The sequence below is a fragment of the Paramormyrops kingsleyae genome, chromosome 25 (assembly GCF_048594095.1).
Source record: "Paramormyrops kingsleyae isolate MSU_618 chromosome 25, PKINGS_0.4, whole genome shotgun sequence".
NCBI classification, from domain to species: Eukaryota; Metazoa; Chordata; class Actinopteri; order Osteoglossiformes; family Mormyridae; genus Paramormyrops; species Paramormyrops kingsleyae.
Window position 1 is genome coordinate 14741974 of NC_132821.1, and position 118160 is coordinate 14860133.

At 43.2% G+C, this 118160-nt stretch overlaps 8 protein-coding genes, 2 long non-coding RNA genes and 2 pseudogenes across 12 annotated transcripts; 5 read left to right on the forward strand and 7 right to left on the reverse strand.

Annotated features, from left to right (window-relative positions):
• The first annotated feature begins 1249 nt into the window (after nucleotides 1-1249).
• On the forward strand, nucleotides 1250-5188 carry LOC140582815 (uncharacterized). 2 transcript variants are annotated; one of them, XM_072707207.1, is made up of 7 exons: nucleotides 1250-1764; nucleotides 3096-3169; nucleotides 3837-4058; nucleotides 4159-4338; nucleotides 4446-4593; nucleotides 4686-4843; nucleotides 5002-5188. In XM_072707207.1, the coding sequence occupies exons 2-7, from the start codon at nucleotides 3156-3158 to the stop codon at nucleotides 5147-5149; spliced, it is 870 nt and encodes a 289-aa protein (XP_072563308.1). In that variant the 5' UTR covers nucleotides 1250-1764; nucleotides 3096-3155; the 3' UTR covers nucleotides 5150-5188. The 2 variants fall into 2 exon arrangements, with proteins under 2 accessions (XP_072563308.1, XP_072563309.1); XM_072707208.1 differs by lacking the exon at nucleotides 3096-3169.
• LOC140582814 (uncharacterized) lies at nucleotides 5189-10618 on the forward strand. Its single transcript, XM_072707206.1, has 6 exons — nucleotides 5189-5299; nucleotides 5378-5594; nucleotides 5678-5797; nucleotides 5879-6039; nucleotides 6131-6334; nucleotides 9319-10618. Exons 1-6 carry the CDS (start codon nucleotides 5274-5276, stop codon nucleotides 9464-9466), a joined length of 876 nt encoding a protein of 291 aa, XP_072563307.1. The 5' UTR covers nucleotides 5189-5273; the 3' UTR covers nucleotides 9467-10618.
• LOC140583094 (N-lysine methyltransferase KMT5A-A-like) lies at nucleotides 6667-7641 on the forward strand. Its single transcript, XM_072707716.1, has 2 exons — nucleotides 6667-6709; nucleotides 6808-7641. Exons 1-2 carry the CDS (start codon nucleotides 6682-6684, stop codon nucleotides 7404-7406), a joined length of 627 nt encoding a protein of 208 aa, XP_072563817.1. The 5' UTR covers nucleotides 6667-6681; the 3' UTR covers nucleotides 7407-7641.
• Nucleotides 10619-14951: 4333 nt separating the features above from the next.
• Nucleotides 14952-15184, reverse strand: LOC140583242 (U2 spliceosomal RNA; annotated as a pseudogene).
• A 13012-nt stretch (nucleotides 15185-28196) lies between these two features.
• Nucleotides 28197-31389, reverse strand: LOC140582813 (uncharacterized). Its single transcript, XM_072707205.1, has 2 exons — nucleotides 30472-31389; nucleotides 28197-29193 (listed from the first exon to the last, which is right to left on the reverse strand). Exons 1-2 carry the CDS (start codon nucleotides 30581-30583, stop codon nucleotides 28241-28243), a joined length of 1065 nt encoding a protein of 354 aa, XP_072563306.1. The 5' UTR covers nucleotides 30584-31389; the 3' UTR covers nucleotides 28197-28240.
• Nucleotides 31390-51586: 20197 nt separating this feature from the next.
• Nucleotides 51587-60303, reverse strand: LOC140583128 (uncharacterized). Its single transcript, XM_072707767.1, has 6 exons — nucleotides 60250-60303; nucleotides 56552-56773; nucleotides 56273-56452; nucleotides 56018-56165; nucleotides 55763-55924; nucleotides 51587-51733 (listed from the first exon to the last, which is right to left on the reverse strand). The coding sequence occupies exons 1-6, from the start codon at nucleotides 60261-60263 to the stop codon at nucleotides 51587-51589; spliced, it is 873 nt and encodes a 290-aa protein (XP_072563868.1). The 5' UTR covers nucleotides 60264-60303.
• LOC140583129 (uncharacterized) lies at nucleotides 53450-55361 on the reverse strand. The gene is made up of 6 exons (XM_072707768.1): nucleotides 55016-55361; nucleotides 54813-54932; nucleotides 54571-54731; nucleotides 54276-54479; nucleotides 53903-54150; nucleotides 53450-53804 (listed from the first exon to the last, which is right to left on the reverse strand). Exons 1-6 carry the CDS (start codon nucleotides 55211-55213, stop codon nucleotides 53500-53502), a joined length of 1236 nt encoding a protein of 411 aa, XP_072563869.1. The 5' UTR covers nucleotides 55214-55361; the 3' UTR covers nucleotides 53450-53499.
• LOC140583045 (uncharacterized) lies at nucleotides 57736-59459 on the reverse strand. Its single transcript, XR_011985840.1, has 2 exons — nucleotides 58350-59459; nucleotides 57736-57944 (listed from the first exon to the last, which is right to left on the reverse strand). It is a non-coding gene; the product is annotated as an uncharacterized lncRNA (long non-coding RNA).
• Nucleotides 60304-62728: 2425 nt separating the features above from the next.
• Nucleotides 62729-63685, reverse strand: LOC140583130 (N-lysine methyltransferase KMT5A-A-like). Its single transcript, XM_072707769.1, has 2 exons — nucleotides 63517-63685; nucleotides 62729-63418 (listed from the first exon to the last, which is right to left on the reverse strand). The coding sequence occupies exons 1-2, from the start codon at nucleotides 63683-63685 to the stop codon at nucleotides 62820-62822; spliced, it is 768 nt and encodes a 255-aa protein (XP_072563870.1). The 3' UTR covers nucleotides 62729-62819.
• A 13319-nt stretch (nucleotides 63686-77004) lies between these two features.
• LOC140583046 (uncharacterized) lies at nucleotides 77005-77656 on the forward strand. Its single transcript, XR_011985841.1, has 3 exons — nucleotides 77005-77103; nucleotides 77444-77512; nucleotides 77607-77656. It is a non-coding gene; the product is annotated as an uncharacterized lncRNA (long non-coding RNA).
• Nucleotides 77657-88957: 11301 nt separating this feature from the next.
• On the reverse strand, nucleotides 88958-89190 carry LOC140583237 (U2 spliceosomal RNA; annotated as a pseudogene).
• An 18168-nt stretch (nucleotides 89191-107358) lies between these two features.
• Nucleotides 107359-111797, forward strand: LOC140582811 (uncharacterized). Of its 2 annotated transcripts, XM_072707198.1 has the most exons (13): nucleotides 107359-107452; nucleotides 107611-107904; nucleotides 107983-108199; nucleotides 108283-108402; nucleotides 108484-108644; nucleotides 108736-108939; nucleotides 109071-109318; nucleotides 109417-110011; nucleotides 110520-110741; nucleotides 110827-110994; nucleotides 111089-111236; nucleotides 111348-111506; nucleotides 111663-111797. In XM_072707198.1, exons 2-13 carry the CDS (start codon nucleotides 107834-107836, stop codon nucleotides 111684-111686), a joined length of 2337 nt encoding a protein of 778 aa, XP_072563299.1. In that variant the 5' UTR covers nucleotides 107359-107452; nucleotides 107611-107833; the 3' UTR covers nucleotides 111687-111797. The 2 variants fall into 2 exon arrangements, with proteins under 2 accessions (XP_072563299.1, XP_072563300.1); XM_072707199.1 differs by lacking the exon at nucleotides 111663-111797 and having other exon boundaries at nucleotides 110827-110992; nucleotides 111348-111483.
• The last annotated feature ends 6363 nt before the right edge of the window (nucleotides 111798-118160 follow it).

Genomic DNA, 118160 nt, shown 5'->3' on the forward strand with positions numbered 1-118160 from the left:
AGATGACAATTGGAAATTCAACTAAAAGTAAGTGATAAGCAGAAGAAAACAAGGGACAGGGAACAGGGCCACACAGGCAAGTTAGCTGTAGTTGTGAGCAAATTACAATGATGCAAATATTTTTAATCCAACTATTTAGTTACAAATTCCTCAGCCTGGGAGTCATCAGCATTTGAATCAAGCAGGTCAGTTACTCAAGCCGTTAACATCAGCTTCTGACATGAGGGGACAGATACCTGGATTGGGCTTGCCAGCCAAGGGCTATTGTTTCCTTGATTGCTGTTTTGCACTTCTCTGCGATGCACATGCAGGGCTACCCATCCCCCAACAATCTGCCAACGCAACAATTAGGCTGAGATCTCACGTAAACATCAGGTCACGTAAACAGAGTGACTCAAATAAATGTATTAAAGAACCAGTAATGCCGAGCAATATACCAAAATATTCGGAACATTATACATTGAGCCTATCCTGCTAATATTAGTAGTCACTGTATGTCATGTCTGTGTCACAACAGTACGGATTAGAACAATATGTGGTACCATCAGTAATGCGATCTGGGCCCTTTAAGGCTGGCTCGCTCCAATTAGTGAGCGAGTGCTTTCAGGCAGAAATTTCAGGGTCAAAACGGCGAAATCGAAATTGGATCATACTGGCAATATTGCTCAGAATCGCTGTAGCTGTCCGATGGGTATGCGGGGCGTTGCAGTTGCTTACCGCGACCGACAAATAAGAAAGCAAACATTCTTTATTATCATCCTATGTATTTTAAATTACGATCTTCCACATTAATCAAGAGAGTGTAAAACGTAAATTATTACAGCTCCAATAGCTTATATTAAAGTCACCCAAGAGTCACAACATGGTTTTGAAATGGCAAAGACAGACAGAAATTAATTGTATATGAGCAAGCAACATAAGGGATCTGTTGTTTGGGTAAATTATATTGTAGTATACTATATATATGTGGTGTGGTGGCGAATTCGTGCAGAAATTTCAGGCAGAAATTTCAGGGTAAATACGGCGAAATCGAAATTGGATCATACTGCCAATATTGTGTAGCGGATATAAAGATCCGTAGTTTTTATTTTAAAGTTTCCCTGCTAGTCTCTGGGCTCGCTGGATCATGCGGTTATGCCTTAGCCTATCTAATGAGTAGCGTTGCTGGGCGGGTCTCTGGTGGTGAGGGGAGCGGTAAAATAAGGTCGGTTGGACGAAGTGGAAGCACAGTCGCGTGAAGTTTTTTTTTTTTTTTTTTTTTTTTTACTTTTTACAAGGAATCGCGGCTAGTATAGTTGGAGCCCGGCTTCGTTTTGGCAGGACGAAAGTCTGTTGTTTTTTTTTGTTTGTGTTGGAGTTAGGGATTATTGGGGCTGCGCCACCCCAAGCGGAGAGCGTGGCGGGCAGCCTGGTGTGCATACGCCGGACGCCATCTCGGTCTGCAGCGGAAGACAGAGACGCGGAGGGGCTGTTTGAGTGGTGTCGACGACAGCGGGTATGACGAGTGGCATCTTCGGGAGTCTAAGTCGTGTCCTGGCATCCGGTGGAACTGAAGGAGCTGGGGAATATCGTGGAGGAGGGCACCCGGATTAGCGGTGCTGAAGTGGAGGCAGCGCGCGCCGGTTTTGAGATCCAGGGTCCCGGAGCTGTGTTACACGGGCGCATACTCGGGCGATTTCGACCTCGGATGCAGCGCGAGTGAGTGACCCTGCCATACAGAGGCCTCCCCCTACAACTCATCTCGACCCATTCCGTCGTTGACTGGTAAACCTGCTCCTTTTCTTCACTCTCCTCAATCGGGTGAAGGTCTCGGCAAAGTTGCAGATCTGGACAATTGTATGCATAAGTGTGTGTTGGATGTAATTAAACGCAGTCGAAGTGTTTGTTTAATGTCATTTACGCGCTGTATTTTGAATAGGTGAATGACGATTGGTATTGTGCTATGCTTTGCTGTGTAACCCTGAGATGTTTTCTTTCTTTTTTTCCCCCGTTTTGAGTTAAAGCTGTCTTTTTCTGTTATCGATGACAACGGGACAAATTGGTGAATTGCTAAAAAAAGGGGATGTTTGAATTATTCAATTTCCTCTGCGTCATCGGGGCCTAATTCAGCTCTGTGGCCTGAAGTATTTTCTTTCATGCCGTCCGTTTTATAGCTTGCTGTTTAAGGTTGGAGGACAGCGGAAAGAGAAGCGATCTTTCCGTTTACAATAAATCACTCGTTTGTGTTTAGGGTGTTTTATGCGTTCAAACATTGTGTAACTACCCGGGGGTAGGGGCGTCGCACCCGACGTGCTAGGTTTTGGGAGTGCAGGGTTGTCGGCAGATTATATCGGTACCCGGCCGAAAACGTATATACTTCAGGGTGCCACCGTGTCCATTTTTGTCCCCTGAACCTGCCTTCCAACACCCTCCCGCAGCAGGACGGGTAAAACTGGGACTAAAAGAACTCGGGGTGAGGGACTCAGATCCTCTCATTACTTAGTCTCCCTGGGTAGAATAACCGCCAGTTTTCCCCTACCAAGGCGGGGCGAAATTTCTCCGCTACAATTGCTCAGAATCGCTGTAGCTTTCCGATGGTATGCGGGGCGTTGCGGTTGCTTAGCGTGACCGACGCATAAGAAAGCAAACATTCTTTATCATCATCCTATGTATGTTAAATTACGATCTTCCACATTAATCAAGGTATTGTAAAACGGAAATTATTACAGCTCCAATAGCTTATATTAAAGTCAGCCAAGAGTCACAACATGGTTTTGAAATGGCAAACGCAGACACAAATCAAATGTATATGAGCAAGCAACATAAGGGATCTGTTGTTTGGGTAAATTATATTACAGTATACACTATATATTTGTGGTGTGGTGGCGAATTCGTGCAGAAGTTTTAGAACTGCACTATCGATTTATCACTTTATTTAGAAATATAAATTCAGTTCTTATCCTTTTTAAAAGTTACATTTTTTCAAATTGTCTTTCAAAGTGTCCCTCAGAATGACGCTGGGGTGGGCGGGGCTACGAGGGGGGGAGGGGACGCGGTCAGAATGGTATATTAAGAGGAGACCTCCGCATGTACAGTTACTCTACCTCTGCTTCCAGCAAGTCAAGAGCTCCAGATTCTGCTCAAGATTTCGTCTTTTGTCGAACAACTCGTAAAGAATGGCTTCCAAGGCGTAAGTTGTGATCAATTTATTATTGCATTTGAATGTGTAGAAACTGTGGATAACTTGTTCATCCTTGTATGTAGTTTACTGACACTGTGCTTAAGTCTCTTAAACTGACTACTATTGTTAAAACTTAAATTGCATCCACTACAAAAGTAAAACAATATTTCGAAGCACCTTTTTTTAATTACTAAAAACTCGTCTTTTTCGAAAGACATTTTGTTAAGGTACTTTATCGATTCTCCTGTTTTATCTCTTTATTTTTTGCTCTGTAGCACTTTTGAGATTGCTGAAATATAAAGTGCAATACAAATAAAATGTATTTTATACTAATTATCTTTAAATTAGTAGTAAGGAGTATTAAAGTGTAGAATACCATTTTTTCTATTTGCAGTGTTCACAAAGGGCTTATATTTCTTGATATAAATGTAACTAATTAGTAAACATGTTTCAGTAGTTGTGATCATGTAGTTTACTAATTACTTTTCTCAGTCTGGGACCCATCAGGATGACAATAGATATGCAAATGTTATTTATCCAAACCACTGAGGAATGAACAATGTTGATGATGATGACTGGAATGGGTCCTGAAAATCATGAATTAAATCTAATCTTAAGTAACACTTCCTTGACTGTTAATTGTTTTTTTTTTTGTTGTTTTTTTTTATATCCGCAGTACTTCCAACAGGCATTTCCTGCTCTGCCCCGTGTGCAAGAAGACACAGGCAAGCCTCTCGGTGCATCTGACTAGGGTGTGCATGAAGAGATCTTCGAAAGAAGCCATCCAAGAAGTAGTGGAGAAGGCAAAGCAGGATGCGCTTGAAGTTCTGCAGTGGGGCAGGGTGTTCAGCTACAGGCACCTGCGAGACATTATGGATGATGCTAATCCTATGAGCAGGTTGGTGGGAAAACTCTTCAGTCTTTTTTACACATCTCGCTTCGTTTCTTCAGTATGACATTTACTAACAGTTTTTTTTATTTACTTACTTATCTGAAAGGATGATCCAGGAGCTGGAGCGTCGCCACATGGTGGTGCCTGACACCCCCTCCCCAGCAGTAGCGGCGCAGACCAGCAGTGTTCCTGTGATGGCTGGTACAACCGTGCAGCGACCGGAGAGCTCGGCGACTGAGCAGTCGGAGGACGCAATCAGTGTCAGCAACGGCGAGATCTTTCAAGTGTGAGTATGAGTGTCTCGGATTTGCAGCTTCATTGATACCTTTTGCTTTTGCTTGTGAGCCAATTGAAGGTGCAATTTTAAGACGAAATATGTTTTCCACATGGCAGTACCCGGGAGGTGCAGTGGCCACAGACCTCCAGGCACATGATGCAGGAGAAGGGACTGTACCGGAAACATTCTCTGGACCATCCCCTCCTGAAGGGCTTCGCCGCATACTTGGAGAAGGATCTCCTGAATGAGAATTTCAAGCAGACGGTGAGGTCTCCCATAAAAGTTCACTCTATTATTTTTTGGAGCTTTATATCTACGCAATATATTCATTAAGTAATGCTGATTTTATTTTCCAGGTGGAAAACGTCAGCAGGTTCATGTTTTTTGTGAACCCTGAAGAGCCATCCCTTGAATTTCTGAGGGAGAGGGAGAAGACGAAGCTCTTCTTTCGGGAGCTGACTGAGGCTGGTCTCTCCAGGCAGACTCAGGTCAACTACATGAAGAGCCTGAAGAGGTTGGTAGCATGTAGATTTTTAACAGTATATTGTAGGTTTGTGTTGTATTGTCGTATCTGTTTTCTTCAAGGAAGTTCAGTCCTCCCACTATTGTCATGGTGGCATGTACAAGTTTATGTACATATGGATACTTACATACATGTCCTTCCTCTGACAGATTCCTCAAGTACCACACCGTGGCCACCGACCTCCGGCGTGACAACATTGCCTTGTGGAATGAGGCAATGTTCTTCGTGGAGTACCTGGGCTCACTCCAGCAGAGCTCTGCAAAGTTGGTGAGTAAGGAGATGACGCAAAGGAGGTAAGTTCAACTGTCAACACCCGTTAAATTCCATATTATGATTTGATTATACATCTCCTCTACTGTGTTTAACACACTCATAATGTTTTTTTTTTTTAATCTCCCTCACTGCTCCTGGAGTGCACTGCATGGAGAAGCAGAGCCATTTTACATTGTGAGTACATTTTATTAAAATGTGTACTGTATTGATTAGGATTGACAGTAATTGAATTTTCTTCTCCCACCCACATAGTCATGTCATTCTCACGGGGATGAGCCCAGAGAAGAGTCCAGAGGACTGCTGGGCCGTGCTGAGGGCTGCCAAGAACGACTTCTTGGCAGTCCTTGGCAAGGTGTATCCGGAGGAGATGCCCCTGGAGTGTGCAGAGTGCTGCCTTGTCCTCTACTACCTGGAGGCCACGGTGATTCTGAAGCATCTCCAGCCACCAGGCGTGGTGGAGCACATGACCGTAAGTGTTGTATTCTTTTTGTCTTCACTTTTCCTTTTTGCCGATACTCTTATTTATCAGTGGGACATCATTGTATTGTGTAGGTCCAGGAGTGGATGACCAGGAGCACGTCCGAGGCCGACCATACGGTGATTGTGGTGAAGGAACACAAGACGTCGGCGCAGCAAGCGGCCACGTTTGCATTGTCCTCTGAGGAGGAGACGGTAAGTATATCAAGTTTGATAAGATTTATTTCATAGTTTATTTCAAGAGCAGCGATTTAATCTGTTTTCCTCTGCCAACAGTGGTTCGACATCTACTTCACCCAGGTACGGCCACAGCTCCTGAGCTCCAAGAGGAGCCGGACGACACTGGATGACCTGGGAGGAGACAAACGGTTCTTCGTCTCCACCACAGGCAGGCCGGTGTTCAACGCTTCGAATGACCTCAACCGGCTGCACCAAAAGTGAGCTGATCATCATGATTAATTCCCCCTATAATATGTTCTACATACGTGTTGTGTGAGACGTATTAATAAATGTATTTTTGTATTTTAGATACAAGCTGGATCCAGTCACCTACCAGACGGCCCGGCGCATCTTTGAGACGGCCACCAAGGACTTGACGGACCAAGAGAAGTCCTTGGTGGCCGATTACCTCACTCATTCCACTGCGACGGCTGACGAGCACTACCGGATGAAGCAGTCGCGGAATGTGGTGCTGGCCAGTAAGCTGCTGAAGAAGCTGGCAGGTGACTCAAGGTAGGCATGTTTTCTGTTTGTCAACACACTTGCCAACATCAAGACACACAACCAAAGCCCTCACCACTGAACACTAACCTTAAACGTTTGTGGGTTTTTGTTTTTTTTTTTTAAATTTTTATCTCAGCGCTGACTCCGCAGAGGAAGGACCCAGCTGTTCTGCCCGTGGTGCCGCACGGGATGCTGCCCTGGCATCCAACCAACAGATGGATGTCCAGGCAGCGTTCGATCAGCTCCTTCGGACCCACCCCGTGACCCTGGATGGCGACATCCCAGACAAGACGGCACGCTCGCAGACGTCAGGCCGGTTTCAGCGGCAGCTCTATGATCGCTGGCTGAAGGCCCAGATGAGGATGCGCGTACGGCATGTCTTGTGTGAGTATTGTTTGTAGCACTAATGACATTTTTTACTGTGAAACGGTCCTATCTACATAGGCTTCTTAACTAACAACAATTTACTTTGTTCTTGACAGCACACTTTGGCAGACGGCAGCCCACCGAGTCCCGGGTCGACGCTTGGATCAGGAACCAAGGCTGGAAAAGTAACGTTCCCAGCGCGGCCAGCGTTCTGAAGGACTGGAGACCAGTGGGTTCGGTGGACACTGCCATGGACTCTAGCCACATCCAGGAGCTCATCCACAACCAGAAGTGGAAGGGACTTGTGGTGATGGACATTGCGGGGAAGGGGAAGGGAGTCTGCGCCACCCGGCAGTTCCAGGCTGGTGAGGTGGTGTGTGACTACCACGGGCCGGTAGTCACAGCCACTGAGGGCCAGTGGATTCACTCATCGACGAAGGAAGAAGAATCTGGCTACATGTTCTTCTTCCGGAACAGCCATAAGTCTGAGTGTGCCTGTCACCCGGGCATACAGCCTTTTGGCCGGCTGATTAATCATTCCCATAAGAAGGCCAACCTCCGGCCAAGACTGTACAGCCCAGCCGTCGGGGGACAGGATGTTATTTTGCTTTTGGCCCTGAACAGGATTAATGTTGGGGAGGAACTGTTGTTCGATTATGGGGTGCAGAGGAAATCGTTCAGGGGAGAGGGACTGAGAACCATTGAGAACATGTAGTTAATTTTTGGCAAGATCATCATTTTGATTGTTGCTACTCTTCCCAAAAGTGATGTGGGTAGATTATTCCACCGTGCAAGGTCGGGCAGATTATTCATTCATCAAATTTAAAGCTCTTAATTTCTAATCAATTGGCCCAAGTACATCCTGATTGCACTGTACTATTTTCTTGTATGCAGTTTTTATGTGAAATAACTCTTTAAATGTGAAATAAAGTGACACTTTTCTAGTATAATTGTTTTGGTTTTTTTTGACAATGTATAAAGTTTAAGACCTTGTCGTTGCCCCAAGTATTACAGTAGTTTAAGTGCGACCCACAGGTCACTTACTCAAGCGGTTAACCTCAACATCTGAGGTGAGGGGTAACAGACTTCGGAAGGGCCTGACAATCTGTACGGATGCCTAGAATGAGGTCTGTTTGAACCGCATCATAACAATTGTAGTTGCACTTCGAGTTAATTTGATTTGAACATTCAAAGCAGCTCAGATTTGCAGCTTCCCAGCGAGAGACAAGACGTGATCGAGATGTCTGCCCTGAACGCCAGTGTGCCTCTGGAGAATAGACTGGCTCCTGCCAAATGGGGCAGTCAGTGTCCGGATTGCTCCGGAAGACATCCCCGGTTCAGTTAGCCATGGTAAGGACGGCAAAGTGATGCCCAGAATAGCTCAGCACTCGAAGAATGAAAGTCAGAATAGGGTTGGCTGGTCTTGTTGAATCTTACAGTCTGTGATAACTATCTTATTTTGGAACTACATGTCTTAGGATACTAGATAATAAAATGGTTGACTTTTAGGCAAACGGTGATTTGTTACCATGAAGCAGTAAAAATACGGGGCTCTTTTCGGCATGTCTGCTGTATTGTATAATGAAATCAGTAAAATCTGTCGCTGTGATGTGTGGATGGATGAAGTTTTAACTTCTTTTTTTTTGACTGGCTATATTTACCATAATATAAGCTGTGCAGAAATGGTCCTCATATTGTTTTAAAGCTATTGTCCAGCTCTATAGGTTGAACAAATAATATGCCATCCCCATACGAATAATTACCATGGGTTATTAAAGTATTAAAAATTCAATAACAAAACACCTGTATTTCAAAATTGATCCATTTTTAAAATAAATCTAGCAAATGATGTCATGAACATCTCCAGAAAATTTGGTCTTTGGTTTTTACGTTGTTGCTGAGACATCATTACTTGATTATGTGAAATGTCTATCAAAACCACAGTTCCTTACAATGCTGTTAGCAGTAGCAGAATAGCAGTTAGTGATCAAGGCATGGTACAGGGTTATTATTTTTCATGACAACTTCAACTATTGCCAGAACTAGCTGTGGAAATATAATTTAAATTAAAACATTTCAAATTACTATCAAAATTGAATAAAAAGACAATATTGCCAAAGTAACTGGGAAAAAAGAGAATTAATGGCACAGTCAGAATAGTTTATTTTCCTCTTAAGTTTACACCTTTGACTAGACACTGGCCTACTAAAAAGGGCCTTCATTTGTCAAAAAGCCTGAACAAAACAAAAATAAATAAACTAGATTGGCTTTTATGCTACTAGGGCGAGGAAAGCATTTCAACATTGGTGTAATATTGCATAAGATACATCAGTTTCCAGTGTGGTTTTTCGCTGTTGTTCTGCATATCAGGGAATCTGTGCACTAACTGGTGTGTTTTTATAAGTCAAGTTCCCCTGTTGAAACGCAGGCGGCCCGATTCGAGACCAGCGCATAAGTCTCCCAAGCTTGCGTTTCCTGTATCCAATAAGATGGCAGAATTTTTCTCAATGTGCAATACTGACTGCCAAGTGTGATTTCTGTGATGTGTGTGATGTAGTTTTGTTGTAGAGTGACATAAGGATTCACTTTAATTAAATGTGCTGTCCCCTGTCTTTTTAACCCCAAAGGACGAACCAGCACCAGTGGTGGAGGCCATCGGAGGAAATGCCGCACTGGGCCGCCGGCACCCAGCTCCATCACCGTGTCTGCCGCCACTTCGTCTACTCCCTCCCCGGTGGCAACCAGCAGGGGTCAGCAGGGCTCAGGACGCCGTAGAAATACGGCGGGAGGCCGGTCAGGACGTAGAAATTGGTGTAAAAAACAAAAGGGGCCATTTACAAAAAATTTACACAATCTAGTACGCTTCAGTAACTGCAAATTGGGAAACCCGTTTGACTCAACCCAAGTGGGTGAGAAGATCCCGTGTGAGGATCTCACCCAGAGTGACGACGAGGTTGCAACCATCCTGTGTCGCACTCCATCTATGTCAGAGCCTGAGCCTGAGCCCTGCTCACCGGCCTTCTCCTCCACTTCATTCTTAGTTCCGTCACCCATCCCATCCTCTTTTGTCTCCTCTCCATCTCCATCTTTTTTTACAGACTCTCCTCTGTCACCACACGTAGTCTCACATGTAAGCCCAGCCCCACATCCATCTTCAGCTCCGGCCATGGTTCATCCCACCCCTCCGTATCAGGTTCCAGCGCACCCCTCATCTCAGCTGGTTACGGGTCCGACACCCCCATTTATGTCCCCTTCTGTTGTTTTTGAAAAAATGGAAAGATTCAATAAGTTGCATAACTATTATCTTAGCAACTACCCTAAAATGACCTATGAGGCCAAGTGCTTAACTTACCATTGGTGTATTCAGTTTTGGAGTGAGTTTTTAAATGCAATTTCCATCTGCAAGCAGGGGAGGGACCAAAACCTAGAGGCTCACTACACGTATGTTGACAATTGGGTTGATGAAGCTGAGGTGATATTTCCTAATGATGCGCTGGACCAGCTGAGTGCCATCCCCGGGGTCCTGGAGTTGGCTGTGGAGATGGGCTATCTGTGTGATGTAAATAGTTTTTTATAGAACCTGTAAATAATTAGGTGAGAGATCTCACAAGTACTTAGGATAAGATAAGATTAAGATAGTTTAACCTTAACTTATCCTAAGTTTGTATGACATAAGATTAGAATAAGATCAGACTAATATACGTTAAGATAAGATTTCGTATAACATAAGGTAACATAGAATAAGATAAGACTAATATAGAGTAAGTTAAGATAAGGTTAAGATAAGATTGTATAACGTAAGATAACATAGAATAAGATAAGACTAATATAGTGTAAGTTAAGATAAGGTTAAGATAAGATTGTATAACGTAAGGTAACATAGAATAATATAAGACTAAGATATAAATAAATGTGGATTATTTTGCATTTGGTTTGTGTCTGTGTGGTTATTTAAAACATTGTGAAGTTTGAAACAAAATTTGATTAGCTTAAATAATGATTGGTTAAACTCATGTACATGTAGAGAATTGTAGTGGACTTGCCATTGAATTAAAGGTTTCTTCAGTTCTCACGTGCAATGCAAAAAACATAGAGGGGCAATTCATTAAATGATGCAAGCACAGGGACATGATTTTGGTGTTAAACCCAAATTGCATGACCATTCTGCCGCAAATACAGGCCTTTAAGGTTAAAGGTGCCATCCAACTCTACTTTGAAATCTTGTGAAACTGATAAAGTACATGTTTCTTTGTTTTCTGCACATGTGTCCACCAAACGGAAGGGGCCTGAGAGTGGCATTAAGAGTCTGCAGCTGTATATTATTATTATTATATATATAAAATTATATTTATATTATAATATTATATTATATAAGCTAATTTCCTAGATCCTTAAATTTGCAAGCATAGTGGTGACATAGTTTCATGGACAAAGAGCAAGCCCTAAATGACCAACAGCAAGCAGTTATGAAAGAGGAAAAAGAGAGAAAGAGTCCGACGGAGTCACCACTAGATCCAGTACCAGGGGGGTCAGCCACGTTTCCGTGAAACGTGATATATTGCAGTTTCTTGCATCACGCTGGAACCCCAACCTCGCTCTTAGGTCACCTAGTTCAGACTGGACATTTGCGAGTGGGACTCTGGGCAGGGGCGGGCGATGTGCTCGTTTCCTCAGTCTGTTTCGGACGCCGGCGTGTGTCCCACAGTGCTTCTTTGTTCGGCGCCGCGGGGTCATGCGGCCGTGTCCTTTGTTTGGTTTGTTTTACACAAACGTAAAAGCATGGACTATACCCCTAAAGGGAGGCCTTATTGAAATAATATGGATCATTTAAGGCCTGCATTCAAATATTTCATTAAAATGACTAAATTAAAATGATTAAGTTTACCCATCTTTATCACTCTGCCTTAAACAAAGGAGACGCCTGAATCTCCTCGGTATACAGAGTACACTTTAGATGGGCAATTTATAATTGTTCAGACAGATAATAGTCTACCACGTGAGCGATGCTCAGGTTACTGATCAACACAAGTTTGTCAGAAACAGACTGACAAGATTTTTTAACGTTATGACAAAAAACTATACACACAAATATGAAAAACGATCATGTCCATTCATTATCCCGTGTGCCATTTTACTACAAGCCATGGACACATACAGTGGGTACGGAAAGTATTCAGACCCCCTTCAATTTTTCACTCTTTGTTATATTGCAGCCATTTGCTAAAATCATTTAAAATATTTTTTTTTCCTCATTAATGTACACACAGCACCCCATATTGACAGACAAAAAAAAGAATTTTTTGAAATTGTTGCAGATTTATTAAAAAAGAAAAACTGAAATATCACATGGTCCTAAGTATTCAGACCCTTTGCTCAGTATTTAGTAGAAGCACCCTTTTGAGCTAATACAGCCATGAGTCTTCTTGGGAAAGATGCAACAAGTTTTTCACACCTGGATTTGGGGATCCTCTGCCATTCCTCCTTGCAGATCCTCTCCAGTTCTGTCAGGTTGCATGGTAAACGTTGGTGGACAGCCATTTTTAGGTCTTTCCAGAGATGCTCAATTGGGTTTAAGTCAGGGCTCTGGCTGGGCCATTCAAGAACAGTCAGAGTTGTTGTGAAGCCACTCCTTCGTTATTTTAGCTGTATAGTCACATGACAAAAGATAACTTCGTGACTTAGCAAACTGCATGTTCTTCATCTCCTCTGTATGGACCATAGAGCTGTGTATCGGAGAGTCTGGCAACACGTCACGTTTCAAGATACAGGGATTGCAATTCAATATGTTGCTATATTTTGCAATTTTTAAATCTGATGTTAGGAAAACTTGTCATAGTATAAAAAGCACACCACGTACAAATGGAAGAAATCTGAGTAAAAATGTTAACTTTTTTAAGGCAACCATAATAGGGGGCTGGATTTGCATTTATCACAGTCCCTGTAACAATCTAACGTCATATATATAGCACCACAACTATTTCAGAATCAGCCAACGGTGGTAACGTTACAAGTCTGCAGCGTACGTTGTGCAGGTTACCAAAAATGACTAGTTATCAATTACTGCATATAAAAGTAATTATAATGAGGGTGGGACTGGACCGTGTGTCCGTGAGGAGTTTCGACGTGTGGTGCACGGGTGCGGCGAAACGTGCTGCATCGATCAGCGCATGCTCCTCCAGCCTGACCTAACCTGTATATATAGCCTAATAAAGGAAAATAATAGTGGTCTAAATGTTGCATATTGATCGCTTTAACATCGGGGGAATATGGGCTCAAATGTTCGGTGGTGATGTTTCTGCAACACAGAGATGTTTGCCGATGGATTTTCAAGTACCGCGGAGACATAGTGCCAATGCATGTGTGCTCTCTGGGTAGTTATATTACTGTAGTGTTGCTGCTGTGAGCCAGACAATACGACTGTCTAATTGTACCTATCAGCGTACCTATAATATCACCCATTCATTGCGCCAGGGTAAGGTCGGATGGCGTTACATCATAAACAGGAAATTAGGGGAACATGCTGCCTTTATCCATTAATATTTTCACGCAAGACAAAGGTAACGAGTCCATTGAAATTTCAGTACTTTGCGTTTTTTAATTTGAAATGGTAATTAGTTACATTACTCCTTACAGACAAAAGTAGTGGAATTACAGTAACGCGTTACTACCAACATTGCTAGGTAGTGTGGGATTCAATAGAATTATAAAGAACATACAATGAATAGAGGAAAATGAGAATATAGCTTAAAGCAGGGCATGATGAAAGGGGCGGGGTTGATTCTAGAAAATGCAGTTAACTGAAACGAGAACTGACTGGCGCCGGAATCAGAACCAAGACCACAAGACACGCCAAGAGCTTCTCCCCTCAGGCAGTCTCTCTCATTAACCAAACCAGTCTCTGAATGGACGTTCAATTAATCGTCAGCTGCAGTGAAATATCCACCAGCATAACCAGTGAACAACTGATAAACTTCCTCTATGATTATATTATGCACTCTTGCACATTATGCACACATACTGCGAACTCTTTATATATATTGCACTCTTGCACATATAGTTGACTTGGCTGCTACTTAATAACGACACTATTCAAGAGCCCTTTAAATTATTATACCATTTATATAGTTTATATTCATACTACAATGATTACTATGTACACACATATATAAATATCATAATACCATCATTACTGCCATTAATAAACTTAATTATCATATTATTATCATATTACCCAATTGCCAGTCTATTGTCTATTACCTTTCTGCATATGTCTTTGCTAAATGATGTATGTTCTTTGTAATGTCATGTAAAAGCACCGCCAAGGCAAATTCCTTGTATGGAAACATATATGGATTCCGATTCTACATCCTTCATCAGGACTAGAAAACTTCCATCCAGTGTTGCATTTCACTTTGACGCTGTCGCTTTTGAAACACTTTTCTGTGATCTAGCTCTTGTTTTGGTCGCCGACTATCATCCAACAAAAGGTTCATTTCAGCTCTCCTAATCTGACATAAACCACACTCACAAACACTTTCGGGCTACTGTGCCACCGGGAAGGGATGGACTCCGGTCGGGATGGGTTTCCAGCATTTCCTATCCTGGCTGTTCTCTTTAGGGACAAACACAAGAATGGAGTCTAGTGATCACACCGGAACCTGACTTACCTGAACGGAGATGTACGGAGCAGACTCTCATATGCGCAGGGATGCTCTGGAATGCAAGGTCTTTACGCCCCACCGCTAGAAGCTACGCCATCCGACGCCATTTCGTCAACTATTCCACTTTTGCCCTTTGTCTTTTCCAATCCGGAAAGGAGAAGAAACGTGTACTGGTCCTGAAGACCGAAGAGAGACCGGAGTCGACATGGGGCCGCCGCTTAGCGGGTTGCCGTTAGCCGGGCCTCCGTGACGCCCCCGCTCGGAGTAGAATGCCCAGGGACGTCACAGCCACCGGCGTCCTCCCTGTCCTCCTGTCCTCTCAAAAAACAGCAATCGTTTAAACAAACATGAGGGAAAATTCAAAAGGCAAAGATGACGTCATGCCTTACCTCAGCACAGCTGCCCACCGCACAAGCGACAGCGTGTCACCTTACTTTAAAAAAAAAAGAAAAAAGAAAAACGGCGGGAAATGGGGGCCGCGCACGGACAGGGCCCCTCCCTCACACCACATGCGGCTAATTAGTTGGCCATCCAGAGGCACTCAGTCTATTAGTCACCCATTCAGTCAGTCAGTTCTGCCTTTCAACAACAGGGGGCAGTAGAGGTGCACCGTCCCCGGAAGCACTGCAATACCGGGTCGATGCCTGGAGCAGACGGGGCAAGCCCCACTTCCGGCTCCCTGTTCCAAAAATCCGTTTAATATGTGGTGCCCTCCATGGGGGACGTATCAAAATAACCTTTTCATACCAAAACAAAATGTAAATCAGCTCAAATACATGAATAATAAATATTATGCTTGTACTACTAACATTTACACATAATCACAATCTATAAGGCTGAAACATTCCCACACTATGCAAATCATGCCAACACAGTACAATCAGACTTTCAAAGATAATATTAAACAAATAGAACTACCTGCAGAACTATTACCCATAAAACAGGAAAAGGGCAATAAGACCAGCAAATACAATTATACACCATTTAAACCTAATTACAATTATATGGTCAATAAAACAATTAAAATGTCACCTTATATGCATGCTATTAAAAAGTTAAGACCTTTAACCCTCTGGAGTCGACGGCATCGTCGGCAATGCCGTGTATCTTTCTCGTGTATTTCAGTTCATAACTCGCTGAAATCTTATTATAGAAACATGAAAAAATGCTGACTAAATCCGTAATCTGTCTTCTTTTCAAAACGTCCATTGTCGGAAGTATTAAACTTTTAAAAATTAGGTTAAATCGGCAAAAAATTAAACCATGTCACCTTACTTTGTTTTACCTGCTTCGGGGGCGTGTAGTACCGCTCTCACCCGAGGATCGCTATTCACATTCTAAATAGCCGCATTAGCGTGTATTCAGATCGCATTCGCATGGTAATTTGATTAACAGCACAACGGTGAAACGCGATCCAGATACATCTCCATCAGCACCATAAAAGGGGGGTAGGGACGTGGCCAAGTGACAATGGCTCATTCATACACATGAAAGTTGCTAAATATTCAATGAAAGGAGCCAGAAATAGTTACATGAGTTAGGTTTTTCTTATTCATTTATCCAAATGAATATTGCAACTACACCATTTAGTCATCTTCATGTAGCCAAGACTTTGGTGATCAGATATCTGGGATCAAGACAGACTGCCAGCGTTGCTTACTATGTACTTTTATAATGTTTCTGCAAGTGTTCCAAACTGCATTTTGCAATGTCTATACTTTGAATGTCAAATTACAAACTTCACATAAATCTGACATATTTACAAAGTACACTAAGATTAAGATGAGTTTGTTGCCAAACCAAATATATAAGAAATAATTTATTTGCCAGGAATTAAGTTTATGATATTGAATGAAATGTGTGAGCTTGCCCCAGTTAGTGAAAGTGTGTCCCCTACCCCTAGACTCCAGAGGGTTAAAAAAGAACACATCCGCAGACTTCCAAGCTCTGCACAAGGGTTGGGCTAAAACGGCATTTACACCTTCCCAAAACACATAAAATCAGTAAGCTTGGGAATAAAATAGGTTAATCGCACAATAAACAGCACAACAGATCAAATAAAATGCTAATAAATGTTAATAATGTTAATATTGATGAATAAGTGCTACAGTGATCAACCAAAACAGTGCTCAATAAAATCTTTACGTGCCATTAAATAAAATCCATACCAAATAAAACACACACACAGAAAAACAAAGCACACTTACCTAAAACCCAAAGTGTCCTCTGTGTGCTTCAGGAAAGTGCATCACGTCAACCCTGTAGGATGGAGTGTCACCACCTAGACGAACCGGGGCAGCTTTGCCTAGGATCAAGGCAGTTGGATGGATGTCAACTTACCTCTGGGGGTAGGTCGTTTAGGTAGATGGGTGCTTCCTTCTGGGGGCTGGGGGTTTGGGTGAATGTCAGCTTACTTCTGTGATCAGGGTGTTTGGGTGGGAGCGAGCTTACCTCTGGGGTCAGGGGGTTGAGTTGAAAGCAGCTTGCCTCTGGGGTTGGAACATTTGGGTGGATGTGAGCTTACATGAGGGGCCTGCATTTTTGGGTGGACAGCAGCTTGCCTCTGAGATCGTCTGCCGCTGCCCCCCAACTTTCATAGCCAGGACCCCCTCCCTTCCCTTAGGTAGAATAATTCAGACATCCCAACCTGCAAAAACTCAATTCAGGGAGGTGCCCCCAACCGCCCGACATGGAGTGAGATGTAACTTCAACAAACTTGATTTCACAGTTTAATTTCTTCATTAATTTCCTCTAGTCAGCGCACTAAATTACGAAGGTCAATATTATGTATTATTTTGACAATAATATAAGTAGATTATTTTACCATTTATGCAAATTCCTTAATTATATTCCATTGCTACTTTACAAAAGTCTTCAAGGAGTCTTTCATGACAGCATTGGCAACTAACCAAGTGTCTAACTAGTGTAGACCTGAATACAGCATATGAAATGACACTTGTTAAACTCAACTCAACATGCATTTTACAGTCGTTTAAACCGTCATGAGCAATGCTGAAATCACTGTTGCTAACAGTACAGCACGCAACACTGTCATTATTTTCATCCTTATTAAACAAGGATACACTTTTGTGTAGTCTGAAGTGAAATACGTTTTATATTTCCGTTTTTTGGGGCACTCCCCCTCTGTCATGATGCTCCACTGAACCGATAACTTCGGTCCTCGAGAAGTTAAATAAAAGCCCGCCCGCATTGAAATCTGATTGGCTTATTTTGCTAAGTAAACCAATCAGGATGCTGTCTGTCTAGCACGGGCTACAGGCACACACGCAGGGATCCACACATATGCACGTTCTCTCTTTCTCTCTCTCACGCTCATTCCGTCGTACGCGCGCGTCTCAAGTGCGCGATGCACACGCTACTGTCTGGTATGCATGCTCTTGTTTACTTGCTCTTCTTTCCGGGATATTTTATTCAATTTGCGGGTATCAGGGAGTCGCGGTCAATATGTGGGAGACTCCCGGAACTTCCGGGAGACTCGGGATGTCTGGATAACTGCTTATTTGTACTATAATGATAGCTGTTAATTTTCAGGGAGCTGTGATGATATTCGAAATTGTGCTGGGTTATATAAGTACTGTGAAGCTGTATTCTAATTCTATTTATACTTTCAGCTTATTCACAGGTCTCTCCTGCATTCATCTTACTGTCCGTCCATGCCTACTTTAACATAAAATCAGACAGATTGCTTAACTTGCAGCTGTCCAATTACGCGTACATGTTTTATTGCTGCAGATAATTAAGGTAGGTAATACAACGCTGAAGGTTAGATGTATAGTACGATTACATATGTACAACATGTGGTAATTTCAGTCAGACAAACGTTTAAAATGGAAAACCAGCTTTCCGTTTCCATAGCACGTCTTAGTCGAAGTACTACACTGCCATCTATTGGAAAAGTCAGGTTACTGAATCGTGAAATGTGTCTGTACTAAAATGGATAATATCTTCAGTCATGTTTTCTTTCAGGACCACTATAAGAGGATTATCAGTATGAAGGTTTATCAATAAAAACAATTTATTAAACTAAATATTACAGGGCTCTCCCTGAAAATACGACGCTCTTAGCTTCCAAAGGCAAGGACACTGTTACCGACAAAGATAACATTAGAATAGTTGTTGTTTCTTTCCTTTTAATTCCTTTGTGCAGAACTCACAAATTACAGACTTTGTACTAATGTCACCTTTTCTACATCTCTGCAGGAGCATTTGGTATCTGCGTATTGTATATGTGGTCAAACTGTAACAAAATAGACAACTTAAATTTCACTTAGAAAGCTGTATCATGTTATAAATTCGGGAAATCACACACCTTCTATATTAACTCTTAAACATTAGGCTTTAGCTTCAATATCTCGAACACACTATCAGACATCTTTAGAACACTTTCGCCTTTTCAATAGAAACCAAATTGTCATGATCCGCTCCGTCCGCTCCCGATGTGTGCCACGCCCCCTCATTATCCACGTGTGCTTTCCCGATCGTGCCCAGCTGTTCCTTGTTATTTTGGTTTGTCTTCTGTATTTAGTCCGCGTCTGAGTACGTTACCCCAGATCCGTCATTGATGTTTGTCGCTGTCTTGGTCCTGTCTGCCCGAATAAACCCCGTTTGCCTGCATTCTCGGCTTGCCTCGCCTGTTTCCCGGCTCGCTCGCTCACCGCACGCAACAGAATGACGGATCTCCACAACGCACCTCCGCAGGTCGATGATCAACGCATCGATCTGCTTCGCGAGGTGCTCTACTGGCTCCACCAGCCGGAGGTCCGGGAGGACTCCGGACTACTGGACTTAGCCAGTAAAAGCGGGACCCTCCTTCAGGAGGTAACCCCGCTCACGGCAGCGCCTGTCATGGCGGAGGTTCGCGAGAACCTCCGACAGCTCGTCGACAGGGTTACGGAGAAGCGGCTTCAGCCGCTCGCCCTCTCCGAGGCAACCCCGCCGCAATCGTCATGCCCCAGCCGCAAGAAGAAGAAGAAGCGGAAGGGGAAAGGGGAAGCAGCCGCCCCGACGCTGCTCTTGGGGGCCTGCTCCTTACTCCCCGCCGGGGATGACATCGCCGCGGCACCGCCTGCAGCAACAACGGCTGCTGACGCCACACTGCCCGCGGCTGCGCTGCCTGCTGCAGCTGCCGCCTCTCTGCCCGCGGCTGCGCTGCCTGCTGCAGCTGCCGCCTCTCTGCCCGCGGCTGCGCTGCCTGCTGCGGCTGCGCTGCCTGCTGCAGCTGCCGCCTCTCTGCCCGCGGCTGCGCTGCCTGCTGCAGCTGCCGCCTCTCTGCCCGCGGCACCGCAACAGCCTGATGCCTGTCTGGCTGCTGCTATCCTGCCATCGCAGGCAACTTCCCCCTTCCAGGGAACACGGCTAGCCCTGAAAGGGGCCAGGGCCGTCTGGGATTCGATTCCCCGGATCCCCAAGGCCCTTGAAGGGGCAGCGCCAGCACGCCCGGCGCCGATCCTGGCGCCTATCTTGGACCTGCCTTCCCCGGACGTGCCTGCTGCAGCTTCTGCCGCTCTGCCAGCGGCACCGCCTGCTGCAGCTTCTGCCGCTCTGCCAGCGGCACCGCCTGCTGCAGCTTCTGCCGCTCTGCCAGCGGCTACGCCTGCCCCGCCCGTCCTGCCCTGCTCGCCTGACCTGCCCGTCCTGCCCTGCTCGCCAGCAGCCACGCCCGCAGTTCCCCCTGCTGATGCTGCCGCGCTGCTTACGGTGGCCCCTGCGGACCGCTCACCGGTCCAGCCCAGCTCGCCTGTCGGCACTGCAGCCACGCCTGCAACTGCCGTCACCGCTCTGCCTGCAGCACCGCCTGCAGCTGGCTGCTTGCCCGAGGTGCCCACGGCGGCGCCCCCTGCTGGCCGCGTGATGGCGGCGCCCCCTGCTGGCCGCGTGATGGCGGCGCCCCCTGCTGGCCGCGTGATGGCGGCGCCCGCGACGGCGCCCCCTGCTGGCCGCGTGATGGCGGCGCCCGCGACGGCGCCCCCTGCTGGCCGCGTGACGGAGGTGCCCATCCTGCCGGCACCTGAACTGCCTGTCTCGCCCGTCCTGCCGGCACCTGAACTGCCTGTCTCGCCCGTCCTGCCGGCACCTGACCTGCCTGTCTCGCCTGTCCTGCCTGACCAGCCTGCAGTCCCTGCAGCCGCACCGCCTGAGGAGGACGCTGCTTGGCTCGCGGCGCCCCCTGCTGGCCGCACGCCGGTGGAGGAGGAGGCCGCTCTGTCCGCCGAGGCGCCCCCTGCTGACCGTACACCCAAGGCGCCTACCCAGGCGGCCCCTGCTGACCACGTGACGGCGGCGCCCGCCGAGGCGCCCCCTGCTGGTCGCACGCCTGCAGCGGTCTCCGCTTTGCCCGAGGTGCTCCCTGCTGGCCGCACGCCCAAGCCCGTCTCGCCTGTCCTGCCCGTCTCGCCTGTCCAGCCGGCCCAGCCCGTCTCGCCTGTCCAGCCGGCTCCGCCTGCTGCTACGGCCGCGCCCGTGGCCCCGCCTGAGGCCGCCGCTCTGCCAGCGGCCCCGCCTGAGGCCGCCGCTCTGCCAGCGGCCCCGCCTGAGGCCGCCGCTCTGCCAGCGGCCCCGCCTGAGGCCGCCGCTCTGCCAGCGGCCCCGCCTGAGGCCGCTGCTCTGGCTGCCCCGCCTGCGGCCACGCCGGCTGCCTCTTTAGAGGCCTTGACTCTTGTCCGCCCAGGACTAACCTCCCTCATGACTCCCTCACCCTTGCCTCTGCGAGGCCGACGCCCCCCAGGACCCCGCCTGTCAGTTTCCCGTAAGGGACGGGGACACAGGCGTCGGGCCCGGGTCCCGCCCGCCCTGCCCCCTGGCTCGCCCGTTCGGCCCCTGGCGGTGGCTCGGTGGCTGCCTGCGGGTCCTCCGGCTCGGGGTCGGCGGTCGCCTCCGGATCCCCCCCTGGTTCCTCAGTGCCGGTCCTCGGTCCCGCCTCCGGCTCCGTGTCGGCCGCCTCCGGGCCCCCCTGCTCCGGCTTGGCGTCGGACGGCGCCTTCCCCGGCTCCGGCTGCGCCTCCGCCTGCCGCGGCTTCCCCCTCCGCCTGCCTGTTTCCCGGCTCGCTCGCTCACCGCACGCAACACAAATAAGCCTATAAACATAGTTAAATAACAACTGCATCACATTTGGCGAGAAGACGTTAATTATCCACCGCGATCTCAATCAACCTTAACATAAACCACAAGCGAATTGTAACTACAATAAAATATGCTCACCACGCTGGGCTCAGGAAAGAATCAAAAAATGTAAAGCAATTTGTTATTATTAGATAGTTTAAAGCAGAGATCACTAACAGGCGGACCGCGGTCCGGGTCCGGACCCAGAAGCTGTCCCATACGGACCCAGACCGATAGCCAAAACAGAAAGTTATTATTTTGAACCTGATGGGGTGCTTCTATTTTAACCGACGCAGCTTTTGTAGTCTTTTCGGTAGTGAGTTGGTACTAGAACCGCCGTTTCCCACGCCAATGAAAGTCAAACGCCTTTGATCGCCAAGCAAGACGTAGTTCTGCGTATGCAGCCCTTTGTTTGCGCTAATATGCCATTAGTGTTAATAGCAGCAGCAAAGCTAACACCTGCAACTAAAAAGCGTAATGTTCCTAACAGAGTGGCTGATCGGTCCTGAAATCGTAAAGCTGAAAAGTTTTCAAACACAGTGTATAGGCCTATTATATAACATGTTGGATAAATGGACGTAGTTTATTGGTGACTTCATGTTCGTTGAAGTTTCCGCTTTTTAAGCAACTGTATAAACTGAAAGTAATATTATTTGTTATATAAATCAACTCAGGTGAAACAAAAAATGTATGTTTTCAGGGCTGCCAAATCTCAAGCAGCTGGCATGACACTCACGCTTTCAGACTAACGCAGCAAATCTATATTATTCCATTATAAATATCAGGCATGGAACGGGGAAATAGGAGTCGAATGAACACAAGGTGTAATTAGGAAACCACGGTCAGGTACATACAACCACTACATAACGTTAATGACCACACTCCTAAAGGCACACAGACACGGACTTAAATACACAGAACTAATGAAACACAACTAGAAACAGCTGATGACACGTGGATTCCACATGAGGCAGCGAGGGGGGCGTGGCACACTTCAAGATTCAAGATTCAAAGAGTTTATTATCATATGTACAGAAAAGTAGTATTTCTCAGTACAATGAAATTCTTACTTTGCTGTCCACTCACAAATGCCAGGTTAAATTAAATTAAAGTACAAAAGAGCATACTTGAGAAAAATAGTGCAAAAAGAGCTTAAAGTGCAAAGTGACCTGTTGTGCAAATGAGGTAGGTCATGATATGCAAAGTGATCTGTTATGTAATTGAGGTAGGTCGTCTATTTAGGAGTCTGATTGTAGTGGGGAAGAAAGAGTTGTTTAGCCGGGATGTTCTAGATTTCACACTTCTGAACCTTCGTCCCGAGGGCAGGAGTGTGAACAGTCCGTGTTGGGGGTGTGTCGGGTCTTTGAGGATGGAGGCAGCTCTCCTCAGTGCTCTGCGATGGTAAATGCTCTGCAAAGAGGGCAGTGGAGTCCTAATGATCTTCTCCGCAGTTGTTATCACTCTCTGCAGGCGTTTGCGGTCCATAGCAGTTGTGCTGCCATACCATGCGGTGATACAGCTGGTCAGTGTGCTCTCCACAATGCAGCTGTAGAAATTGCTGAGGATCTTGCGTGACATGCCAAACTTCCTCAGCCTCCTCAGGAAATACAGCCGCTGTTGAGCTTTCTTGACCAGCTGTGTGGTGTTCAGTGTCCAGGTGAGGTCCTCACAGATGTAGATGCCCAGGTATTTAAAGCTGCTCACCCTCTCCACTTCAAGCTCCCGGATAAACAGTGGCAGGCGGGGGCTCCTCGTCTTCCCCATGTAAAAAAAAAACCTATTTTTTTTAAGGCTACTTAAATATATATCACACTAAATAGTTAGACATTATGATCTTCTGGACCTTCGCTTCAAGAAATTTTCTCTAACTGGACCGCTTTAAATTTTAGTTGAATACCCCTGGTTTAAAGTCTTATCAGCTACATGAATTGCGTGCTGTAAATCGTCTCTCTTCTACGGTGGCCCAGAGAGCTCAACGCGCTGCAACTTCAGAAAACACATGCAAACATAAAAAAAACCCACAACAAATTAAGAAAACGTCTCCATCAGTTGGACAACACACAGACGGTTTTAAGGTATGACAGCACAAGTCTCTCAAAAGCCTTCATTACCACCGATGTGAGAGCCACCAGTCTGTAGTCACTGAGGCAAGAGACTCTGGGTTTCTTTGGAATAGGTGTTATTGTGGATGATTTAAGACACAAAGATCCAGTGACTGGTTGAAAATATCTGTGAAGACAGGTTACTGTTGATCTGCACAGTGCTTCAGAGTGGCTGGGGAGTGTTGGAGTACACCTTCTCCACCGGGTCAAGAGATTCACAGCTGACACGTGGAGAAGTTGCAGGTCACCAGTTTATTCTCTGACAGATTGCAATCCGGGAGCGACCATCTGACATACATTCGGCATGTACAAGAGGAGGCTCTGCCATATGTATCAGCTGTTTCCCTTTTAAAGCCCTTTGGGCATCTCCCCCCTCTCTCGGTACCTTCCGTCTACGTGACAACCACATGTTTGATATTTGCTCTAGTTAGTCGGTTAGTACTTGTCCTTCTGGAAGGCTAAAAGATAAGTAGGGGCCGCTGACGTTTTCTGTCGCTTCCTCTATCTGTTCCGATTAGGTCCCCCTGCCCTGCCGGTGCCAGTCAGTTCTCGTTTCAGTTAACTGCATTTTCTAGAATCAACCCCCCCCCCCCCTTTCATCATGCCCTGCTTTAAGCTATATTCTCCTTTTCCTCTATTCATTGTATGTTCTTTATAAATCTATTGAATCCCAAACTACCTAGCAATGTTGGTAGTAACGCGTTACTGTAATTACACTACTTTGGTCTGCAAGGAGTAATGTAACTAATTACCATTTCAAATTAAAAAACGCAAGGTACTGAAATTTCAACGGACTCGTTACCTTTGTCTTGCGTGAAAATATTAATGGATAAAGGCAGCATGTTCCCCTAATTTCCTGTTTATGATGTAACGCCATCCGACCTTACCCTGGCGCAATGAATGGGTGATATTATAGGTACGCTGATAGGTACAATTAGACAGTTGTATTGTCTGGCACTGTCACAGCAGCAACACTAAAGTAATATAACTACCATGCAATTTGCTAAGTCACGAAGTTATCTTTTGTCATGTGACTATACCGTTACATACCTTAACGCAATTAAGATGTTTTCATGTGTTTCTAATGATACAATTACACCACTAGCCATGTAGAGGCATTAATCGGGAATTCATTTCTAAAGGCTTCATGTGACCGAAAAAGATTCCAAACATTCATAGGTACGTATCTAAGAGGATTTTGGGATTTATAAAGAAAAACGTATGCTGAAAACAACTCGCACGTTTTGTGAACGAGGCTGAAGGGGATGCGGTTTCGACAGAATCCTGTAGAGGGCACTGTGTATGCTAAATTGAAGGCTCCAGGAATGTTGTCGGCATTTCATTTAATTTCATTTCATGGTCACACGGCCGTCGGCTCTGAAATTAAACTGTTCTTTTAAATAGAATTTTTTAAATTTGCAAACTGAATTGTATGCTGTGTTTGAATGTTCAGATATCATTAGATATTTCACTGCATATTTTTCAACTTAATGGCCTCTGAAATTGCTACTCTGTCACTAAGACGTACTACACAAACAAAGCATTTTCTGCCCAAGGTAAAGGCTTCTTATTCAGTTTCCCTAGAGTGGATAGCTGGGGTCCGTGGGATGTTTGGATGTTAGTGTCAGGGCATTCTGGTAGAATGTGACCATTGGCAACAATGGGCTGGACAGCTCTGTGCTCATCTTGTCTCATCTGGGACTCCCACCATCACTGCCACTGAGCATCTCCTCTACAAGCAAACACTGGGGTGCCACCAAGACCAGCAGGCTGCTGGTGGCTCTGGGATGCAACCCCTACTGAGGCCAGATGAGGGAGCCACTAATGATGGCTTGAAGACATATCAGTGTCAGAATGACATGTTTGAGATAAATGTAGAACTACAGGATAAATTTACAGTTATACCACCAGGTGTTTTCATAACAGCTCGCTTATAGTAACATTATCACTCGCATCCATTTCACTTGTTTGACGAGAGAGAACTGACAGACTTTTGTCTCTCATACGTTCCCTGTAATTATGCACTAAATAATGAATTGTCATGACCGTTATTTGATAATGTGTGTGGTTTTTATGTTGTTGTATGATAAAATCTTGTCGCCACGGTACTGACAGTAATTTTGTGTCACCAATTAGCTAGCATCGCTCACTTGGTAAGAGGCTGAAGCTAGGTTTGCCGCATAGCCTATGTGTCCATGGCTTGTAGTAAAATGGCACATGGGATAATGAATGGACATGATCGTTTTACATATTTGTGTGTATAGTTTTTTGTCATAACGTTAAAAAATCTTGTCAGTCCGTTTCTGACAAACTTGTGTTGATCAGTGACCTGAGCATCGCTCACATGGTAGACTATTATCTGTCTGAACAATTATAAATTGCACTGACCAGAAAAGCTTGAGTGTTGATAGCATCACAGGCAGAACCATAAATGATTTTTGGTAACATCTTTTTTTGTTTTAGTCATTTTTAAACACATTGACCATGCATTATGATGCATTCATGAAGCATTATAAACACGGCTATATTTCTAAAAGGGCATAACACATTGCCATGTTTATTATGCACTATGACTGCCTGATGAAGCTCTCATCTATAATGCACTATAGATACAGCTTTCTACTGCATTACAAAGGTATTCTTCCGACCATCATAATGCATTATGAGGGTATCTATAGTGCATTCCAGATGAGAGCTTCATAAATCATTCATAATGCATAATACACATGGGTATAATGTGTTATGCCTTTTGATAATTATAGCCATGTTTCTAATACTTTACGGATTCATTATTATTAGTTATGAATGTCTTTATAAATTGCTAAAGCAATGGCCTTAAGTAGTGTTACCTGATTTTTGTTTACAAACGTAACATTTTTTGCTGAGGGGCTCTCTAACCCCAAAATGGCCTTAGATGAATTTGCAGAGACAGAATTCTTCCAGAAGGAGCTGGAGGCTGCCAAGAAACGGGTGGAGAAGAAGATGGAGAAAAAGAGGAAAAGGCCAGACTCACGACAAGCAGGCCGCCTTTGCAGATTCTGCCGCATGAACCTGAAACAGGGACCAAACAGCTAGCCTGCACATCCACACCGGCTTCCCTGGAGTGGCAGGGAAATGCACTTACTGCCCATCTAAAGTGTACTCTGTATACCGAGGAGATGGACCGGAATGAGTTTCAGGCGTCTCCTTTGTTTAAGGCAGAGTGATAAAGATGGGTAAACTTAATAATTTTAATTTAGTCATTTTAATGTAATATTTGAATGCAGGCCTTAAATGATCCATATTATTTCAATAAGGCCTCCCTTTAGGGGTATAGTCCATGCTTTTACGTTTGTGTAAAACAAACCAAACAAAGGACACGGCCGCATGACCCCGCGGCGCCGAACAAAGAAGCACTGTGGGACACACGCCGGCGTCCGAAACAGACTGAGGAAACGAGCACATCGCCTGCCCAGAGTCCCGCTCGCAAACGTCCAGTCTAAACTAGGTGACCTAAGAGCGAGGTTGGGGTTCCAGCGTGATGCAAGGAACTGCAATATATCACGTTTCACGGAAACGTGGCTGACCCCCCTGGTACTGGATCTAGTGGTGACTCCGTCGGACTCTTTCTCTCTTTTTCCTGTTTCATAACTGCTTGCTGTTGGTCATTTAGGGCTTGCTCTTTGTCCATGAAACTATGTCACCACTATGCTTGCAAATTTAAGGATCTAGGAAATTAGCTTATATAATATAATATTATAATATAAATATAATTTTATATATATAATAATAATAATATACAGCTGCAGACTCTTAATGCCACTCTCAGGCCCCTTCCGTTTGGTGGACGCATGTGCAGAAAACAAAGAAACATGTACTTTATCAGTTTCACAAGTTTTCAAAGTAGAGTTGGATGGCACCTTTAACCTTAAAGGCCTGTATTTGCGGCACAATGGTCATGCAATTTGGGTTTAACACCAAAATCATGTCCCTGTGCTTGCATCATTTAATGAATTGCCCCTCTATGTTTTTTGCATTGCACTTGAGAACTGAAGAAACCTTTAATTCAATGGCAAGTCCACTACAATTCTCTACATGTACATGAGTTTAACCAATCATTATTTAAGCTAATCAAATTTTGTTTCAAACTTCACAATGTTTTAAATAACCACACAGACACAAACCAAATGCAAAATAATCCACATTTATTTATATCTTAGTCTTATCTTATTCTATGTTACCTTACATTATACAATCTTATCTTAACCTTATCTTAACTTACACTATATTAGTCTTATCTTATTCTATGTTACCATATGTTATACAAAATCTTATCTTAACCTTATCTTAACTTACACTATATTAGTCTTATCTTATTCTATGTTACCATATGTTATACAAAATCTTATCTTAACCTTATCTTGACTTACACTATATTAGTCTTATCTTATTCTATGTTACCATATGTTATACAAAATCTTATCTTAACCTTATCTTAACTTACACTATATTAGTCTTATCTTATTCTATGTTACCTTATGTTATACAAAATCTTATCTTAACCTATATTAGTCTTATCTTATTCTAATCTTATGTCATACAAACTTAGGATAAGTTAAGGTTAAACTATCTTAATCTTATCTTATCCTAAGTACTTGTGAGATCTCTCACCTAATTATTTACAGGTTCTATAAAAAACTATTCACATCACACAGATAGCCCATCTCCACAGCCAACTCCAGGACCCCGGGGATGGCACTCAGCTGGTCCAGCGCATCATTAGGAAATATCACCTCAGCTTCATCAACCCAATTGTCAACATACGTGTAGTGAGCCTCTAGGTTTTGGTCCCTCCCCTGCTTGCAGATGGAAATTGCATTTAAAAACTCACTCCAAAACTGAATACACCAATGGTAAGTTAAGCACTTGGCCTCATAGGTCATTTTAGGGTAGTTGCTAAGATAATAGTTATGCAACTTATTGAATCTTTCCATTTTTTCAAAAACAACAGAAGGGGACATAAATGGGGGTGTCGGACCCGTAACCAGCTGAGATGAGGGGTGCGCTGGAACCTGATACGGAGGGGTGGGATGAACCATGGCCGGAGCTGAAGATGGATGTGGGGCTGGGCTTACATGTGAGACTACGTGTGGTGACGGAGGAGGAGAGTCTGTAAAAAAAGATGGAGATGGAGAGGAGACAAAAGAGGATGGGATGGGTGACGGAACTAAGAATGAAGTGGAGGAGAAGGCCGGTGAGCAGGGCTCAGGCTCAGGCTCTGACATAGATGGAGTGCGACACAGGATGGTTGCAACCTCGTCGTCACTCTGGGTGAGATCCTCACACGGGATCTTCTCACCCACTTGGGTTGAGTCAAACGGGTTTCCCAATTTGCAGTTACTGAAGCGTACTAGATTCTGTAAATTTTTTGTAAATGGCCCCTTTTGTTTTTTACGCCAATTTCTACGTCCTGACCGGCCTCCCGCCGTATTTCTACGGCGTCCTGAGCCCTGCTGACCCCTGCTGGTTGCCACCGGGGAGGGAGTAGACGAAGTGGCGGCAGACACGGTGATGGAGCTGGGTGCCGGCGGCCCAGTGCGGCATTTCCTCCGATGGCCTCCACCACTGGTGCTGGTTCGTCCTTTGGGGTTAAAAAGACAGGGGACAGCACATTTAATTCAAGTGAATCCTTATGTCACTCTACAACAAAACTACATCACATACATCACAGATATCACACTTGGCGGTCAGTATTGCACATTGAGAAAAATTCTGCCATCTTATTGGATACAGGAAACGCAAGCTTGGGAGACTTATGCTCTGGTCTTGAATCGGGCCGCCTGCGTTTCAACAGGGGAACTTGACTTATAAAAACACACCAGTTAGTGCACAGATTCCCTGATATGCAGAACAACAGCGAAAAAACACACTGGAAACTGATGTATCTTATGCATTATTACACCAATGTTGAAATGCTTTCCTCGCCCTAGTAGCATAAAAGCCAATCTAGTTTATTTATTTTTGTTTTGTTCAGGCTTTTTGACAAATGAAGGCCCTTTTTAGTAGGCCAGTGTCTAGTCAAAGGTGTAAACTTAAGAGGAAAATAAACTATTCTGACTGTGTCATTAATTCTCTTTTTTCCCCAGTTACTTTGGCAATATTGTCTTTTTATTCAATTTTGATAGTAATTTGAAATGTTTTCATTTAAATTATATTTCCACAGCTAGTTCTGGCAATAGTTGAAGTTGTCATGAAAAATAATAACCCTGTACCATGCCTTGATCACTAACTGCTATTCTGCTACTGCTAACAGCATTGTAAGGAACTGTGGTTTTGATAGACATTTCACATAATTAAGTAATGATGTCTCAGCAACAACGTAAAAACCAAAGACCAAATTTTCTGGAGATGTTCATGACATTATTTGCTAGATTTATTTAAAAAATTGATCAATTTTGAAATACAGGTGTTTTGTTATTGAATTTTTAATACTTTAATAACCCATGGTAATTATTCGTATGGGGATGGCATATTATTTGTTCAACCTATAGAGCTGGACAATAGCTTTAAAACAATATGAGGACCATTTCTGTGCAGCTTATATTATGGTAAATATAGCCAGTCAAAAAAAAAGAAGTTAAAACTTCATCCATCCACACATCACAGCGACAGATTTTACTGATTTCATTATACAATACAGCAGACATGCCGAAAAGAGCCCCGTATTTTTACTGCTTCATGGTAACAAATCACCGTTTGCCTAAAAGTCAACCATTTTATTATCTAGTATCCTAAGACATGTAGTTCCAAAATAAGATAGTTATCACAGACTGCAAGATTCAACAAGACCAGCCAACCCTATTCTGACTTTCATTCTTCGAGTGCTGAGCTATTCTGGGCATCACTTTGCCGTCCGTACCATGGCTAACTGAACCGGGGATGTCTTCCGGAGCAATCCGGACACTGACTGCCCCATTTGGCAGGAGCCAGTCGATTCTCCAGAGGCACACAGTGGCGTTCAGGGCAGACATCTCGATCACGTCTTGTCTCTCGCTGGGAAGCTGCAAATCTGAGCTGCTTTGAATGTTCAAATCAAATTAACTCGAAGTGCAACTACAATTGTTATGATGCGGTTGCTATGGTACTGTGGCCAATCAGTGTCAGCGCGCTGCAAAGTCGTCAAACACTTTAACCAAATGACAACACACACGATGTACATTAACAAAAGCGCGGAAAAATAATAGAAGCACCGCAAATTTAGAAGACACGTTTAAAAAGAGAAAAGCGCTGCAGATCCGCTCACAACACAGTTGCTAAGTTTCCGGGTGACAAAGAAACCAATTGTGGCTGGGCTGTATATCGAATATGTTTACGCAATACAAATATATTATCAAAACAAGATGTATAATGACACAATACAGGTCGTGTCTTGAATACAATTTGAATACAATTTCTTCCTGGTAGCAAGTAACGCGAGAGCTGCGGTCGTGACCTTCCACAGACTCCCAGAATTCATAGCGACAATTAAGCGACCCATTCAGTTAGTGGAAGATTTGATGGAGGGGAATGAGCGGGAGACGTTCTTATCTCACTTGTGGTTTTGATTTACAACTGAATATTTAGCACAGTTGGAAATTTTGGTGTAGTGCTAATATTCCTAAGAATCTAGGGATATGTCGATACACTTATTGCGATGTTGTGTTTTTCGTACAGGTATCGGTTTTAATTAATAGTTTTCATGGAAAGGTTCCCGCGGTGGTTTATTTTCTGCTCTGTCTGACCCCCCGGACAGTTAGGCAGCAGGGCTGTAATTAATCTTCAGCCATTCCACTCTTCCACTGTAGCAACGTCAACTGAAGAATTATGAACAATGATGGAGGCACATTCGCAGCTGTTCCGAGCTTTCCAATGTTTCTCTGACTATGTTTTACTGGTTTCTTTGCTTCCAGTACAAGGAATTTTATTCATCTTTGTTCTTCTTTACGGTTGGTGAATATTTCTTTTATTTCATATTGTATTTTACTTGTGGTTTTATCCTTAACATGCTTGCTCCAAAGACATCTTATTGTATTTGCACAGTGACAGTAAGGCTGTCTTATCTTGCGAGAGGAAGTAGCATAAGGCTGCACTGCTAACCTTAGCATTAGCAAACCTAGCTACCTAGCAATGTTGGTAGTAACGCGTTACTGTAATTCCACTACTTTTGTCTGTAAGGAGTAATGTAACTAATTACCATTTCAAATTAAAAAACACAAGGTACTGAAATTTCAACGGACTCGTTACCTTTGTCTTGCGTGAAAATATTAATGGATAAAGGCAGCATGTTCCCCTAATTTCCTGTTTATGATGTAACGCCATCCGACCTTACCCTGGCGCAATGAATGGACCGCGGTTAAGTTAGCCTCATATTCGATATTCAGTTTTCTAGCTTCAATAACTTTTCACGGAAGTAAGGTGGGACGTTATTAATCACAGAATCGTGTTGTCCAGTACGCAGGCTAAGATGCACACCGATTATTTTTGCGCTTCAAACCATTTCGTGATTTGTGCAAAATCGCTTTAATAGCTAATAAAATAGGTCCTGTCAGCTGTAATGACATGGTCGGTTAGCATTTTGGGCTCATGGCGACTGTTGCACACCCCTTTGTTTCCCAGATTGCTTTACGTACGATTCTTAATTAATTTTTGAATGTTCAAATGTATCCGTATAATGTGCAATGGGACAATACATGAATGGGTTAATAACTTTAAAACTAGACGAGACAGGCACATCTAGTGAAGTGTGCTTTGATCAGTGGACTACAGGGAACAATGCACACCCCTTAGATTTTCAGAATAACTTTCACGCTAACAGTTATTAATTAATACATTGTATGCATATTACATGGCATAGGGGGAATGCAATAAAGGGTTAATAGCTCTGGAACGAAATGGGACAGCCATGTCCCATGAAGTGTGCCTTGATCAGGGAACTCTGGGGGACAATGCACACCCCTTAGATTTTCAGAATAACTTTCACTCTAATAGTTATTAATTGATACATTGTATCCATATTACATGGCGTTGCTCCATTTCATACATATTGATTGATAACATACATTAATCTATAAATAACTTGTGTAGTGTTATTTAGGCAGTGCACTGTGATACAAAGCAAATGTACCCTGCAGCTGAATTGCGTCATTACGCATCTCGTCATATTTTATACATTAGCATTAAACATTTATTCATTGACGAAAAAAAAAACAATAATTAAGCAGGGTTGTAGACCATTGTTTTAGATATTGCTGATTCATGGCATGTTTCATAGTTACATTTTTGCAGTATTAGACCTAGTAGTTGTATACAATAACAGGGGAGTTAATGATATGTGACTATTTTCATACTGGGAGATTTTTAATCAGTGTGCGAAATACCCGTCAGTATTTGGGGGTGTCCCCATTACCCTATTGTTGTGCAATACCGATCTAAATTTTCCCTTTTAAGGCTTTCAGGTGGTGTCATGGGTGAATCGGAGGTGTGCTTCTCATGTATTTTCACATAACTATGTTCAAAATAAAAATATACTATACTGACTCAAAAAACACAGTGTCAGCATTCTCAATAATAAATTACATCAGTTTTGTTGTTTGTGCATAAAACGAGGTGTGTGTTTGTGGGGCGCGGGAGGAGGGGGTTGCATACGACTTAAACAGCACAACTACGGAGAATACCATCCCACTCGCAACAGGGGGTGGTTGCCTGCGGGGATTGATATACTGCTGTGATTCGCCTGGCTGCTGCTATGTATTAGGTTACAGAAAATTCACACCTTTCTGACCAATCAGATTAGACAATTTTATAGTGTCTTGGTATAAACCAAATCAATAAACTATGCATACTAATAAACTAATAAAAATTACAATGAGATTAAAATACTTCTGATTTATGGCTTTGAATGTGACGTTTTTTTTTTGTTTTTTAATGTCATGTTGAGTGTTCTTTGGAAGTTTACTCATATGCAGCCACATTGGCCCCCCGGGGTCACCAATGGTGACATCCAGGTCATACACTTTACTACAACACTTCAGTTCAAAGATAAAGCATTTTTCAAAGAAGTGGATCACACAGCGAAACTTTGTAAATTCAATATAAGTATTAAGGTAAGCATCCCATTTCCTTGTTATGATTACTATTCTTTATTTATAACACATGAAAAGTTTACTTATCACTTAAATAATGTAGTTCATATTTTGTAATCCAGTAGTATAGTGGTGAAAAATAAATAGAAAGTGCCTTGATTAGCAAAGTAGTTAAGTAGTAAATGTAAATGTTTTAATTTGATCCAGTTGTTTTGTTAACTGACTGTACAAGAAGGTAAAAATAAAGTTAATTGCAAGTATTGGAATTGAAAATCTCGTAAAATAAATTAAATGGTACATTTTGATTGATTAATTATAAACTGGACTTTAGGAAATTTATTATATTACTATTACGTATGACGGTATGAAAATATAGGTACCGCACTTGCATGAGACAGGTACGATGATTCAGATGCTTTGCACAGATATTAACTGGGTCATTCTTCATTTGGAGTGCAGGTGAATAGATTTTGAAAAATCAGTTTAAAAACAACCAAAACTAAACATCCTTCATATGTCTATTAACATTTATTATGATCATACATGCAAAATTAAAAGTGTAATTACAATTATATTTTCATGTCTTTTAATGTAAAATGGCAAGTTTGTCACTGGTGTCATTACAATTTGAAGCATTAATTTGGTTGCATACATTTTTTAATTTAATAACAATTCAAGTAAGATACTATTAGTAAAGAAAATGTTTCATGAAAAATAACCAATACCTTGTTATAACTGAACTATACCACTAATGATATACCATGTGATACCACTGACTGAAGTAAATTTCTTTGAAATGGCAGGAAAATATAAAAAATATATATAATTTCAATAATGTATTTTGGACTATTAATTAAATGTAACTTATTATCATTCATGACATTAATTTTAGTATGTGAACAATATTGTAAGATGGCAAAATGAAAGGCGTAGAAAAATCTAAGGCGTTGTCACTACCCGATCGGCATCACCTACTTGATCTGCGGCAACATGCGCACTAGGTCTCAAGAATGCTGCTTATTAACATACGCCTGCGTGTTTCATTTTGGCATGATGTGTTTTGTTTACGGCGTACGCAATGAATGCTCGAAAATGCTGCGCATGTGCAGACGTGCGAGGTGCAACTCGGGCAAGTAAAATGTATCGGGTGGATTCCTTTTGGGGGGAAAGAAGATGGCGTCGTAGAGTGAACACGTATTTTGGCGTGCTCCCGTGACAATAGTTCTATTATTCGGTTAATATATATTTTCACTCAGCGAAATCGCTTTATGTCGTTAGATGGTTACTGTGTCATGTCTTTAGATCATTATTTTTCAAAAGGATCTGACAGAATGCCCAAAGCTAAGAAGATTGCTCCGAAAAGCTTGACTAGCAGTGGCGTCGAGAAGGATGTGGATATGGAGGAAGCGAGCGCGATAAATCACGAGGAGGAAAGTTCCAACTCTGACTTTGCTCAAGCTTTGGACAGATTAACCGAGAACATTACGAAGGTAATAGATGAGAAAGTGAATACTGTCCTAGTCGCGATAAACGACCAGACGGTTCAGTTCCAGGCATTGGTTGAGCGAGTGGGCCAGGCGGAGGAACGGATCGCCGGTGTGGAAAACTCATCGGAGTCCTTGCAGGCTACGGTGGCTGTTCTTCAGAGGAAAGTGAGCGAAATGTCAGAGCATATCGACGATCTGGAGAATCGCGGGCGCAGGTGCAATTTGCGTTTAGTCGGGCTGCCAGAGGGAACTGAAGGCAGTGATCCGGTGCGTTTCTTTGAAAAGTGGCTGCTGGATTACTTGAAGATTGCAACGAAAGCAGGACGGATCAAGCTCGATCGTGTTCATCGCGCTTTGGCGCCGTTGCCAGGTCCTGCGCAACGACCCAGACCTGTCATCATGAAGTCCCATAACTTTACAGATAAGCAGCGAGTGCTGAACGCAGCTCGACAAAGAGGCACGGATCACGAAGGGAGCGCTAACGCTGGTCCGAGGATTTCATTCTTCAATGATTATTCTGCGATGGTGATAAAGAAACGGAAAGCTTTCGACGATATCAAAAGACGACTGCGGAAGATGAAGATCGAATATGCCCTGCTGTATCCTGCAACTTTGAGGTTTACTGTTAATGGGACAGTGAAGCGTTTTGCTTCACCAGTTGACGTGACTGCCTTCATTGACAGCCTGGGCTAGCGTGGCAAACTTTCGTGGATAGTTAGGTGGGACATGAACAAAATAGAGCTCACTGAGTGAAGATTTATTTTGTCGCTGGGAGCGTTGTGAGGTCTGTGTTTACCCTATGTTTAAGGATGCGAGAGGTGTTTGGAGGGGTAGGCAGTTGCCTGCAGAAGAAAAGAGTAAGAATGGTTCTTTCCTGCATGTTTGGCAGGTTTGTTCCCTTATACAGGTTTTTGTGTTTTGGTATTTTATTTAATTTTTGTTTAAAGCTCAGATTTTCAAAGGCTACCCTTACAGAAACATATTTTGTGATTATCTGTATTATGTATGCACTTATTGTCTGTACATTATTTAATGTCTAGAGTGCTCAGGATTTGTACTTGGAATATTCGCGGCATCCATAATCCTATAAAAAGAAGAAAGATACTTTCTTTTCTGAAAAAAGGAAATATCGAAATTGCTCTTTTACAAGAGACTCATTTGAGTGATGTAGAACATCTAAAATTACAGCAGGGTTTTTTTGGGCAGGTATATTTTTCATCTTTTACAACTAGAAGTAGAGGTGTTGCTATTCTTATTAAACGTAATTTACTATTCAAAGTTTTAAACTGTATTAAAGATAGAGATGGTCGTTACGTTATTATTGAAGGCATGTGGCAAGGTAAAGCTATTCGTATACTAAACATGTACTATCCTCCAGCTCATCCATCTGACTTTGTTACTAAAGTGTTTTTGGATTTGATTGCCAGGTCCACTGATTTGACAGTTGTGGGGGGAGATTTTAATTGTGTAATGAATCCACTTGTAGATAGGTACCCACATAGCTCTGCATCCTTAACTGCTCAGGCAAGATCTCTTGAGAATATATGTAAGGATCTAGGTTTTGTGGATGTCTGGAGAACTCTTCATCCTACCGACAAAGAATATACATTCTTTTCTACTTCCTATCTTTGTCAGTCAAGATTAGATTACTTCTTTATGCCAAAGACAGAATTACATTCAGTGCTATCCTGCAATATAGAAAGTATTTTATTATCAGACCATGCCAGTGTCACTATGGAGCTTCTATATAGGGATACAGTGGACTGTTCTATACGGTGGAGACTTAATATCGCGACCCTTAAAGACAGTGCCTTTTCGGATTACTTCTCTTCTGAATTTAAATTTTTTCTTTCTGTTAACTCTCTATCCACAAGTAATCCATCTTTGTTATGGGAAACGTGTAAAGTTTATGCAAGGGGGCTGTTTATTTCATATAGTTCCTCTAAAAAACGTCAAAGAATGGCAAACCAAAGGGCTCTGGAGGCTCAGTTATTGTTTAAGGAAAAAATGTATAATAGATATCCTTCGGCAGACTTATTGAAAGAATTACAGGCAATTAGAGCAGCTTTGGACTGTCTTCTCACTGTGGATGCAGAGAAAAAATTAAGATTCTCAAAACAAAGATTTTATGAGCATGGAGACAAGCCTGGGAGATTTCTAGCATATATTGCCAAACAACGTGTAGCATCTCAGTATATTGCTACTATTGTGGACTCGGATGATAATAGTTTCCATGATAATAAGAATATTAATAATACATTTAGAAATTTTTATATTAATCTATATTCTTCCGAGAAAGCGGGTGACCATCTTAAACAAATGGTTGACTTTTTTTCTGAGATTAATCTTCCATCAATTTCAGGTATACAAAAAGAATCTCTTAATGGCCCTATTACGAGACAGGAGGTTGTTAATGCTATTAATGCTTTAAAGAATGGTAAATCACCGGGACCAGATGGGTTCTGTGGAGAGTTCTTTAAGGAGTTTCAAGAGTTGTTAACAGATCCATTGCTTAATATGTTTAACTATTCATTTGTGGTTAAGGAGTTGCCAAAGACCCTTGGAGAAGCTTATATATCACTTATATTGAAGAAAGGTAAAAGTCCTGATATATGTGCTTCTTATAGACCAATTGCATTACTGAATGTGGACCAGAAGTTGCTTTCTAAGATTTTAGCAATACGTCTTGAGAAAATTCTGCCTACGATAATTGGGACTGATCAAACTGGATTTATACAGGGTAGGGATTCATCTGATAATGTTAGACGCCTTCTAAATGTTATTTATGCCTTTAAAGCGAAATCTATAGATGGCCTAGTTCTGTCGTTGGATGAGGAGAAGGCATTTGATCGTATCGAATGGTCCTATCTTTTCTTTGTTTTGGAAAAATTTGGCTTAGGAGAAAATTTTGTACAGTGGATCAGAGTGCTGTATACAAACCCATGCTCTGCTGTGTTGAGTAATGGCATTAGATCTGATTTTTTTCCTATGCATAGAGGCACCAGGCAGGGTTGCCCCCTGTCGCCACTTTTATTTGCGATGGCTATGGAGCCTCTAGCTGAAGCTATCAGATCAACAACATCTATTTCAGGTTTACAGGTAGAACATATACATCATAAGATTGCACTATACGCTGATGACGTATTGCTTTTTTTATCTGAGCCTGAGAGGTCAGTTCCTGCTCTAATTGAGTTGATTAATTGGTTCAGTACATTTTCTGGTTACAAGATTAATTTGACCAAATCTGAAGCTATGCCCTTAGGTACTCTTATTTCCAAACCTAACATAGTGCCCTGCTTTCCTTTAAAGTGGTCACCTCTGGGTTTCATATATTTAGGTATTTCTATCTCTTCATCTTTGAAGCAGATGTATGAATCTAATTTTGTTCCTTTATTTGAGAAAATACGGCAGGATTTAGAACGTTGGAATTCCTTGCCAGTATCTTGGCTGGGTAGGATAGCACTTGTGAAGATGATTGTGTTACCCAAACTATTATATCCTATTCGTATGGTTCCGATACTGTTCTCAAATAGAACATTTAAAGGACTAAATAGCTGGCTGACTTCCTTTATATGGAGTAAACGCAAGCCTAGATTAAAAATGTCAGTACTTTATCTGCCGAGTTCCATAGGCGGGTTGGATTTTCCAAATATTAAGATGTATCAGTTAAGTTCTCATCTGAGATATATTGCAGAGTGGGTTAGAAATGATTTTTCCTCTACTTGGTTAGATATTGAATCTTCCTTTTCAAATTTTCCTTTAAGAGCTCTTCTTTTTGTTGAGCTTTCAAAAAATAAGAGAGATATATGATAATCCAATTATAGTTAATACTCTGAAAGCATGGAGATCAGTCTGTAGGCTTGAAGGTAGATCTAAATTGACTTCTTTATTTACTCCAATATTAAATAATCCTGATTTTATCCCAGGAATTTTGGATGATGGTTTTAAACGTTGGTGTGATTTGGGACTTATTAGGCTTGGGGATATGTTTTTAGACAATAAATTGATGTCTTTTGTGGAGTTGACCCAGAAGTTCCGGCTGTTCAAACATGATTTTTTTCGTTTCCTCCAACTGAGGCATTATATTACTAATAACACAACACTTGTTGGATATGGAGAGATATCTGCTATTGAGAGGTTATTATTTTTATCTTCGGGAAAGATGTCTCTGGGTAGATTTTATGGCTCTTTGTGTTTAATCTCTTCTGTTGATACACAGGGAATTAAAACTAAGTGGGAAGGAGAGTTAGATATTGATATTGATGATGAAACATGGGCTGATATTTGGTCTTATGCTAGGAGAATATCTGTTTGTACACGCACGAAGGAAATACAATTTAAGATCATACATAGACTCCATATTTCTCCTAACCGCAGGCATTTTTTTAACCCCTCTGCATCGCCTATGTGTTTACAGTTTTTTTCAGTCGCTAACAAGCGTTTGTCCAAACAGTTGTCACATTTTCAAAACTCTAAACACAATTAGCACAGCATCGGTCTTTTGTGGCCATACCATTCACACATTTCATGTCGTTTTCACCCAATATGCAGTCAGTGAACACATTTCCACAATGCTTACATTTTCTATACAGACAAGCTATACCTCCCAACAAAATTATGGACTGTTTTTGTAGTATTTACGAATGTTAACACACAACATCCCACAATAGCAAAAACAATATTCCAAACCTTAGATACAGTATAAAAACCTCTGCTTCTGCAATGATATCAGTTCAAAAACAATATCAATATCAAAAATATATCTCAGCTGATAATAAACAAACAATTGAATAATTGACACACAGCTGATTTATGTTGGGTAAATTGGGCCAACCACAGCTTATTCCATTCTGGCTTAGACTCAGTGGGGTTTATAAGGCAAGACTTTGAGGAGTGATGTTTTTGGAAACATGTGGCCTAACCCTGAAGATCGCAGAGATTAGATGCAAATTTTTTGCCTTTTTTTTAGCCCCCCTCCCCCTCCCCCCCTTTTTATCTTGGCTTTTTGCTGTTGTTTTTTTGTTCAGAATGCTCTTGTGTGTTTCATGGATATTTTGTTCACTGTAAGCAATACTGTAAAACTTTTTCTGTTCTATCATACCGTGTTTCTACTGTACCTCCTGTAGTAAACAGTAAAGAAAATGGGAAAGAAATTGACCAAATAGGGATATGACAGGTACTTTAACACATTGTCTGTGGTCATGTGACAGATTGCAAAGGTATTGGCGTTTGGTGCTGGGGGAAATGGAAAAGATCTTTAATATACAGTTGGATTTTGACCCAGTCTCATTGTTGTTGGGTATTCCTGATGGACGCATTGCTTCATTTGCTAATAAGAAATTGTATAATATTTTGGCTTTTGCTGCCAGGAAAAATATTTTACTTAATTGGATTAGTGATAGATCTCCATCACTTAAGGGTTGGCATAGGATAATTTTTGAGTTAATTCCCCTGGAGCGTCTTACCTATGTATTACATAAAACAACTGGCCAGTTTTATAAAGTCTGGACCCCATATCTTGATTATCTGGAACCTCATCTTCGTCCTATTATATTACAAGGAATGTCGTAGTTGTATAACTTTCTAGACAACTAATTTTTTCTTTTTTTTTTCCTCTTCCCTTATTTGTTTTATATGACGTAATCCTGTGTTATTTAAAGTCTGAGCTTTGTTGTTTTGTTGTTGCTGTTGTTTTGATGATGTCTTGTTATTTTTGTATTATAATGAAAATACAATAAATATAATTATTAAAAAAAAAAAAAAATGGATCGGGTAGTAACACACGCCCCCACAAAGATCCGCCCACCACGCCAAGATCTGTCTGCAGAATACTGAGCGACAGCGTTTGAATCCTGGGGCCTGTACTACGCAGCGGGGTTACTGGCTTATTGGGGTAACTTGTCGGATTTAAGGTAACACAGTTTAAATGGAGTTCATATTCGTTCACTTAAAATTTTCCAGACTACCTTAAATCCGACAAGTTACCCCGACAAGCAGGTAACCCTGCTTCTTAGTACAGGACACTGGCTTTTTATATACAAACATAATTATTCTACTTCTAAAAATTAGTTTTTAATAATAAAGACATCGATTTTAAGGATTAATACTTTTGTTATAGAGGTCGACCGATATGGGTTTTTCAATAGCCGATGACGATATTTAGGAGTCAGGGTCAGCCGATGGCCGATATATGCTGCCGATATTTTTTGGCCGAAAATTGGACGTTTTCCCCTCTATTTGCGTGATAAAATATCACATTAATAATAACAAACGATACACAAAATTTCTCATTATAAACAATAAAGATAGCAGCATCAGAATCTCTTTAGCAGCAAACTCATTCTTCAGCTCCCAAGCTCATCAGTCTGCTGCAGATATTGCACCTGGCTTTTCCTGGTGTTGGCTTTGTGAAATGCTGCCATACAGGATTAGATTTTTGTTCAGCCATCAGACAGCAATTACTAAAACAGAAGAATAAATGCAAGGTTAGAATTTTTATTATAGTACCTTCATCTTCAATTCATTCTACAATTCCAGTATTCCATGCACATTACAACAATTACACTCTAATACATTTTGAAGAAAAAAAAAACACTAAGTGCATCATGGTATGATGAGTAGTGTACACTAACATGTTGTTTCTGTTGTTAGCAGACAGATAGCTTAAAGCCAAATTCACAATCAGAATCTAGTGATCCCGGAAAATAAAATAAAATAACTGTGGTATTGCACAGCCTTGTATGCAAGGACAACATAAGCCCCTAGTGATTGTGACGTGTCTACGTATAAGCCCATATAAAGGATAGACATGTTTAATGAGGAAACTAACTGCGCAAAGTCATGCACTTTTTATCTAGACGTCTGACAAATTGTTTGAATCTCCGGTCTCAAATGAAAAAAAGTTGCACAGAAGGACCATTGTCAGCATCAGCTCAAGTAAATGGTAACCACGCTTTCGAACAAACACTTTTCTCCGCCATGCATTGTTCTTAGCAGCTCTGTGTCTCCGAGGACGGCGCTGTCTGTGATCAGGGCAGAGTAACGCAACTCTCACACACGCTGCAGTATTTGAGAGCTGCCTGCTCCGCCCCACACACTCAGAGTGAAACTCTCCGACACAAGAAAAAAAACATAACTGATAACATCGGGCTGATATGGTAATAATTAAAATGTTAATTAAAATGATTTTTAACGATTAAAAAACGTCTGTGAGCCCACCAATAAGCGCACAAAACGAACTCTATTAGAATCAATGATCCTTAATGTTACCTGTAAGCTACAGTTGGTTGAAGGCTCATTATCATTACCCCAGTTCCCAATAGCGTAATTCGCGTTTTCTTTTAAAGCAACATTTCATAGCAAACTACTTAAATAAACAGGTCATTGAAAGATCAGAATTTAAGCCTTACCGTTTTATCCCAGGACTCTTCCAAAACTTCTGGCTGTGGTCCTGCACAAGGCAGCATGGGTCACGTGTTCCACAGCAACAATAACACTGGGCTGCCCGCAGACGTGCCTGTCTGAAAATCGCCGTAGTGCACTCGGATATCGGCCGATGCCGATACATAAAAAAATGCTAAATATCGGCAGGTCGATATATCGGTCGACCTCTATTTTGTTACACAATAACATTTATAATAATATAATATATATTAATACATAATATAATAATAACATTGTTAGTCTCCCAGCTGATCAATAGAGAGGGGCATTTGCTCACATAGTCTGAATTTTTAACTAAATTTAATGATCCAGTACCTCCTAGAGAGTACTCTTTTGTTTTTGACACAATTCCTTTAAGTCTTCTTAAACTACTGCAAGATAGCAGCACACCTGACAGGATGCAAGCATCTTGAAAAGATGTCACAATAAATTGTATTAACATAAACGATTAAAAGTCAAATAATAAATACACCAGAATCCTGATGCAAAACGTTGCCACTTTGTGGTCCAAGTTCTTTTGGAATATTGGAAATATCCATTGGAATATAGCCTTGACTTTAAGTAACAAATATACAACAAAATTACTAAATAAAGTAAAAGTATTTATCCCTTATAATTCTTATAATAATAACAATAAGTATACTTTTAAAAAATATATATTATTTATTAAAAATGGCCTCTCAAATGTTGAAATTTAGTCATAAAATGAGCTATTTTACTGCTGAAGAGCAAACATGATCAAAATTGAAAGAAGAAAAAACAAATCAAGAGGGAAATTTGTATATATGAAAGTACATGTTGACATTTGAAGATGTGCCTAATTGTTAAGCATGTTTTTAAATCCTGTAACTTCTGTAACATGGTTTCCCACTCCAAATGGAGAATGACCCAACCCCAAAAAATCATGAAATGATGCACTCGTAGATTTATGAAAGTAGGCATATCTGTTGAACTTAGACAAATATGAGAAGTTAAATTGATTATACTAGGAAATATTAATTTTCTCACAGCTCTTATTTCTCTCTTTTAGGAAATATAAGTGGCAATGGGTAGAGTGAAAAAAGGTAAAACATTAATAAGGAAAGATTTATGGAATGCAGCAGGTGGAGTGGATGCTGTGGTCCAAGAATTTTTGAAGTTTCCAGATTTTATTGAAGGAATAAGTTTCAGTTCAGAAATTTGGTCAGCAATGGCACAAAGACTATTTGGAGACAAGTCTGATGCAAATAAAAAGTGGCTAAGGACAGTGTGGAATGAAAACAGGAAGAAAGTAAAAGACAGAGTTCTTCAGCATCAGACACTGTTCTCAGGCGATGAAGAAATCAATGTCTCAAGCTTATTCAAATTTCCTGTTCCCTCACAAAAGCACGATGTCCAAACTCCACAAGAAGGTAATCCCTGCATAGACAGCAAACAATGCAGTTTATTAACATATCACTCACCATTGAGTACTTATGAGGATTTTGATCTTTCGACTGGACACCAGGAAGAAAGACCTAATGCAGATTTTGAGGAGCATGAAGTCTATTCTATTTCTTCTGTTTCTGATGAAAAACAGACAGCAAAAAAACACTGGAGGCAAACTGCACGTATTCCAAAAATATTTCATATCACAATCAAAAGACATTTGTGGAAAAAAAAATGGCTCCCAAAAGTGGTTCGTCAGGTCTCAGAACACCATGGTGCCATCTCCTCTACAAAAAGTTCTCAGAGAAGAACCCAAATTGTACTCTGGCTTTTAAACGCCATAATGTAAAAACTGAAAACACCCGAAAAAAGAAATGTCCATACTTGAGAATAACTGCTGTTTGTAAATTTTTGACATGTACAGTAGATGTAGATACATCTTTACATTGAAGGAAAAACCAACTTCAAACTGTAAGATAGTGCAGTTTCAGGTGTGTAGGTTTGGGAACATCAGACACCTCAGGAGTGAAAGTCATTTCAGGAGAGCAAGTAATGTCCGAAGGGGGAAAATTGCTCAAAGTATTCATAAAGGTGTGAGCAATGTGTATTACCAGAGGCTACGCTCTACACCTACTCAGGAGTTGCTTGTTGGAAATATCAACAGAGTCTTGACCAAAAATGTCCTGAAGGTGATATCTTCTGAAGTTAAATCGTCCAGTCGGCTTCATGATAATATCATCCTAGAACTTCTTTGAACACAGAAGATCTTAAAGGAGGGTGACACTGGCCATTGCTTGTTCCCTGGATATGTTGCACTTACAAGTTGATCCTTTTGGAGTGCATCTGTACACAGAAACTGGGATGGGAATACTTGTGAATCATTTACGGAAGAAAAAAACCTACCCTGCACCTTGACGCCACTGGCAGTATTGTGTCAAAGATTCCTGGTCAAAGCAAGAGAGTGCTGTATTATAGCCTCACTCTGCCTGGATATGGGTTAAATGTGCCACCACTGCCAGTTGCAGAGATGCTAATAAATGACCATTCTATACCGGCCATATCTTTTTGGCTGTCACAATTTGTGAGAACACTCACCAGCTGCACATCAGTTAAGGTCTCAAATGCTGAAACAGATTTCAGTTGGGCCTTAATTCAGGGAACACTGCTGGCATTTAACAAGGAAAATGTGGTATCCTACCTGGACCGTGCTTATGAAGTTCTTTTCAGAAAGAGGACAAGGAAAGAACTTCAGATGTTCACGGTACTTCATCTATGCTCTGCACATATTTTGAAGGCCTTTGCAGATAATATTTGTAAATGTACCGAGGACAAAGGTCTTAAGGAGTTTGCCATATACTGTTTTGCACGCCTTCAGAACTGTGTGAGTATGAGTGTGGCCACTGAAATATTCAAAAACATCTGTGTCGTCTTCAGCACGCAGTCTGAGACTCCGCAAGTACATGACAGCATTCAGCAATTAAGTAAGCGCATCAAAGCCATTGATTTGCCAGAGGTGGAATTCCCTGTGAAAGATGCTATCATGTATGACACTGATCACAAACTGGAAAAATCCATTATCAGAAGGTCACCATTTATGACTTACTTCCGTGATGTGCTGAAAAATACCCAGGTACTTGGAAATGCTGATGAAGGGAGAATGGAACACAGTGAAACAGTGGATAACCCATACTTTTGCCCTGACATGTTGAAAATGATCATGAAAACATATATGGGTATTTATCCACTGTGGAGTGGAATTCTACTTGGAGATCTTGCAAGGTATGCCTCTGACAAGAGTGAAGATGTGCCCTCTATTGGACTGAAAACAAGAGAGACCAACTGCCATGTGGAAACTTGGTTTGGCATCGTGAAGAATAACATTCTTATGAAGAGAAGATCCCTAAGGCCGGCAGAATTTATAAGAATGATGTATGCATCACTGCAAGGACGCTATAGAGAGCATATAATGCAGTTGGCTCTCCCTGAACAGCTGTTCACAAGGCCAATTAAGAAAGCAGGCATTGACCTCTCCCAAGAAGAATGGGCAAAAAGGGAGACACGCATAAATAAAAAATCTAAATATTTCAGCATTCCTGATCAGCTTCCTGGCCCAAAGGCATGCAAGAAAGCCAAGCAAGAAGAAAAAAAACAAACATCATTAAAGGAAGAGAAAAAAGAAGACAAATTAGTGTTAGAAGAGAAGATGAAAAAACTCCAATGAAAGATGACAAATTGCAGGTCCAGGATGTTGGGATAGTGTGTTCTCCGCATCAAGAAATCAGAGCTAATGAGGTAAGGCTACAGTATGTACATAGCAGCTAATAGTAGATGATGAAGAATGAAATCATAATCACTTAAAAATGTACTTTTATCCAACACAGGTGCAGGAGGTATGGCAAAAAGAGGCATGTGAAGTAGTGGTTGCAGTAGTTCCATCAAAAGAGGGGACTGTACGTTATACATTGCGTCACAGAGAGTTCCTGACTTTGAAGCCCGACGCCTGGCTCATGGGAGAGGTCTGTTGGCCGAATGCAGAGGTCTGACCTCTTTTTAAACTCCTTTTTTAATTCTTAATCAGTTTTACATTTAAAATTTCTCTGTCCATAGGTGATAGAGGCCTACATTCAAGCTGTCTGCAACACAACAGGAGAAGGAAAAAGACTGTTCAACCTTAATCATTACACAACACAAATAATTTTGACCGGCAGCAGGGAGGAGGTTGCCAGATGTAGCATGAAAAGAGTGAGAATGTTTTACCATCAAACTTGTATTGTGAAAAAATATGTAACATATTTTCATTAAAATGTAAATTTTGTAATTTTTATTCTTTTTTTGAACAGGTGCACCTTGATCAATACCACGGAGTTGTTGGGTTTTTCAATACAGGTGCACACTGGAAACTCATAGTAAGTTAAAATGCGACTTACCAAATTTACTAAAAATTGAAAACTATTATTGAAGATGTTAGCAACACTCCTTGTACCTATTAAAATATAAAAATTATACATCACAAGTACATTATGAAAAGAATTATGATTTGTAATTACCTTTGTGTTTATAAGATTGAATAGCATATTTATTTTTGCCCTATAGTGTCTGAATGCTGTAAAAGAGATAATTGCTGTGCTGGACCCAAATGCACACTGTGAAACTGAGGATTCTGCAAGGGCAGCAAAGCGATTCAGGTAATCTCATTACTCTTACATGAATACTTGTGGTCAAAGTGTAATCCCACAAAAACAATTTATACCAAATATAATTATGTATTACTAAAAAGGCAAATATAAATTATTTCCTACCAGGCTTTTTGAGGTAAAAGTTGGAAGACACATGCAGCACAACACTCATTATAATTTTAACATTTCATTATTTAATTTCTCAGAGGTCCAACAATTCTGTTTTTTGTATTAATTTGCATAATCCATAAAACAATGCTTTTAATGTAAGTTATAAAAGTGGTTAGGCCCAGGCTAAACAGTTGATTGTTTCAGGTTTTTTCTGTGAATTTGACTGATTTATGTACTGTGCTGTACTATTAATCAAATTGAAATGCTGCTTTACTACCATTTTTCCTTACTTTACTTTTTTACTAATCTAATGCTCTTCCCATTTTATTGCTTTTCCAATTTGCATTTAATGTATTTTGTCGTTTGGTACGTGAAGCATTTTTAATTGCCTAATGGCATGAAATGTGCTATACAACTAAACTTGCCTTGATTTGCTAGTTAATTTTATTAGTGAGATACTAATAGGACCAGTTTAAGAAATTAATTTCTTCTTATATTAGTGAATTTTTCAAGATGAGGCGAATTCAGCATGGCTTGGAAGACTGGGTGGACATTAAATGGAAGCCCAGCACAATTGAACACACCAAGCAGACTGATGGTAGCAGCTGTGGAGTTTTTGTTATGAAGGTATTGGCTAAATCTCTGGTCCTATTACAGTACTTGTCTAATTTGCCTTTCATTTGCTGCTGATTTTATGCAAATAACATTTACAGTTTGGAGTTTCATGTAGTCTATCCTCTTTTACCCGTGTTTATATTCTTTACATTTCACAATTCACTTGTAAGTAATGCTACATTAAAGCTTTTGCTGAACTATGTGGAATATGCATTATTTGTATGTACAGATGGCTGCAGAAATGGTGACAAGCTTTCCAGACCTGCCAGATGAAATCATAGTTCCACCCTCCAAACCTAACATCAGGGAGCTCCGGCTTCAGATGGCGAAATTTCTTTTGAGCTCATCAGGTATTCAAGTTTGTTCATTATGTTGTAGGATTTTTTTTGCTTGTGTTCCTTAAACCAGAATAAAATTGAAACCACAGTAAATGTTAATATGTGTGTGATAAATTGAATATGTGTAATCATACTGCAAAATACAAATATATATTAACTATAATGCAGAGAAAGATTAATCTTATTGGATAGGTCACAGTGTTTTCTGGTGACCAGCATTGGTTAAACAAAGTGTTTATAGATACATTTAAGTAGTCCTGACTATGCTGCTAGCTGAAAGTGATGTACTACAACCAGAGGTGGAAGTTTCAGGTCCAGAAAGTAAAAATATTTAGTTTCAGGATTTTGTTTCAACCAACCGGCTCAGTATAAAGAGTCACAGTCATACAGTACTCAACAGGTTGGTTGAAACAAAATCTTGGCCTGGATTTTTACTTTATGGAACTGAAACTTCCAGCTCCAAGTAGAACTTTTTTAGGGCATGAACTATTATTGTTGTGTAGTTTAACAGCAATTCAGCATAGTATAGTGTGGTACTTTTCTTATGTATGTTGAAAAAGGCCTCCTCCCGTCCTGCTCTTGTGATCAATTCTAGAGAAGAAAAGGCCAATTCACACTCTTGGTGGTGCCGTGGATTAGCCTTTTAGGCATGTGCAGACCATACTGGAACCCATTGACTGAAGTTTCCCTCTTCTTGAGGAGTGTTACATAGTGTGTCCTTCTTCTTATGGCTACTTTGGATCACCATACATCTTCTCAAGTTTATACAGGTTGTATATTGCCTTTGTGCACAGTATGCTTGCTTCTGTTTCTGGAAAATCCTTAGGTTAGTCCTATGTAGCCCATTATTTAGTTGTACATGTTTTAAACTCTCGTGTCTCATCTCTGGCATGGGGGAACTATAACACTGATGCTGGTTGCATGTGTATTAGTGCATCTATGAGGATTATAAAAATGAAAGAGAACATTGAATGTTTCTGATGTCTTATGATTGTATTAACATTGTTCTCATTGATTCAGTTCCAATGAGAGACCTATGTTCGTTCTGTGGAATGGAATCCTCATCTGCTGACAACAACAGTGTTATTGAATGGGTGAGTAAAATTATTTTTAATGTATAATTTGGAAGGTAATTAAATCTTTACTGGAGGGGAAATTCTTCTTCCCTAGAAACAACTTTATTTAACTAAATTACAACTACTTTTATTTTTTAGGAGTTAATAACAGTTTTGTGGCATCGTGCTTATTTCTTTAAGAAATAAAAAAAAAAGTGACAAATATGCCATTTTGCAGATTTACCTGAGAAAATGCATTGATGAACACAGATAGTGTAGGTTTCACAATATTTTGAATGTTTGTCTAACAAGCAAGGCTAACATAGCATACACAAATTACATAAGTTGGATGTTTGGAAAACAGAGCAGCTAATTGTTCTTTTCTCAACAGATTGAATGTGAGTGCTGTAGAAGATGGTACCACCGATTGTGTATTGGTATGGACGAACAGGAATTCACACATGCAGTGACAACAGAATGGCACTGCACATTTTGCAATTAGGATTTGCTGCTATAATATTGATTGTTGTGTACTTCTGACCCAAAAATTGTTTTATATGGGCAATTGTAAATAAACATTTTTTTTGGAGTTCATATTAATCTTTCATTGTTTATAGCAAGTGGATGACAAAGGGATAAGGAACACTAAGAAATTACGGCTGGTTCCTCTGATCATTGAAAAAACCTGACCTCGAACAACTATCAATACGTATAATATGGAGTACATGCACACTTGATAGATTGTGGCTGTCCCATTTCGTTCCAGAGCTATTAACCCTTTAGTGCATTGCCCCTATGCCATGTAATATGCATACAATGTATTAATTAATAGCTGTTAGAGTGAAAGGTATTCTGAAAATCTAAAGGGTGTGCATTGTCCCCCAGAGTCCCCTGATCCATGCACACTTCATGGGACATGGCTGTCCCCTTTTGTTCCAGAGCTATTAACCCTTTAGTGCATTGCCCCTATGCCATGTAATATGCATACAATGTATTAATTAATAGCTGTTAGAGTGAAAGTTATTCTGAAAATCTAAGGGGTGTGCATTGTCCCCCAGAGTCCCCTGATCCATGCACACTTGGTAGAATGTGGCTGTCCCATATTGCTCCAGAGCTATTAACCCTTTAGTGCATTGCCCCTATGCCATGTAATATGCATACAATGTATCAATTAATAACTATTAGAGTGAAAGGTATTCTGAAAATCTAAGGGGTGTGCATTGTTCCCTGTAGTCCACTGATCAAAGCACACTTCACTAGATGTGCCTGTCTCGTCTAGTTTTGAAGTTATTAACCCATTCATGTATTGTCCCATTGCACAATATACGGATACATTCGAACATTCAAAAATTAATTAAAAATCGTACGTAAAGCAATCTGGGAAACAAAGGGGTGTGCAACAGTCGCCATGAGCCCAAAATGCTAACCGACCATGTCATTACAGCTGACAGGACCTATTTTATTAGCTATTAACGCGATTTTGCACAAATCACGAAATGGTTTGAAGCGACAAAATAACCGGTGTGCATCGTTGTCTGTGGACTGGACAACACGATTTTATAACTAAAAACGTCCCACCTTACTTCCGTGAAAAGTTATTGAAGCTAGAAAACTGAATATCGAATATGAGGCTAACTTAACCGCGGTGGGTAACCGATATAATCTGCCGACAACCCTGCACTCCCAAAACCTAGCACGTCGGGTGCGACGCCCCTACCCCCAGGTAGTTACACAATGTTTGAACGCATAAACCACCCTAAACACAAACGAGTGATTTATTGTAAACGGAAAGGTCGCTTCTCTTTCCGCTGTCCTCCAACCTTAAACAGCAAGCTATAAAACGGACGGCATGAAAGAAAATACTTCAGGCCACAGAGCTGAATTAGGCCCCGATGACGCAGAGGAAATTGAATAATTCAAACATCCCCTGTTTTAGCAATTCACCAATTTGTCCCGTTGTCATCAATAACAGAAAAAGACAGATTTAACTCAAAACGGGAAAAAAAGAAAGAAAACATCTAAGGGTTACACAGCAAAGCATAGCACAATACCAATCGTCATTCACCTATTCAAAATACAGTGCGTAAATGACATTAAACAAACACTTCGACTGCGCTTAATTACATCCAACACACACTTATGCATACAATTGTCCAGATCTGCAACTTTGCCGAGACCTTCACCCGATTGAGGAGAGTGAAGAAAAGGAGCAGGTTTACCAGTCAACGACGGAATGGGTCGAGATGAGTTGTAGGGGGAGGCCTCTGTATGGCAGGGTCACTCACTCGCGCTGCATCCGAGGTCGAAATCGCCCGAGTATACGCCCGTGTAACACAGCTCCGGGGCCCTGGATCTCAAAACCGGCGCGCGCTGCCTCCACTTCAGCACCGCTAATCCGGGTGCCCTCCTCCACGATATTCCCCAGCTCCTTCAGTTCCACCGGATGCCAGGACACGACTTAGACTCCCGAAGATGCCACTCGTCATACCCGCTGTCGTCGACACCACTCAAACAGCCCCTCCGCGTCTCTGTCTTCCGCTGCAGACCGAGATGGCGTCCGGCGTATGCACACCAGGCTGCCCGCCACGCTCTCCGCTTGGGGTGGCGCAGCCCCAATAATCCCTAACTCCAACACAAACAAAAAAAAAAACAGACTTTCGTCCTGCCAAAACGAAGCCGGGCTCCAACTATACTAGCCGCGATTCCTTGTAAAAAGTAAAAAAAAAAAAAAAACTTCACGCGACTGTGCTTCCACTTCGCCCAACCGACCTTATTTTACCGCTCCCCTCACCACCAGAGACCCGCCCAGCAACGCTACTCATTAGATAGGCTAAGGCATGACCGCATGATCCAGCGAGCCCAGAGACTAGCAGGGAAACTTTAAAATAAAAACCACGGATCTTTATATCCGCTACACAATATTGGCGGTATGATCCAATTTCGATTTCGCCGTATTTACCCTGAAATTTCTGCCTGAAATTTCTGCACGAATTCGCCACCACACCACATAAATATATAGTATACTATAATATAATTTACCCAAACAACAGATCCCTTATGTTGCTTGCTCATATACATTTAATTTCTGTCTGTCTTTGCCATTTCAAAACCATGTTGTGACTCTTGGGTGACTTTAATATAAGCTATTGGAGCTGTAATCATTTACGTTTTACACTCTCTTGATTAATGTGGAAGATCGTAATTTAAAATACATAGGATGATAATAAAGAATGTATGCTTTCTTATTTGTCGGTCACGGTAAGCAACCGCAACACCCCGCATACCATCGGACAGCTACAGCGATTCTGAGCAATATTGGCAGTATGATCCAATTTCGATTTCGCCGTTTTTACCCTGAAATTTCTGCCTGAAAGCACTCGCTCACTAATTGGAGCGAGCCAGCCTTAAAGGGCCCAGATCGCATTACTGATGGTACCACATATTGTTCTAATCCGTACTGTTGTGACACAGACATGACATACAGTGACTACTAATATTAGCAGGATAGGCTCAATGTATAATGTTCCGAATATTTTGGCATATTGCTCGGCATTACTGGTTCTTTAATACATTTATTTGAGTCACTCTGTTTGTTTACGTGACCTGATGTTTACGTGAGATCTCAGCCTAATTGTTACGTTGGCAGATTGTTGGGGGATGGGTAGCCCTGCATGTGCATCGCAGAGAAGTGCAAAACAGCAATCAAGGAAACAATAGCCCTAGGCTGGCAAGCCCAATCCAGGTATTTGTCCCCTCATGTCAGAAGCTGATGTTAACGGCTTGAGTAACTGACCTGCTTGATTCAAATGCTGATGACTCCCAGGCTGAGGAATTTGTAACTAAATAGTTGGATTAAAAATATTTGCATCATTGTAATTTGCTCACAACTACAGCTAACTTGCCTGTGTGGCCTGTTCCCTGTCCCTTGTTTTCTTCTGCTTATCACTTACTTTTAGTTGAATTTCCAATTGTCATCTCCATTGTTTAGTGCTCAATGTCTTTGATAAATATCATATATATAATATGTCTAATATAAGTTTAATAACTTTATAATTTAATATAAGTTAGGACAAGCTTAATACTAATTGTATATCAACTATATATATCATAATTAGCCCTTCTGAAGTCTGTTACCCGTCATCTCAGATGTTGATGTTAACCGCTTGAGTAAGTGACCTGTGGGTCGCACTTAAACTACTGGCCCTCAGTGGCTGTGACTACCGGCCCGTGGTAGTCACACACCACCTCACCAGCCTGGAACTGCCGGGTGGCGCAGACTCCCTTCCCCTTCCCCGCAATGTCCATCACCACAAGTCCCTTCCACTTCTGGTTGTGGATGAGCTCCTGGATGTGGCTAGAGTCCACGGCAGTGTCCACCGAACCCACTGGTCTCCAGTCCTTCAGAACGCTGGCCGCGCTGGGAACGTTACTTTTCCAGCCTTGGTTCCTGATCCAAGCGTCGACCCGGGACTCGGTGGGCTGCCGTCTGCCAAAGTGTGCTGTCAAGAACAAAGTAAATTGTTGTTAGTTAAGAAGCCTATGTAGATAGGACCGTTTCACAGTAAAAAATGTCATTAGTGCTATAAACAATACTCACACAAGACATGCCGTACGCGCATCCTCATCTGGGCCTTCAGCCAGCGATCATAGAGCTGCCGCTGAAACCGGCCCGACGTCTGCGAGCGTGCTGTCTTGTCTGGGATGTCGCCATCCAGGGTCACGGGGTGGGTCCGAAGGAGCTGATCGAACGCTGCCTGGACATCCATCCGTTGGTTGGATGCCAGGGCAGCATCCCGTGCGGCACCACGGGCAGAACAGCTGGGCCCTTCCTCTGCGGAGTCAGCGCTGAGATAAAAATAAAACAAAAAAAAAAAAACCCACAAACGTTTAAGGTTAGTGTTCAGTGGTGAGGGCTTTGGTTGTGTGTCTTGATGTTGGTAAGTGTGTTGACAAACAGAAAACATGCCTACCTTGAGTCACCTGCCAGCTTCTTCAGCAGCTTACTGGCCAGCACCACATTCCGCGACTGCTTCATCCGGTAGTGCTCGTCAGCCGTCGCAGTGGAATGAGTGAGGTAATCGGCCACCAAGGACTTCTCTTGGTCCGTCAAGTCCTTGGTGGCCGTCTCAAAGATGCGCCGGGCCGTCTGGTAGGTGACTGGATCCAGCTTGTATCTAAAATACAAAAATACATTTATTAATACGTCTCACACAACAGGTATGTAGAACATATTATAGGGGGAATTCATCATGACGATCAGCTCACTTTTGGTGCAGCCGGTTGAGGTCATTCGAAGCGTTGAACGCCGGCCTGCCTGCGGTGGAGACGAAGAACCGTTTGTCTCCTCCCAGGTCATCCAGTGTCGTCCGGCTCCTCTTGGAGCTCAGGAGCTGTGGCCGTACCTGGGTGAAGTAGATGTCGAACCACTGTTGGCAGAGGAAAACAGATTAAATCGCTGCTCTTGAAATAAACTATGAAATAAATCTTATCAAACTTGATATACTTACCGTCTCCTCCTCAGAGGATAATGCAAACGTGGCCGCTTGCTGCGCCGACGTCTTGTGTTCCTTCACCACAATCACCGTATGGTCGGCCTCGTACGTGCTCCTGGTCATCCACTCCTGGACCTACACAATACAATGATGTCCCACTGATAAATAAGAGTGTCGGCAAAAAGGAAAAGTGAAGACAAAAAGAATACAACACTTACGGTCATGTGCTCCACCACGCCTGGTGGCTGGAGATGCTTCAGAATGACCGTGGCCTCCAGGTAGTAGAGGACAAGGCAGCACTCTGCACACTCCAGGGGCATCTCCTCCGGATACACCTTGCCAAGGACTGCCAAGAAGTCGTTCTTGGCAGCCCTCAGCACGGCCCAGCAGTCCTCTGGACTCTTCTCTGGGCTCATCCCCGTGAGAATGACATGACTATGTGGGTGGGAGAAGAAAATTCAATTACTGTCAATCCTAATCAATACAGTACACATTTTAATAAAATGTGCTCACAATGTAAAATGGCTCTGCTTCTCCGTGCAGTGCACTCCAGGAGCAGTGAGGGAGATTAAAAAAAAAAAACATTATGAGTGTGTTAAACACAGTAGAGGAGATGTATAATCAAATCATAATATGGAATTTAACGGGTGTTGACAGTTGAACTTACCTCCTTTGCGTCATCTCCTTACTCACCAACTTTGCAGAGCTCTGCTGGAGTGAGCCCAGGTACTCCACGAAGAACATTGCCTCATTCCACAAGGCAATGTTGTCACGCCGGAGGTTGGTGGCCACGGTGTGGTACTTGAGGAATCTGTCAGAGGAAGGACATGTATGTAAGTATCCATATGTACATAAACTTGTACATGCCACCATGACAATAGTGGGAGGACTGAACTTCCTTGAAGAAAACAGATACGACAATACAACACAAACCTACAATATACTGTTAAAAATCTACATGCTACCAACCTCTTCAGGCTCTTCATGTAGTTGACCTGAGTCTGCCTGGTGAGACCAGCCTCAGTCAGCTCCCGAAAGAAGAGCTTCGTCTTCTCCCTCTCCCTCAGAAATTCAAGGGATGGCTCTTCAGGGTTCACAAAAAACATGAACCTGCTGACGTTTTCCACCTGGAAAATAAGATCGGCATTACTTAATGAATATATTGCGTAGATATAAAGCTCCAAAAAAATAATAGAGTGAACTTTTATGGGAGACCTCACCGTCTGCTTGAAATTCTCAATCAGGAGATCCTTCTCCAAGTATGCGGCGAAGCCCTTCAGGAGGGGATGGTCCAGAGAATGTTTCCGGTACAGTCCCTTCTCCTGCATCATGTGCCTGGAGGTCTGTGGCCACTGCACCTCCCGGGTACTGCCATGTGGAAAACATATTTCGTCTTAAAATTGCACCTTCAATTGGCTCACAAGCAAAAGCAAAAGGTATCAATGAAGCTGCAAATCCGAGACACTCATACTCACACTTGAAAGATCTCGCCGTTGCTGACACTGACTGCGTCCTCCGACTGCTCAGTCGCCGAGCTCTCCGGTCGCTGCACGGTTGTACCAGCCATCACAGGAACACTGCTGGTCTGCGCCGCTACTGCTGGGGAGGGGGTGTCAGGCACCACCATGTGGCGACGCTCCAGCTCCTGGATCATCCTTTCAGACAAGTAAGTAAATAAAAAAACTGTTAGTAAATGTCATACTGAAGAAACGAAGCGAGATGTGTAAAAAAGACTGAAGAGTTTTCCCACCAACCTGCTCATAGGATTAGCATCATCCATAATGTCTCGCAGGTGCCTGTAGCTGAACACCCTGCCCCACTGCAGAACTTCAAGCGCATCCTGCTTTGCCTTCTCCACTACTTCTTGGATGGCTTCTTTCGAAGATCTCTTCATGCACACCCTAGTCAGATGCACCGAGAGGCTTGCCTGTGTCTTCTTGCACACGGGGCAGAGCAGGAAATGCCTGTTGGAAGTACTGCGGATATAAAAAAAAACAACAAAAAAAAAACAATTAACAGTTTTATGTAACAGTCAAGGAAGTGTTACTTAAGATTAGATTTAATTAATGATTTTCAGGACCCATTCCAGTCATCATCATCAACATTGTTCATTCCTCAGTGGTTTGGATAAATAACATTTGCATATCTATTGTCATCCTGATGGGTCCCAGACTGAGAAAAGTAATTAGTAACCCAGCTGGCATTTTAACGTGGAGTCAGCGTTGAATCAACGTCAGGTGTCAGTGTTGGATAACCGTTGGATTTTGTTTAGATTTTGCAAATCTAATCAACGTTGAAATAGCAACGTCATTCCAACGTCACGTTTGTCAACATAGGTGAATTTGCCAACATTGAATCAATATTGATTTTAGTTTAGATTTTGCAAATCCAATCAACGTTAAAATTTCAACGTCACTAAAGTCCTGCTTTTCAACAGTTTATTTTGTTAAACTGTTTTCACTAAAGTACTGATGTTTTCAACAGAACAAACACCTTGAAATGGATACATAAACGAGTTAGTGAACATGCAGAGTCAGCTAGGACTAGGGTGACCAGATAATCCATGTCAGGGAGGACACTCTGAGCTAGTACAGGTATTGTAAATTACCATTTCAATTAAACGGACCTGGATTTCACTTGAGCACTGAGTTCTTGCTGTGTGCTGATTGGTCAGTCTCCTGTAATCATGCATGTTTCACTAATGCTAATGTGAAACAGCTGGATGAGTCTTTCAGTCAAGGAAATAAACCAGTCAAAGCACAAGAAGAGCTGAGCTATTTAGCCGAGCACAGGAGCCTTTCAATTTGAAAGTAGTTTGTAAAACCCGAAGTAGCTCAAAGTGTCCTCCCTGACATGGATTATCTGGTCACCCTAGCTAGGACAAAGCCAATTGGTAAAAGCAAGACCAGGAAGAAGATTAATAAAGACATTTCACTGATTAAAGAAACATGCTTTATTACGTAAAACATTTTACACAAACACTTGTTGAACTAGAACAGCCCAAACACTGGGCCACATTGAACATGGCTAGTTATTTTTCCATTTTTCTGCCACCGCCACCCATCCTCTCTGGTGCATATTTTAAATATTTGGCCATGTGTTCATTTATTTTTGTTGTTGTAGTATCAGATGAGCTGAACACCACGTCTGAAAAAAAAAAAAAAAAACAAAAACTTTGTTTAGTTTATTTTTAAACCTGTTTTACAAATGAGGACATCCCCAAAGGGAGCTTTTGACAGGTTTCTCTCACTTTTGGGTACAAATTTGTCCACAAAATATAGTTAAGTCACACACACGGACACAGCGCTTCGCGGTTAAATTAACTTCTGCCCACATGCACGCGCGCACACACAGAACGTTCGGTTGGCGGTTTTTGACAGTCACACACACGGACACAGCGCTTCGCGGTTAAATTAACTTCTGCCCACATGCACGCGCGCACACACAGAACGTTCGGTTGGCCGTTAAACGTCTGACCATACACACAATACGTATTAATATGTGGGCCAGAGTCAGGCACACTCAAAATGTATTTAGGAAAGTTCTAGTTACCGCCAGATTCCGTCCAAAACGGTCCACTGTCAGACAATCTTCTAGCCTGAAGATGAAGACGCAGACCCACTTCGCGCATGCGCAATTGTCTGGGACCGTCAGAGCCAATAAAATCCAGTTCTAGTCACTGCCATTGTGTGATGGACAACCGCCGTCCTGCAATCAAGTCCTTGTATTGCTCTCAGTAAAAAAGGGCTTTTTTATGCTTTTATATTGTCAACAACAGTATGTGTCATATGTCATATAAAAAAAAATATTCACATACCTCAACAAGAAGAACATAAAAAAAAGAAATAAATATTTATTATAAAAATTACATAGGATTACAATGCAATTTTTACTTTAGGTCAGCACCAATCCTTCTATTTTATTATTTCTTCTTCTTTGTCTTTCGGCTGTTCCCTTTCAGGTGTTGCCACAGCGAATCATTTGCCTCCATCTAACCCTATCCTCTGCATCCTCTTCTCTCACACCAACTAACTTCATGTCCTCTCTCACTGCATCCATAAATCTCCTCTTTGGTCTTTCTCTAGACCTCCTGCCTGGCAGTTCCAACCTCAGCATCCTTCTACCAATATATTCACCATCTCTCCTCTGAACATGTCCAAACCACCTCAATCTGGCCTCTCTGACTTTATCTCCAAAACATCTAACGCAGTGTACGGTGTGACAATATGCACACAAAAAGCAATATATAGGCCTACATAAGAATGGAAGCTTGTTTCTTATATGCAACGACTTGAAAATTTACAAATGCAACAAAATAAAATCTTTTCCAGTTTCATGCTTTGCCTATTTGCACATATTTTTTACTTCTTAGAAGTATTAATCCCAGCTGGCATTTTAACGTGGAGTCAGCGTTGAATCAACGTCAGGTGTCAGTGCTGGATAACCTTTGGAATTTGTTTAGATTTTGCAAATGCATGGTTGTAAAAATAATGTTGATTTGACGTACAACTCAAATTTTATTTATATTTCTATGTTGAATCCATAGTTAGTTAACAACACCATTTCAACCATTTGGTATTCAACGTTGTTTTGACGTTGAATGAATGTTTTTTTATAAACTGACATTATTTCAACCACATTTAAACGTTTAAGGTCGGTCGAATGCCAGCTGGGAAACTACATGATCACAACTACTGAAAGATTTTTACTAATTACAGTCGAACTTCGTTACAACGTACCTCGGGGGACATTAAGAATTTGTACGTTATAACCATAGTATGTTGTAACCAGGTCCCTCAAAATGAATGGAACGGGGGCTGCATGCAAGAAGTGCGGCCGGCGTGGAATGCTTCGTGAGGATAGGTTCATACAGTTAGGCGTTGCTAAGCGATGTAGATGGCCGGCAACAGCCGATTCTGAATTGTGCACGCGCTCGGAAGATGAGGCTGTACGTTGTAACGATGGTCAGTTTGCCTATTTTCCTCTGAAAATCATACGTTATATCGAAGTTTACGCTGTAAAGGTGTATGTTCTAAGCGATACCGGCAAATGGAATAATGCAATACGCGAATTCGGGACATCGAAATTTGAACGTTGTATTGGTGTAAACGTTATAAACGGGGTATGTTGTAACGAGGTTCGACTGTAGTTACATTTATATCAAGCAATATAAGCCCTTATATTTTAGCAATCTGAAAGTGCTACAGAGTAAAAATAAAGAGATTAAATAGGAGAATCTATAAAATGTCTTTCTAAAAAGATGAGTTTTTGTAATTAAAAAAAGTTGCTTCGAAATATTGTTTTAGTTTTGTAGTGGATGCAATTTAAGTTTAAACAATAGTACTGTAGTCAGTTTAAGAGACTTAAGCAGTGTCAGTAAACTACATACAAAGATGAACAACACAGTTTCTACACATTCAAAAGCAATAATAAATTGATCGTAATTACTTACGCCTTGGAAGCCATTCTTCACGAGTTGTTCAACAAAAGATGAAATCTTGAGCAGAATCTGGAGCTCTTGTCTCGCTGGAAGCAGAGGTAGAGTGACTGTACATGCGGAGGTCTCCTCTTAATATACGATTCTGACCGCCCCCCCGCCCCCTCGTAGCCCCGCCCACCCCATCCCACCCCACTCCACCCCCGGTGTCACTCTGAGGGACACTTCCACTGGAAGACAGTTTCAAACAATATAACTTTTAAAAAGGATAAGAACTGAATTTTTATTTCTAAATAAGGTGATAAATCGATAGTGCAGTTATAAAACTTCTGCACGATTTCGCCACCACACCACAATGTGGAAGATCGTAATTTAACATACATAGGATGGTAATAAAGAATGTTTGCTTTCTTATGTGTCGGTCACGGTAAGCAACCGCAACGGCCCGCATACCAAGCTACAGCGATTCTGAGCAATATTGGCAGTATGATCCAATTTCGATTTCGCCGTTTTTACCCCGAAATTTCTGCACGAATTCGCCACCACACCACATATATATAGTATACTATAATATAATTTACCCAAACAACGGATCCCTTATGTTGCTTGCTTATATACATTTAATTTCTGTCTGTCTTTGCCATTTCAAAACCATGTTGTGACTCTTGGGTGACTTTAATATAAGCTATTGGAGCTGTAATATTGTCCGTTTTACAATCTCTTGATTAATGTGGAAGATCATAATTTAACATACATAGGATGATAATAAATAATGTTTGCTTTCTTATGTGTCGGTCACGGTAAGCAACCGCAACGGCCCGCATACCATCGGAAAGCTGCAGCGATTCTGAGCAATATTGGCAGTATGATCCAATTTCGATTTCGCCGTTTTTACCCTGAAATTTCTGCCTGAAAGCACTCGCTCACTAATTGGAGCGAGCCAGCCTTAAAGGGCTCAGATCGCATTACTGATGGTACCACATATTGTTCTAATCCGTACTGTTGTGACACAGACATGACATACAGTGACTACTAATATTAGCAGGATAGGCTCAATGTATAATGTTCCGAATATTTTGGTATATTGCTCGGCATTACTGGTTCTTTAATACATTTATTTGAGTCACTCTGTTTGTTTACGTGACCTGATGTTTACGTGAGATCTCAGCCTAATTGTTACGTTGGCAGATTGTTGGGGGATGGGTAGCCCTGCATGTGCATCGCAGAGAAGTGCAAAACAGCAATCAAGGAAACAATAGCCCTAGGCTGGCAAGCCCAATCCAGGTATTTGTCCCCTCATGTCAGAAGCTGATGTTAACGGATTGAGTAACTGACCTGCTTGATTCAAATGCTGATGACTCCCAGGCTGAGGAATTTGTAACTAAATAGTTGGATTAAAAATATTTGCATCATTGTAATTTGCTCACAACTACAGCTAACTTGCCTGTGTGGCCTGTTCCCTGTCCCTTGTTTTCTTCTGCTTATCACTTACTTTTAGTTGAATTTCCAATTGTCATCTCCATTGTTTAGTGCTCAATGTCTTTGATAAATAACATCATATATATATAATATGTCTAATATAAGTTTAATAACTTTATAATTTAATATAAGTTAGGACAAGCTTAATACTAATTGTATATCAACTATATATATCATAATTAGCCCTTCTGAAGTCTGTTACCCGTCATCTCAGATGTTGATGTTAACCGCTTCAGTAAGTAACCTGTGGGTCGCACTGGTAAAATAGTTGAGGTTATTTTTCCTTAAACGGTCATCATGTTTTTATGCTCCACAAATACTGTAGGTTGTCAGCTTTATTTGCCTGTGTACATTTTATATTGTCTGTCATTGCTTTGACCTCTGTGATTTTGCTAAGGTTATCCTGCTAATTCCCTTGCAAACTGTAAAATAAAAGCGTGATTATTTGAGTAGACGGGCTGTGTGTTTCAGTTCGTCACGTGCTTTGGTGTATTTGCGGTGTATTACAGGTCAGTGTGCCACGCATCAGATAGGTAGTGGCCCAGTCTATAATGCTCCAAATATTTTGAAGGGTTACTCTAAAACTGCTGGGGCTATTGACATGTGTCTGGTCTCTGTGTGGACCACAAATGTTGTGCTTTAATTTGATGCTTAATTTGGCTTTATAGCCTGAGGTAGGAGCTCAAACAGACCTCATTCTAGGCATCCGTACAGATTGTCAGGCCCTTCCGAAGTCTGTTACCCATCATCTCAGATGTTGATGTTAACCGCTTGAGTAAGTGACCTGTGGGTCGCACTTAAACTACTGTAATACTTGGGGCAACGACAAGGTCTTAAACTTTATACATTGTCAAAAAAAAATAATAATAAAGTGACACTTTTCTAGTATAATTATTTCACATTTAAAGAGTTATTTCACATAAAAACTGCATACAAGAAAATAGTACAGTGCAATCAGGATGTACTTGGGCCAATTGATTAGAAATTAAGAGCTTTACATTTGATGAATGAATAATCTGCCCGACCTTGCATGGTGGAATAATCTACCCACATCACTTTTGGGAAGAGTAGCAAACAATCAAAATGATGATCTTGCCAAAAATTAACTACATGTTCTCAATGGTTCTCAGTCCCTCTCCCCTGAACGATTTCCTCTGCACCCCATAATCGAACAACAGTTCCTCCCCAACATTAATCCTGTTCAGGGCCAAAAGCAAAATAACATCCTGTCCCCCGACGGCTGGGCTGTACAGTCTTGGCCGGAGGTTGGCCTTCTTATGGGAATGATTAATCAGCCGGCCAAAAGGCTGTATGCCCGGGTGACAGGCACACTCAGACTTATGGCTGTTCCGGAAGAAGAACATGTAGCCAGATTCTTCTTCCTTCGTCGATGAGTGAATCCGCTGGCCCTCAGTGGCTGTGACTACCGGCCCGTGGTAGTCACACACCACCTCACCAGCCTGGAACTGCCGGGTGGCGCAGACTCCCTTCCCCTTCCCCGCAATGTCCATCACCACAAGTCCCTTCCACTTCTGGTTGTGGATGAGCTCCTGGATGTGGCTAGAGTCCACGGCAGTGTCCACCGAACCCACTGGTCTCCAGTCCTTCAGAACGCTGGCCGCGCTGGGAACGTTACTTTTCCAGCCTTGGTTCCTGATCCAAGCGTCGACCCGGGACTCGGTGGGCTGCCGTCTGCCAAAGTGTGCTGTCAAGAACAAAGTAAATTGTTGTTAGTTAAGAAGCCTATGTAGATAGGACCGTTTCACAGTAAAAAATGTCATTAGTGCTATAAACAATACTCACACAAGACATGCCGTACGCGCATCCTCATCTGGGCCTTCAGCCAGCGATCATAGAGCTGCCGCTGAAACCGGCCCGACGTCTGCGAGCGTGCCGTCTTGTCTGGGATGTCGCCATCCAGGGTCACGGGGTGGGTCCGAAGGAGCTGATCGAACGCTGCCTGGACATCCATCCGTTGGTTGGATGCCAGGGCAGCATCCCGTGCGGCACCACGGGCAGAACAGCTGGGCCCTTCCTCTGCGGAGTCAGCGCTGAGATAAAAATAAAACAAAAAAAAAAACCCACAAACGTTTAAGGTTAGTGTTCAGTGGTGAGGGCTTTGGTTGTGTGTCTTGATGTTGGTAAGTGTGTTGACAAACAGAAAACATGCCTACCTTGAGTCACCTGCCAGCTTCTTCAGCAGCTTACTGGTCAGCACCACATTCCGCGACTGCTTCATCCGGTAGTGCTCGTCAGCCGTCGCAGTGGAATGAGTGAGGTAATCGGCCACCAAGGACTTCTCTTGGTCCGTCAAGTCCTTGATGGCCGTCTCAAAGATGCGCCGGGCCGTCTGGTAGGTGACTGGATCCAGCTTGTATCTAAAATACAAAAATACATTTATTAATACGTCTCACACAACAGGTATGTAGAACATATTATAGGGGGAATTCATCATGACGATCAGCTCACTTTTGGTGCAGCCGGTTGAGGTCATTCGAAGCGTTGAACGCCGGCCTGCCTGCGGTGGAGACGAAGAACCGTTTGTCTCCTCCCAGGTCATCCAGTGTCGTCCGGCTCCTCTTGGAGCTCAGGAGCTGTGGCCGTACCTGGGTGAAGTAGATGTCGAACCACTGTTGGCAGAGGAAAACAGATTAAATCGCTGCTCTTGAAATAAACTATGAAATAAATCTTATCAAACTTGATATACTTACCGTCTCCTCCTCAGAGGATAATGCAAACGTGGCCGCTTGCTGCGCCGACGTCTTGTGTTCCTTCACCACAATCACCGTATGGTCGGCCTCGGACGTGCTCCTGGTCATCCACTCCTGGACCTACACAATACAATGATGTCCCACTGATAAATAAGAGTATCGGCAAAAAGGAAAAGTGAAGACAAAAAGAATACAACACTTACGGTCATGTGCTCCACCACGCCTGGTGGCTGGAGATGCTTCAGAATGACCGTGGCCTCCAGGTAGTAGAGGACAAGGCAGCACTCTGCACACTCCAGGGGCATCTCCTCCGGATACACCTTGCCAAGGACTGCCAAGAAGTCGTTCTTGGCAGCCCTCAGCACGGCCCAGCAGTCCTCTGGACTCTTCTCTGGGCTCATCCCCGTGAGAATGACATGACTATGTGGGTGGGAGAAGAAAATTCAATTACTGTCAATCCTAATCAATACAGTACACATTTTAATAAAATGTGCTCACAATGTAAAATGGCTCTGCTTCTCCATGCAGTGCACTCCAGGAGCAGTGAGGAAAAACATCATGAGTGTGTTAAACACAGTAGAGGAGATGTATAATCAAATCATAATATGGAATTTAACGGGTGTTGACAGTTGAACTTACCTCCTTTGCGTCATCTCCTTACTCACCAACTTTGCAGAGCTCTGCTGGAGTGAGCCCAGGTACTCCACGAAGAACATTGCCTCATTCCACAAGGCAATGTTGTCACGCCGGAGGTCGGTGGCCACGGTGTGGTACTTGAGGAATCTGTCAGAGGAAGGACATGTATGTAAGTATCCATATGTACATAAACTTGTACATGCCACCATGACAATAGTGGGAGGACTGAACTTCCTTGAAGAAAACAGATACGACAATACAACACAAACCTACAATATACTGTTAAAAATCTACATGCTACCAACCTCTTCAGGCTCTTCATGTAGTTGACCTGAGTCTGCCTGGTGAGACCAGCCTCAGTCAGCTCCCGAAAGAAGAGCTTCGTCCTCTCCCTCTCCCTCAGAAATTCAAGGGATGGCTCTTCAGGGTTCACAAAAAACATGAACCTGCTGACGTTTTCCACCTGGAAAATAAGATCGGCATTACTTAATGAATATATTGCGTAGATATAAAGCTCCAAAAAAATAATAGAGTGAACTTTTATGGGAGACCTCACCGTCTGCTTGAAATTCTCATTCAGGAGATCCTTCTCCAAGTATGCGGCGAAGCCCTTCAGGAGGGGATGGTCCAGACAATGTTTCCGGTGCAGTCCCTTCTCCTGCATCATGTGCCTGGAGGTCTGTGGCCACTGCACCTCCCGGGTACTGCCATGTGGAAAACATATTTCGTCTTAAAATTGCACCTTCAATTGGCTCACAAGCAAAAGCAAAAGGTATCAATGAAGCTGCAAATCCGAGACACTCATACTCACACTTGAAAGATCTCGCCGTTGCTGACACTGACTGCGTCCTCCGACTGCTCAGTCGCCGAGCTCTCCGGTCGCTGCACGGTTGTACCAGCCATCACAGGAACACTGCTGGTCTGCGCCGCTACTGCTGGGGAGGGGGTGTCAGGCACCACCATGTGGCGACGCTCCAGCTCCTGGATCATCCTTTCAGGTAAATAAGTAAATAAAAAACTCTTAGTAAATGTCATACTGAAGAAACGACGTGAGATGTGTAAAAAAGACTGAAGAGTTTTCCCACCAACCTGCTCATTGTCAGGGTCGGCCTCCCGCTGTGGTCCTTCCGTGCCCCTTCCCCGTTTGACCAGCAGGTGGTGCTGGGCATCCCATCCATACGTCAGTCCTTGTTTCTCCCCTGTTACTTGTCTGGTCTCGTGGCTCAATGTATTAAGCATGTGTTTTCTGTTTGCCCCTCGGTCCTGAGTTCCCTCTTGTTGTGAGTTCGAATCCCGCCTTTATTTAGCTCCCTGGTGTTTTCCTTTATGCTTAATTATTCCTGGTGTTTGCTTTGTAATTGGTTTTGGTTTTGTTTCTTGTTCCCCTGCTTATGTTATTGCCTATGTACCTTCCGTGTGTTGATATATGCTTCCTTGGTTAGTGTTTAGTTTCCCTGATTGTTAGTGTCTTTGAGTTAATTGGTTTCACCTGTGTCCTGTTTCCCTAGTCTTTGTTAATCAGCCTCACCTGCCCTGTGTTAGTCATTACCCCTGTAGTATAGTAGTTCCTGCCTTTGTTCTGTTCCCCGCTGGTTCATCGCGTCGTGTCTATGTGAGGGTTGTTGCTTGTCTTGATTAGATCTGTATTCTGTTTACCATCCTAGTTTTTGTTATTTAGTTTTTGTTAATTAATCCCCTTTAGTTTTGACCCCTTGTGGTCCTTTTGGTTTCATTGTGTTTGTAGTGTCTTCGGTTTATTTTAATAAACCCTTTCTGTTCCCTGAGCCGCAAGTGGGTCGTCCGCCCTTTTTCGTGCACCATGCCCCGTTCCCGTTCCCGTGCCTGAGCCGCCCGCAACCTTGACAGTATGAACCAGCCAAAAGGACGATCCCCAGGCTCTGGGACACCTGCTGTTCTGGATGATGTCCAGGCTTCTGTTGAGGAGCTCTGCACTCTTCAGGCCGTCTGGAGACGGCTATCCCTGACTCCAGCTGTCCTCCAGTCACCCTGGTTATGCCGTGCCGTGACCGAGGCCGGCAACCAGCTGCTCCAGCTCTCTCCAGCATCTCCGGAGGAGGAGGTGCGAAGGCTGGTGAGGGCCTTCTGGCACCTGGTGGACCTGGCCGGGTCGCCTAAGGAACCCGAACCAGGTTGCCCAGGGGAAGCCACGGTCGCCTCCGTCGCTCAGCCCGAGCCCTGCCCAGAGGAAGCCGCAGCCGCTTCCGCCGCTCTGCCCGAGCCCTGCCCAGGGGAAGCCACAGCCGCCTCCGCCACTCTGCCCGAGCCCTGCCCAGGGGAAGCCGCAGCCGCCTCCGCCGCTCTGCCCGAGCCCTGCCCAGGGGAAGCCGCAGCCGCCTCCGCCGCTCTGCCCGAGCCCTGCCCAGGGGAAGCCGCAGCCGCCTCCGCCGCTCTGCCCGAGCCCTGCCCAGGGGAAGCCGCAGCCGCCTCCGCCGCTCTGCCCGAGCCCTGCCCAGGGGAAGCCGCAGCCGCCTCCGCCGCTCTGCCCGAGCCGCCCGTGCCTGGCCCACAGGGGGCCTCTGCTTCTGCGATGCCCCGGCCGCCCGCGCCTGGCCCACAGGGGGCTGCCGCCTTTGCGATGCCCCGGCCGCCCGCGCCTGGTCCACAGGGGGCCGCCTTTGTCTCTGCTCTGCCCGCATCCGGCCCACAGGGGGCCACCTTCGTCTCTGCTCTGTCCGCGCCCGGCCCACAGGGGGCTGCCGCCTTTGCGATGCCCCGGCCGCCCGCGCCTGGTCCACAGGGGGCCGCCTTTGTCTCTGGTCTGTCCGCACCCGGCCCGCAGGGGGCCGCCGCCTCTGTGACGTCCCAGCCGCCCGCGCCCGGTCCGCAGGGGGCCGACTTCATCTCTGCTCTGCCCGCATCCGGCCCACAGGGGGCCACCTTCGTCTCTGCTCTGTCCGCGCCCGGCCCACAGGGGGCTGCCGCCTTTGCGATGCCCCGGCCGCCCGCGCCTGGTCCACAGGGGGCCGCCTTTGTCTCTGGTCTGTCCGCACCCGGCCCGCAGGGGGCCGCCGCCTCTGCGACGTCCCAGCCGCCCGCGCCCGGTCTGCAGGGAGCCGCCGCCTCTGCGACGTCCCAGCCGCCCGCGCCCGGTCCGCAGGGGGCCGACTTCGTCTCTGCTCTGCCCGCATCCGGCCCACAGGGGGCCACCTTCGTCTCTGCTCTGTCCGCGCCCGGCCCACAGGGGGCTGCCGCCTTTGCGATGCCCCGGCCGCCCGCGCCTGGTCCACAGGGGGCCACCTTTGTCTCTGGTCTGTCCGCACCCGGCCCGCAGGGGGCCGCCGCCTCTGCGACGTCCCAGCCGCCCGCGCCCGGTCTGCAGGGAGCCGCCGCCTCTGCGACGTCCCAGCCGCCCGCGCCCGGTACGCAGGGGGCCGACTTCGTCTCTGCTCTGCCCGCATCCGGCCCACAGGGGGCCACCTTCGTCTCTGCTCTGTCCGCACCCGGCCCACAGGGGGCCGCCGCCTCTGCTTCTCCATCTAAGGCCGTCCCGACCCCATGCCCCAAGGCCCGGACTTCTACCTCCACACAAGTGGACCTTTCTTGGCACTGGTGGGGGCCCAGCAAAGGACCAGCCCGGTTCTGTCTCCCTTCTCATCATCGCCTTCCTGTCCCAATCCTGCAGTCCCTTCCTCGTTGTCACCCTCTGGTCCCCATCCTACAGTCCCTTCGTTATCGTCCTCCAGTCCCCATTCCGGTCTTGTTTTCCGCCTCATGCCCCAGGATTTGTTCCTCCGTCCCCGCGTCTGTTCCCGAGTCAGTTGGTTTTTGGTCCCCATGTTCTATCTCCTGCTGTGTTTTCCCGTCTGGTCTTTTTGTACCAGTCATGGCAAACACAGACACAAATCAAATGTATATGAGCAAGCAACATAAGGGATCTGTTGTTTGGGTAAATTATATTATAGTATACACTATATATTTGTGGTGTGGTGGCGAATTAACGCAAATCCTTCAGTCAAGACACGGCCACGGCCTACCTGAGCATTGTTTCTGACCATGTCCATCCTTTTATGACCACCATGTACCCATCCTCTGATGGCTACTTCCAGCAGGATAATGCACCATGTCACAAAGCTCGAATCATTTCAAATTGGTTTCTTGAACATGACAATGAGTTCACTGTACTACAATGGCCCCCACAGTCACCAGATCTCAACCCAATAGAGCATCTTTGGGATGTGGTGGAACGGGAGCTTCGTGCCCTGGATGTGCATCCCACAAATCTCCATCAACTCACCTAAAGGATTATTAGGAACACCATACTAATACGGTGTTTGACCCCCTTTCGCCTTCAGAACTGCCTTAATTCTAAGTGGCATTGATTCAACAAGGTGCTGAAAGCATTCTTTAGAAATGTTGGCCCATATTGATAGGATAGCATCTTGCAGTTGATGGAGATTTGTGGGATGTCAAAAGTCAAAGTTGCTCTTCTATCAGCTTGAATCAGTCGGCCCATTCTCCTCTGACCTCTAGCATCAACAAGGCATTTTCGCCCACAGGACTGCCGCATACTGGATGTTTTTCCCTTTGCACACCATTCTTTGTAAACCCTAGAAATGGTTGTGCGTGAAAATCCCAGTAACTGAGTAGATTGTGAAATACTCAGACCGGCCCATCTGGCACCAACAACCAGGCCACGCTCAAAATTGCTTAAATCACCTTTCTTTCCCATTCTGACATTCAGTTTGGAGTTCAGGAGATTGTCTTGACCAGGACCACACCCCTAAATGCATTGAAGCAACTGCCATGTGTTTGGTTGATTAGATAATTGCATTAATGAGAAATTGAACAGGTGTTCCTAATAATCCTTTAGGTGAGTGTATATTCATATTTCAAGTAGCAACCTAGCAGTCGAGACATGTTCTGGTAAATTGAGCAAAATGGGTGGATTTTACCTTGCTACCAAGGTGAACCAATAGAGCAGGAGAATTGTGTTTGTTATACGTTTGAGCCTGGTTTTTTGGTGTTTTGTGACCAATCAGAACTTAGAAGAGAATTATGGTTTATCAACTAGTTTCTCTTTGTGCTCGGGGTCCTTGGTACCTGGTGCCAGAGTGTGATGGGAGCGCTTTGCTGGATTGCTGGATAAAAGAGATACCTTTGCTCACCAAGTGAGAGGCCCTGAGTTTTATTCTAAGTGGCTCAACTAGAGTTATCAGAGAGGTTAATTTATAATTTTACTACCAGAATGCTAGAATAGAAAAGGGCCTCTTCCCTAAACTTTTCCCACAAATAGGGACACATAGAATTGTCCAAATTGTCTTGGACATTGTTTTTTTTTTTTGATAAAACATTATGTGTTACGGTCATGTGCTCCACCACGTCTGGTCGCTGGAGATGCTTCAGAATGACCGTGGCCTCCAGGTAGTAGAGGACAAGGCAGCACTCTGCACGCTCCAAGGGCATCTCCTCTGGATACACCTTGACACCAAGATTCAAGAGATTTATTTGTTACATACAGTACAACATGCAGTGAAATGTATCTCTGTGTCACCCTTATTTGGCTGTGAAAAATAGAAATAGAAGAGAAAAAAAGAAAAAAGGTAAGAAGTAAAGTAGGAGTAAAAAGAGAAATTACATCATATAAATACTATGGAACCAAGATATAATCTAAAATATACAGTGCAATATATACAACCTAAAATCAAGAATCTAAAATACAGTGCAAAAATCTGAATATAGTGCAAATGTGCAGTATTTGTGCATTCAGTGCAAACATACATAGTGTACAGAAAGGCCAGAGTTAGTTTAAATTGAGAAGCCTTATGGCTTGGGGGAAAAAACTCTTCCTGAGTCTCTCAGTCCTGGACATCAGGCAACGGAACCGTCTGCCTGAGTTCAGCCTGCAGAATAGGCAGTTTGCGGGGTGTGAGGAGTCCTTAATTATCTTGGTACCTCTGGACCTGCAGTGTTTATTGTAGGTGTCCAGCAGGGAGGGCAGAGGTACTGGAACTAAACGGTCTAGGCCAACCCCTGAAAAACAACCCCATACCATTACCCCTCTTCCATCAAACTTGGCACAATCCAGTCAGGCAGGTAACGTTTTCCTGGCATCTGCCAAACCCAGACTCATCCATCAGACTGCCAGACAGAGAAACTTGATTTGTCACTCCACAGAACACATTTCTACTGTTCTAGAGTCAAATGACATGCTGCTTTACACCACTTTATCCAATGCTTGACATTGCGTTTGGTGATGTGAGGCTTGCATGAAGCTGCTTGGCTATGGAAACCCATTCCATGAATCTTCTGGCATAAGACTTAATGCCAGAGAAAGTATGGAGCTCTGCAGTTATTGAGTCAACAAAACATTAACGAATTTTCCGCACTATGCACCTTAGCACTCTGTCACTTTTGTTGTTCCTAAACACTTCCACATTTCAATAATACCACTTCCAGTTGACTCTGGAATATATAGCAGGAAAGGAATTTCACAAACTGACTTATTGCCATGGAGGTATCCTATGACAATAGCCTGCTTGAATTCACTGAGCTTTTCAGAACGACCCATTCTTTTACAAAGGTTTGTAAACCTGAATGCATGGTTAGGTGATTGACTTTATGCACCCACGACAATGGGTCTGAATGAAACACCTGTGATTGAAAGGTGTGTCCCAATACTTTTGTCCATATTGTGCATGTCAAAATGTATACATTCAGTATGTTTCGTGACTTCATTGCATTTCCCTCTGCAAAGATCAGTTTAATCTAAATGATGAAGTTAAAGACAGAGCTGAAAATTAGTTAAGTCATGACTTTGAAAGTTATCCTGACAAGGGATTCTGCAAAATCAGAGATGGAACTGCTGGTTGGGCTGGTCATCGCCTGCTTTTTCTAAGTGATGTAGGACTAAATGTAAAGTTTCAAACTGCTTAATGTATATTAGTCTGTTTTATAATGTTTAAACAAAAAGAACATTTAATGGGTTTGCATCTTATATCTCCTACAATGCATTTTGCAGTTGATTCCTCCTTGATTTGGGTATAACGATAAATAACTGGCAAGAGAGACAGAGAGAAACTTTTGGGAAGTGTTATTGTTCAAAGTTAAACTGATTGTCCAAACCATTTTGGTTGTTAATTGTAAAAAGTTAATGTAAATCACCTATTACCCACTGTAATCCATTCTATACCCACCCCTGTAGACTTCACAGAGCATCACTGCCAACAAAATAAGAGGGTTACAATTAAAGAGGGTAAAAAATTCACGTAAAACTTGCCAATTCAGGTTTTCAGCACCATGGACAGCAACCTAATGTTGTTTAAAAGGCCATTATTATGCTCATATTCACTGTTCATAATTAAATTTTTAGGGTCTACAAGAATATATGTACATGCTTCAATGTTCTAAAAGCACATATTTTTTCTCATAATGTACATCTCTATTCACCCTCTGCCTGAAATGCTCCATTAAGGCTTTTAATCCCGCCTGGGTGATGAGCCTGCTGTGCCCTGATTGTTCAGCGTACCCTACATACCCCTACAGATAGATCCTGGCAGGTAGGCAGCCAATTAGGATTGTGTTACGAGGTGGATGTGTTGGCGCCCACTCCTGGGTTATTCCCTGCCCTGTGATGGGCTGGTGACCATAACACCTGAACTGTTGATGGTAGTTTGGCTTGACGGCAAAAACCCTGGAAACCCTCGTGTCTGTGCTTCCTTCCAGGTCTCCCTTTTAGCCAGGCTGCCATAGTTACTTCAGTACTGCCGGAGGTTAGGTTAGGTGTAGGGCAATAACTCTTCTCCATCTTCTCTTTTCCGAGCTGATCGCGAGCCGACACTACACCGCTTGAACCCTCACCTGGACTCCTTGGAGATAACTACATGAAACCAACTGGGACTTTAAAACTATATGGACTCAAATTAATATCAATGTTAATACAGCTTTAATGCTCCCCGGTCGCCCAGAGGAGGATGGGATCCCTTTCCGAGTCTAGGTTCCTCTCAAGGTTTCTTCCTGCTAGAGGGAGTTTTTCCTTGCCACTGTCACCTCAGGCTTGCTTGCTGAGGTTCTGGCCGGTTAAACGTAAAGAGCTTTGTGACATTTTCATCGTTCTACTCGGATCAGATAAATTTTCTTATTCAATGAGCAAATACATTTTAAAAGCAGAAGTGTACATGTTATCTGGTATGATACAGAAACAGCTATAACATCCAACATGAGTTAAGACAGCAATATTTATTTATTTTGTTTCTGGTACTGATGAGACATCTGAGACAGTTGCATCTTTCTCTCCATCAGCATTTCCAATTGTAACTGAAGAATCTTCATTTTAATATCATGCTCTTCCTGCAGATACTTTAGCTTTTGCTCATAAAATTCAATTGCCAGCCTTTCCTGGAGAGAGATTTTTTGGTGAGCAGTACTGGCTGACATTGCCACCCTTGCTCCTGCAGATGTGAACGGTGAATCAACATGCAGGTCTTGAGTACTGTCCACATCATTTTGTCCTTGAAACAAGAAAAGTCCATATGTATGGTCAAATAAATGCAGATTGCATGAAGAGATATTTCATATCAGATGACACAGAAGTAAATGAAAGTTTTAAAGTAGAGAAAGAAAAGGCAAAGTGAAATGTTCTCACATACTTGAGGTAGATGTGTGTGACACCTCATCTGAACCCTCTGGATGGTCGTCAGTTGAGATGTTCTCCAACATTGGCTGGCTCTCCATTATTCCAGGCCGTGAATCATCCAACTGATCGGGTTCTTCATTTGCCTATAAATTGCAAATAAGACAACCTCAGTTCAGCTAATTCAGACTAGTATAGGTGATTTTAAATTGATCTTGCCTACCGCAAGTCAGGACTCCATAGTGCAGTAATCAGTAATTAGTCATTCAGAAAGCCATTTTTAAAACTATGATTAACTATTCCAGATTAAGGCCAACCCCTGACTTAATTTAAACCGTGTCTGGGAAACTGCCCCCTTAAGATTAAACTCAGTACCTTGATGCTGGTCTCTGGGACCTCAACGAGGACAGAACTCTCACGTCTGTTACCCACAGCTTCAGTGGCGTCTCCCTCACTGTCTGCCTCAGGTCCCACACCTGAAAACAATACTGCATGGTGAATACAGGCATTTGTTCCACTTTTCTTTACCTTCTTCCTAGTCACTCAGTGGAAAGGTGTGTGATCTACAGGTGATGCAGTAGGCCTACCTGTCTCAGCCTCTGCAGCTGGGCTGCAGAAATCATCGTCAGCAGGAGGGCTGCATGATTCCAGGCACTGATGCAGAGTGTGGTCCAATGAGAGAAAATTCTGGACAATACTTCTCACGAAGTACTGCCCAGCAAACTTCCACTCAGACCCTGCTTTCACGATGGCATTTGGTGCGTCATATTTGACAAAGCACCTTTTTCTGCCCTTTGTGATGGTGAACTCGATACACCGTGTAACGCCCCCCTGCTCATAAAAGACCTCCACACGGTAGACTACTCTCTTAACCTTGCACATTTTGGTGACTAAAAGAAGTTTGCAGTTAATGCGTGTTGCAGAAAATGTCAAACTGAGATGATCGTCCGACAACGATCAAATTTATACTCTGGGTTCTAGAACTTACACTCGTAAGCAACTGTTTATGCATGTAAACAACTGCTTATGCACGTAAACTACTGTTCCAAAATCTTCTTGGAAACGGACTGGAACTGAATGGAAGAATGTCACTTTGTAGACGAAATGTATTTCGTGAGTGAAAGAAATGCATTTTGTTTACGTAGAGGGTGCGCGCCTGTGTAGCACCTTTCAATGACCAGAAGGTGGAGAACAGGTGTTACGGAAAATTCAGTTTCCCCATGTTCCCCCTGTCGCACGCTGATCTGAAATCACGACGTCACCCGCTGCTTCGTAGTTATACGGTTTCGCTGTCGTCTTAATGTCTTACTTTATTTCTTTCATATCTTTCTTAATGTCTTTAGTGTGCTGCGGGAAACAAACTATTTATGCAAAAACATCGCCTGTCTTTTCGATATCTGTGTATTTAAAGAACTGAAACTATTTCAATCGCTGGTAATACTCCTTTGCGTAATACTGTTTATTCTAATTATGGCGTAATTGTACGCAACTTACTCGTTACATTTAACTACTGCTGACAGCGCTGTACATGGAAATGCATGGCTGAATCACTTTTCATGAAACCATCAATACGTTTGCGTATAGATACGAAAGGGGAACACTATTAGCGTAAGGCTGGAATATATGGTTCCCCTCGATAAAGCAGACACACAGCAAGTCTGGACCTCGATACTGATAATACAACTTCATTATTACATTATGCAGTTATGTGCCTGAATGACTTTCAGCCATCTCACGTGGTTCTTCGCACAAATATGAAAGGGAAACACTATTTCCTAAAATCCAGGATATTCAGTTCCCCCTGCTAAAACAGGCATGCAGCAACTCTGGGCCTCAGTACTGATAGCAATAGTTTATAAGTATTTAATCATATCTAAATGACTTCTAGCCACCCCTCATACTTCCACAGACAGTAAGGCAGGGGGAACGGATTTTCCCAGTGCCCGGGAAAAACTGTTCCCCCTACTTAAATCACAAAGACAGTGTTTCTAAAACATGCTGCTCTTTATGTTAACTCTGCTATAGGTACAGTACATGGACATGTCATTGAATAACTTTCAGCCACCCCTCATACTCCCACAGCCAGTAAGGCATGGGGAACGGATTTTCCCAGTGCCAGGGAAAATCTGTTCCCCCTACTTAAATCACAAACACAGTGTTTCTAAAACATGCTGCTCTTTATGTTAACTCTGCTATAGGTACACATGTCTTTGAATAACTTTCAGCCACCCCTCATACTCCCACAGCCAGCAAGGCAGGGGGAACGGATTTTCCCAGTGCCCGGGAAAAACTGTTCCCCCTAATTAAATCAGAAAGACAGTGTTTCTAAAACATGCTGCTCTTTATGTTAACTCTGCTATAGGTACACATGTCATTGAATAACTTTCAGCCACCCCTCATAAGTATTTCAATGCTGCCACAACTTTAATAATAAATCTAATAGATTTAGAAACATATTAATTTGATTTGTATGGACCTTTGCTTCATATGGTGAGCAATAACTGTACTGCCTGGATTTTGTTAAGAACATTCATAAACAAATAACTACATTTTACTTCCGCTCAATCTTTTATACGCGCTATATTTTATTTATTCGTTTGTTTGTTTGTTTGGGGCAGTGGTACAGATTTTTCGTATAATCAGGCCCTGGTTTATTCCATGACGCATACGCTTTCTCTGAAAGATCATTTTAACAGCATTGCTCTGTCGTAAATATCTACGTCGTTTGCGTCATTGTACGTTTCTCAGTTCTGGAAGGCGAAAGAAGATAGCGGTCGATTATAGTTTTTCGAGTGTGACTACTAACAGATTGACAAAATGGATCCAATACAGTATGGTATAATATATACATATTTAACAGCTGGCAAATATCCTGATTCCCGAACTAAGGCAGAAAAATATGTCATTCGACGACGTGCGCAACAGTATTCCATCAAAGGTAAAACGTATTCTAAACAGGCCTACCATAGTGATCTGTCTTAAATCATGAGTCATACAAATATTTTACATAGACCTACATTACTTAAGTAAAAGGTATAATTATGTTACATAAAAATATACTTTCCATGTCTATCCTAAGCCTGTTGACCACATCTTACCTAACAGGCCTAGCTTTATAGGCCATTATTTTACATTTTGCCTTTGTTACAATATATGGCGTTTTGTATCAAAATGAAAATACCAAATTGGTATGTGGCATACACATATTTTGCAATCGAGGTTCTGCTTTATTTATTTAATCTCTTGACAGATGGGGTGCTTTATTATGTCCGCCGAAAGGGCACAAATGAAGAGCGCTTGGTTAAAGTTGTGCGAAGTGCTGAAGAGGCAGATGACGTTTTTAAAGAGTTCCATGCCACTGCCACTGGTGGACACAGTGGAAAAGAAAGAACGCAGGATGCAATTTCCAAACGGTATTACTGGCCTAGCATGACTGCCGATATCGAAAATTGGGTAAGTTTTTAATTATTTACAATTAGGCTAATTAAAGCCTATGATAAGCATTTGCATGGCAAATGACACGTAGACGATGTAACATGTCTTAAAGACTGAAATACAATTGTAATCATTATCTAAAATTATAATAAGTCTATAAATGTGTGTTCTTACTATGCTATAACACTAAATCAACTGTTGTCTTCCAAAATTAATGTATTGGTTCCTACATAATACATCATTGATATAATATCTTTTAAAGAATAGTTATTTTAGAATGGATTCATCTATACATTTATTAGAAAATAGTTCTTAACATTGCTCTTTAAATTTATTCATGTTATATGTTTAAATGCAGATTAAACAATGCCCAGCATGCCAGTCTAAAAGGGTAATAAAACTCAAAGAAGCTTATATTCCAATAACTGTAAGTAACTGAATTTTTTTCTCATTTCTGTGATTTTATAGCTATTAGCATTATTCCATTTAATAATTACTAATGAACTTATTTCTGTTTGTAGGTAAATGAACCATGGGAATTAGTTGGTATGGACCTTATTGGAAAATTGCCTTTGACTGAAAAAGGCAATCAGTACATTTGTGTACTGATTGATTATTTTACAAAGTGGGTAGAGGCATATCCATTACCCTCAAAAGCAGCAGGAGATGTCACCATGTGCATTGTGAATTCTCACTGATCAAGGCAGAGAATTTGTTAATCAGGTTGGATATATGTCATTTTTTGAATAGCAAGTATGGGCATTATAACAGCACACAAATATCTTTTCATTTTAATTTTTCTGGTTTGACAAAGAGGAATGTGAAGTAGTTTAATACAATATTAATGAAAACATTACATTTAAGTTGGACATCGGAATAATTTTTATATTGAAAAATGTTCAAGAATAGCCTTGTACAGTTCAGATACATATTCATTCAGGGTTTGACTGAGAACAATTTTGTCTGGATAAAAGGTATATCAAAACCAGAAAATTATCTACATTATCAGCAATAAAAAAAAACAACACTGTATACTAATTTTGGTTAGAAATGTCACCAAAAATGCGAAGTCCACGGTGTTATTTTTCCTGCTGGTCTTTCCCTAGGTAAACAGAGAAGTATGCACCTTGTTTGGTATTGAGAGAAGTCTCTGTTCACCTTACCACCCTCAAACTAATGGACTGGTGGAACGGATGAATGGTACTATAGAGAGGTAACTTCCTGTTTGCATGACTTATTTAAGGTATTACACTGCATATTATGTGTAAACAGTGGTGGAATGTAACAAAGTATTTGTACTTTGTTACTGTACTTAAGTACATTTTTACATATCTGTACTTTACTCAAGTAAAAATTATACTTTTTATTTTACTCCATTACATTTTGCGGCAATTATCTGTACTTTCTACTCCACTACATTTCTACAATTTATGCCGTTAGTCGTTACATTTCATGAACACAATTTCCTTAAAATCTTGCATGAAAAAATAGTTAGCCTATTGCATTCTGCCGTTGCTTGCCATTTCCTACCAATCAGGTGGCTTTATTAGCTCCAATGATGGCAGAGCGTGTGTCAATTAGCAGCACGAGCTGGTAGACTGGCTTGATTTCAAGAAGATGAGACATTCAACATGGACCCATTCAACATGGTTTATCTTAATGGTATATTAGTGGGTGATACCTAGTAGATAACTTGTCATCCACATAATTCTAAGTTAGGGTACAGACAGTATTGCAGAGTGCACGCACAATAAGCACACCAAACTTTCCAATACACATATACTGTATAGTTCCTTGTAATTGTTACGAGCAATGACATCGGTAGAGGCGTAAGTCAGTATATCTACTATTCTTTTACAAAATGGCACACCCGAGACGTCGAGATAAACCATTGGTGAGTACTTTTACTTAAAAAAATACTTTAAAGTAAATTTAAAAGTAAGTACTTAGTACTTTCACTTAAGTAAGATTGTTGATGTAGCACTTCTACTTTTACTTGAGTACATATTTTGCACAATATTTGTACTTTTACTTAAGTACTAAGCTTCAGTACTTCCTCCACCACTGTGTGTAAACTCCTGAAACTCCTTCTGTTCTCTTTAGAACCCTTTCAAAAGTTTGTGATGAAAGACCCACATTATGGGACACCTATCTTGATGCCGTCCTTTTCAATATCAGGACCAAAAAACAACTGACTACAATGTTTTCCCCATACTTCCTTATGTTTGGCAGGGAGGCTCCTTATTTTTCAGAGGTCCCAGAGTCTTTTGATGTGAGTATATTTGTGGTAATAATTTATATTTCTCAAAACATCTGTTTCTTCACATTGAAAGATAGATATTATAATGATAACCTAAAAGTATCGGTGATGTAAAAGTAATGTTATTTATTTATTATTGCCTAGATTAATGAAACAGTGGAGACAGTTTTGGAGGACGAAATTGTCAGTCCTGCTCTTAAAACTCAGGACCTAATATTCAGTGCAGTGAAGAAAAATATGACAAAAGCAAGGGAAAAAACAAGGAGAAGAAAGCTGGGCCTTGGAGCTACACCACAAAATCTTAAAATTGGCGACAAAGTTCTCAGGAAGAATGTCAGGAGTCTGGAGAGAAAAGGAGGAAAGCTTGACAAAGAGCTTCTGGGGCCATTCACAATAACCTCGATTGAAGGGAAGAATGTTGGTTAATGAGAAAGGGATAAAGTTTCTCAAAATTAATTTGGATCATCTGGTTCCATATATTCAAGAACTGCCACATGTGCCTCACAGACTTCAAAAAAGTTTCTCACAACCTCCAGCACCCACCCCTCAGGACCCACAGTCTCCTGCACTAACCCCTCAGGACCCACAGTCCCCTGCACTGACCCCTCAGGACCCACAGTCCCCTGCACTGACCCCTAAGGACCCACAGTCTCCTGCACTGACCCCTCAGGACCCACAGTCCCCTGCACCGACCCCTAAGGACCCACAGTCTCCTGCACCGACCCCTCAGGACCCACAATCCCCTGCACCGACCCCTCAGGACCCACAGTCTCCTGCACCGACCCCTCAGGACCCACAGTCTCCTGCACCGACCCCTAAGGACCCACAGTCTCCTGCACCGAGCCTTCAGGACCCACAGTCTCCTGCACTGACCCCTAAGGACCCACAGTCTCCTGCACTGACCCCTAAGGACCCACAGTCTCCTGCACTGACCCCTAAGGACCCACAGTCTCCTGCACCGACCCCTCAGGACCCACAGTCTCCTGCACCGACCCCTCAGGACCCACAGTCTCCTGCACTGACCCCTCAGGACCCACAGTCCCCTGCACTGGCCCCTCAGGACCCACAGTCCCCTGCACTGACCCCTCAGGACCCACAGTCCCCTACACTGACCCCTAAGGACCCACAGTCCCCTGCACTGACCCCTAAGGACCCACAGTCCCCTGCACTGACCCCTAAGGACCCACAGTCCCCTGCACTGACCCCTCAGGACCCACAGTCTCCTGCACTGACCCCTCAGGACCCACAGTCCCCTGCACTGGCCCCTCAGGACCCACAGTCCCCTGCACTGACCCCTCAGGACCCACAGTCTCCTGCACTGACCCCTCAGGACCCACAGTCTCCTGCACTGACCCCTCAGGACCCACAGTCCCCTGCACTGACCCCTCAGGACCCACAGTCTCCTGCACCGAGCCTTCAGGACCCACAGTGTCCTGCATCGAGCCTTCAGGACCCACAGTCTCCTGCACTGACCCCTAAGGACCCACAGTCCCCTGCAGTGACCCCTCAGGACTGACAGTCCCCTGCACTGACCCCTCAGGACCCACAGTCCCCTACACTGACCCCTAAGGACCCACAGTCCCCTGCACTGACCCCTAAGGACCCACATTCCCCTGCACTGACCCCTAAGGACCCACAGTCTCCTGCACTGACCCCTCAGGACCCACAGTCTCCTGCACTGACCCCTCAGGACCCACAGTCCCCTGCACTGGCCCCTCAGGACCCACAGTCCCCTGCACTGACCCCTCAGGACCCACAGTCTCCAGCACCGACCACGTTTTCCAAAGTTGAGAAAAGTAGGTGATACATTTATTTTTGTTGTTAAGTTTGGTTGTTTTTCTGTATTTATGTTAATTATTTTGTAATTATATTTTAACATTTTTTATTGTTAAGCGAGTTTTCAACTTATGCATGTTAGCATTTTCTGAATGGTTCTTTTGCACTTTTAACTGAAGTTTGCAATTATTTAACTGGTTATATCTGTTAAACAGCTATTTAATTTATTTGATGTTGTTAACTTTAAAAGATTTATTAAAATAATGTATAAAATACCTAAGCTTATTCTTCTAAAAAAAAAAAACAAACAAACACTGTCTTTCTGATTTAATTAGGGGGAACAGTTTTCCCCGGGCACTGGGAAAATCCGTTCCCCCCGCCTTACTGGCTGTGGGAGTATGAGGGGTGGCTGAAAGTTATTCAATGACACAGGAACCTATATCAGAGTTAACACAAAGAGCAGCATGTTTTAGAAACACTGTCTTTCTGATTTAAGTAGGGGGAACAGATTTTCCCGGGCACTGGGAAAATCTGTTCCCCCTGCCTTACTGGCTGTGGGAGTATGAGGGGTGGCTGAAAGTTATTCAATGACATGTGTACCTATAGCAGAGTTAACATAAAGAGCAGCATGTTTTAGAAACACTGTCTTTGTGATTTAAGTAGGGGGAACAGATTTTCCCGGGCACTGGGAAAATCCGTTCCCCCTGCCTTACTGGCTGTGGGAGTAAGAGGGGTGGCTGAAAGTTATTCAATGACATGTGTACCTATAGCAGAGTTAACACAAAGAGCAGCATGTTTTAGAAACACTGTCTTTGTGATTTAAGTAGGGGGAACAGATTTTCCCGGGCACTGGGAAAATCCGTTCCCCCTGCCTTACTGGCTGTGGGAGTATGAGGGGTGGCTGAAAGTTATTCAATGACATGTGTACTTATAGCAGAGTTAACACAAAGAGCAGCATGTTTTAGAAACACTGTCTGTGATTTAAGTAGGGGGAACAGATTTTCCCGGGCACTGGGAAAATCCGTTCCCCCTGCCTTACTGGCTGTGGGAGTATGAGGGGTGGCTGAAAGTTATTCAAAGACATGTGTACTTATAGCAGAGTTAACACAAAGAGCAGCATGTTTTAGAAACACTGTCTTTGTGATTTAAGTAGGGGGAACAGATTTTCCCGGGCACTGGGAAAATCCGTTCCCCCTGCCTTACTGGCTGTGGGAGTATGAGGGGTGGCTGAAAGTTATTCAATGACATGTGTACCTATAGCAGAGTTAACATAAAGAGCAGCATGTTTTAGAAACACTGTCTTTGTGATTTAAGTAGGGGGAACAGTTTTTCCCGGGCACTGGGAAAATCCGTTCCCCCCATCTTACTGTCTGTGGAAGTATGAGGGGTGGCTGAAAGTTATTCAATGACATGTCCATGTACCTATAGCAGAGTTAACACAAAGAGCAGCATGTTTTAGAAACACTGTCTTTGTGATTTAAGTAGGGGGAACAGTTTTTCCCGGGCACTGGGAAAATCCGTTCCCCCTGCCTTACTGTCTGTGGAAGTATGAGGGGTGGCTGAAAGTTATTCAAAGACATGTGTACCTATAGCAGAGTTAACACAAAGAGCAGCATGTTTTAGAAACACTGTCTTTCTGATTTAAGTAGGGGGAACAGATTTTCCTGGGCACTGGGAAAATCCGTTCCCCCTGCCTTACTGGCTGTGGGAGTATGAGGGGTGGCTGAAAGGTATTCAAAGACATGTGTACTTATAGCAGAGTTAACACAAAGAGCAGCATGTTTTAGAAACACTGTCTTTGTGATTTAAGTAGGGGGAACAGATTTTCCCGGGCACTGGGAAAATCCGTTCCCCCTGCCTTACTGGCTGTGGGAGTATGAGGGGTGGCTAGAAGTCATTTAGATATGATTAAATACTTATAAACTATTGCTATCAGTACTGAGGCCCAGAGTTGCTGCATGCCTGTTTTAGCAGGGGGAACTGAATATCCTGGATTTTAGGAAATAGTGTTTCCCTTTCATATTTGTGCGAAGAACCACGTGAGATGGCTGAAAGTCATTCAGGCACATAACTGCATAATGTAATAATGAAGTTGTATTATCAGTATCGAGGTCCAGACTTGCTGTGTGTCTGCTTTATCGAGGGGAACCATATATTCCAGCCTTACGCTAATAGTGTTCCCCTTTCGTATCTATACGCAAACGTATTGATGGTTTCATGAAAAGTGATTCAGCCATGCATTTCCATGTACAGCGCTGTCAGCAGTAGTTAAATGTAACGAGTAAGTTGCGTACAATTACGCCATAATTAGAATAAACAGTATTACGCAAAGGAGTATTACCAGCGATTGAAATAGTTTCAGTTCTTTAAATACACAGATATCGAAAAGACAGGCGATGTTTTTGCATAAATAGTTTGTTTCCCGCAGCACACTAAAGACATTAAGAAAGATATGAAAGAAATAAAGTAAGACATTAAGACGACAGCGAAACCGTATAACTACGAAGCAGCGGGTGACGTCGTGATTTCAGATCAGCGTGCGACAGGGGGAACATGGGGAAACTGAATTTTCCGTAACACCTGCCCCGACATACATGTTGGCTAACAAAAGGCATACCACCAACTAACAGCAGAGATTTACCAGTATACAATAAAAACCACCGTCGTTTCTTGATACAAACCTTTAATTATATTCTCCAACATTGAAAACACAAAGATCGCTCACAAAATCACAAAAAACCTGCGGGGTGTACTGTAGTTCGTTTTCACAAAAAGCTAACCAGTGTCAAAATTAAATTCACGAGTCATTTCCCTCTGACGCAGCTCTGAAAAGTATCATACACGTGGTTACTATGGTTTCTTTACAAAGTCTAAAATGCTTTGTTGCTTTTGCTTTTAACAGTCTGCTTGAAAACAAATGCTTCAATATTATTTATGCTGTCTAAAAAAGTTTTACCTGGATCACGTTTCACAGCTGCATTGTTCAGCAAATTACCATGCGAATGCGATTTGAATACGCGCTGTTTAGCACTTGTGATACATTTTTAAAAGCCGGTGAATATATATAATATTCAAATGTATATCGAAATATCGGAAATGTGTTTAAAAATCGTATCACCGTTATCGAAAAAAATTATATCGCGATATATATTGATATCGAATTATTGTCCAGCCCTACACCTTGGTTGTCGTTTCCTAGATTTAGTTTTGCTGGAAACAGGTATGAAGTCCTCTTGCACTTGCAACAATGTGCTTTTGAAAAATTCCCATGCCTCTTCAACTGTTTTGCTATTTAACTCTGTCCAGTTTACAGTTTCTAATTTCCGTCTCATACCATTAAAGTTAGCCTTCCTAACATTGTATACTTTTAATTTAGACTTTGCTCTTCGGACACTAAAATTAACCTCGAATTTAACCATGTTATGATCACTACCGTACAATGGGTCTAAAACCTCTAATTTTCCAATCCTATCCTGGTTATTACAAAAAACAAGATCAAGAAGGGCTTCTCCCCTGGTAGGAGTATTAACAAACTGAGTAAAAAAACAATCCTGTACTAATTCCACCATCTCAAGTTCATTTACAGAAGAGCCAGAGACTGTGTCCCACTGTATCCCAGGTAAATTAAAATCACCCATAACCACCACATCATTTTTATTACTCATGATCCTGATATCATCATATAATATTCTGCTTTCCTCTTTTTTTACTACAAGCCATGGACACATAGGCTATGCGGCAAACCTAGCTTCAGCCTCTTACCAAGTGAGCGATGCTAGCTAATTGGTGACACAAAATTACTATCAGTACCGTGGCGACAAGATTTTATCATACAACAACATAAAAACCACACACATTATCAAATAACGGTCATGACAATTCATTATTTAGTGCATAATTACAGGGAACGTATGAGAGACAAAAGTCTGTCAGTTCTCTCTCGTCAAACAAGTGAAATGGATGCTAGTGATAATGTTACTATAAGCGAGCTGTTATGAAAACACCTGGCGGTATAACTGTAAATTTATCCTGTAGTTCTACATTTATCTCAAACATGTCATTCTGACACTGATATGTCTTCAAGCCATCATTAGTGGCTCCCTCATCTGGCCTCAGTAGTGGTTGCATCCCAGAGCCACCAGCAGCCTGCTGGTCTTGGTGGCACCCCAGTGTTTGCTTGTAGAGGAGATGCTCAGTGGCAGTGATGGTGGGAGTCCCAGATGAGACAAGATGAGCACAGAGCTGTCCAGCCCATTGTTGCCAATGGTCACATTCTACCAGAATGCCCTGACACTAACATCCAAACATCCCACGGACCCCAGCTATCCACTGTAGGGAAACTGAATAAGAAGCCTTTACTTTGGGCAGAAAATGCTTTGTTTGTGTAGTACGTCTTAGTGACAGAGTAGCAATTTCAGAGGCCATTAAGTTGAAAAATATGCAGTGAAATATCTAATGATATCTGAACATTCAAACACAGCATACAATTCAGTTTGCAAATTTAAACAATTCTATTTAAAAGAACAGTTTAATTTCAGAGCCGACGGCCGTGTGACCATGAAATGAAATGAAATGCCGACAACATTCCTGGAGCCTTCAATTTAGCATACACAGTGCCCTCTACAGGATTCTGTCGAAACCGCATCCCCTTCAGCCTCGTTCACAAAACGTGCGAGTTGTTTTCAGTATACGTTTTTCTTTATAAATCCCAAAATCCTCTTAGATACGTACCTATGAATGTTTGGCATCTTTTTCGGTCACATGAAGCCTTTATAAATGAATTCCCGATTAATGCCTCTACATGGCTAGTGGTGTAATTGTATCATTAGAAACACATGAAAACATCTTAATTGCGTTAAGGTATGTAACGGTATAGTCACATGACAAAAGATAACTTCGTGACTTAGCAAATTGCATGGTAGTTATATTACTTTAGTGTTGCTGCTGTGACAGTGCCAGACAATACAACTGTCTAATTGTACCTATCAGCGTACCTATAATATCACCCATTCATTGCGCCAGGGTAAGGTCGGATGGCGTTACATCATAAACATGAAATGAGGGGAACATGCTGCCTTTATCCATTAATATTTTCACGCAAGACAAAGGTAACGAGTCCATTGAAATTTCAGTACTTTGCGTTTTTTAATTTGAAATGGTAATTAGTTGCATTACTCCTTACAGACAAAAGTAGTGGAATTACAGTAACGCGTTACTACCAACATTGCTAGGTAGTGTGGGATTCAATAGAATTATAAAGAACATACAATGAATAGAGGAAAATGAGAATATAGCTTAAAGCAGGGCATGATGAAAGGGGGGGGGGTTGATTCTAGAAAATGCAGTTAACTGAAACGAGAACTGACTGGCGCCGGCAGGGCAGGGGGACCTAATCGGAACAGATAGAGGGAGCGACAGAAAACGTCAGCGGCCTCTACTTATCATTTAGCCTTCCAGAAGGACAAGTACTAACCGACTAACTAGAGCAAATATCAAACATGTGGTTGTCACGTAGACGGAAGGTACCGAGAGAGGGGGGAGATGCCCAAAGGGCTTTAAAAGGGAAACAGCTGATACATATGGCAGAGCCTCCTCTTGTACATGCCGAATGTATGTCAGATGGTCGCTCCCGGATTGCAATCTGTCAGAGAATAAACTGGTGACCTGCAACTTCTCCACGTGTCAGCTGTGAATCTCTTGACCCGGTGGAGACGGCGTACTCCAACACTCCCCAGCCACTCTGAAGCACTGTGCAGATCAACAGTCACCTGTCTTCACAGATATTTTCAACCAGTCACTGGATCTTTGTGTCTTAAATCATCCACAATAACACCTTTTCCAAAGAAACCCAGAGTCTCTTGCCTCGGTGACTACAGACTGGTGGCTCTCACATCGGTGGTAATGAAGGCTTCTGAGAGACTTGTGCTGTCATACCTTAAAACCATCACAGACGCATCTCTTGACCCCAGGCTACAGTCTGCCTACAGAACCAACAGACCTGTGGACAATGCAGTTAACACTGGACTCCATTTCTTGCTCCGACACTTGGAGTGCCCTGAGACATATGTTAGGATTCTGTTTGTGGACTTTAGCTTTGCATTTAATACTATTCTATCGGAGCTAATGCGGACTGAACTCTCACAACTGTCCGTGCCTGATCCAAAATAACATGTTATAACCACGATGGCCCAGTTTTACGCTACAATCATTGAGTCAGTGAACGAGACCAAGCCAGACTGCAACACATCATCCACTCAGCAAAGCGAATAATCGGCAGTAACCTGCCTACCCTCCAGACACTGTACATCACCAGAACCAGGAAACGGGCGTACAAAATCTTTGAGGACCCATCTCACCCTGCTCACCACATCTTTCAAGCCTTACCCTCCAGGAGAAGACTCATGGCAATCAGAACCAAGACCACAAGACACGCCAAGAGCTTCTCCCCTCAGGCAGTCTCTCTCATTAACCAAACCAGTCTCTGAATGGACGTTCAATTAATCGTCAGCTGCAGTGAAATATCCACCAGCATAACCAGTGAACAACTGATAAACTTCCTCTATGATTATATTCTGCACTCTTGCACATTATGCACACATACTGCGAACTCTTTATATATTTTGCACTCTTGCACATATAGTTGACTTGGCTGCTACTTAATAACGACACTATTCAAGAGCCCTTTAAATTATTATACCATTTATATAGTTTATATTCATACTACAATGATTACTATGTACACACACATATATAAATATCATAATACCATCATTACTGCCATTAATAAACTTAATTATCATATTATTATCATATTACCCAATTGCCAGTCTATTGTCTATTACCTTTCTGCATATGTCTTTGCTAAATGATGTATGTTCTTTGTAATGTCATGTAAAAGCACCACCAAGGCAAATTCCTTGTATGGAAACATATATGGATTCCGATTCTACATCCTTCATCAGGACTAGAAAACTTCCATCCAGTGTTGCATTTCACTTTGACGCTGTCGCTTTTGAAACACTTTTCTGTGATCTAGCTCTTGTTTTGGTCGCCGACTATCATCCAACAAAAGGTTCATTTCAGCTCTCCTAATCTGACATAAACCACACTCACAAACACTTTCGGGCTACTGTGCCACCGGGAAGGGATGGACTCCGGTCGGGATGGGTTTCCAGCATTTCCTATCCTGGCTGTTCTCTTTAGGGACAAACACAAGAATGGAGTCTAGTGATCACACCGGAACCTGACTTACCTGAACGGAGATGTACGGAGCAGACTCTCATATGCGCAGGGATGCTCTGGAATGCAAGGTCTTTACGCCCCACCGCTAGAAGCTACGCCATCCGACGCCATTTCGTCAACTATTCCACTTTTGCCCTTTGTCTTTTCCAATCCGGAAAGGAGAAGAAACGTGTACTGGTCCTGAAGACCGAAGAGAGACCGGAGTCGACATGGGGCCGCCGCTTAGCGGGTTGCCGTTAGCCGGGCCTCCGTGACGCCCCCGCTCAGAGTAGAATGCCCAGGGACGTCGCAGCCACCGGCGTCCTCCCTGTCCTCCTGTCCTCTCAAAAAACAGCAATCGTTTAAACAAACATGAGGGAAAATTCAAAAGGCAAAGATGACGTCATGCCTTACCTCAGCACAGCTGCCCACCACACAAGCGACCTTACTTTAAAAAAAAAAATAAAAAAGAAAAACGGCGGGAAATGGGGGCCGCGCACGGACAGGGCCCCTCCCTCACAGCACATGCGGCTAATTAGTTGGCCATCCAGAGGCACTCAGTCTATTAGTCACCCATTCAGTCAGTCAGTTCTGCCTTTCAACAACAGGGGGCAGTAGAGGTGCACCGTTCCCGGAAGCACTGCAATACCGGGTCGATGCCTGGAGCAGACGGGGCAAGCCCCACTTCCGGCTCCCTGTTCCAAAAATCCGTTTAATATGTGGTGCCCTCCATGGGGGACGTATCAAAATAACCTTTTCATACCAAAACAAAATGTAAATCAGCTCAAATACATGAATAATAAATATTATGCTTGTACTACTAACATTTACACATAATCACAATCTATAAGGCTGAAACATTCCCACACTATGCAAATCATGCCAACACAGTACAATCAGACTTTCAAAGATAATATTAAACAAATAGAACTACCTGCAGAACTATTACCCATAAAACAGGAAAAGGGCAATAAGACCAGCAAATACAATTATACACCATTTAAACCTAATTACAATTATATGGTCAATAAAACAATTAAAATGTCACCTTATATGCATGCTATTAAAAAGTTAAGACCTTTAACCCTCTGGAGTCGACGGCATCGTCGGCAATGCCATGTATCTTTCTCGTGTATTTCAGTTCATAACTCGCTGAAATCTTATTATAGAAACATGAAAAAAATGCTGACTAAATCCGTAATCTGTCTTCTTTTCAAAACGTCCATTGTGGAAAGTATTAAACTTTTAAAAATTAGGTTAAATCGGCAAAAAATTAAACCATGTCACCTTACTTTGTTTTACCTGCTTCGGGGGCATGTAGTACCGCTGTCACCCGAAGATCGCTATTCACATTCTAAATAGCCGCATTAGCGTGTATTCAGATCGTATTCGCATGGTAATTTGATTAACAGCACAACGGTGAAACGCGATCCAGATACATCTCCATCAGCACCATAAAAGGGGGGTAGGGACGTGGCCAAGTGACAATGGCTCATTCATACACATGAAAGTTGCTAAATATTCAATGAAAGGAGCCAGAAATAGTTACATGAGTTAGGTTTTTCTTATTCATTTATCCAAATGAATATTGCAACTACACCATTTAGTCATCTTCATGTAGCCAAGACTTTGGTGATCAGATATCTGGGATCAAGACAAACTGCCAGCATTGCTTACTATGTACTTTTATAATGTTTCTGCAAGTGTTCCAAACTGCATTTTGCAACGTCTATACTTTGAATGTCAAATTACAAACTTCACACAAATCTGACAAAGTACACTAAGATTAAGATGAGTTTGTTGCCAAACCAAATATATAAGAAATAATTTATTTGCCAGGAATTAAGTTTATGATATTGAATGAAATGTGTGAGCATGCCCCAGTTAGTGAAAGTGTGACCACTACCCCTAGACTCCAGAGGGTTAAAAAGGAACACATCCGCAGACTTCCAAGCTCTGCACAAGGGTTGGGCTAAAATGGCATTTACACCTTCCCAAAACACATAAAATCAGTAAGCTTGGGAATAAAATAGGTTAATCGCACAATAAACAGCACAACAGATCAAATAAAATGCTAATAAATGTTAATAATGTTAATATTGATGAATAAGTGCTACAGTGATCAACCAAAACAGTGCTCAGTAAAATCTTTACGTGCCATTAAATAAAATCCATACCAAATAAAACACACACACAGAAAAACAAAGCACACTTACCTAAAACCCGAAGTGTCCTCTGTGTGCTTCAAGAAAGTGCATCACGTCAACCCTGTAGGATGGAGTGTCACCACCTAGACGAACCGGGGCAGCTTTCGCCTAGGATCAAGGCAGTTGGATGGATGTGAACTTACCTCTGGGGGTAGGTCGTTTAGGTAGATGGCTGCTTCCTTCTGGGGCCTGGGGATTTGGGTGAATGTCAGCTTACTTCTGTGATCAGGGTGTTTGGGTGGGAGCGAGCTTACCTCTGGGGTCAGGGGGTTGAGTTGAAAGCAGCTTGCCTCTGGGGTTGGAACATTTGGGTGGATGTGAGCTTACATGAGGGGCCTGCATTTTTGGGTGGACAGCAGCTTGCCTCTGAGATCGTCTGCCGCTGCCCCCCAACTTTCATAGCCAGGACCCCCTCCCTTCCCTAAGGTAGAATAATTCAGACATCCCAACCTGCAAAAACTCAATTCAGGGAGGTGCCCCCAACCGCCCGACATGGAGTGAGATGTAACTTCAACAAACTTGATTTCACAGTTTAATTTCTTCATTAATTTCCTCTAGTCAGCGCACTAAATTACGAAGGTCAATATTATGTATTATTTTGACAATTATATAAGTAGATTATTTTACCATTTATGCAAATTCCTTAATTATATTCCATTGCTACTTTACAAAAGTCTTCAAGGAGTCATTCATGACAGCATTGGCAACTAACCAAGTGTCTAACTAGTGTAGACCTGAATAATACAGCACATGAAATGACACTTGTTAAACTCAACTCAACATGCATTTTACAGTCGTTTAAACCGTCATGAGCAATGCTGAAATCACTGTTGCTAACAGTACAGCACGCAACACTGTCATTATTTTCATCCTTATTAAACAAGGATACACTTTTGTGTAGTCTGAAGTGAAATACGTTTTATATTTCCGTTTTTTGGGGCACTCTCCCTCTGTCATGATGCTCCACTGAACCGATAACTTCGGTCCTCGAGAAGTTAAATAAAAGCCCGCCCGCATTGAAATCTGATTGGTTTACTTAGCAAAATAAGCCAATCAGGATGCTGTCTGTCTAGCACGGGCTACAGGCACACACGCAGGGATCCACACATATGCACGTTCTCTCTTTCTCTCTCTCACGCTCATTCCGTCGTACGCGCGCGTCTCAAGTGCGCGATGCACACGCTACTGTCTGGTATGCATGCTCTTGTTTACTTGCTCTTCTTTCCGGGATATTTTATTCAATTTGCGGGTATCAGGGAGTCGCGGTCAATATGTGGGAGACTCCCGGAACTTCCGGGAGACTCGGGATGTCTGGATAACTGCTTATTTGTACTAGGGTGACCAGATAATCCATGTCAGGGAGGACACTTTGAGCTACTTTGGGTTTTACAAACTACTTTCAAACTGAAAGGCTCCTGTGCTCTGCTAAATAGTTCTGCTCTTCTTGTGCTTTGACTGGTTTGTTTCGTTGACTGAAAGACTCATCCAGCTGTTTCACATTAGTATTAGTGGCACATGCATGATTATAGGAGACTGACCAATCAGCACACAGCAAGAACTCAGTGCTAAAGTGAAATCCAGGTCCTTTTAATTGAAATGGTAATTTACAATTCCTGTCCTAGCTCAGAGTGTCCTCCCTGACATGGATTTTCTGGTCACCCTAATTTGTACTATAATGATAGCTGTTAATTTTCAGGGAGCTGTGATGATATTCGAAATTGTGCAGGGTTATATAAGTACTGTGAAGCTGTCGTTATCCAGTTAAATGTTTAAAAATATTTATTATTTTATCATATTCTATTTATACTTTCAGCTTATTCACAGGTCTCTCCTGCATTCATCTTACCGTCCGTCCATGCCTACTTTAACGTAAAATCAGACAGATTGCTTAACTTGCAGCTGTCCAATTACGCGTACATATTTTATTGCTGCAGATAATTAAGGTAGGTAATACAACGCTGAAGGTTAAATGTATAGTACGATTACATATGTACAACATGTGGTAATTTCAGTCAGACAAACGTTTAAAATTGAAAACCAGCTTTCCGTTTCCATTGCACGTCTTAGTCGAAGTACTACACTGCCATCTATTGGAAAAGTCAGGTTACTGAATCGTGAAATGTGTCTGTACTAAAATGGATAATATCTTCAGTCATGTTTTCTTTCAGGACCACTATAAGAGGATTATCAGTATGAAGGTTTATCAATAAAAACAATTTATTAAACTAAATATTACAGGGCTCTCCCTGAAAATACGACGCTCTTAGCTTCCAAAGGCAAGGACACTGTTACCGACAAAGATAACATTAGAATAGTTGTTGTTTCTTTCCTTTTAATTCCTTTGTGCAGAACTCACAAATTACAGACTTTGTACTAATGTCACCTTTTCTACATCTCTGCAGGAGCATTTGGTATCTGCGTATTGTATATGTGGTCAAACTGTAACAAAATAGACAACATAAATTTCACTTAGAAAGCTGTATCATGTTATAAATTCGGGAAATCACACACCTTCTATATTAACTCTTAAACATTAGGCTTTAGCTTCAATATCTCGAACACACTATCAGACATCTTTAGAACACTTTCGCCTTTTCAATAGAAACCAAATAAGCCTATAAACATAGTTAAATAACAACTGCATCACATTTGGCGAGAAGACGTTAATTATCCACCGCGATCTCAATCAACCTTAACATAAACCACAAGCGAATTGTAACTACAATAAAATATGCTCACCACGCTGGGCTCAGGAAAGAATCAAAAAATGTAAAGCAATTTGTTATTATTAGATAGTTTAAAGCAGAGATCACTAACAGGCGGACCGCGGTCCGGGTCCGGACCCAGAAGCTGTCCCATACGGAACCAGACCGATAGCCAAAACAGAAAGTTATTATTTTGAACCTGATGGGGTGCTTCTATTTTAACCGACGCAGCTTTTGTAGTCTTTTCGGTAGTGAGTTGGTACTAGAACCGCCGTTTCCCACGCCAATGAAAGTCAAACGCCTTTGATCGCCAAGCAAGACGTAGTTCTGCGTATGCAGCCCTTTGTTTGCGCTAATATGCCATTAGTGTTAATAGCAGCAGCAAAGCTAACACCTGCAACTAAAAAGCGTAATGTTCCTAACAGAGTGGCTGATCGGTCCTGAAATCGTAAAGCTGAAAAGTTTTCAAACACAGTGTATAGGCCTATTATATAACATGTTGGATAAATAGACGTAGTTTATTGGTGACTTCATGTTCGTTGAAGTTTCCGCTTTTTAAACAACTGTATAAACTGAAAGTAATATTATTTGTTATATAAATCAACTCAGGTGAAACAAAAATTGTATGTTTTCAGGGCTGCCAAATCTCAAGCAGCTGGCATGACACTCACGCTTTCAGACTAACGCAGCAAATCTATATTATTCCATTATAAATATCATGAAGCATGGAACGGGGAAACAGGAGTCGAATGAACACAAGGTGTAATTAGGAAACCACGGTCAGGTACATACAACCACTACATAACGTTAATGACCACACTCCTAAAGGCACACAGACACGGACTTAAATACACAGAACTAATGAAACACAACTAGAAACAGCTGATGACACGTGGATTCCACATGAGGCAGCGAGGGGGGCGTGGCACACAGGAGGATAGGCACGAGCAGGGCATGAAAATAAATCTAAACCTATTTTTTTTAAGGCTACTTAAATATATATCACACTAAATAGTTAGATATTATGATCTTCTGGACCTTCGCTTCAAGAAATTTTCTCTAACTGGACCGCTTTAAATTTTAGTTGAATACCCCTGGTTTAAAGTCTTATCAGCTACATGAATTGCGTGCTGTAAATCGTCTCTCTTCTACGGTGGCCCAGAGAGCTCAACGCGCTGCAACTTCAGAAAACACATGCAAACATAAAAAAAACCCCACAACAAATTAAGAAAACGTCTCCATCAGTTGGACAACACACAGACGGTTTTAAGGTATGACAGCACAAGTCTCTCAAAAGCCTTCATTACCACCGATGTGAGAGCCACCAGTCTGTAGTCACTGAGGCAAGAGACTCTGGGTTTCTTTGGAATAGGTGTTATTGTGGATGATTTAAGACACAAAGATCCAGTGACTGGTTGAAAATATCTGTGAAGACAGGTTACTGTTGATCTGCACAGTGCTTCAGAGTGGCTGGGGAGTGTTGGAGTACACCGTCTCCACCGGGTCAAGAGATTCACAGCTGACACGTGGAGAAGTTGCAGGTCACCAGTTTATTCTCTGACAGATTGCAATCCGGGAGCGACCATCTGACATACATTCGGCATGTACAAGAGGAGGCTCTGCCATATGTATCAGCTGTTTCCCTTTTAAAGCCCTTTGGGCATCTCCCCCCTCTCTCGGTACCTTCCGTCTACGTGACAACCACATGTTTGATATTTGCTCTAGTTAGTCGGTTAGTACTTGTCCTTCTGGAAGGCTAAAAGATAAGTAGGGGCCGCTGACGTTTTCTGTCGCTTCCTCTATCTGTTCCGATTAGGTCCCCCTGCCCTGCCGGTGCCAGTCAGTTCTCGTTTCAGTTAACTGCATTTTCTAGAATCAACCCCCCCCCTTTCATCATGCCCTGCTTTAAGCTATATTCTCCTTTTCCTCTATTCATTGTGTGTTCTTTATAAATCTATTGAATCCCAAACTACCTAGCAATGTTGGTAGTAACGCGTTACTGTAATTACACTACTTTTGTCTGCAAGGAGTAATGTAACTAATTACCATTTCAAATTAAAAAACGCAAGGTACTGAAATTTCAACGGACTCGTTACCTTTGTCTTGCGTGAAAATATTAATGGATAAAGGCAGCATGTTCCCCTAATTTCCTGTTTATGATGTAACGCCATCCGACCTTACCCTGGCGCAATGAATGGGTGATATTATAGGTACGCTGATAGGTACAATTAGACAGTTGTATTGTCTGGCACTGTCACAGCAGCAACACTAAAGTAATATAACTACCATGCAATTTGCTAAGTCACGAAGTTATCTTTTGTCATGTGACTATACCGTTACATACCTTAACGCAATTAAGATGTTTTCATGTGTTTCTAATGATACAATTACACCACTAGCCATGTAGAGGCATTAATCGGGAATTCATTTATAAAGGCTTCATGTGACCGAAAAAGATGCCAAACATTCATAGGTACGTATCTAAGAGGATTTTGGGATTTATAAAGAAAAACGTATGCTGAAAACAACTCGCACGTTTTGTGAACGAGGCTGAAGGGGATGCGGTTTCGACAGAATCCTGTAGAGGGCACTGTGTATGCTAAATTGAAGGCTCCAGGAATGTTGTCGGCATTTCATTTCATTTCATGGTCACACGGCCGTCGGCTCTGCAAATTTAAACAATTCTATTTAAAAGAACAGTTTAATTTCAAACTGAATTGTATGCTGTGTTTGAATGTTCAGATATCATTAGATATTTCACTGCATATTTTTCAACTTAATGGCCTCTGAAATTGCTACTCTGTCACTAAGACGTACTACACAAACAAAGCATTTTCTGCCCAAAGTAAAGGCTTCTTATTCAGTTTCCCTACAGTGGATAGCTGGGGTCCGTGGGATGTTTGGATGTTAGTGTCAGGGCATTCTGGTAGAATGTGACCATTGGCAACAGTGGGCTGGACAGCTCTGTGCTCATCTTGTCTCATCTGGGACTCCCACCATCACTGCCACTGAGCATCTCCTCTACAAGCAAACACTGGGGTGCCACCAAGACCAGCAGGCTGCTGGTGGCTCTGGGATGCAACCACTACTGAGGCCAGATGAGGGAGCCACTAATGATGGCTTGAAGACATATCAGTGTGTTGGGGAGCTGGAGGAAAGCGCCGTAGCTTTGACCCCCTCTCACCCTCACCTATGTGGAGGAAGCGCTGTCGCTTGCCACTCCACACATGCACTTCTGGGACTCAGGAATAAAGAGACAGCACACTTCTTATCTTTTACTTGCGCAAGGGTGCCCACTCACTTAGATGCAACAGACAGTATCTGCGCCTCAGTTCAGTGTCACACCGGGCAGTCCCTTGGCTTCTTTATTTATACTTGGCGGGAGGGGCTTACATGGGGCGTAGTTTAAACTGTTAATACTGCTAGTACCTTTACAGACAAAGGTTTATCAGGAACCGCTACACAACCCAGGGTAGGCCTCCTTGGCCATGTTGACAAGCCTATTCCCCACCCAGAGTTATAGTTCCTGTTCTCTCATCCTTCGGCGTCTAGGGACCACTTTGTTCTGCCCTGTCTCTAGACGCAGGGGCTGATACATATATATTACATAATGCTAACACACATACTTAATATGATAAAAGTAATACATTTTCCACTCTAACAGTCCCTCCTGTTTATCATGTTAATTGTAAGAAGGCAGAATCACACTGAGGGTCTCCTCGAGCTTCAGGAGTGGTCCACGCCCTTTAGGTTTTCGGACCGTCCGTCATTGTGAGTTACACCTCTCCGGGCTCTTCTTCCATCTCCATATTTTGGGTAAGGGACAACAACGTATTGTCTTGAGCTCGAAACGCGGAATGTAGAGCAGAATTAATCAGCATTTTCAAACATGGAATCACAGTGATACAGCAGCAGAAAAATAATATAAAAAACATCAGAAATGGTGCACATATTTTCATCAGAATGGTCCACCATGCTCCGGTGGTGAACCAGGACAACCACGAGAACCCTTGCTGGCTCTTTTCTTCGGTCATCACCGTCCGTAGATCTTTCAGCTTTTGCAAGGCATTCGTCATGTTGGAAGAATGTACATTGTCAGGAATATAGGTACAGCAGGTTTGATTCAGTAATACACACACCCCTCCCTGCGCCGCAGTGAGGAGATCTAGTGCCATTCTATTCTGAATCACCATCTGCCGGGTTATATCCAATTCTTTATTTTGTTGCTGCTCTATTATTATGGAAGCATTCATGAACAAACCTAATCTGTAAGTCAGAGTTTCTACGCGGAGCAGTAGTTTTCCTACTCCCACGTTTGGAAACAAGGCAAGTATTACTTTCTTCCCTTCGGACCACAACTTTTGATCGTCGGGGACATCTGTTCCCCACACGCTATCATGTTGTTTCACGGTTTCTTCCGTGCTGCGTTTACGTCGTTTAGTTGTGTCCTCGGTGCTTATTATATAGGTGTGATCTGAAACATAAATGGGTGCACAAACTCCGTACCAGCCGGGTGGTAACACAAAATAAGCACGGCTACCACACAACCAGGCTACGCCTTGCACCCAATAGGACCCATTGCTGGGGCCTGACATGTTGACTGGTGCTCCTTCACCTGAAACAACAATTTGATCACAGTTTGTGGTGTTACCTAGGGGGTTTGTGCCATTCATTTGGTCATAGCACATAGTATGGTTGAATGTTCTCGGGTCTTTATTCATAAGGACCGGGAACGGGAATGAACTATTAGACTTGGTGACCTTAAAGTCAATCCAAAATAGTCGATCACAAGTGTTATTGTCGATCCCTGGGCCATATGGGTTTGTGTCATTTATTTTAATACCTGTGTGCTGGTATCCGACGCCTCCGAATGAGGAAGCACATTTAGCCTGGGATCTGTTCATAGGTTTCCCGGTTAAGGTTGGGCCTTCACTGTGGTGTGGCATGACAGAGCAAACATAACAGTTAGACAGATTCTTTTGTTTCACAGCGTCATGTACATATCTGTACCAGTAATTCTGTAGGAACGGATGTTGTGCATCTCCATTTATACGGGTGAGGTGAATCCCATCCGGGGTTCACTTTTTCCCTACATCCACATTCTCATCTCCAAATTGTAATATCAGTATAATTAGTATAACGAAAAGACCTGCAATCAGACCTTTAGCCCACCAAGAACACCCTGTCAGAGCCATCCTAAAGGAGTGCAGTTCAGTTGGTTTCTTCACCGGGTTGAGACAGCGAAAACCTATTGTATTTCGTGCCTTTGTAGCGGACTTCCACTGCTACTCCGCGAGTGAGGCGTCTGGCAAGGGCTTTATGAGCTTACAGTGACTTTTGTGAATCCACGACGGTCTTTCCGCAATCTTCAGTGCAGTGGGTGTTGTCAGGAGTACTTGATATGGTCCGTCCCACCGGGGCGTAGTCCAATCCTTTCGTTGCAGGACTTTTATCAGTATCCAGTCTCCAGGCTTCACAGAATCCTGCAACACAGACACAGATGCTTCTGGCACATTACTAGGATGTTGAGCGCTTTGTTTAGCGAGCAGTCTGCTCATCCAATCCGCAAGCGTTTGCTCATGTCCCGCCTTCCCTACGTCAGTGGTTTCCCCTATCAACGGAAACGGTCTCCCGTATACTATTTCAAAGGGGGTCAGTCCACTGACCGCAGGCGTGATACGCATCCATAGTTTCACTAGTGACAAACATTCTGGCCATGGTCTGCCTGTTTCTTCCATGGTTTTCTTTAGCCTATTTTTTATTGTTCCATTAGTTCACTCCACTAGACCTGCACTCTGGGGGTGGTATGCGCAATGATTTTTTAGTGTGAATCCTAGTGCTTGTGAGCATAAGTCTAGTACTTTATTTACAAAATGTGAGCCGTTGTCTGATCGTATTATTTCGGGGATTCCATATGTCGGAAAGAATTGTCCCACTAAGCATTTAGCTACTGTGATTGCATCACAGTGTTTTGCTGGGTATATTTCTACCCACTTTGAAAAGGTGTCTATTATTACCAAACAGTATTTTGCACCTTGTGACCACGTCAATTCTATGAAATCCATGTGTATTGCTTGAAACGGCTGCTCCGGCATGGGGAACTGGCCTCGCTTGGGTCTCATGTTCCCTTGTGCGTTATGTTTACAGCAAATCATGCACGCTCTGCAATAGTTTTTTGCAAAATCAGAAAAATTTATTGTGTAAAAGTGTTGTTGTATTATATGTACCATCCCTCCTGTTGAGACATGGGTTTTCCCATGGCTCACTAAAGCTGCTGTTTTATACAGACTCCGCGGAAGGACTGGCTTCCCGTCCACTTCATACACATTATCTTTTTCCTGTGCCCCCCTGTTAGTCCATCTCTGTTTTTCTGCCTTTGGGGCATTCTGCTGCGCGTCTCGTAGTACATTAGTTTCTATGAGGAAGAGCCCATCGCTCTCTTCGAGCGGTGCGCTTTGGGCTGCTTCCTTAGCCGTTTGATCAGCGAAAGCATTCCCTTTCGCTTCCTCAGTTTCATTGGCCTGATGCGCTTTGCATTTGCAGAGTGCTAGTAGTTTTGGTTTCTGCACGACTTCTAACAGTCTTAGTAGCAATGCCGAATGAGTTAATGTGTTTTCCACTCTAACAGTCCCTCCTGTTTATCATGTTAATTGTAAGAAGGCAGAATCACACTGAGGGTCTCCTCGAGCTTCAGGAGTGGTCCACGCCCTTTAGGTTTTCGGACCGTCCGTCATTGTGAGTTACACCTCTCCGGGCTCTTCTTCCATCTCCATATTTTGGGTAAGGGACAACAACGTATTGTCTTGAGCTCGAAACGCGGAATGTAGAGCAGAATTAATCAGCATTTTCAAACATGGAATCACAGTGATACAGCAGCAGAAAAATAATATAAAAAACATCAGAAATGGTGCACATATTTTCATCAGAATGGTCCACCATGCTCCGGTGCTTTGGGGCATTCTGCTGCGCGTCTCGTAGTACATTAGTTTCTATGAGGAAGAGCCCATCGCTCTCTTCGAGCGGTGCGCTTTGGGCTGCTTCCTTAGCCGTTTGATCAGCGAAAGCATTCCCTTTCGCTTCCTCAGTTTCATTGGCCTGATGCGCTTTGCATTTGCAGAGTGCTAGTAGTTTTGGTTTCTGCACGACTTCTAACAGTCTTAGTAGCAATGCCGAATGAGTTAATGTGGTCCCTTGGGACGTCTTGAATCCTCTCGTTTTCCACACAGCGGCATGATGATGCACTGCTGAGAAAACGTACTGACTGTCTGTGTATATTGTAATTTCTTTCCCCTCATGTATTTCACAGGCTCGGATGACGGCATACAGTTCTGCAGCTTGTGCTGAACAGGTCGGCGGCAACGCCTTTGCTTCTATCACTTTGTCTTGGGTTACTACCGCATACCCTACTCTGTTTTTCCCATACTGATCTTTAGATGCAGACCCGTCCACGAATAGGACTGTAGTCTGGGGTATGGGCGTTTGAGAGATGTCAGCTCGGGGTTTTGTTTGTTCTTCTATTATGGTTTTACATGAATGCGCGTCTCCCTCTGCCTGAGACGGCAGGAGCGTGCTGGGGTTTAATGGTCCACACCTCTGCAAGGTTATATTGGGCTGTGAAAGCAGAAGTGAGACCAGGGTCAGGTGTCTAGCATGCGTTAAAAAGGGTAGTGGTGTCTGGAGCAATATCAGTGATACAGCATGTGGTACTTTCAGGGTCAGGGGGTGGCATAACACTAGCTCTGCTGATATTTTCACTGCTTCCGCTGCTGCTGCACATGCTTGCAGACAGCCTGGAAACCCTGCTGCCACAGCGTCTAGTCGTTTAGAGTAGAACGCTAATGGTCTGTGTTTAGTTCCAAACGGTTGTGTTAAAACGGCTTTCATATACCCTTCTTGTGCATCTACGCATAGCATGAGAGGCAATTCATAATTTGGTAAGGCCAAGACTACATCTGTCTGCAGCATGTGTTTCAGTTTCTCAAATGCTGCTTCTCCCTTGGCGGTCCATTGTATTTGGTCTTTTAGTGTCATCTCCTTCCCATATATTAACTCCTGCAAAGGCTGTGCTAAGGTTGCATAGTCTGGTAACCATTCCCTACAGTAATTGCACAGTCCCAGGAAGGACATCATCTGTTGCTTTGTCCTTGGTTTAGGCGCCTCTCTAATCGCTTGCTTACGAGTTTCTAGGAGCGCCTTCCCTTCCCCCGTAAGATAATGACCTAAATATATGACCTTCTTCTGGCAATATTGTAGCTTTTCTTTCGAGGCCTTATGTCCTGTCTTGTACAAATGTTGGAGCACAGCCAAGGTCGTCTGCCGGCAATGTTCCTTAGTATCGGCTGCGACTAGGATATCGTCCACGTACAACAATACTTGGCTGTGTTCCAGCACTGGGCACGTTTGCATAGAGAAGCGGAGGGCCATTGTGTACACATGTGGGCTTTCAGAAAAACCTTGCGGTAATCTAGTGTAAGTATATTTCTTCCCTTTGTAGGTGAACCCGAATAAATGTTGCGAGTCCTCATGTAGTGGCACTGAGAAAAAGGCATTGCTCAAATCTATCACTGAGAACCACTTCTTATCTCCCGTGAGGGAGTTAAGCAGTAATAAATGCGGATTGGGAACATCTGGTGCCGCGTGCTGCACTATATTGTTTATGGGCCTTAAGTCCTGCACCATCCTCCACCTCCCCGTCTGGCCTTTTTGTACTGGAAAGATGGGGGTGTTGCAGGTGGCCTCGGGTGCTTCTCTTAGAATTCCTGACTTTAGCATATCTTGTATGACTGGCGCTATCCCTGCCTCGGCTTCAGGCTTCAGCGGGTATTGCCTAACTATAGGTTCTTGTTGAGCTTTCAGTTTTACCTTATGTGGAGGGAATCCTTTCACTATCCCTACGTCCGTGGGGGAGGAGGACCACAACTCTTTCGGTATTTCCGCTAATTCTTCGTTTTCTACCGTTGGAGTTGCTGCTATTAATCAAGCTGGGTCCTCCATGTGGGCAGTGGGTGTTATGGGTACTCTCCACCCTAGGGGAAATCGCCAAATATTTTTCCCCTTATTATAACTCCATTCTGTCCCTGGCTGCGTCGTATATTTAAGTTTTGGGTGTGATGCGCAGCTCACAAACTGTCCCAAGTCTTCCCATTTGTGATTTAGGACCTGTCTAAAACAGCGGAATAATTCTCTCCCATTAAGGTGAGAGCTGGCCTGTAGTTCCGTCATAGCTGTCCAGAACTCAGGCACACCGTCCTCTACGGCAGGGATGCTTTTCAGGGCGGCTGCCCTATCTTCTGCTGTCCATGGGCGGTAAACTAATATGGTGGCTGGTGGGGCTATGCCATCTTCACCCGGGGCTATTCTTGGATTAGCCACTTCCACCATCGGGGCGAGAAGCTCATCTTCCTCATCTGATTCTATTGCATGCCACTGAACTCTCCGACTTTCAGGGTTTATGCGTTTTTGCAGTTGTGGATCTGTCGCCCTGGTTTCATGTAACCTTGGTCTCTCTCCCTCCGCTCCCTGAGCCGCTTGCAAAGGTGCAGGCTCATTTTGATTATGATAGGGTGGTGGCTGTGGCCCTAGTGGCGCAGCCGCGGGCACATGCGGGGGAGCAGTGGGCGATGTCTCCTCATCTATTTTAACCAATGCTGCCTGTAATTTCCCTTTTTTGTTTTTCTGTTTCTCCTTCCTCGCTTTATCTCGGAGTTTGCTTTGCTCTAACCAAGCTTCAGACAGCATGTATTCTCCCTTCTTTTGTGCTTTATCTTTCTCTGAACGGCAACTGGCCAGTATATCTAATTTTAACTCGGTCTGCAGTTTTAGAATGTCCCCTGTATTCAGATTTCCAGGAAATTTATATCTTTTCTGCCATTTCCGATTACTCACAACTCCTGCTCCTACTTTGTATGCTTCCATAAATTTCTCATCTCCCGCCAATTCTACTTTGCTCTGACTCTGTCCCATTTTTTCTACAAAAAAACAACAACCCCTAGGTGCAAGTCCCTGGCATGAGACCTCAGGAGGACACTGACACGGCCTTCTACTGTCTCCTATGGAGACAGCGGTATCAGTTTTCAGGGGTGAAACCCGTCCTTTCTCCCTTGGTCACCAGTATGTTGTTGCACCCAGGCCAGACGTGCAGACCTTCTACTGGTCTCTTAATACACGTCTGTTCTCATTCACGCTGCAGCGTCGTGCTTCTCACCTGATCCTTTCGCGAAGTGCTTCTAGTTCTTGTCCGGAGGCCCATCAGACGTCGCCCCAGCCGCCGGGAACGGTCCTAACCACCGGCCTGTAGACGAATTCACGTCACAGGTCTTTCACACACTCTCTGTGAGTGAGACTGTCGACAGCTTTCGGTGTTGTTCGTCGGCGGACTGGTCGGCGTCCTCTGGTCTCCTCTCGGATCCGGCTCGAAGGACCAAGTTTTATGTTGGGGAGCTGGAGGAAAGCGCCGTAGCTTTGACCCCCTCTCACCGTTACCTATGTGGAGGAAGCGCTGTCGCTTGCCACTCCACACATGCACTTCTGGGACTCAGGAATAAAGAGACAGCACACTTCTTATCTTTTACTTGCGCAAGGGTGCCCACTCACTTAGATGCAACAGACAGTATCTGCGCCTCAGTTCAGTGTCACACCGGGCAGTCCCTTGGCTTCTTTATTTATACTTGGCGGGAGGGGCTTACATGGGGCGTAGTTTAAACTGTTAATACTGCTAGTACCTTTACAGACAAAGGTTTATCAGGAACCGCTACACAACCCAGGGTAGGCCTCCTTGGCCATGTTGACAAGCCTATTCCCCACCCAGAGTTATAGTTCCTGTTCTCTCATCCTTCGGCGTCTAGGGACCACTTTGTTCTGCCCTGTCACTAGACGCAGGGGCTGATACATATATATTACATAATGCTAACACACATACTTAATATGATAAAAGTAATACATTTTCCACTCTAACACCTCATACCTCTGGGACCCAGGTTTGAGTCTCCCCCTGGGTTACATGCGTGTGGAGTTTGCATGTTCGCCCCATGTTGTCGTGGGGTTTCCTCTAGGTACTCTGGTTTCCCCCCACAGTACAAAGACATGCTGAGGCTAATTGGAATTACTGAATTGCCCGTAGGTATGCATGTGTGAGTGAGTGTCAGTGTGCCCTGCGATGGGCTGGCCCCCCATCCTGGGTTGTTCCTCACCTTGTTTCTGTAGCTTCTGGGATAAGCTCCAGACACTGAAGTTTACCTTTCATATGAGAAAATGCTTTTTACATATTGATTCTCTGCAACATAAAAGTCTCATCCATAGGATTCGGACTCGGCTGTAGGACTGATAGCGGTTTTATTCTCTCCATCACGGTTGGTTTCAGTTGGCATTGGTGTCAGCGGTATGTAAACTGTGTTACATGAATAACTGCAGCATCTTTAACGTCGGTCCGTTGATTTGATCCGGACAGCGCCACGGGTAGCACAGATGGTTCCCTCTTCTGCAGAGGAGGCACTGAAATACAAACAGTTTAAGATTAGAAAAGCGACCTTTCCGTTTACAATAAATCACTCGTTTGTGTTTATGCGTTCAAACATTGTGTAACTACCCGGGGGTAGGGGCGTCGCACCCGACGTGCTAGGTTTTGGGAGTGCAGGGTTGTCGGCAGATTATATCGGTACCCGGCCGAAAACGTATATACTTCAGGGTGCCACCGTGTCCATTTTTGTCCCCTGAACCTGCCTTCCAACACCCTCCCGCAGCAGGACGGGTAAAAAATATTTGCACACGCAAATACTGGGACTAAAAGAACTCGGGGTGAGGGACTCAGATCCTCTCATTACTTAGTCTCCCTGGGTAGAATAACCGCCAGTTTTCCCCTACCAAGGCGGGGCGAAATTTCTCCGCTACAATTGCTCAGAATCGCTGTAGCTTTCCGATGGTATGCCGGGCGTTGCGGTTGCTTAGCGTGACCGACGCATAAGAAAGCAAACATTCTTTATTATCATCCTATGTATGTTAAATTACGATCTTCCACATTAATCAAGGTATTGTAAAACGGAAATTATTGCAGCTCCAATAGCTTATATTAAAGTCAGCCAAGAGTCACAACATGGTTTTGAAATGGCAAACGCAGACACAAATCAAATGTATATGAGCAAGCAACATAAGGGATCTGTTTGGGTAAATTATATTATAGTATACACTATATATTTGTGGTGTGGTGGCGAATTGGTGCAGAAGTTTTAGAACTGCACTATCGATTTATCACTTTATTTAGAAATATAAATTCAGTTCTTATCCTTTTTAAAAGTTACATTTTTTTCAAATTGTCTTTCAAAGTGTCCCTCAGAATGACACTGGGGCTGGGGTGGGCGGGGCTACGAGGGGGAGGGGACGCGGTCAGAATGGTATATTAAGAGGAGACCTCCGCATGTACAGTTACTCTACCTCTGCTTCCAGCGAGACAAGAGCTCCAGATTCTGCTCAAGGTTTCATCTTTTGTCGAACAACTCGTCAAGAATGGCTTCCAAGGCGTAAGTTGTGATCAATTTATTATTGCATTTGAATGTGTAGAAACTGTGGATAACTTGTTCATCCTTGTATGTAGTTTACTGACACTGTGCTTAAGTCTCTTAAACTGACTACTATTGTTAAAACTTAAATTGCATCCACTACAAAAGTAAAACAATATTTCGAAGCAACTTTTTTTAATTACTAAAAACTCATCTTTTTCGAAAGACATTTTGTTAAGGTACTTTATCGATTCTCCTGTTTTATCTCTCTATTTTTTGCTCTGTAGCACTTTTGAGATTGCTGAAATATAAAGTGCAATACAAATAAAATGTATTTTATACTAATTATCTTTAAATTAGTAGTAAGGAGTATTAAAGTGTAGAATACCATTTTTTTTATTTGCAGTGTTCACAAAGGGCTTATATTTCTTGATATAAATGTAACTAATTAGTAAACATGTTTCAGTAGTTGTGATCATGTAGTTTACTAATTACTTTTCTCAGTCTGGGACCCATCAGGATGACAATAGATATGCAAATGTTATTTATCCAAACCACTGAGGAATGAACAATGTTGATGATGATGACTGGAATGGGTCCTGAAAATCATGAATTAAATCTAATCTTAAGTAACACTTCCTTGACTGTTACATAAAACTGTTAATTGTTTTTTTTTGTTGTTGTTTTTTTATATCCGCAGTACTTCCAACAGGCATTTCCTGCTCTGCCCCGTGTGCAAGAAGACACAGGCAAGCCTCTCGGTGCATCTGACTAGGGTGTGCATGAAGAGATCTTCGAAAGAAGCCATCCAAGAAGTAGTGGAGAAGGCAAAGCAGGATGCGCTTGAAGTTCTGCAGTGGGGCAGGGTGTTCAGCTACAGGCACCTGCGAGACATTATGGATGATGCTAATCCTATGAGCAGGTTGGTGGGAAAACTCTTCAGTCTTTTTTACACATCTCGCTTCGTTTCTTCAGTATGACATTTACTAACAGTTTTTTTTATTTACTTATTTATCTGAAAGGATGATCCAGGAGCTGGAGCGTCGCCACATGGTGGTGCCTGACACCCCCTCCCCAGCAGTAGCGGCGCAGACCAGCAGTGTTCCTGTGATGGCTGGTACAACCGTGCAGCGACCGGAGAGCTCGGCGACTGAGCAGTCGGAGGACGCAGTGAGTGTCAGCAACGGCGAGATCTTTCAAGTGTGAGTATGAGTGTCTCGGATTTGCAGCTTCATTGATACCTTTTGCTTTTGCTTGTGAGCCAATTGAAGGTGCAATTTTAAGACGAAATATGTTTTCCACATGGCAGTACCCGGGAGGTGCAGTGGCCACAGACCTCCAGGCACATGATGCAGGAGAAGGGACTGCACCGGAAACATTCTCTGGACCATCCCCTCCTGAAGGGCTTCGCCGCATACTTGGAGAAGGATCTCCTGATTGAGAATTTCAAGCAGACGGTGAGGTCTCCCATAAAAGTTCACTCTATTATTTTTTGGAGCTTTATATCTACGCAATATATTCATTAAGTAATGCCGATTTTATTTTCCAGGTGGAAAACGTCAGCAGGTTCATGTTTTTTGTGAACCCTGAAGAGCCATCCCTTGAATTTCTGAGGGAGAGGGAGAGGACGAAGCTCTTCTTTCGGGAGCTGACTGAGGCTGGTCTCTCCAGGCAGACTCAGGTCAACTACATGAAGAGCCTGAAGAGGTTGGTAGCATGTAGATTTTTAACAGTATATTGTAGGTTTGTGTTGTATTGTCGTATCTGTTTTCTTCAAGGAAGTTCAGTCCTCCCACTATTGTCATGGTGGCATGTACAAGTTTATGTACATATGGATACTTACATACATGTCCTTCCTCTGACAGATTCCTCAAGTACCACACCGTGGCCACCGACCTCCGGCGTGACAACATTGCCTTGTGGAATGAGGCAATGTTCTTCGTGGAGTACCTGGGCTCACTCCAGCAGAGCTCTGCAAAGTTGGTGAGTAAGGAGATGACGCAAAGGAGGTAAGTTCAACTGTCAACACCCGTTAAATTCCATATTATGATTTGATTATACATCTCCTCTACTGTGTTTAACACACTCATGATGTTTTTTTTTATCTCCCTCACTGCTCCTGGAGTGCACTGCATGGAGAAGCAGAGCCATTTTACATTGTGAGCACATTTTATTAAAATGTGTACTGTATTGATTAGGATTGACAGTAATTGAATTTTCTTCTCCCACCCACATAGTCATGTCATTCTCACGGGGATGAGCCCAGAGAAGAGTCCAGAGGACTGCTGGGCCGTGCTGAGGGCTGCCAAGAACGACTTCTTGGCAGTCCTTGGCAAGGTGTATCCGGAGGAGATGCCCCTGGAGTGTGCAGAGTGCTGCCTTGTCCTCTACTACCTGGAGGCCACGGTGATTCTGAAGCATCTCCAGCCACCAGGCGTGGTGGAGCACATGACCGTAAGTGTTGTATTCTTTTTGTCTTCACTTTTCCTTTTTGCCGATACTCTTATTTATCAGTGGGACATCATTGTATTGTGTAGGTCCAGGAGTGGATGACCAGGAGCACGTCCGAGGCCGACCATACGGTGATTGTGGTGAAGGAACACAAGACGTCGGCGCAGCAAGCGGCCACGTTTGCATTGTCCTCTGAGGAGGAGACGGTAAGTATATCAAGTTTGATAAGATTTATTTCATAGTTTATTTCAAGAGCAGCGATTTAATCTGTTTTCCTCTGCCAACAGTGGTTCGACATCTACTTCACCCAGGTACGGCCACAGCTCCTGAGCTCCAAGAGGAGCCGGACGACACTGGATGACCTGGGAGGAGACAAACGGTTCTTCGTCTCCACCGCAGGCAGGCCGGCGTTCAACGCTTCGAATGACCTCAACCGGCTGCACCAAAAGTGAGCTGATCGTCATGATTAATTCCCCCTATAATATGTTCTACATACGTGTTGTGTGAGACGTATTAATAAATGTATTTTTGTATTTTAGATACAAGCTGGATCCAGTCACCTACCAGACGGCCCGGCGCATCTTTGAGACGGCCACCAAGGACTTGACGGACCAAGAGAAGTCCTTGGTGGCCGATTACCTCACTCATTCCACTGCGACGGCTGACGAGCACTACCGGATGAAGCAGTCGCGGAATGTGGTGCTGGCCAGTAAGCTGCTGAAGAAGCTGGCAGGTGACTCAAGGTAGGCATGTTTTCTGTTTGTCAACACACTTACCAACATCAAGACACACAACCAAAGCCCTCACCACTGAACACTAACCTTAAACGTTTGTGGGTTTTTTTTTATTTTTTTTATTTTTATATTTATCTCAGCGCTGACTCCGCAGAGGAAGGACCCAGCTGTTCTGCCCGTGGTGCCGCACGGGATGCTGCCCCGGCATCCAACCAACAGATGGATGTCCAGGCAGCGTTCGATCAGCTCCTTCGGACCCACCCCGTGACCCTGGATGGCGACATCCCAGACAAGACAGCACGCTCGCAGACGTCGGGCCGGTTTCAGCGGCAGCTCTATGATCGCTGGCTGAAGGCCCAGATGAGGATGCGCGTACGGCATGTCTTGTGTGAGTATTGTTTGTAGCACTAATGACATTTTTTACTGTGAAACGGTCCTATCTACATAGGCTTCTTAACTAACAACAATTTACTTTGTTCTTGACAGCACACTTTGGCAGACGGCAGCCCACCGAGTCCCGGGTCGACGCTTGGATCAGGAACCAAGGCTGGAAAAGTAACGTTCCCAGCGCGGCCAGCGTTCTGAAGGACTGGAGACCAGTGGGTTCGGTGGACACTGTCGTGGACTCTAGCCACATCCAGGAGCTCATCCACAACCAGAAGTGGAAGGGACTTGTGGTGATGGACATTGCGGGGAAGGGGAAGGGAGTCTGCGCCACCCGGCAGTTCCAGGCTGGTGAGGTGGTGTGTGACTACCACGGGCCGGTAGTCACAGCCACTGAGGGCCAGCGGATTCACTCATCGACGAAGGAAGAAGAATCTGGCTACATGTTCTTCTTCCGGAACAGCCATAAGTCTGAGTGTGCCTGTCACCCGGGCATACAGCCTTTTGGCCGGCTGATTAATCATTCCCATAAGAAGGCCAACCTCCGGCCAAGACTGTACAGCCCAGCCGTCGGGGGACAGGATGTTATTTTGCTTTTGGCCCTGAACAGGATTAATGTTGGGGAGGAACTGTTGTTCGATTATGGGGTGCAGAGGAAATCGTTCAGGGGAGAGGGACTGAGAACCATTGAGAACATGTAGTTAATTTTTGGCAAGATCATCATTTTGATTGTTTGCTACTCTTCCCAAAAGTGATGTGGGTAGATTATTCCACCATGCAAGGTCGGGCAGATTATTCATTCATCAAATTTAAAGCTCTTAATTTCTAATCAATTGGCCCAAGTACATCCTGATTGCACTGTACTATTTTCTTGTATGCAGTTTTTATGTGAAATAACTCTTTAAATGTGAAATAATTATACTAGAAAAGTGTCACTTTATTTTGGTTTTTTTTTTTGACAATGTATAAAGTTTAAGACCTTGTCGTTGCCCCAAGTATTACAGTAGTTTACAGTACTTGGATAGTAGAAATAATACACAGCAGAATGGTACAGGTGTAAGGTAAATGTCAATTAAATCAGTGGATATAGCCTTAATAAACAGGATGTGTCCAACCAGGCTACTTACGAATTATAAGAAAATCATCTGCATAGATGCAGGGACCTCAACTTTTCCATGACTTACCTGTTTGTTTCTTTTTTCCAGTGCTTTCAACAGGCATTTTCTACTTTGCCCCGTCTGCCAGAAGACACAGCCGAACCTGTCGGTGCACCTGACTCGTGTGTGCATGAAGACGTCATCAAAAGAGGCTATCTGCGACGTTTTGGAGAAGGCGAAGAAGGATGCGCTGGACGTTCTGCACTGGGGCAGGGTCTTCAGTTACAGTCACATCCGACAGATTTTCGATGGTCCTGATCCAGCGAACAGGTTGGTGGAAGATCTTTTCCGTCTTTCTACACATCACATGTTTCTCCTGACTGAAATTCACTAACAGTGCTTCTTTTTTTGAAAGGATGATCGAGGAGTTGCAGCGTCGCCATATGGTGGTGACTGGCATGCCCCAATCACCAGCGATGGATCGGACCAGCACTGTCTACGCAGCCAATCAGCCCCCAGAAAGCTCAGAGGGTGAGCAAACAGAAGATGCTCACAGTGCCAGCAGTGGAGAGACCTTTCAAGTGTGAGTATCTCAGTTTTTACATTGATGCTGTTTGTTTTTGATTGAGCCAGATCAATAAGCATTTTTACAACAAAATGTGTTCCCAACATTGCAGTACCCAGAAGGTGCAGTGGCCACAGAAGACAAGGCAGCTGATGGCAGAAAAGGGGCTCTACAGGAAGCATTCTCTGGACCATCCGCTGCTGAAAGGCTTTGCCACGTACTTGGAGAGGGATCTCCAGAACGAGAATTTTAAACAGGAGGTGATGATCCCTATAGAATTATTATCTATCACTCACTCACTCACTCACTCACTCACCCACCTCCCATCCATCCATCCATCCATTCATCCTTATTCTGTTTCTTCTTCTCAGGTGGAAAATGTAGCCAGGTTCCTGTGTTTCATGAACCCGCAGGAGCCCTCCCTGGAATTCGTCAAGGAAAGGGAGAAGACCAGGCATTTCTTCTCTGAGCTGACAGAGGCTAAATTGACAAAGATCAATTTAGATCAATTATATAAAGAGCCTGAAGAGGTTGGTTGTTTTGTGAATTTTTAATGTAGTTATATATGTGTTTATATACATATATGTTTCTTCAAGCCAGTTTAATCCTCCCCACTATTGTCTTTATCAAGATTACATATGTCTACATTCATGTGAATACTTACATACTTGTGCTTCCTCGGACAGATTCCTCAAGTATCACACAATTGATACTGACCTCCGGAGCAACAACGAAAGGCTGTGGAGAGATGCAAAACACTTCATCGACTACCTGGGCTTACTGCAGCGGAGCTGTGCTAAGCTAGTCGGCAAGGAAATCATCCAAAGGAGGTACACTTAATTCTTCTCGCCTATTTTACTCCTGTGGAGCTGCCTGGAGACCATGACATCCTGCTGCTCTGACTTGCCCACCATCAGAAACGGCACCTATGCCGCCTTGCCCTGCCCTCCCCTCCCCTCTGCATTAATTGCACTTGAAATTGAAATTAATTGAATTTTTCTTATTTCTTTACCCCCCCATAGGCACGCCATTCTGAAAGAGAAGCATCCACTCTCTCCGGAAGACTGCTGGGCTGTGCTGAGGGCTGCCAAGAAAGATTTCTTTGCAGTCCTCGGTAAAGTCTATCCAGAAAAGGGCTCCCTGGAATCCACGGAGTGCTGCCTCGTGCTGTACTACCTGGAGGCTGTTGTTATTTTGAAACACCTCCAGCGACCAGGAGTGGTAGAGCACATGACTAAGTATTATAAATCTTTTTGTTGCCCTCACTGTCACTTCACTGCCATTACTCTTATTTACTGGTGTAACGCCCTTGTCCTGTGCAGGTGGAGGAGTGGATGACTAGGACCACAGACGAGTTGGGCTATGCAGTCATTGGTGTGAAGGAGCATAAGACGTCTGCACACCAAGTGGCCTGCTTTGCCTTGCCCAATGAGGAGGAGATGGTAAGTTTATCACATTGGATGAGATTAATTTCACATTTCCTGCTAGAACCAAGCAAGTCACACTCAAAAGCAGATATTTAATCTTCCTGTTACTACTCTGCCAACAGTGGTTCGACATCTATTTTACTCGGGTGCGACCTCAGCTCCTGGCCTGCAAAAGGAGCCAGATGAATAAGGATTATGATGAATAAGGAAATGTGAAATAAAGTGACACTTTTCTAGTATAATTGTTTTGGGGTTTTTTTTGACAATGTATAAAGTTTAAGACCTTGTCGTTGCCCCAAGTATTACAGTAGTTTAAGTGCGACACACAGGTCACTTACTCAAGCGGTTAACATCAACATCTGAGATGAGGGGTAACAGACTTCAGAAGGGCCTGACAATCTGTACGGATGCCTAGAATGAGGTCTGTTTGAGCTCCTACCTCAGGCTATAAAGCCAAATTAAGCATCAAATTAAAGCACAACATTTGTGGTCCACACAGAGACCAGACACATGTCAATAGCCCCAGCAGTTTTAGAGTAACCCTTCAAAATATTTGGAGCATTATAGACTGGGCCACTATCTATCTGATGCATGGCACACTGACCTGTAATACACCGCAAATACACCAAAGCACGTGATGAACTGAAACACACAGCCCATCTACTCAAATAATCACGCTTTTATTTTACAGTTTGCAAGGGAATTAGCAGGATAACCTTAGCAAAATCACAGAGGTCAAAGCAATGACAGACAATATAAAATGTACACAGGCAAATAAAGCTGACAACCTACAGTATTTGTGGAGCATAAAAACATGATGACCGTTTTAAGGAAAAATAACCTCAACTATTTTACCAGTGCGACCCACAGGTTACTTACTGAAGCGGTTAACATCAACATCTGAGATGACGGGTAACAGACTTCAGAAGGGCTAATTATGATATATATAGTTGATATACAATTAGAGTATTAAGCTTGTCCTAACTTATATTAAATTATAAAGTTATTAAACTTATATTAGACATATTATATATATGATGTTATTTATCAAAGACATTGAGCACTAAACAATGGAGATGACAATTGGAAATTCAACTAAAAGTAAGTGATAAGCAGAAGAAAACAAGGGACAGGGAACAGGCCACACAGGCAAGTTAGCTGTAGTTGTGAGCAAATTACAATGATGCAAATATTTTTAATCCAACTATTTAGTTACAAATTCCTCAGCCTGGGAGTCATCAGCATTTGAATCAAGCAGGTCAGTTACTCAATCCGTTAACATCAGCTTCTGACATGAGGGGACAAATACCTGGATTGGGCTTGCCAGCCTAGGGCTATTGTTTCCTTGATTGCTGTTTTGCACTTCTCTGCGATGCACATGCAGGGCTACCCATCCCCCAACAATCTGCCAACGCAACAATTAGGCTGAGATCACGTAAACATCAGGTCACGTAAACAGAGTGACTCAAATAAATGTATTAAAGAACCAGTAATGCCGAGCAATATACCAAAATATTCGGAACATTATACATTGAGCCTATCCTGCTAATATTAGTAGTCACTGTATGTCATGTCTGTGTCACAACAGTACGGATTAGAACAATATGTGGTACCATCAGTAATGCGATCTGGGCCCTTTAAGGCTGGCTCGCTCCAATTAGTGAGCGAGTGCTTTCAGGCAGAAATTTCAGGGTTAAAACGGCGAAATCGAAATTGGATCATACTGGCAATATTGCTCAGAATCGCTGTAGCTGTCCGATGGTATGCGGGGCGTTGCAGTTGCTTACCGCGACCGACAAATAAGAAAGCAAACATTCTTTATTATCATCCTATGTATTTTAAATTACGATCTTCCACATTAATCAAGAGAGTGTAAAACGTAAATTATTACAGCTCCAATAGCTTATATTAAAGTCACCCAAGAGTCACAACATGGTTTTGAAATGGCAAAGACAGACAGAAATTAAATGTATATGAGCAAGCAACATAAGGGATCTGTTGTTTGGGTAAATTATATTATAGTATACTATATATATGTGGTGTGGTGGCGAATTCGTGCAGAAATTTCAGGGTAAATACGGCGAAATCGAAATTGGATCATACTGCCAATATTGTGTAGCGGATATAAAGATCCGTGGCTTTTATTTTAAAGTTTTCCTGCTAGTCTCTGGGCTCGGTGGATCATGCGGTCATGCCTTAGCCTATCCAATGAGTAGCGTTGCTGGGCGAGTCTCTGGTAGTGAGGGGAGCGGTAAAAAAAAAAAAAAAAGGTCGGTTGGGCGAAGTGGAAGCAGAGTCGCGTGAAGTTTTTTTTTTTTTTACAAGGAATCGCGGCTAGTATAGTTGGAGCGCGGCTTCGTTTTGGCAGGACGAAAGTCTGTTGTTTTTTTTCTTTGTGTTGGAGTTGGGGATTATTGGGGCTGCGCCATCCCAAGCGGAGAGCGTGGCGGGCAGCCTGGTGTGCATACGCCGGACGCCATCTCGGTCTGCAGCGGAAGACAGAGACGCGGAGGGGCTGTTTGAGTGGTGTCGACGACAGCGGGTATGACGAGTGGCATCTTCGGGAGTCTAAGTCGTGTCCTGGCATCCGGTGGAACTGAAGGAGCTGGGGAATATCGTGGAGGAGGGCACCCGGATTAGCGGTGCTGAAGTGGAGGCAGCGCGCGCCGGTTTTGAGATCCAGGGCCCCGGAGCTGTGTTACACGGGCGCATACTCGGGCGATTTCGACCTCGGATGCAGCGCGAGTGAGTGACCCTGCCATACAGAGGCCTCCCCCTACAACTCATCTCGACCCATTCCGTCGTTGACTGGTAAACCTGCTCCTTTTCTTCACTCTCCTCAATCGGGTGAAGGTCTCGGCAAAGTTGCAGATCTGGACAATTGTATGCATAAGTGTGTGTTGGATGTAATTAAGCGCAGTCGAAGTGTTTGTTTAATGTCATTTACGCGCTGTATTTTGAATAGGTGAATGACGATTGGTATTGTGCTATGCTTTGCTGTGTAACCCTGAGATGTTTTCTTTCTTTTTTTCCCCCCGTTTTGAGTTAAATCTGTCTTTTTCTGTTATTGATGACAACGGGACAAATTGGTGAATTGCTAAAAAAGGGGATGTTTGAATTATTCAATTTCCTCTGCGTCATCGGGGCCTAATTCAGCTCTGTGGCCTGAAGTATTTTCTTTCATGCCGTCCGTTTTATAGCTTGCTGTTTAAGGTTGGAGGACAGCGGAAAGAGAAGCGACCTTTCCGTTTACAATAAATCACTCGTTTGTGTTTAGGGTGGTTTATGCGTTCAAACATTGTGTAACTACCCGGGGGTAGGGGCGTCGCACCCGACGTGCTAGGTTTTGGGAGTGCAGGGTTGTCGGCAGATTATATCGGTACCCGGCCGAAAACGTATATACTTCAGGGTGCCACCGTGTCCATTTTTGTCCCCTGAACCTGCCTTCCAACACCCTCCCGCAGCAGGACGGGTAAAACATATTTGCACACGCAAATACTGGGACTAAAAGAACTCGGGGTGAGGGACTCAGATCCTCTCATTACTTAGTCTCGCTGGGTAGAATAACCGCCAGTTTTCCCCTACCAAGGCGGGGCGAAATTTCTCCGCTACAATTGCTCAGAATCGCTGTAGCTTTCCGATGGTATGCCGGGCGTTGCGGTTGCTTAGCGTGACCGACGCATAAGAAAGCAAACATTCTTTATTATCATCCTATGTATGTTAAATTACGATCTTCCACATTAATCAAGGTATTGTAAAACGGAAATTATTGCAGCTCCAATAGCTTATATTAAAGTCAGCCAAGAGTCACAACATGGTTTTGAAATGGCAAACGCAGACACAAATCAAATGTATATGAGCAAGCAACATCAGGGATCTGTTGTTTGGGTAAATTATTTTATAGTATACACTATATATTTGTGGTGTGGTGGCGAATTGGTGCAGAAGTTTTAGAACTGCACTATCGATTTATCACTTTATTTAGAAATATAAATTCAGTTCTTATCCTTTTTAAAAGTTACATTTTTTTCAAATTGTCTTTCAAAGTGTCCCTCAGAATGACACTGGGGCTGGGGTGGGCGGGGCTACGAGGGGGAGGGGACGCGGTCAGAATGGTATATTAAGAGGAGACCTCCGCATGTACAGTTACTCTACCTCTGCTTCCAGCGAGACAAGAGCTCCAGATTCTGCTCAAGGTTTCATCTTTTGTCGAACAACTCGTCAAGAATGGCTTCCAAGGCGTAAGTTGTGATCAATTTATTATTGCATTTGAATGTGTAGAAACTGTGGATAACTTGTTCATCCTTGTATGTAGTTTACTGACACTGTGCTTAAGTCTCTTAAACTGACTACTATTGTTAAAACTTAAATTGCATCCACTACAAAAGTAAAACAATATTTCGAAGCAACTTTTTTTAATTACTAAAAACTCATCTTTTTCGAAAGACATTTTGTTAAGGTACTTTATCGATTCTCCTGTTTTATCTCTTTATTTTTTGCTCTGTAGCACTTTTGAGATTGCTGAAATATAAAGTGCAATACAAATAAAATGTATTTTATACTAATTATCTTTAAATTAGTAGTAAGGAGTATTAAAGTGTAGAATACCATTTTTTTTATTTGCAGTGTTCACAAAGGGCTTATATTTCTTGATATAAATGTAACTAATTAGTAAACATGTTTCAGTAGTTGTGATCATGTAGTTTACTAATTACTTTTCTCAGTCTGGGACCCATCAGGATGACAATAGATATGCAAATGTTATTTATCCAAACCACTGAGGAATGAACAATGTTGATGATGATGACTGGAATGGGTCCTGAAAATCATGAATTAAATCTAATCTTAAGTAACACTTCCTTGACTGTTACATAAAACTGTTAATTGTTTTTTTTTGTTGTTGTTTTTTTATATCCGCAGTACTTCCAACAGGCATTTCCTGCTCTGCCCCGTGTGCAAGAAGACACAGGCAAGCCTCTCGGTGCATCTGACTAGGGTGTGCATGAAGAGATCTTCGAAAGAAGCCATCCAAGAAGTAGTGGAGAAGGCAAAGCAGGATGCGCTTGAAGTTCTGCAGTGGGGCAGGGTGTTCAGCTACAGGCACCTGCGAGACATTATGGATGATGCTAATCCTATGAGCAGGTTGGTGGGAAAACTCTTCAGTCTTTTTTACACATCTCGCTTCGTTTCTTCAGTATGACATTTACTAACAGTTTTTTTTATTTACTTATTTATCTGAAAGGATGATCCAGGAGCTGGAGCGTCGCCACATGGTGGTGCCTGACACCCCCTCCCCAGCAGTAGCGGCGCAGACCAGCAGTGTTCCTGTGATGGCTGGTACAACCGTGCAGCGACCGGAGAGCTCGGCGACTGAGCAGTCGGAGGACGCAGTCAGTGTCAGCAACGGCGAGATCTTTCAAGTGTGAGTATGAGTGTCTCGGATTTGCAGCTTCATTGATACCTTTTGCTTTTGCTTGTGAGCCAATTGAAGGTGCAATTTTAAGACGAAATATGTTTTCCACATGGCAGTACCCGGGAGGTGCAGTGGCCACAGACCTCCAGGCACATGATGCAGGAGAAGGGACTGCACCGGAAACATTCTCTGGACCATCCCCTCCTGAAGGGCTTCGCCGCATACTTGGAGAAGGATCTCCTGATTGAGAATTTCAAGCAGACGGTGAGGTCTCCCATAAAAGTTCACTCTATTATTTTTTGGAGCTTTATATCTACGCAATATATTCATTAAGTAATGCCGAT

Bases quoted from the DNA above. Each gene is read 5' to 3' on its own strand.
- LOC140582815 (XM_072707207.1), top strand. The intron at 4,339-4,445 runs GTGAGTATGAGT...TCCACATGGCAG, and splicing joins AACGGCGAGATCTTTCAAGT to TACCCGGGAGGTGCAGTGGC. The intron at 4,844-5,001 runs GTTGGTAGCATG...TTCCTCTGACAG, and splicing joins TACATGAAGAGCCTGAAGAG to ATTCCTCAAGTACCACACCG.
- LOC140582814 (XM_072707206.1), top strand. From the start codon at position 5,274: ATGGAGAAGCAGAGCCATTTTACATT. The intron at 5,300-5,377 runs GTGAGTACATTT...CCACCCACATAG, and splicing joins AAGCAGAGCCATTTTACATT to TCATGTCATTCTCACGGGGA. The intron at 6,335-9,318 runs GTAGGCATGTTT...TTAACCCCAAAG, and splicing joins AAGCTGGCAGGTGACTCAAG to GACGAACCAGCACCAGTGGT.
- LOC140583094 (XM_072707716.1), top strand. From the start codon at position 6,682: ATGAGGATGCGCGTACGGCATGTCTTGT. The intron at 6,710-6,807 runs GTGAGTATTGTT...TGTTCTTGACAG, and splicing joins GCGCGTACGGCATGTCTTGT to CACACTTTGGCAGACGGCAG.
- LOC140582813 (XM_072707205.1), bottom strand. From the start codon at position 30,583: ATGTCTGCCCTGAACGCCACTGTGTGCCTCTGGAGAATCGACTGGCTC. The intron at 29,194-30,471 runs GTACGGACGGCA...TTAACCCCAAAG, and splicing joins CCCCGGTTCAGTTAGCCATG to GACGAACCAGCACCAGTGGT.
- LOC140583129 (XM_072707768.1), bottom strand. From the start codon at position 55,213: ATGAGCCCAGAGAAGAGTCCAGAGGACTGCTGGGCCGTGCTGAGGGCT. The intron at 54,732-54,812 runs GTAAGTATATCA...CTCTGCCAACAG, and splicing joins TATCCTCTGAGGAGGAGACG to TGGTTCGACATCTACTTCAC. The intron at 54,480-54,570 runs GTGAGCTGATCG...TTTGTATTTTAG, and splicing joins CTCAACCGGCTGCACCAAAA to ATACAAGCTGGATCCAGTCA.
- LOC140583128 (XM_072707767.1), bottom strand. The intron at 56,453-56,551 runs GTTGGTGGGAAA...CTTGTCTGAAAG, and splicing joins GATGCTAATCCTATGAGCAG to GATGATCCAGGAGCTGGAGC. The intron at 55,925-56,017 runs GTGAGGTCTCCC...CTTATTTTCCAG, and splicing joins TTGAGAATTTCAAGCAGACG to GTGGAAAACGTCAGCAGGTT.
- LOC140583130 (XM_072707769.1), bottom strand. From the start codon at position 63,685: ATGGATGTCCAGGCAGCGTTCGATCAGCTCCTTCGGACCCACCCCGTG. The intron at 63,419-63,516 runs GTGAGTATTGTT...TGTTCTTGACAG, and splicing joins GCGCGTACGGCATGTCTTGT to CACACTTTGGCAGACGGCAG.
- LOC140582811 (XM_072707198.1), top strand. From the start codon at position 107,834: ATGATGTTTTTTTTTATCTCCCTCACTGCTCCTGGAGTGCACTGCATG. The intron at 107,905-107,982 runs GTGAGCACATTT...CCACCCACATAG, and splicing joins AAGCAGAGCCATTTTACATT to TCATGTCATTCTCACGGGGA. The intron at 108,645-108,735 runs GTGAGCTGATCG...TTTGTATTTTAG, and splicing joins CTCAACCGGCTGCACCAAAA to ATACAAGCTGGATCCAGTCA.